This window comes from Haemaphysalis longicornis, unplaced genomic scaffold, assembly GCF_048455015.1.
Source record: "Haemaphysalis longicornis isolate Haplotype H1 unplaced genomic scaffold, Haemaphysalis longicornis Haplotype H1 scaffold_7, whole genome shotgun sequence".
Classification (NCBI taxonomy): domain Eukaryota; kingdom Metazoa; phylum Arthropoda; class Arachnida; order Ixodida; family Ixodidae; genus Haemaphysalis; species Haemaphysalis longicornis.
Window position 1 is genome coordinate 146615758 of NW_027526422.1, and position 143855 is coordinate 146759612.

Genomic DNA, 143855 nt, shown 5'->3' on the forward strand with positions numbered 1-143855 from the left:
GGGACTCCTGCACTGCAGGAGGTAAATCTGCAGGGGTGCTAGCATTCATGGCAGAAAGGGCACAGCATTGCAAGCGAAATCCCCTTGGGAAGGACTTGAGGTGTGAAACTGAAGTTGAAAAACTGAAAGGGAAGGCAGGTTTGGTTCTCTACCACAGTAATGATGATGTGTGGCAGAGTGACGTTTCACAGAAGCAGCGCGTCTGTAATAGGGAAGACCATATAATAACTTGCAAAAGAAAAGCGAACACTGACCAAGAATAAAAATATATTGACGTTTCGGAACCACATACGGGTCCCTTGTTCACTACGTAAGACAAGCCGTCGTCGTCAATATATAGGCAGCACATGACGTAGAGAGCATGCGTAGACGGGAGGCGAAGTCCCATCCGTCCGGTTCATTGCGGCTGGCGTTGATTGGATAAAAAGTGACTCTAGCAGACGCCAAGATGATGTGTTCTTTTCCTTAGCTAAAATTGCGGTGTTCTCCCAGTCAATGTTGTGGGAATGTTTGTGCGCGTGCTCCGCAATGGCATTCGTCATGTGATTATGATTTCTTACATCACGTTGGTGCTCTTTCAGTCGTCGCGGAGCTCGCTGGTCGGTACATGGGCAATGCGCATGCCATATATGGAAAAGACGTGCGACAATGCTTCGCTTATTCCTGGGACGTAGGGGATGGCTGCGCGTGCTCGTAATGTCCTGTTGTTGGCCATTCTTGGCTGTAGTACCTTATTCTTGGTTCGGCAAATAAGTCACTTAGGATAGCCATTGGCGATTAGTTCGCGGTGAATCGTTCCTAATTCACGTTTCAGTGCACTGTCGTCTGAGCAGATGCGTACGGCGCGCTTTATCAAGGACGACACAACGGATGTTTTGTGGCCGAGAGGGTGGCAAGATTCAAAACTGGAGTAACGACCCGTGTGTGTGCGCTTCCTGTACACTGAGAAGGAGAGAGCGCCCGCATCGCGGCGAACAAGAACATCCAAAAAAGGGAAGCATGTTGCCTTGCTCGAACTCCACGGTGAACTGTATATGCACATTCTGGGCGTTGAGGCTGTCCAGAAGACATGGGACATCTTGCTTTTTTAAAATACAAAAACAGTCGTCGACATAGCGGCAGAAAAACCTCGGTGCCGGTGTGAAGGTTTCCAATACCTTCCCCTCTAAAGCCTCCATAACTAGATTGGCCGTAGTAACTGATATGGACGCACCCATCACCGTGCCATGGGTCTGCTGATAGGGGCTTCCCCCGTAAGAAAAATAGGTGTTGCTCAGGCAAAACATAAGCAACTCACAGAGCTCGGGGACGTGAAAGGGAGTGCGATCGGGAAGACTAATGTACGCGTTTAGTGCTTCTTCGCACATGGCTACTGCCAGATCCACTGGGACACTAGCGAAAAGAGACTTGACGTCGAACGAAACCATGACGTCGTCTTCAGTTAGAGTTACGTCCTTCAGCTTCAAAACAAAAGAGGACGAGTTTCCGACGTGCGTGGGCGTCTTACCGGCTAGAGGGCTCAACACTTGGTGAAGGTAGCCCGATAGTCGGTAGAGCGGTGACCTCGAGAAGTCGACGATAGGCCGAAGAGGAACGCCAGGCTTGTGGATTTTAGGCAGACCGTAGATTGCCGGGGCTGAACCGTTCGTGCACAGTAACCTGTAGTAGAGGCCCTTGTGGTGCGGAGGGACTAGCTTGAAAAGCCTGGTTAGCAGTTCTTGAAGCTTGGACTGTAACCTGCTAGTTGGGTCACGGGCTAGAGGAGCATATGTCTGCTGGTCTTCGAGAAGGGCCAACATCTTCGTGTGGTAGTCACTACTATCTAGCAAGACCGTGGCATTGCCTTTGTCAGCAGGAAGGATTGCGATACTGCTGTTATTCCGCAGGCTCCTGATGGCTTGCCTCTCCGCTACCGATAAATGCAGTCTTGCACAATGTCTTCGCAAACCAGAGAGCACACCAATAGCACGGGTGCGCGCTTCTTGCCGTACTTCAGAGGGAAGCTGGCCGACCGCGCGTTCGACTGCACAAATCACCTTTCCTGGCCCTCCTGGCCCCGGGGGTGCTTCCGTGTTAAAATTCACACCACGGGACAAAACCTTAGCCTCCTCTTCGTCCGGTGTGTACGGAGATAGGTTGATGACCTCTTGGGTGCATTGTGGCACGTCCGGCCGGAGTGCTTGCAGTTTCCTCTCTTGCGACGTTCTATGACGGCCTTCTCCCATGCTAGCGGTAAATTTTGCGTGCAGCTGCACATCTGGGAAGTCCTCAGGAATAAGATACTCAAGTTGCCGGAGTGCAAAGAAGGTTTGCTTCTCCAAAGCTCATAGCTTCTGGCGGCACTCAAGGATACGTGCTTGTAGTAGCTTCCGCTCGGCTTGTCGAACAATCTGGTGAGAAATAACTGTGAGAAACGGGTGGGCTTGATCACAGGGGCATGTATGTTACAGCATTTGACAGCAAATGGGCATAATCTTTGGAACGAGAACGGTGCTTTTGAGCATTTTTGGCAGAAGGAAATTCAAAAGAGAGAAGTCCCGCAGAACAGTCAATGAGAGCGGTTCGAGAAAAAATCGACGCCGAGGATAATGTCATGGGGGCATTTTTCAAGGACGGTGAAGAGAGCAACACTATCGTGGTCGGCAATCCATATTCAGGCGGTACGCATTCCGGCAATTGAAGGTGTGCTCTCATTGGCAACTCGAACAAATGTTTGCATGGGTGGCGTCAGAACTTTGCGGAGATGCCAGCGGAGGGTTAAGCTGATTACAGAGATGTGAGCATTTGTGTCAGTGAGAGCCTGGGCTGCAACACCATCAACAGTAACGTCTAGTAAATTAGGCTTAGACTCCTTGGTTAATAGAAGATCTGTCGTCCAGGTCACAGATGCAGTATTACCTCCTTGAGCTGCATTGATTAGTCTTGTGGTGAGGTGAAGGCTTAGCGTGGCAATGTCGAAAGCTGTCGCGGGCCACATGCCCACCATGACAGCAGTGGAAGCATATTGGCTTGTTTTCAGGAGTACTCCACTCTTCGGAATTTTGTATCTGAAAATGGCGTGGGGCATATTGGTGGGGACCAGTTAAGACACGAGGAACAGTGAAAGCGTTTTTCGGTTGAGCTACAGAGCAAATGCGTGGAATGGTGTGGCTTGCGAGCTCTTGCTGTATATCGCATGGATTAGGGAAATGGAAGGTGACGTTCATTCACGCGTCGGGGATAGTAGGGCAGCCGTAGCCGTAGCCTCCAGCTCACGGCGTACTATTTTCATTACGTCGTCGAACAAAGAAGGGCACATTCCAGTAAAGTGGTATACTCGTAATAGGATGTGGGAGCCGTGTTAGGCAGTCGAGTGAACTGTGGGGCAATACAGTGAGCTTTCGCTTGTTTCTTTCTTTCTTTATTTGGTACCCACAGCGCCTTTTGGCATTACAGTGGGGGGGAATGACAAAAGGAAATGCATCAACTAGTTACGTTGATAACCAAAGAAACATTTTCCAGAGGCTGCGAGGCCCTTTTCAAAATGTTTAAACGGTCTGCACTCTGTAATGATGCCGTCTGTGCTGGTGCAGTCCTTATAAACAAGCAGGTTGAAAGCGCCATCAGCAATTCCTTTCTGCACATGGCCTACTTTGCCAGTTTCTGACGTGTCGGCATCTATCTTGTGACACAGAGCAACACCATCCTGAATATAGGCGACGGATGACTCCATCGAGGTTTTGGCATGGGAAGAAAGTTCCTTCGCGGCTAGTTGGTGGCCAACAAGCTTTCTGAACCGCTCACGTAATGTCAATTTGCAGGTTTCCCAGCTTGTCAGGTCTGCTTCGTGTGTCTCAAACCAACAATAGTCTGGCTGGGCCCTTTAGGTAAAATATTACGTTGGCCAGCCCCAAGGTTGCATCCCATCTGTTATGAGCGCTCGCACTCGTGTAGGTGCTTATCCAGTCATCAACGTCAGTGCCGCAGAAGGTGCTGCGGTCGCAGGGATGGGAGACGACCATAAGTGGCATGGTCGGCCAGAGGGCTCCATCGAGTGCGAAAATTTCTGTGCCGACCTGGTGTCCACTGTGCAGCTCGTGTTTGAGATAGCAGATGTTGCAATGCAAGAGGACCAGGATAGGGCACGCTGCGCAAGCTTCTTCATCTTCACAGCACACAAATGAGGTTACTGTGAGCGCAGTAATCCAGGCTGGTTCTCTGCTTTCAGCATTGACGCTGCAAACCTCTTCTACTCCCTTCCGCATGAACAAGTTTTGGTCTCTGTGAAAGAGTGTATCACCGTCTACAACGGCGAGGTTAAGTTTATGCAAAGTGGCGGGATTTCCGTGGAATCCTTTTTGGAGCTTCTGCGTTTCTACTTAGCATCAAGTATTGTAGGATGGTGTGACAGTGTCTTTGTGCAGAGACCTGGAATCTGTAGACGTTCTAAAGTTCCTCACCTTGTTAGTGACATTTTCTTGGCTCATGTTGACCGTGTATTGGAACGTGACTTGGAGGGTTTGGCAATTAAAATTTTCATGTGTGTTGACGATTACCTAGTACTTTGTGGAAACTATGACCCTACAAGAAAAATGGTAGACATTTTAAAAGCATTCAAACGTCACGCATTTAGGCTGACCTTTATGTCCAAGGCGCTGAACGAAAGAACAATCCAGTTTTTGGACGTGTTGTTAAAATTCGAGCAGAATCATGTATGTTGGCTCTATAGCCCACGATCGAAGAAGCCTTTACTGAACTCTTCATCAGCACGTTCTAGGATTGCAAAATATGGGATTGTTGTCAACTGCCTCAGGTCAGCCATCTTGTTTTGTTTTCAGTCTTGTTTTCACCTAATTGAGTCTAGCTTTGGTGAACAGTTAGTTGGACCCAAAAATGCTGGCTACGGTGACGGAGTCATTGGGTCGGCCTGTCTTCAGTTGTTGGATTTGGTGAAGAAAACTTGTCTCCTGCTTGTGATGTTGTGAAGGAAAAGATAGTTGTAATCTCATACCTGCACGATGTATCTCACCGCTTGAAAGAAATGGGGAGCAGATATAACATCAATGTGGTGTTTTCAGCCAAAATTAAGTTAAACTGCAGCTGTCCCGCCATCGAAAAGAATATTAGTAATAAGGGCCGAGCAAACAGGTGTGGTGTGAAACATGAGAAACAGGTTGTTCCTTATAGATTAAACGTGGTTTATTGCATTCCTTTCAAGTGTGGTCGCTTTGATGTTGGCCAGTTCAATGAGTGCCTTCTGGCCCTCTTCCCACCTATTGCAAAGATTGTGGTTGTACGCTTTTCCTTCATGATACAACGGTACTGTTCTCGCACGATGAACAAAAGGTGAGGGAAGTATAGTGAAAGCACATAAAATTCGAAAAATGTCTGACTCGTGTGTTAGCGCTCGTCTTTAGCACTTTTAGATGCAGAATTGGCGTATCTTGAAGAGAGCAGTACTTGAGAGCGTTTGTCTGTACAGTTGCTTATAGTGGGTTCATGTGTCATGTTTTTATCTTTGTTTTATACCTTCGATGGCTTTATATTTGTTTCTTCAATAAAAATTCGGTTTTGGTTCAGTGGTTGTCCAGTGTTATCCTCCTTTTTGTCCCGTTATTTGTGCGCTGCAAAGATGAATCTACACGAACTAGCCCGGTTTTCTACGCTACTTCAGTCCGCAACCACTATCAATGATGTTACGTGGCGCGGAGAAATTACAGGTTGTTTACAAAAAAGTCCACAGCATTGGCTCAATGGTAAAGCGGTGCCAGAGTAGCGAACTGATCAACTTTGGTAACGTCATTTTTCGCTCGCGAGTCATTTAATTTGCATTCGTTCTCGTCGTCCAATGAGGATTACTGCACGACAACACCTACACGGCACGTCCAAAGCATCAAACAGATGGGTATTTCAGATACTTGGCTCCTAACTTATGGTAATATTAAGGCGAAGCAGCAAGTACAAGGCGTGCAAGGCAGCAGCCTGACTTCTTCTGGCCATCGTTGTTGGTCTAAAGGAGCAACTAAGTATACTTGTGCATGAAGGGTACGCTAACCTAGCATTGACAATTTACAAAGTGACACTGTGTTTATTTAAAGAGGTCGTTCTTTAGCGCGTGTTGTTATAAGGTCTTTCCCACTTCTCTTGTTTTTAATAAAGTGCTGTCTTGCCGCTTTGCGCTGAAATCAGTTTTCAACTCTTGAGGATTTGTGCCTAGTCAAGTAATGGCTCCAACTTGTGCCTGAGCAGCACCCGCAGTTCCTAAAGCATTGTGCAGCTGAGCCCAAGGACTTTTTTCTTTTCTTTTTTTTTAGTGAAGGCAAAAAGAAAAAAATCGAAAATGCCCGTGTGTGGAGATTTCCGTGCGAGGTAAGATACCCAAATGTCAGGATTAACGTGTATCGAACCTAGCACTGTGTCACGCTTCATAGCCCAAGAGTGGCCTCGGCAACTACAACCCCCGAAATAGAATCTTTTTCCACTTTGTTTTTGCAGCAGTGGTGCGATGAGTTGGGCTCAGCCTAGTGCCCCCTCATATAATTCCTGACTGATAAACCGACCCAGTTGTCCTGTATGGCCATTGCGTGACAGCTGTTCTGTCAGATACACTGTAAGCACCTGCTTAGCTATTGGGAAAGGCAGTGCAGTTTGTTAACGAGATCAGAGATCAAAGCAGTCTAGCTCAGAACTTTAATCCTACTAGTGTAAGCCATTATTTGGCCTTGTACAAATTCTCAAAAAAGTCAAAAATACCGTTTGGTGTGAAGGGACTAAAGCAGGTTTTAGACATAAGACTGCATCAGCAAAAGATCTCTGGTGTCACGTAGAAAAAAATTCAGAATAAGCAGTTAGAATAGTTCAAAAGCAGGCTAAACTAACTTTTGTGTACATATTAATGTAGCCATATATGGGACAAAATACACCATCAATTGTGAATTTAGATTCACTTGACGTTTGCGGTGTGGTTGTAAAAGGAAGCGTTTATTTGTTTCTTTTGGTGTTGCAGGTGCTGACTGAGAAATTGTGGAAAGTTTTGAGCCAAGGTGTTCCTGGCCTAAACTGTGATGGGCATGTAAAACGTTGTATGTATATTTGAGGTTATAAAGCATTTAATAAAAAATTTTCGAGCTTTGGGACTTCGTTTCTGCTGTTTCATATGCCCATACATTGCAACATGTAATCTATATTCAAATCTGAAGTTTTATTAAAAAATTGTTTTCAGCAGACAGATTTACTATTCACTACGTCACTTTTTCATCAGTTCATTAGCATGTGTTGTGGGTTTTTTTTTTAGCAATTGATGCAGAACTAGCACACGTACTAGGTAAATATTTATAAGGCTTAATGTTATGTTTCAGTTTTTCAGTCGATTTGAGAAGCTGTATTTGCTGTAAACTTAAGTGCTTTTGTGATCACATGCATTGAAGCATGCTCCAGCGTAAGAATACTGGATACCAAAGCCCCTTGTAGCTTGTTTTGGTCAGGGTGTGTGGACAAACGTAAGTCATCAGTGGAGGCTTCATAGTCCAACTCGCAAATAAATGTGGGTAGCACCATTGGGGCTTGCAAGCAAAAAAGAAAAAGACCCGTGAACACACGATCGCGAAGAGGAGCCGGTGCAAAGGTAGTCCTGCGTGTCAGAGGCGAAGATCAGAGCAGGAGTATTTGACAGTTCTAATTCTGCCTGGGCAAAACTTTAGTGCCAACTGCCGTTTCGTCTGGGCGGAGCGCTAGATACGATAAAGAAAAAAGCAAAACAAGCAACCCGGTTGTTTGTGCGATCGCATAAGAAGCAGCAGGGCACAAAGTGCAACCATCGTAACAAGGTTGAAAGCAATCGTCAGAAAATCTGAGTACCAACATGTTCAAGGTGGGCTACAAGTGATTATATTTATCGCGTATTCCCAGCGTGACTTAGGCCCAACTTTATGGGGCATTAGGCTAAATTTCTATTTGTCAAACTCCAGGAATTCATTCATAATAAAGGTTGACTTTCACAGCGGCGGCCGATCACAGGGTGAACTGTGGATGCACGCTTGCGTAGCAACCGTTCACGCGACGATTTGCGAATGCTACACTGCGATTGCAAAACAGCACGGATTACAAAATATTTATTACCTAGAACACTGTTGCAGCGTAAAACTTAATCAAACTACCCGGTTGAAGCACTTCGAAATGCACAGCGGTGGGTATCACAAGCGGACGCGAAATCCAACACAGACACAGTTGAAGCACTTTTAACTTCGTTAAAATATACAGATCTAGGAGTGTGGTTGAATAACAGCGCAGCCGTCCCAGAAGGCGAAATCCAACGCGCGAATGAAACACTTGCCGCTTCACATGGAGGAAAGAAATGGGTATTCACTGCCGGCCGGCCGCCGGGCCAAGAGCGGGGAGTGTGTGCGCCGGCAGAACAGCCCTGCAACCCTTCGCCTTTCCCTCTCGCACTCCTCCTTTTCTCCCTTTCGTGGGCGATGCATCGCCGAAACCGGAATACGCGTCCACTGCAGCGAAAGGAGCATGACTGGCGGGTGTGCTTGGCGATCAACGTCATGCTGACGTGTCGCTTCGGTAAAGGTGCGACAACTACGGCAGACGGTTGCGTTGCGAAGAGCACAGTTTGCGGAACGCGAGTGACAGAGTTCGTAGATTCGACCGGGAATGCGTGAACGCGTTCCCCTTCTCGGTGGCGTGTGTCCGTCGTACCGAAGCTGTCACGAGTGCGACATTCGCCAGTCAGCGTCGTTGCCTTACAGTGGCGCTTAAGGCAACGGTTTTCTTATATACACGGGGCCATTTGACGGGAAAAGGTCATAGGGAAGGATATAAAACGCATTCGCGGACTTCTAGATGCAACGCATCTCATGCTCGCCCCTCTGTCCTTCCTGCGTCTGTCCGGCGTTGTCCGCACAGCTGCGCCTCTCCTCCTCTCCTCTCTCTGATAGCGAACACTCTCTCCGAAACAGCTGCGGGCTGGCGCAGCGCGCTCTCACTCCGTTGCTAGGCGCCGGTTGGCGGCGCTGCGCGCGCTGCGCATGTGCAGTACGCTCTCTATCCGCGCTCTCCTCTCCTTCGGCGCTGTGAATATAAAGCGGCATGCCGCGCTATGACGGTCTCAGTCGACGGTCGTCCGCGTTACGCTTGCACTCTCTCGCAGTACTCGACGATTGCTTGATGCAATCGTCGAGCCCCTAACTGCGCACTTTACGGACCACAAGGCACTCATTCTCGTCTGCAATAAAGACCGTACCTGAGCATACGTGTACTGCATGTGCATTGCATGGTGAAAATGGAAACTTACGCCCACCTCCCCTTCGCGTGAGAATCCCTGCTATAAGCGTAATCAATACGATGGAAAACGCCAGTGGAACCCCCCATGAGATGCGTCGCATCACACCAGGGTTCCCGCGAGGGGAGGTGGGCGTAATTTTTTTAGGTGTGAGTTCAAAGTGCAGGTGGCAGAGCACTTCGTACCTCCTGTTGCAGCGAAAGAGTTTGTACGCTCGAATATGGGCGCAAACGCGTCCACGGAACATTTTCGGGCGACGTCATTTCCGTGACGGATATGACGTCAGTGAGATATTGGTGCATCCTGGCATAAAACACTTTCGTTTTAAAATCAGTCGACACCGATCTGTCCGAGTACACTTCAGTGTGGTCAAGATAACGCGTGCTGGTGCCGTCGAGCATGAAGTAAGCAAAGACGATGTAGGCAGGTAGAATTTTTTCACAATCTTTGGAGCGGTGACGCATACATTTTAAAGTGGAGCTGCAGGTTTGCAAGTGCGTCGAAAGCTGGCGGCTACGATGTTCCGCACATGAGAAACCGGCACATTGGCTGGATGATGACCTGCACATCGGGGTACGTGATGGAAGCTGGTGCGGAGAAACTCTTCCTTATGCGGGGTATGTGATAACAAACACCTTCCTTCCCAAAAAAATTGCTCGCCATCCCGCCCTGCGAAAATGGATGCCCTGCAAAGCTCTTGCAGACGACTACAAATGGTGATGGAGGAGGGCATGAAATGTTTCTCGTCGTCTCGGCGGGCTTGTCGCTTGCGCTCGGCTAGTGACACTAGATAAGGGTACAGAGTATGGGCACTCTTTTCTCTTATTGTTCCGTGCCGCCGCCATGATTATTGGTTCGTTTGCATTACGTGGCATTTGTTTACTATGCGACGGTTCATGGGCGCCGCCATTTTGTTGTTTATGCGTTTTTGTCGGTCAACTTTGGTAGGCTTAGCTTGTCGTCTTTTCTCTGCGGCTGCGCGCGACTGACGTCGTTCCGAATGCGAATCAAAGATAATGCGTGCAACAGCATTTCAGCAGCAGTAGTGCGTCCAAAGATGTCGTTTTGCTGCATATTCGGTAGTGTTGCTCACAAACGGCCCGGTCGAAGTTAACGGCGAGGCCGTAGATGCGGAAATCTCGTAATACAGCTAAACGCCAAAATGGCGGCCGTTGATGCCCTGGGTGCCTCAGTGCGGGTAATATAATACCTTATCTAATGACACTATGCTCGGCTTCTCTGGCGGCAAATGCTGGGTGATGCCTAGCCTGACGCATGCTCTCGGCGTCTTCCGGAAGAACTGCTCTATTTAATGGCATTATTCCTGTCTGGCCTTCAAAGATAATCTGCAAACATAATCTTTTACAAGAAACCCATGTTCGGGAGAGTGCCATTGTTCACAGGCACCTTATCATCCATAATGCGGTTTTGATGCTTGTATTGTGGTTTCCACAAATGAATTCTGAGCTCTATGATGTATGCCTAATTATCCTGACGCATGCGCCCGGCGTTTTAGTCCTTGGCGCCTTGCGGTTTTTGCCCACGGAGATGAAACCATTGGGAGGTTTTCCTTTCCTTGTTTTCTTTGAGGACGTTTCCTTGGAAGTTTTCCTCGTGGGCGTGCAATTTGGAAGCCCCTGGCAAGTGCGCAAGTAGTGAGCCTGTCGGCTCTTTACTAGTGAAAATCTTCTCTTAGACCAATAATCCGAGCTGGGAGGCTGTACCGCAGGAGACCAGAAAAAGTCATCTTTAAACTGTCAAAATGAAAGTACTGATAAGTTCTGTATCTTCCCTGAAAGCATACTGAAAATGGGCACTAATGAGCCCAGCCATTCACTGAGATGGCAGATGTGGGGATAACAAAGTAGTGACTGATTGTAGTGTTTAACGCGCCGACGCAACTCAGGCGATTAGGCGCGCCATAGTGGAGGGCTTCGGATTAATTTTGACCACCTGGGGATCTTTGACGTGCGCCGAAATTTCGTACACACGAGCGTTTTTGCTTTTCGCCTCCATCAGAAAAGCGGCCGCCACGGCCGGGAATCGAACCCGCGACCTCGTGCTCAGCAGCGCAACGCCTTAGCCACTGAGCCACCGCGGCGGGCGAGAACAAAGTAGTGGTCAATCTGCTCTTATTTCACGAAATTTATAGCAAATAATGCCTACGTCCAGCGATGATATATGGGTAGAAACTTGACATCCTAATAATAACTTTGAAAGACGACTTGGACCAGGCCGACGGACAATGAAAAGAATGATTATAAGAGCAGGGCTTAGGGATTGAAATCAGAGGGGAGACATCACAGCTGAAAATAGGAGCAAGAACTGGGATTTGGCTGCGAATACAATTTGGAGGACTGACAACCAGTGAACTAGCTGCCATAGTAACTTATTGGCTAACGAGGGACGGAACTAGAATAAGGGGAATAAAATCACCGCAACATAGCGATAAAATATGGAAATTCAGGGGAAGTTCATGGACTCAGGCATTGCAAGACAGGCAAGTCTATGGGAGAGGCCTTTACCTTGCGAAGTGCATAAATTCGCGAGTGACGAAGATGATTTATTAGCTAATAGTCAGCTCTTCAAACCATTCGGCTCGGCACGCACAAGGTTGTTCCAACTGAGTTATGCCTTATTTGCTTACTTGAAATGTTGCCGTAATGCATGATTTCTGAAATGCGTGTCCCCTAGTTTCATCGTGTACTGATAGCGGAGCCTCGGCTTCGTCCTTCTGCCGTAACGCCACTTCCGGCCACCTTGTTTCGTAGGAAAAGATTGTAACGGGTTCTTCACTCACCTGGAATATTCTGGTTTGACTCGACAATGTTCTCGATGTTATAGGCTGTTTACAGAATAGATTTCTATCTAACATATGCGCACGCAAACAAAACGCAAGGTCATTCGATCAGCAGATGATCGGCGGTGCACGCAAGTCGGTTTTAATAATGCTTTGACATCTGCTCGGTTTGATCACATTTGCAGTTGGAATGCCTGATCGATATTGTTAAGTTTATCCACTGTTGAAGTCCTTCTTCAGATTTTTAAAACTTCAATATAAAAGTGAGTGTTCAAAGGGATATACCGTGCTAAAATGACTGCGTAGTGACCATTGCTGATCAGGAAACAATAATTTTGCTAGTTTCCCACGTGGCTGTCCAAAGCAAAGAGAAAATGCCCTTATTCTGAGCAGGGTTTTCTGTTTCGATCTCTCGCACGACGCATCCCAATGCATCAGGGGCTAAAATTTGAACCTGGAAAACGTAGCAAGGACTTACGTTGGCAACATAAATAATCATTTAGCTTCGGAGCGATTGCAGCCGTCTTCAAGAGAACTTAAGTTTACCACCGCCTGTGGACACGTCTTATATTTAACGTCATCGCCCGATAAGCGCCGAAATTACGCACGAAACAATGCATCTACTACGAAGGAAGGTTTGTATAGAAATTATAATAGACGATATTGAGGTGTTTAAGTTGTAAGAAATGCAGTTATTTTGTAAATAACTCTACCAGTGTTCCCGATTCCATGTCTGCTAGAAATAACAAGTAGAAATTTTTAGGCGGATACACGTTCATGCTTCAAATAGTGGTTTAAATCCCTATTTTAAGCATGGATATATTTTCGCTTAGCAGACATACAAATATGTGACTTGCAGTAAACGGGTTGACAGTTGGGCTAGTTCGATGCTATTCATCGTAAAAACAATAGCTCAAAAATATACATTGAGTAAATGGGCATAGGCGCCTACGAGTACCGTTTGAGAATAACTGGTTGCAGGACGACAACACTAGAGAAGACACGGTTACAATTCAGCGCGTGTTGTGTCTTTTTTACGGCTCTGTTTCTGTTCAATTTGTAAACTGTTGGTTTTATTATGTGAGTTTCACCGAGTTATGGTAAATTGGCCGGATGATTGGATAGCATTAGGAAAGAGGCGCAAAACTGGCCGCCCTGTCTCGCTCTACCTTCCCCACGAGGAAAGCCTTCAGCTTCAGCTCTTGAAAACCGAAACACTGAACGCGAGACCGGGCGCTCTGTACTAAAGAAGGGTTTTTTTACGCCATTGGATCCTTTCTTCTTGTGCCCGGATCCACCCTGTCTCTGGACGTAGTAGAAATGCGATATGACACAATTATTTAACCCCTCCAGTAGGGTGCAAAGCATGACACTGGTGTGGATGGTTACGAGATTGCGCATTTTCCCGAAAAATTTAAAAACAAATTTGTCTCATTGATTACATGGGTGCTGCTTCAATAATTTCAGCTTCATAGCACGCCTGGACGCGCATACGCACGATAGTGTTAGGAGAAACCCTGATTACACTCAACATATATCAGCCTTGAATTGCGCTGGCCCGGGAGTAAGCAGGCGCAAGGAGAATCTCTAGGTGCAGCACAGAAATCTCACATTCTTCACCCTGTTTTCGAGGCTAATTCCATCCTAGATCCCCGTAGCCCACTCCTGTATGCCTCGTTGGAGAGTGGAGACAACTTCAGTGAAGTCTGGGCAACATTTATTAAGTGACGTTGGTTGAAGCTGTCATTTATCCAACGCATACAGGAACTGCAAATAAAATGGAGGAAAACATTTAACACAAAGCTACACACCAGCGGCAAAGAAGCACATCTGCGGTGGTCAGCCCAACAAAAGTTCTAACTGATCATGAAACATGTAGATACAGAGCCCCTTTAAGACATGATTCATCACACCGACCTTACAGCGACCAGAAAGTGTTTTTCATAAACAAATAGTATTGATTTAAAATAAATATAACAGCGTTTGAAATGGCCGCCGCTCGGTGAAATGCATGTTGTTCGCAACACTAGGACTATTTGTTACTGTATTATAGACTGATACAAATTGTGTGCGCGCACGGGTGCGGTTACATGTGTGTGTCCATTGGTGGATTCAGAGGGGGGGGGGGGGGTCCGGATGTCCAGACCCCTCCCGTAATTTTTGAATTTATACTGTGCAAAAAGAACCAGCGAACCACCGAGCCAAAAAAAGTTTGACTCGGTGCTACAGAGTTCTCTCCAAGACTCGCGTGTCGTTAGGGTTTTCAGATATGTTGATGATTTCTTAGTATGACCGGTATTTAATGGCGTGGAATGCATGCAGGCAACCATGCGAGTGCGCCGCCATATCTGTGGCCAAGCGTCTGTTGCTAGGCGACGTTGTGCGCACGGCCCCCAGATCAGGTACCCCTCTTCTCCTCCATACAACCGTGTGAGTGCGCCGTCCCTCGCTACGTCGGGCTCCGTGGGATGGCGGCACTTGTCCATGTCCGTGGCGCATCGGCCATGTCTGTGGCCGTTTCTAGTGTTGCCAAGCGAAGAAATTGACGGCTAAACTTTTCGACGAATACCGTCTATTCTTACAGTTAACTGAAACGGACGAGCTCACTTGTGTGGTGGATCAGATTTTAAACCTGTTTAGCGCCCGTTCAAAGTACTTGGTTTTTACGAAAGAGATTCCCACTGACAAGGCCATTAGGTTTCTAGAGAACTTAAGTTCATGCCCGACCGACACGTGCGATGGAAATATTCTCCGAGGTCTAAGAAGCCGCTTTTGCCGAACAGTTCCCCGCACTCGAAGTTCGTACAGCGGGGTTTAGCGAACTTGTTTCGTATGAACGCTCCAAACAAAAGCTGCCCGATGCAACGAAGCCTTGGAGAACAGGTTGAACGTTTGGAAGCGTCTGGTTTTCCCTCTGATGTCTTGCTGTCGGTAGGCGAATCTTTGGGCAGGAAAGTGAAAAAGTCCTCTGCAAAGTCTAGCAGCCCAGATGAAGTTGAGAGAAAAAAGATTGAAGTGAGCCCTTACTTCCACAGGACATCATATGGGCTGAAAAAGGTAGCCCGAAAATTTGGGGTCGTCATGGTGTTTTCTGCCCCTCGGAAACTCTCGGGTTTGTGTTACCAAATCTCTGGTTCCCAGCAGAAACCCGACCCTTGCAAGACAAACCACCAAACAAGGTTCACGACATGTGCGGTGGGAGTAGTCTACTCAGCCCCATTGTCCTGCGGAAAAATATACATCGGCCGAACGGGTGCGTGCGTTAACGATCGGCTGAGGCAGCACCGGACAACTTTGGGCTCACGCACTGGCAGCAATTTAGCTTTACACGTAAAAAACTGCCAGGATTGTGCTCCCCAGTTTCACCTCGCCAGCACTGTAGGCCGGGGAAAATCGAGACGCGAGCGAGAGCTACTCGAGGCATTTTTTATAATAAAAAATAAGGAGACTTGTGTCAGCGATCCCTCGGTGATCTTAAGGGATAAAGAATTTCTGTTTTTATCCACGTAACCACGTGTTTTAACGTAGGCCAAAGTGTGCGCGTGCGCGGGAATCGCCTACAAATGAAAAAAAAATCAGTTGTTAGTCCAGCGGTGTGCTTGTGCTGGTTCTTTTTGCACAGTATGTGCTGGTTCTTTTTGCACAGTATGAACCAACTTGCCCAGCATTTGACACTCTTGAATTTGTATACCCTTCATGACAATGACCCCTCAGGTCGTACAAAAAGTCTAGTTGGCGATTTTTTCTGTCTTAAATTTTTGCTTTTCCGAAATATTTCTGAATAAAAAGACTCCACCTCCTCATCATCATCATAACTGATGGAAGCTGACCCCCCTCTGAGAAAAAACCTGTATCCGCCCCTGTGTGTGTCAACTGCTAACTCTTTTCGCAAAGTGGGATTCCTGGTTGGGGAGACCACATTTGCACTTAGGTGTACAGGGATTTAAGTGCTGGCTAAGAGCTCCAGATAATGTAAAGTAATATTCACTCTGTTGCACTTCATAGACAAAATAAATGTAGCTTCGGCGCGTTAAACAACACAATCTCAATGTTGGCCACAGCACCACAAGTATAATCAAAGGCTGCTTTGGAATATACGGTAACGAATGCCTTCTTTTCATAGGGAAATGCTAGCTCTAAAGGACTTTGAGAGCACGGTTTTAATTATAGCAGTTGATTTCACACGCTTTCAAGCGCAACTAAAGGCAAGGGCAGATAAATAACGACGTTGCGCGAATTTCCCACTGTTGGCTTACTTGAGATCCATGACGCGCATAAGTAATATTTCTCAAGTCAAATGTACTGAGAAGTCAGTCGTTTTTTTCTTGTGATGTCTCTTTAGCGCACCCATAGCGTTCATGTGCAATCTCCTTTGGATTCAGTCATCGATTGTTGCATCGGTGAAGCATTAAATGTGTTATCTTAAAAACGCAGTGTGTGTTTCAATGCTTGCACTGTTGGGTTGAGTAGTAGGGGTAGAAAAAAGAGCGCTGCTTGTTGTCGCACTGGTGATTTATATTTGACGTATTCCCAGTAAGTAGTTCCTATTAAATAAAACAATTACTGAACACCCCCCATTTGTTTCCCTCCTTTGAGCATTCCCTTCGCTGAGCTGTTTGTTCTCACAACTTGTAGTTTTACAACGGCAAAGTAGACACAGCTCAATAGATCGGGCAGTTGACTGATAAACAATACAGGAGACAACTTCTCGATTAGATTTTGCGGCAACGGCTAATTATTTTCATGTTTTCCTTGAACGTTATTGTTTCACTACTGACGCTCGAACCCGTAATTTGGGCTTTGTCTTTCGTTTGTCCTACTGGCTTAGATAAAATTCGCCAAATGAGATGGCCCGGTCACGGCGGCCACTTTTCTAATGGAGGCGAAAAGCAGAAACACCCGTATGTATGACATTTCGGCGCACGTTAAAGATTCCCAGGTGGTCAAAATTAATCCGGAGTCCTCCACTACGGCTCGTCTCATCGCCCGCGTTGCGTCGGAACGCAACTGAAGCTTGAGAACCTTAGGCCCATTTCTTTGACCTCGTGTTTGGGAAAACTGCTCGAACACGTAGTGTTGAACCGCCTGCATCGGTACATGGAAGAACACCAACTCTTCCCCCATACCATGGTGGGCTTCCGGCCATCACTATCAACGCAAGACGTCATGCTCCAGTTACAGCATCAAATCATCGATAACTCCGCTGTATCCCCACTAGACACTCGAGCAATCTTGGCCTTAGATCTGACCAAAGCTTTTGACTCCGTGCAACATAGCGCTATTCTCCACAACTTGAGCGACCTCCACGTGGGCAAGAAGGCCTATAACTATATCGCGGATTTCTTAGCGCAACGAACCGCACAACTAACCGTACCAGGCCTCCAGTCGGACCCCATACGCTTGGGCAGCCGCGGAACACCACAGGGCTCGGTCTTATCGCCCTTTCTTTTCAATGTGGCAATGATTAAGCTACCTGTTTTACTACGACAAATTCCGGATGTAAGCCACAGCATTTATGCTGATGACATCACGATTTGGACCGTAGGAGGAAGCGATGGGGACATACAAGAACGCCTGCAAGCAGCCGCTGACACGGTTCAAGAATACATAACCCAAAGAGGCCTCGAATGTTCACCACAAAAATAGGAAGTCCTCTTCTACAACCCAGCTAGGCCCGGCCGGAGACAAAGACATGACCCCAACATAGAAATCCTGCTGCAGGGCAGCCCAATACCCAGAACTGAATGCATACGAATTCTAGGGCTTAGAATACATGAGAAAGGAACCAACACGGTTACCATACAGGCCCTGCACAATGCAGCCGTACAAATTGGCAGACTCATCGCCCGGATAGCCAATAAACACCATGGCCTCAAGGAACATAATCTCCTTCGGTTAGTTCAAGCCTTTATCATCAGCAAAATAACTTACTTTACTCCGTACCTGAAACTCAAGAAAGCAGAAAAAGAGAAAATAGACCGAATTATTCGCAAAGCCACCAAGGCGGCTGTAGGCATTCCAATGGCTGAGTCCACAGAAAAATTACTGGAGATGGGCATTCACAACACGTTGGATGAACTTATAGAAGCACAACGCATTGCCCAATACAACAGGCTGGCGGGGACCCCAACTGGGCGGGCCATTCTGGAGTCGCTGCATATACCTTTCGCGGACCAGAATGGAACCAAAGGCGTCATTGAAGCGGACCTACAAGACAAATTAAGTGTGGCCCCGCTGCCTAGAAATATGCATCCGGAGTACCATCAACACCGACGGCTTTCCCGTGCGAAGGCGCTCCACAAGCAGTGCCAACCCAGCGGTATGCTATGTCGACACGGCGGGCTACCCTGGCCAACGTGCGGTAGTGGCCGTAGTGGTAGATCAGCAGGGAAATGCAACCTCATCTTGTTCAATCCCTACGTCCAACCCAGAAACGGGTGAAGAGGTGGCCATAGCTCTTGCAATTACGGGCACGCAGGCTACTACCATCATCTCGGACTCGAAGGCCGCCCTGCGCAACTATGCGCGCAGTAGGATCTCCACCACAGCCGCCAAAATCCTTACGAACAGCGCCACCCCAGTTTCAAGGCACATCCGCCTGGTATGGACGCCAGCTCACTCGTCTCTCCCGGGGAACGAGATGGCACATGAAGCAGCCCGAGGATACACGAACCAGGCTGACTTCGAATCCGGGAACGTGCCGTCTGTGACGGGGGGGGGGGGGGGAGAGACTGGCAACTTATCGAGAGATTACTCAACACTATAGGCTGAGCCGACTGAAATTTCCGGCTGCCCACACTGCTCTAAACAAATGACAAACAGTTGCTTGGGGCAGGTTACAATCAAATACGTTCCCTCACCCCGCCCTGTGTCACCGCAGCTATCCGGATAGGTACACGGACAGATGCAAGTGGTGCAACATTGCAGCAGCCACACTACAACATATGGTCTGGCAATGTCCCAATAAACCACGGGCCTTTGAACAAGTAATACATATAAGAAGTAGTGAGCAGTGGGAGGCCGCACTGCTCAGCTCTCTTCCCGGGATACAAGCTGCTGTCATCCAACTGGCAGAGGACGCCGCCAGGGACCATGGGTTCCTGACCGCCGTCTAATGGGACGAAGGTACCGGACTTTTCCGCACGGTACATTCGTCTTAAAAGGGATGACAATAAAGTATGTTCTCTCTCTCTCTCTCTCTTGCGTCGGCGAGTTAAACCCTACAATCAGTCAATCAAATCAGATGGTATGATTCGTTAACCCGTGGAAGCGGTGCTTCAGCTACCCATGTGCACGTATTTGTCCTATAGTGTTATCCGTGAAGCAGCTTCATCGGTAGCCGATCCCGAATCCACATAATACGGCAGTATACGGGCCCTAAATACTCTAAAACAATGTTCGCTACTCAACGCATATTTTTGGGGTTTTTTTAATCAATACCGTTAGCAGACATGGCTTTTGAATTAGTTTGCGATTAGGCATAATTATTTTAGGACTCTCAGTGTTGCGAGCTTACACATTCACTAGGATTCCTAGAACAGGTTTTGCTAGAATCATAGTATATTCATTCATGTTTCCCGTGCGATTCTTCAAAGATTGTGTGTATGCTGGAATGCTCATTCTTTCACAAGCAGTACACCGCAGAAACGAGTCAGCTATACGAGCTTACGCCTTAATGGACATCGGGCAGATACTCATAATAAGGCATCCACATTTTAACCAGCCGGGACACAATTTTGATATCTTAAGCTGCATATGCTGCAGTCAAACTCATGGTTCCAAGAGACAGAAAATACTAGGAATCTTATTCAATTCATTAATTCAACTCCCTTGGATCTTGTCCTCGCGCCAGGAGATCACCTCACTTTCTTCATCCACACCTTATACCATCCCACATTCCATACTCATGGGAAAACTGGGCCGCTCCTCCGCCTGATCTTCGCCCCATCCTTTGGCCTCGCCTCGCCCGGCACATTGCCCACGTGCGGGGCCCTGACACCTGCGGAATTCCCACCTGAACGTCTTCCAGGCCCACCAGAACCACATTTTCGGCAGCCCGGACATGGGCCGCTTTAAATAAAGTTTGATCTCTCTCTCTCCCTTGGATCTGCTTCTCAAATGCGTCTAAAGGCAGCCTACAATCATTGCGGCATTCCCATCGGCCAAAATAATAACGCGCTTCCGTGCAGTTGACGTTGCGCTTTTTACCAATATCATCTGCCTGTGCCTGAAGCTGTTAAATTAATAGTATTTTTATGTTTAAAGCGAAGCTTGCTGGGTCTCACTGATGGCGTAGTCGCGACCAAAGCGCACTGCAGCGATGTTTGCCGGTCCTCCGACAGACACTTCGAGAGGAGCTATGGCCCCATCAAATAAGCATTCTACACCCTTACACCAGTTTTCAGTGTAAAGTCAATCGAGCTCATTCTGTGCAGAGAGCATTACATCTATGCACATACGTTTTGTTTAGCGCAGGACATGTCTTAAAAAACGACAGGCTAAGAATTATGCATACAAGAACTGTTATATCACTGGCAATAATTTTAGCAAATACCAACCCTAAACACATAGACATCGATTGATTGATTTGATTGCAGGGTTTAACGCGCCGACGCAACGCAGGCGGTGAGGCGCAGCGTAGTGGAGGGCTCCGGATTAATGTTGACCACCTGGGGATCTTTAACGTGCGCCGAAATCTCGAACACACGGGTGTTTTTGCTTTTCACTTCCATCAGAAAAGCGGCCGCCGTGGGCGGGAATCGAACCCACGACCTCGTGCTCAGCAGCGCAACGCCTTAGCCACTGAGCCACCACAGCGGGTCACATAGGCATCAGGCACAAGAATAGTGCTGCTAACAGCGGCAATTACAGGAACATGGCAGGATGAGCTCTCACGCAGAGCGAAATTATTTAGCCATCGGTATTTGTCAAGCCATGCCAGTTTAAATTTCCGCTTCTGTTTTGAGTCGCCAACGCAGTCCGTCTCGTAGCTTCTATCGGGACTCCGTGCCGATATGAGGAGCTGGTGCCTGGTAACATCGCCAATCTGCATATTGACGATGTTTGCCATTTTTTGAAGGTCCTTGGAAGTAGAAAGCTGCATCCTCCCAGTAAATGATGGTTCGTTCTTTCCTTCCGTTGTTGTTGATGATGATCTGCGTTGGTGCCTGATGGTGGTGGCACTGATGACACGACGACGATGGTTGATGAGGGCTTTTCAAACTGTATATTTACACAGAATATATACACAGAATATTGACAGACTGAATATAGACAGAGTAAGAAATAAAATGGGGTTCTAGGTCAGCTAAGACTTTTTGCACGCGGCACCCCCGTCAGCGACGGACCCTCACCTAAAACTACCCAAGTGGTGAGATCCTCCCTAGCCTGACCTGGCTAGCTCGGCAATACGCCGGCCGTGCATAGCACATTAAAACCCTGAGGATTCGACCCCGAGACCTCGTGTCTCGTGGTTTTGATGGGCTACTAAGGCTCCACCCCCGATACACAGGCCAATCAGTATCTCCTGGCGACCTGATTGGATGTATCACCAAATCCGGGCCTAAACCGCGGTGGGCAACGCCCCCCGCAACCCTCAAACGCTGGTCACTCTCTCCCACCAGAAAAACAAGGAAGAGATCAAAAGTAATCCAAACAAATACGACAAACACTCAGACACCCGGGGAAACACGTGCAAGCGCCCGGGGAAAGCTTTTACGCCCGCGGCTTGCGTTGCCCGTTCCCACGCCTGCACTTTACGCGTATAACGCCTTGTCCAAAGCTAGACCGCCACCACAAATGCGGGGCGACCTGTATCCTCCGTTCTTAACGAACGCAGCGCGCCCTCGAGGCTCCCCGCCATTGACAGGCGATCCTCGGCAGAGACCATATGGGACGCGCGGACCCCGGGGCGTCGCATTCCCAACGAGACATCTTCGCACTTCCTTACTGTGCGCTCGGGCCAACAAAGACCGACCCACCGCCCCCTGGCTAAACGCGCGCGCAGGCGGCCCCCGAAGCAACCGCCGCCATGTCCGCGGAACGCGAATCGAGCATCCGACCCACGCTTTGCAACGCCGTTCAAAACAACGTCACAGCCCAGCTGAGGCTCAAGACAATTCATCTCCACGCAGGAGGCATGATCCAAAGGCCGCTTGCTGTTAACAGGCTGGCTGCCATAAAGCCCTTCAGGAGCCCTTCAGGGAACCGCCGCTTCCCACGCTTTCGACTTTGCAGCGTCGCTGGCGCCTGCAACCCTTACACTCCCCATAACATTGAAGTGTCCAAAGGTACGCACGTTTTGTAGAGTGATAAAAGTTTATTTTTCTGAGAACTAAAACGTATTTTTTTAAGAACACATCGCTTTTACCATCCCCGGGAGCCATAAAGGCGGAAAATTGAAAAGGCGAAGTTATTTTTGCAGTTAGAACTTAGCATGTACCAGGTAAAACGGAAATACACGCTTGAGCGCGACGATCGCATATCAAACATTCTCATACCAGCAGCGTGGTTACTTGACTGTAAATGGAGCAAATTACTTATAATGTCGATTAAGCCACGTCAGCAACGTAAAATATTGGTTTCTGACACAGCTAAGGCTAGGCGATAACGAAATATTGTTAAAAGGCAATTCTACTCTGCTAGAAGACACAAGCTGAAAAACCGCAAACTTATTTTAATGCCTTCCGCAACTAAAAAGTTGAAAAATGGGTAAATATGACTACTCTGATCATTTTTCTGTATATCAGTCGTTTATTTTTCTAAACTCTGTAAAAACAGCCATAATTATGTCTTTTTTTTTTCACTGCCAACTAATACTCAACTGCTGATCGGACATTAAAAAATATGTTGTATGGGACCTCATGTTTTTCATCTTAAAACACAAATAATGCAATACATTTCTACCTTTCTAGAACACTAAGGATTTGAGTGCCTGTTGTGTAAATATCACTAAAATTGATAAACATTGTTTCTTTTTAAATGACGTCGAAAATTGGCCCATTTTTACAACTGCTCATTTTTTGTCACACTTTACGAAGCAATATTTTGAAAGTTTTCCTTTATAGAGCGATTAGCAGCGTTTGAAGTGTTCAGCACCCTCTTTTAAACAAGTGCACAAAACTAGAGAGCTTAGCTTCTATGTCGATGGGTAAAAAATTTCTTTGGAAGTGCCACTCTTGAACGACGTTGCTCTCCCTACTAAGTTTGAGAAAGATTTTCTCAAAAAGTATAAATATGAAAAATTCAATTTCTATAAATCCATTAGCAAAGTTTGCAAACAATTGGCGAAAAAATCAGGGAGAACTGATCTACACCATTCAGCTTAAGGCACAATGCGACCTCCATCGTCACAAGACATCAGCGATGCATGCAATGATAAATCAGCGGAAGAAAATGACTTATAATTCGAGGTCTCTTTTGTGTGTTGGCATTTCGAGCATGCGCTTCCCAAAGCCAGGGGCGCTTCTCTCCTTGCGGCATATGACCGTAGATGTGACTCAGGCTCCCGAATATACTGCTCTTGTTGGCCGCCGCCCGGGAAAACAGCGGCCGTGGGCGCAATGGAGGGCGTTAGCTGTGACCGAGGTCCAAGGTGGCCATCGGGTCTTTGTTACTCTCGCAACCGCGGTCTGCCTGCAGCATGGGTGGTGACCGTCGCGCATTTACGTTTAGTCTTTACATGAATTCTGGAAGTGGCTCGGCGAGCCGCAGTGTGCTCTTTTTGTCAACCCGCTGCTCCCCAGTTTCCTAGGCTATAGGGATAACTACGGCCGAACAAATCTGTCCAATCGCAGAGGTGAAAATGACTGTCTGCAACACCGATTTAAGGAGGGAACACGCGGTGTGCGCAAGCTGCGACCACACAGTTATCCCACACCAACAACACTCTCTCGGGCTCTACAGAAACGCGAAAAAACAAAGAATGAATGGGCGACGCGCGGAAGAGGGGCATACTTTACTGTGCGCCTCATTCACAAAGGCCTTCTGCCCGCTCAAGGCATTCATACAGCTAAACCACACATTTCGCCCAAAGCGTAGACCCATCCCTTTCTTCGATTACCTGGCAGGAGTCTTGAATGTGTGCCACCTGCTCGCACGTGGTTCTGGTTACACATATACAAAGATTGTATGTTCCCTATTAAAACTTCGTTGTGTAAGTCTTTACCCGCAGTGGCCGGCAGTCCCTCTTATTTCCGCTGTGAGTTAGAGAGTTTTAGCACTTCGTATGCTCCGTCTATTCCGTAGTTAAGGTACGTCCTCACTTGCGGTGCCGCGCGCGCGCATCGCCGCGCGCGCAAAAAGCGGCGCCGCAAAAACCCGTTTGCGGCAAGATTCCTCTGCCGCAAAAAAATAGCGCAGGACCCCATTTTTCGCGGCAAGGCGCTTTGCGGCAAACTCGGCGAGCCAATCAGCGCCGGGTCACGTGAGCTGCGAGGTCAGTGCTCTTCCCGGGGAGGTTGGCCGGCGGGGAGAGACGGCGAGTGCTCCGATCCGTCCTGCTCCTTGGTTGGTGGTAACGTCATATTTGGTTCTTGCTAAGTAGCACCACTACCTGTCTTTTATCAGGTGCAATACGCAACGTCACAGGGAGGAAATGTCTCCTTTAATCGGCCTCTTTTCTGCGAAAAAAATGCTGAGTGGGTTGCGTGGGTGAGGACCGGTTTGCAGAGCCGCCGCTTTTGCGCGCGCGCGCTCCCAGTAGTGTGGTCTCCAAAAAGCAGCGGCGTTTTTGCGCGCGCGGCACTGCGCGCGCGCTGCGCCGCAAGTGAGGACGTACCTTTACCGTGTTGACCGGGACCCGACTGCGCCTGCGCGCGCTGGAAGGGCGAGGAGGAAACCCCCACCGTAACGAATGCTCGGGCATGGTTAGGGCCGGCCCGCGGAACTAATCCACCCTACCTGGACGAAAGCGCAACTGGGCCTAGACGGGTCCGGGTCAACACGATGCGCACGTAAAAAACGCGAAACATACGGAGTGCTAAAACTCTCTAACGCTAATCCTTGTTTTCCCGGCTCGACCGTGACGAGTCAGTCGCCTCTGCTGCGAACGACTCAGCCGTACCAATATTCTCCGATGGGGCGACACGCACGCCTTTGGCATCCTCTGCGCTGATCTTAGACGAGGGTACCATCGCTTTTGGGGCTGCACCCCTCCGCAATCTTCCTGACTGAGGCCCTTCGTTTTGTGCAAGCACCCATGCGTAGGACACTGGGACCCACTGGGACCAGGGGCGTAGCCAGGAGATTTTTTTTAAGGGGGGTGGGGGGGGGGGGGAGGGGGGCGGTCGACTAAAAGAAGGGAAGGGGAAATATGTAGGCAAGGCTTATTGCGCGTTGTTTTTCAAACGAAGCTTGAACTTCAACATGCAATTTGTGTATGCTGAACGCAAACAGTAAACTGAATTAATGTGTCGATGCGAGCTAGTTGGTACTTCATTATGTATGTTCCCATGACAAACAGTAAAGCCCATCTTAAGGAGCTTAGACGATGATGATGATGATGATGATGAGCTAATTCCCGTTCGCCGGTCTATGGGTAGGACACGGGCGACTCGTTCGTCCATAGACCAGGCGGTTATGCGGGCACTCGCTCGTGAGCGTGATCATGAGTGCGCTCGTAAGTGGCGCGCGGTCCCCGAAGTTGGTCAGGCGGAAGTGGAGGCCAACACTGGGTGTTTACTATGAAGATTCGCGTGTTTTAGATTTTCTTTTGGGAAACGGACTAACAGGTTTTCTTATCAGCTACAAATTAAGTCGAGCACGATTCGAAGGTTATCGCGCCAGCATCGAGCGGCCAAGCGTGTCACCGGCCTCGGTGGCACGCTTGGGCAAGAATGACAAGAGTGCGAAATCTCGATTTTCATGGTTGCAAAACGAAACCGTAGGCGGCGTACGGTTTTGTTTCGGAACCGTGAAAATCAAGATTGCGCCCTCTTCTCTCTCTTGTTGGCTGTTCCGCGCTACAACAATGGCCCGCACGACTGACTGCTACAACAATTGCCCGCACGGCTGACTTGCCACCCTTTGGGTTTCAACTTTACATTCGTTGTTATCAAGCACGGATTTGGTTGCCTTTTATCTACGCCGAGTCACCGACGATAACGAAACTGGTACGGAAGATTTGCTAAAGCTTGTGTTCTGTGTGCTTCATTTGAAAGAGTAGCTTTTCAGCGATAACAAGCTTGGAATCGCCATCGACTTACGTGCGGCACATTCGTATATTATGGCGGTGAAGCTAGCAAACATGAGTCTTCGTCCTTAAGTAATCGACTTTTTGTTATTTTTTGTGCTGGTAACGTGAATAGTAAATTTGCGCTTAGCGGAACACTTATTACACTGCTGTTGAGTGTTGAGCTTGTTACACGTTTCTTAAATTTCATTCTATTTTTCTATTTCTAGCCATAAAATCGAACAGACATGGCTTCAGTAAAATTACAGTTAAGCAAATGCACAATGCTGATTCTATCCAAGAGAGAGGTCAAGGAAACAATGGAATATTGCCAAAAAGAAAAAAATTGGCCGCGTATCTGCTCCTTTCATTGCAAATGCCGTCAAAAGACGATAGTCTTATCGGCTTTATCGGCTTCGCTTTCCCGCTCGCCCCTCATTTTGTTCCTCTTGCGTCGCGCTCCTCCCAAGGAAAAGACGCCAAAGGTTTGCTTAAATCTTATTAAATTTCCCGCGTTCCACTGCTCCAAACTGGGTGTCTCGATGCGAATGCTGCCGTACGGCGAAAACGCGCGTTAATCGAGGCGCCCTACTTCAACGTTTATAGAACCGCGTTTCCCTACTCCACGTGCTTTGCAAGCAGAACGTGGAACCTATCTAGTGGAACCTTGCGTAACTGTTGCCGGTTGATTTCTTAAAATGGCGCCAGAAGCTATAGTGGCGCGGGCGACAGCAGGCGACGGCGGAGTGAATTCTTTTTCTGCAGTTAATGAAGTATTTAATTTCGCAAAAGTCAAGCATGTTTGATTTTTTTTATAAAGGAACACTGCAAATATCACTTCTGTAATGATTTGTTGTCTCACATTTGCGTAATGTCTTGTTCTTCAACAATGTTGACAAGTATGAGCATTACACCGGACATAGACAGATAGATTTAGCTGTGACTATATAAGAGCTATTGCGCAGGCATTGTTTTCCTTTGGCCGGGTGGCTCAATCGAGTCACAGACAGACAGACAGACAGACATACACAGACAAAAATTTCTGGGTTTAAGTAGCCCAAGAAAGACTATCGTTTTTAAAAAAGCTCCGCTATAAAGCGAATTGTACAGTTTGATTGATTGATTGTGGGGTTTAACGCGCCGACGCAACGCAGGCGATGAGGCGCGCCGTAGTGGAGGGCTCCGGATTAATTTCGACCACCTGGGGATCTTTAACGTGCGCCGAAATCTCGTACACACGGGCGTTTTTGCTTTTCGCCTCCATCAGAAAAGCGGCCGCCGCAGCCGGGAATCGAACCCGCGACCTCGTGCTCAGGAGCGCAACGCCTTAGCCACTGAGCCACCGCGGCGGGTGAATTGTACAGTTTTGTTGATGTGGAGGAAATACAAGATGGGCAGTGCAATGCTTTTCATATAGCGGAAATTATGGAACTGCAATAGTTGATGAAATGCGATATGTCGGTAGAAAAAAAAAAAAAAAAATTGGCCGCGTGTCTGCTCCTTTCGTTGCAAATGCCGTCAAAAGACGATAGTCTTTATCGGCTTTTGCGAAGTAAATGCCTCCCTTCGCTTTCCCGCTCACCTCTCATGTTGTTCCTCTTGCGTCGCGCTCCTCCCAAGGTAAAGACGCCAAAGGTTTGCTTAAATCATTTTTAATTTCCCGCGTTCCCCTGCTCCAAACTGGGTGTCTCGATGCGAACGCTGCCGTACGGCGAAAACGCGCGTTAATCGAGACGCCCTACTTCAACGTTTATAGAGCCGCGTTTCCCTACTCCACGTGCGTTGCAAGCAGAACGTGGAACCTATCTAGTGGAACCATAGAGTATGAGTGGAACCTTGTGTAACTGTTGCCGGTTGATTTCTTAAAATGGCGTCAGAAGCTATAGTGGCGTGGGCGACAGCAGGTGATGGTGCAGTGAATTCTTTTTCTGCAGTTGATGAAGTATTTAATTTCGCAAAAGTCAAGCATGTTTGATTTTCCTATAAAGGAACACTGCAAATATCACTTCTGTAATGATTTGTTGTCTCATATTTGCGTAATGTTTTGTTCTTCTTCAACAATGTTGACAAGTATGAACATTACACCGGACATAGACAGGTAGATTTAGCTTTGACTATATAAGACTATTGCGCAGGCATTGTTTCGCTTTGGCCGGGTGGCTGAATCGAGTCACAGACAGACAGACAGACGGACAAACATACAGACAGACCAAAATTTCTGGGTTTAAGTAGCCCAAGAATTCGTCTTTAATAAACACATCAAGGATTGATAGTTGACTGAACAAACTACAGTGACATATGCTCTGTCATGTTATTACACTTTGTACCAGTGTAAAGACAAGGAATGACACGCTAAAGTCCAGACCACATGTATGGCTATATGAGGCTTTTCCTGCTGTTCCGCCGTTTCACCAGCGAAACAGCGGGGCTGCCTCGATCGGCTCGCGGCAGGTTCCCGGCGCAGCTCGGTGTATCCGGCGCGAAATGCAGCCGGGCTGTATATTATATGTTGACATGTACAGCATCTGGAGCTATACGTCAATTTGGCTCCAGAGACTCTACGAGGGCAACGTGTTTTCAGCTTTATATGAACAAGATATGTCCTTCAAACATCAGGTTCCGCGCCTACAGGCGACTTCAGGCGGTTCTTCAGGCTACTTGAACAGCACCCCGGCCAGCCTGGCACGAAACATTTTTTTTTGGGGGGGGTTGGGGCAGGGGTTCGGTGTGCCCCCCTCCGCTCTGGCCACGCCCTTGACTGGGACGCTTACTACTTCTGAAACTAATTTAATGGAGGTTATTCCCTCGCTCTCAGTCGGAAGCCCCTGGACCACATGTAAAACGCCCGAGTGAAACGCCTTTGGGAGTGATAAAGACGTAATGAACTTTTTTAAATAGCTACTGGAAGTGCCTGTCCCTAGTACTTTTTTCTTGTGCAACAAAATCCCTTATGCGAAAAGAAAAATGAAATGACGAATGAGGTCGCAGCTTGACTTCGCGCTATTAAAGTCGCCGTACAGTTTGCATTCGCTAAACAGGGAGGGGAGGGGAGAACGGAAGGGTACAGTTGGCAGCCCAAAGTTTTCTTTCGCCTCCCCTGTATATATCTTTTCCCCCTCTGTCCTATCTCTCCCTCCCCCCCCCCCCCCCCCACCCACCCCTGCATTGTATGCAGGTGTACCCTCGTACTATGAACAATAATATCCGCAGTGCACCCCTCCATTCCAGTTTCCTTCGGAATCAATAAACAACAACCCCTACCACTACCACCACTGTGGGTGCTACAAAGAATGACGAAAAATGTTTGTTAACTGCCGGGCTTTCTGCATACTAATATATATTGACACGGGTGTAAAGGAAGCGATGGCCTTTATTACAAATGAAACAGACGATGCGCGCGGGATCAGAGGCGGAGAGTGGAGAGCACATGGAATTCCCCGTAAAACCAACCTCTTCCTTCTCTTTCACCCCTAGCGTTCTGTGGTCACTTTATATGGTAATAATAGTGATGGAAACTGTAGCCAATAATGCCGAACGGCTTTACAACGTTTCGCCCCGCTTGTACAGAGGGCGCTGATAAAGCACCATACTCCTAAGCCTTACTCTGACTGTAGCTCTATCGGTAGTGGCACACGTAAATGTCACGTGGGTTTGCAAACTTTTCTTGCTTTTCCAAGGGCTTTTCTTTGAGGGTGGTTACCGGAACGATTTTTTGGGAAGTCGAGCTTAGCTGAATATTCTTCGCTGCTATTTTCTCACGTAAAAGCAGTGGTCTACTATCGAAACACACTATGCTCGGACCACCGACATACGCTAAGTGTGCCGCGGTGTGCCGTCCGTTGGCATCCAAAGCTACCCAGTACCAAGCAGAGCACTTTGTTCGTGCGGACCGGGCACGCGGCGGTGCTGCATTCCGGACATTCAACAAGTTGTTACGTAAGTCTTTTAAACAGAAGAGGCGACAGCCGTGTTTCAAATGTGCCGATGCCTGTTGGATCTAACCAGTGGTGCTTCTGTATTTCCCGGCAGTGACGGGTTCGCATCTCCGCTTTGGTCCTACCACGGGGCCTAAACGCTGTTTCTGCTGCGAGCCTCGCTTTCCGCGCGAATTTCAGATGTCAGAAATCTAGCTTGCATGCGCTTTCTAAATCTGCGCACTCACTGCATTTCCTGAAACTGTAGGAGACAATGCGCTGTCACGCGCTGCTCACGCAAATTGAATACACGAGTGCTGCACTGCCGGCACCGGTTCGTCCAGTGGAGCTGTATCGATTTCGAGTTGCGCCAGTGGGCGCGGATTGCTTATTGAAGCATAGTCCGCAATAAAGAAGGCTATGATTGAGGCCTTCGTCCGATGTTTTTACGGCAGCGTGCATAAAGTATGGTGTAGCGCGAGTGCGTTTGCTTGACGCAAACGCCGAACACTTGCGATCCGCTGTGTGATGTCGCCGACGAGGAAGAGTTTGTTCACTAAAAACTAAGGTGTCCAACGTGTCGTCCATAGAAATACCGCAAAAAAGGAACTGATTGCATTGTTAATGTCAAGTAGTAGCTTCTGTCTTAAAAAAGAAAATGTTTCAAGCAGCGTAGCTGCATTGTTGTAGTTGTAGACGTGAAACGCGATGGATGACTTCAAGATGCATACTGTATAGCGCTAATCACATGGAGCGATTTTTCCAGCGACGCGACGAGCGACGCGACTAGGATCCGCAGTCGCCGAACCGAAGTCGCTCGCCGAGGCAACCACATGACAGCGACGGCTCGAGCGACTGAGGATGGCGATTTCAATGTTTCCGCACTGCGCATAGTAACGTGCTTGGTACGCTGGTTGTTTGCGAACATTTTCTTTGTTCATTTGTCATAAAAAGCATGACTAAAAAGTATTACGCCTTTCTTCCTTGCTTTTTGCACTTCATTGCATCTCTAAAACTGGTTTGGGTTAGCGATAGCACACGCTTTTCCTTCTGCGCCTCGTCTCTCAGCTCCAACATGAACGCCATGAAGAATTCGCTTTCTTGACGTCGTTTTTCCCACACGGGTCTCACCCAGTGTGTGCGGGCGCCTTCTTGCTTCTGCTTCAGCGTGTACACAAGCTTTGCCACGCAAAGCTTTCTTGCCGCTGCACCGGAAACGCCGTCTGTGTGGATTTGCAAAATCTTCCCCCCGTCGCCCCCGTTCTAGGTTGCGTGCTTACGTAGGGGCTCTCCTATTGGCTAGTCGCTGCTGTTTCTGGCGACCCAGAAACGAGCGATTCGATGAGCGACTTGGTCCGCTGCGAAAAGTAGTTCGTCGCTAGTCGCGTCGCTTGCAAAATCGCTCCATGTGGTTGGGGCTTATGCATATTGTATATCTGTATGCACACTGTATGCAAGATGCATATTGTATATCCATAATCAGAGTTGCTGCTGGGGTATTTTGTCACCACTTACGATGATTTTAATCTTGACAGTCTGTCTGACAGCATGTGTAAATGAAAACCTAAATTGCCCCCCCCCCCCCCTCCTTTCCCCAAAAAGAGATGTTGTGGTGCTTCGTCAAGCGCGGACATACATAACAAGGCTGCAACATTGCCTGCACACAAATGCATGTCATGCAGTTTTACCAGACCATACAAGAGACTCTGCATGCCACAATAGTGCTCGCAGAATCTTATCAGTGGACTAGTGCCTGGCACAGGCACAGTGCAAGCAAATTACTCCCCTTTTTTCATGCTAAACTGGTTTTAGCAATCTTTTCAGTTTTATTTGGGCGCCCACTAGTGGCATGCACCGGGAAGATAAAGTTCTTGCAGCCCGCCAGGTGACTGCATTGAGGCTTGCGGCTGGTTTTTGTGCAGTAAAACAGCGTTAATTCGAACTCGCCTACTTCGAACGTACGGTCAATTTGAACTGATGCCTCGGTCCTGCCACAACACCGTGTATTTAAATGGGGGAACACTCCCCATAATTGAGACGCGTGACTGTTTACAACGGTTAATTTGAACAAGCAGCCCTTAGCGTACACAGCTCCTCGGGGATAGAAGCTGGCCCATAGTGAGTGCAGAAGCACAAGCAAAGCATGCACAAGGTGCGAAGTGTACTTGACTGGGCGTGCTAGCGCTCTGGTGTGTGTCGTTGCGGGTTTTCGCTTGCACAGTGGGTGCCGTCGGCATTGCCAATGTTCTGGTGCAAGCCGTCGCAGGTTTTTGCGGTGCCTGGTCGCTGCACCTGCAATCAACTGCGATCGCAAAATGATCTGGCCGTTCGTTCTAGCGCACGCCAACTAATTCGAACAATGCCTAATTCAAACTTTATGGTTCCTTTTGAATTCAAATTAGTTTTTACGGTAAAATGTTCTTTTCTGCCTCCTGTTAAACCCAGTGGGAAGTACCGATCCGCAGAGAGAAGGAGTCCAAACTATGTGCGGTTGTCCAAGCCAAACCGTATTGCAAGCAAACCACCTGGCCGATTAATTTGACTCTTAAACAGATGCATTAGCACTGGCTGCGACTGTTAGAAGTCACGAAGCATGATCCTCTCTTACCTTGACACACTAATGTTTTGAAGTAAAAGGCAATGCTCGGCATATTCATTTTATTCTGCATTGAAATAGGCTGTGAACATGTGGCAAATACTGAGCATGCCATGTACTGTGAAAGCGGCGCGCAAAATTAACGAAGAATAGCCTGCCACTGACCCTCATAGGCTGTCACGGGGGGGTAAAGCTGCCCACCGCACTTAATGTCACAACTCAGTAAATTATGTGAACCATATTGATTATCCACTTACTTTGATTTGCAGGGTCTAAGAAGAAGTCTCTCCGACATCATGCAGGCCACAAACCACTTCCACCTTGGACCCGAGGCTGTGATGATGGGGGAGTCGTCGATGCACTGAAAGCCGCCCCCCCCCCCCCCCCCCCCCCCTCCCGTAGGATTCCACTGCCATGAAGCAAATGTGTACAACGCCCATACGTTTGGGAGGCATTCCAGCTGATCTTGCCTGTACGTATCGTCAAAAGCTTGCGATCCCCTTAAAAGGGCAAGGTTTTCACTGGGAATACATGAAAAAGGCTGCATTTTCAGTTTACAAGCTGTCCCCATGTGTTCGGCTGGAGCAGTTGGTTTCTTGAAAACTGCCTCTTCCCTGTGCCTAAATCCCGCAAGAATGACCCATATATGCAAGCATGCCTGCTTTCACCTGTGTACTGTGGTGTGTACGCGCAGATCTTTGGGGTGAATTGACCGTTCTGTTGCTAGCTCAGTCGTTCAGTCTTAGAAAAATGAAGTTAATTTGTTGAAGTCTTAGCTAGGGGGGGGGGGGGGGGGGGGGAGGGCGCTGTACAGTTTAACCTGTGTATAATCAATTCGTTATTAGACTATTTAGAGAAAGCCTTTTTCTGCAATCTGCAGCAAAGGAACATTGTGTGGCTTCTGTGGTCGCCGCACAAACTACTGTGATGATGACACACGTGTTTACCATTTAGTTGCGCGCTATCCGTGCCTTCCAAGTTTTCATTTTTCCTATTGTATGGTTGAAGTCGACTTTTCGGTTGTGCACATGCAGTTCGTACGGGTAAAATATGCTATACTACAAGTTAAGAATGGCAGTAGCTCATGTAGTGAGTGTACCACTCTGCCGAAGCAGCAGACCCGTGACGTCAGTGTACTCACGTTTTGAAAGGAGATAGCACTTAATTCGTAATATCGGCTGCTTCTTCTCACATAGTATGTCATGGCTGCAGTATATTATCAGCTGATTGAGTCCAGGAAATCGCAGATGACTCGGGCCACGTTAAAAATACTACTCGCAGTAACGGCCTCTTTGCTGTGCCGAGGAACAGCCAGTGACGAGGCGTAGGGCACTTCCATTGTTGCTCTTAAACGAGTTATGGCATGAAATTTCAAAGCTGAGATAACTATGTCAAAAGCTTTCTTTGTCTATGGAGATACAGTAATTCCCCCTTAATTCAGTCATAAAATGTGCTAAAAATATCGTGGTAAGCAGCGTTTACAGAGTTAAGCGGTTTTGGTCTGATACCGGCACTTGAGTGTGCATCTTTGCGGCTACAGTGTGTGGCTGAAATGACGTGCATTTACTGGGATTTCGAAATATAACTGTCACGAGATAGCAGGGTTATCCTTGGCTTGAGAAATAGATTTAAGTACTTAGCTTGAAGCGCACTGAGCTAGTCAGACTGCACTGGCCGTCCTGAGCGCATACTTGTTTAATCAAATAGAAGTAGCACTAGCGGCTGTTAATCTGTGAAGTACAAACTATGCGTCAGAAGGTCTGTACTGGTGTAATGGCGACATTACACCGGTATTACCTGGTGTATTGGTGGCACTACATCGGATGTCGTGTCACCATTACATGGAGGCTGGTCTAAAAGTAACGTCTGGAAAAGTTTCCGCCATCCACCATCTGAAAGAGTTTCTTTACAGAATATTCCGGTCCTGTGAGCAATTCGTAAAAAAAGGTTACAAATTGAGGTATCCTCAGTTTAGTGGCCTGAGGACGTCTGCGGGCTCTCCACCTGTGAGCTGTCATGAAATGCCACTTGGTTATTTGTATTTTTTCTCCTATAACCCACTCCCCTTTTCAATGCTTGTGCAGTTGAGGGTACCTGAAATAAATAAATAGGCTGTGTGCTTCCTTTACGTAACTCTACCGTGTCGTTGGAAGTTTATTTGGAAAAGTTTCTATTTAAAGCTATTAGATTTAAAAATAATTACATTCAGCCATGTTTGTGGGGTGTGCTGCAGCCATTGTTGAAAAGGTGCTTTTGAGCACACATAAAATACGTGGCTTGAAAAAAACTTGTGTTTCGTGCCCACCAGGTAATGCTCCATCAAGCTCCCCTTGCTTGTGCAATTGTTCGTTGCATTCCCCGTGTTGTACTTACATAAGTCTTAGGAGCACCGACAAGTGGGCAAGTTGGCAAGGAGGCATGCTAAATAAAAGCGCATAAAAATGCGGGAAAAAGAGAAGAACTACACAGGACGAGCGCTTACTAACAACTGTTGTTAGTAAGCTCTCGTCCTGTGTAGTTCTTCTCTTTGTCCCGTGTTTCTGTGCGCTTTTATTTAGCATGTACTTGCATAAGTCTCGGCTTTTTGAGGGACAATCAGGGTTGATATATTATGCTCAGCCATAGCATCGAGCTTAAAAGGACCTTTGGGTAGGAATTGGCAGAGTCCAGTACTTGGATGGAAGCAGCTTGCTTTGCTCTTCGGGTCAGTCATTTTGGGTTTTATCTGGTTTTTAGCATAGCATTGTGTGTCTGTACTACGCTGGCTTGCACTGTTTCTAGTGAGATTCGTCAGGGGACACTTGTTAATATCGCGGGGTTGCATCGAGTGGTTACGAAAACTGGCCGGCGAGGTTTCTTTTTGTTTGTTTGTTTTGACTATGAGCGCCGGAGGTCGGAGCAGCCTTTCGAGTGCCGTTTTTGCTTGTTCTTCTCTCGTGGTCGGGGACCGCAGACCCCGCTCAATGCTTCGGCAGCGGAAAGAAACCGTTTGTCGCTAATTCTCAGAAGCGGGAGAGGGGCGAGGCCATGTGGTGCATTGCTCGCAACGGGCGCGTCGGGTGTCAAGTTCGGGAGCGGACCGGAAGCGGCCGGTTGTAAATCGTTGGGCAGCCTAGGCGCAAAGACGCGAAATGTCAAAGTGGCGGCGGCCAGTTTCTGTAAACAAATCACGACACGGTGCCGGTCTGTTCTGAAATGGGGAATTCGGGGAATGACTGGAAGCAGCTGCAGGTGGCCGCTGAAAAGCGGGGATGAAGCGATGGCGGCGGTCCGCATAAACAAACTGTGCCAGCACGACACAGATGTGCATTGGAATGACGGTTTCAGGGTTCGCACAGGTCCTTGAAAACCTTGAAAACCCTTGAATTTAGAAGTGTCAATTTCAAGGCCTGGAAAGTCCTGGAATTTTTAAATGGTCCTTGAAAACCCTTGATTTTTCCGGAGAGAATCAATGGCCCTGTCTTTTCACAAGAATTTAAAGTGTTTGTCGTGGATTTTAGGTGTTAACAAATGTAAAAAAAACATTGTAACAATCAAGTTTCAGCGTATTGCGTGAAATTACAAGTTTGGTAGATTTTCATTATTACGAGGCAACATTAGCAGCAGGCACTTGTCAATCCAATCTGCATCACGATACAATCCAGTGAAAGCCAGCTTCTGTTTTCTATCTTGCATCTTCCATCTAGTCTATGGACACTTGCTCATTGCATGTTTGCTGTTCCTCATACGCTTCAAACTTTGCTTTTACGTGAAAATGGTGGACGTGTACATAGTTCATCCTGCCTTGAAGCAACACTTGCTCGATTTAATTTCAGCTGATATTCTTGCTGACAAAGCAGGAGATGCACGCAGCATGAACTAAGTTTTGAAATTAAACAGTCTCAGCAAAACACAAAGAAAAAAAAACTCTAAATACCAGCCATGAAATAAAAAAAATGAAGCTGGGGGAGCATTTACGAACCCGTTAGCACCTATCAAAATGTGCACTAATGTGCTTAGATATTGTGCAATAAAAAAACTTTTGCATTGTGTTGGAAAAGTTATAAATAATCCCAGATAAAACATTAGATGGGGACCTTGAAAATGTGTTTTGTGGTCCTTGAAAGTCCTTGAAAACCCTTGAATTTTTGCTTTTGAAGCCTGTACGAACCCTGGGTTTGGGATTTATTGCTTTCGGTCCCTGTGAGGCTACTCCTAAATCAGTGTAACTACACGTCAGACTTGGGTAGTTTGTTGGTTTTTAGTGTCGCGGCTTCCGGTGCGAATCCTTTCTGAAAATTGACGTCTAGTTTGCGTGGGAATGGGAAAGGAGTTTTGGACAAGGGGTGGGCCAATATGTGGGTGGCTGTGCGGCCTATAAACGGACAGAACTGTTAATTATGTGCCCTCCTCTCTTTCTTGGGTTCCGCCCTCTTTGTGGGCGGGTTTTTCTCAATAAAATCAAGGTGTTTCGAGTTTTTTGGGGGAGCTGAGCGGACAACGAGGAGTCCGCTAGCTAACTTGTCATGCCTTGTAAACTGCAACTGTAAATAAATTGTAAATAGTCGTATGGTGAATCGTCGTCGGCTATGTGCCTGTGATCATCGAGCGGTCTTCAACATCTTTCATCCATCGACCGATCCTCTGCTAGCGTCCAGACTAGCGGGAAACTTAACTACGCTCTTTGCTGCTGCTTGGACCTCAGTAGAGCAGAAGAGATGTCTGTCTGTGAAGGCATGCGCTTGCAAATGAGCAGGGGGAGGCATTGTGGGTGTGGTCAAATGGCCTCCATCAAATTTCTTGATGGAGGCGAAATGGCTGCCTGTCGAGATTTCGGCACACGTTATAAGATCCGGAGGTGGTTGAAACTAATGCAGAGTCCTTCAGTGTGGTGCGTCTCATAGCCCAGTTAATGCCGTGCCTCGTGAAACCTCCAAAATTTGTTAAAAAATTTATAACGTTTCGTTTATAATCAGCCGGCAACTTCACCGTTTTCAGGTGATGGTGTGGCACAGAATATTTCGCAAGTTTTAGGAGTTATGCCCCCAAGTATTGGGCTTTTAGGCTCCGTTCTGACTGTTGTTATGGGCACGACTTTGTTATCTGAGTGTTCTTTTTACCGTTCTGTTGACTGCTTTTGTAACTTTACAGACTGGGAATGGGAAGCCCCCCTGGTCCAACCTGGTCCAACGTGCACGTGTCCAGTGAAGCACGCACATCCTTCAAATTTTAAACATGGTGAGATCGCAAACCAGTGCTGCGTAACTTCTGAGAGCCTTTGGGGATGTTGGACTGTTCAGCCAGCATGGCGGCTCTTTCGAGCACTAAGAAGCTGCTGCATCCTCAATAGTCACGGAAGTTAGTTTTGTCAAATTTTGTTTGGCTTTGAAGTGAAATCAGCTTAATTCTTCCTGCTGTTTTCCAGGTGGTTGTCGGTCGCTTTAGAAAGCACTGAAGGCTCCAACATTGGTGCGCAGTAAATCAGCATAATAAAAACAGAGAAGCCTTCTTGATAGACAGGACGTGCAGTTCAGGGTGGTGTTACGTGCCTTACGAAATCAGTAGGGCTTTGGGTATTTCGTTTTTAATTTTGTTGTGACTCTGTGGCCTTTTCGTCACAGTTAAATATGCGGTTATAGTTTGACACCTGTAAAAGGATGACAGGAGTAACATTTCAAAATTAGTGCTATTGATTAGGGAACAACGTTGCAGTAAAGATCCTAGTTCAATATTATGAGCAGAAGTGAACCCATTTTGGACATGTAATGCTTCGAACCTCTTGCAATTGGTTATGGCTTTGTACTGGGGTTCAATTAGCCAAAGAAAGCAGCCCCCCCCAAAAAATAATGAAGCTTTTTTTTCCCCAACTCATTTTTATCTGCAATTGGCCATGTTCACCACACATCCAAGTTATTTTTTTGAATTCCAGTTGGTATGTTGGGGAGAAATCAGCTGAACATTTGTGACTGTGTGACCGAACGTTTGTGACTCAAAATTTTTCTAGTCTTAATCAGTGCAGTAAAGGGATAGGGGGAGGGGGAGGCATTCCGCAAATGAGATTTTGCAGTGCTAGCTTTAGGTGATGACCTTTCAAACCTGGTACCGTGCAACCTGGACTATACACTATACACTCTTGTTCATACAGCAAGCGGTTTTTCTGACTGCCTAGAACAGATGCACCCTCAAGTTTTCTGTAAGAGTCATGTGTTTAAACTGAGCCTTTGCATTCGACATTATATGACAGTTTGCCAGTGACACAGGCAAAATGGGTGCAGGGAGCCACTTGGCATCATGGTGGATTCAATTTGTTTTCAGTGTCGCACCCTTGATGTCTCAGAGGCTTTTATTCCTTTTCTTGCTTTCCTTTTCTTTTTTGCTGCCTTTGGCCTTTGCTTATTAGACCATCTCACAGTCAGCCAACTAAGCGTTTTCATGGTTTACCTTGCAGCTGTGGTTCAAGGATCAAGCTAAACGTATTCCTGTCATTGGTCTTGTTGAAGGCATTATTCTAGAGTTTTATACAATAACTTGAGAGGAATCTGGCGCTAGTGTGAACGGAAACTCAGATACGGCGCTTACGCTTCAATGGGAACGATGGGTATAAGTGGAACCAAATTGCGTAGGATTGAAACGTGGCTATGACTGCGCATATTGAGTTTTTTTTACCAGAAAACATTTACCGCGCGGTTCGCTATTTACAAATTGCTCTAGGCACAAAACATTTAGTTCCCAAAAATTGGTGTTGGACGAAATAAAATGGCGTGCTTAGATAAAAAGCAGACGTGGAATTGAGGAGGCTTGCTGAGTATGTTTGCCGCTTGCCGCCAACTACAGCGGGACACAGAGTTCTTTAAAAACTATTTAAAAATTTCGGCACTTGTAGTTATTAGTATTAAGAAAAGCATTCGTGCTCCTAAAAAAGAAATTAACACTTTACCTTACCTGCCAGGTTTCCCAAATTTTCCGGGAGACTCCCGAATTTTCATGGTTTTGTACGATTGTACGACCGAAACAAAAATCTCCCGAAAACGCACCCGTCTTTGGCCAAATCTTTTTCCCAGTGTGGCCACAATGTGAGGGAGGTATACCTGACAATACAACACGACACCAATTGGCATCGTTATCAGTGAAGTGCTTAAAAAGCGCAGTCGGCCATGTGTAGATGGGGAACCTGTTCGACCCATTGTTAGTTTCCTGTTTATAGAAACGCAGCGCTGCTGCCGCCGCTTTCATTTACACACGAGCACGGCTGTTCTGGATGGCGGTTCTGAAGATTTAGCAAGTCTCCAGTGGTGTACCTTGTTGTTAGCTTAGACGAAACAACAAAACAGTTCAGTTCCTGCTGTTTTGTATTGCACTTGCAGTACTATTTCCAGGACTTTCTGAAGGGCGGTGTCAGCCACGTTGAACATTTAAGGGGTCTAGCTTCTCTGTAGTTTGTAAGAAGAAACAGTTCATTTCCTGCTATGTGTTAAGCAAATAAAAATAAAATGTGTGTAAAGCTACCCATTCTGTTGTAGCTACTACCCCCCCCCCCCCCTCCCCCAGTAATATCTCCCTAATGCCATCCCGGCAAACCTGGCAGGTATGCTTTACCTTTGCAGCAGTCATCTTAGCCTGAATATGTGACATTCCTGAAGCTGCGCTCCTATCAGCTGCTGGTACTGCTGGCCTTCGCCGTAGGAGCTGGCATTCGCACAAAAAGTGCGACTGTTCCAAGCAGTTCGCAACCTTCGCCAGCTGTGAAAGTACATTGCTCTGCCAAACGAGCGGTGCCGCAGCTCCTAATTCGCAGGCAATTTCACTGCATACAGCGGCGTCACTTGTGTTTTTGTGCTTGCTGTGCTGACAATGAATTGATAACCCACCCGATTTGTGACTTTGGTTATAGAACATTTCCACTCAGGATGGTGTCTCATCGCGCGTGCGACGTTCAGTTCAAGGAGAAACGCATTTTTCAACGCTTCTTCCAACACCCTGCATAGGCAAAAGTGCTCGTGCAGGCCCAAGACGAAAATGACAATGGCTGCATGATCTCATCCATATTCCTTTCGCGAAGCCATCGAGGGCCAATCCGAATCCACTACTACTCATCATGTCAATCATGGCAGATGATCGCAGTGGCAGATTCCTCTGTAGTCATTATTGTGTGAAACTCTGTGCAGTATTCGGACCTTTCTTTGCCGACATAACTGTCAGTAACCTGCTTCTGGACGCTACACGGCTGAAATTAAAAAAAAAAATAATGCAATTTTTTCAATTTATGCCGGACACATGCCGCCTGGTGCAAGTAGCTGAGCACTTTCATGGAGCACATTGACCGCACTTTTCTTTTGGAGTGGTAAAAATGCGTTGTCACAAAACTTGAGCAGGAGACCACACGGTGAAGGGGGCAGGAACGGAAGGTGCGTTGGGTGCTAGGGGCAAATAGTAAGTTTTACACCAACCGACCAGCCAGCGAGTAAGAGTGCCCCCGCCAAATAGCGAGATTATGAGCTAGTGTGAAATGTCTTCACCCACTCACAGCGTTGTGGGAGGGGGTGGCAATGTTCATTTATCACACGGGGACGACCTGCGTTTTCCAACGCACCTTGAGCTCCGTTCATGGGAATGTTGGACTGTGGCAGTCATATGCTGTGCGCCAGCGGCATTTCGCTCTGCAGGCTGTGTGGTGTTGTCGCTCTTTTTTCTAGTGATTTCTTTTTTTCGGGAATCTACCCACGCATCTATTCGTGAAACCAACGGAGGCGATTGCACCTTGCATGGAATTTCTTGTTTTATTTTAATTTTTATTTTTTGAGCTTTTCATCTGAGTGAAATGCTTCTCCGGCCTGTCGAGTGACACTGTGTACTCCAGGCCTAACTTTGGTTTGTTCCGAAGATACAATAAAGCTGCATAATCGGGGTTTCACGGCGGGTGGATATGGGAAGTCAACATCAAGATGTAACTAAGGCTGGCTTGTTTTCAATTCGAGGCAAAGACAGCAAACTTTTCCTTTGCACAGCTTACAAGCACAGCACCCTTGCAATGCCTGGCATTGGGAGGAAATGAATTTTCTGCTGCCATTGTTCTGCTAAAGTTTCCTAGGGGCCGCTCATTTTTATTTTTGTGCCCACTAAAAGTGGTGTAGGTGTGTTTAGACAGGCCTTTTACTGAGTTTTTTTTTTTTTCAATCACTTTTCAGGTGGTGAAGGGAAGTGCCCACTCCAACTTCTCAGTCTGCTCGTGGAAGGGTTCGACCAATGGGCCCTGTCGTGTGACTTTGCAGGAGGTAAGGAGAGTAATAGGGCCAAGGAAGTTCGCGTGGAACCTTTCCGGGAAGTTGTCGCTTCCATCCTTGAGGTTGTAATCGGTAAGCTCGCTGATGAATCGTGCCAGCTAGACGCTTTGCAGGCTTGGCACGATACTTAAGAAAAAAAAAAAAGAGCTCTTGTCTATACTGGTGCCCAGAATTTGATGAAATTGCACTGCGTTATGTTTGCAAGTTTGCGATTGACTTTGGTGGCTGTGTGATAATTGTAGAAAGTTGCATATGTATCAGGTGTCGCCGGACCCGAACAGAAATATTGTGACAGTAGGCAAGAAAAGAGAGAAAAAAATTTGCATTTCAGTAAATGCACTTGTACAGCTTGAAGACGTGCACATGAAGCAAAACAAGAGTACAGTTAATCCTCGTTATAGCTAAATTGAAGGGGTGCCGTAATTTGCGTTATAACCATTATTTTGTTATAGCTGTAGCGGGCATTTGCTGCAGATTTTATGCACTGTACTTAGCCAAAATGAACATTAAGGGAAATGGCATCGTGCCGCATGGTGGTACTCAATAAAATAACCACATTCCAGAGATAAAAAAAAACGTTACGCACCTACTCTAGTGCAGTTCAGATACGTACAGTGGAATCTCGGTGATGCAAATCTGAAGGGGTGACAGAAATATTTGTATCACCCGAAAATTCATATAACCAGAAAAAAAAAAAAAAAAAAGCTCCCCGCACATGGAAACGTGCTGTGTATGAAACAGGCGGCGGCAACAAGACGTTGGCTCCTGCCGTGAAGGGGTGCAGGTTGCTGCAGAAATTGCTTCTAATCTTTCGTTAAAACGCAGCTGAAGGCGTAAACTAAATTGCTGATGCGGGAAAGGAGCTGATAGTGTCGGTGAAAAGTGCACTGCAGAATGTCATCCGTGTCGAATATCTGCCGTGGAGGTGGCCCAGCGAACTGCTGCGAGCACTTTGAATGAACAAATGAAAGAAATCTTTATTAAAAACAATAGGTGCAGTTGTTAGGGCACTCACCCGGTGGAGGGGATCCCTAGTCCGGGATCCCCTGGCTGCGGCTGGCTGCGCGGGCCCTTTGCACCAGGTCAAGCTGGAACGTAGGGTCCTTGCTGGTCAACCGCGCCGTCCACTGTTGTATAGAGGGGTTGGGGATTGGGTACAGGTCCGGTGTCTTTTGGCACTCCCACACCTGATGGTATAGCGTACTGGGCGCTGGGCAGTAGTGGCAGGTGGCTGGATAGTCGGTCGGATAAATGGCATGTGTCAAAAGTGCTGATTTATCTTGCCTCCATAAGGCACGCGTCGACCCATTGGCGCAAGTCGTGAGGGTCCTCCCACTGCCGCACGCGGCAATCGAGGCAGAAGCTGCTGCTGGGGTGCCGGGCTGAGTCGTCGACATGGACGTCAAAAGGACCTGCACTCCCATCGCTGACGCACGCGAATCTTGTGCGAAAACGGGTCATTTCCAAGATTTATTTTTTCATGCAAAGAGGTGCTGGATGTCCAATTGCATCTTCATTTCCACCAGCTCCGCCAGCAAAGAATTCTGGGAAGAAAAGAACTGTGCTGACGTGTTTTTGGGCGCAGTCTCGGATGCAACCGCATGCTGCAGAATGTCCAGTGCGTACATTGTTTCCGCTGCCATCGGTGGCTGATCGTTGCAGCTGTTGCAGTTATCTTCGTCGGCGCTGCTCGCGACTTCAACCTGCGATGTTCCCATATCATTCACAATGTCCGCAACACTTTGCAGACCACAAGTTGTCAGATCGTCATTCGCAGTCACGAGTTTGTTGGCGGTGCACTCCACGCCAAGTTGGTCCCAAATGTCTATCTGGACCGAATCCGGCTCTTGTGAAGAGGTGACCACACAAGACTTGATGGTGCTGCACTTGCTGAAACAGTTGGCAATTGTCGTAGGCAACACGTGCAGCCAAGCCATTGCAATGAAGATTAGGGCATCCAGAAGATTCATTTGCAAGTTTCTGTCCTTGACGTCAATTTTGCGAGTGCGGGTGAATAGGCGACCAACCTGGTTTTCAACGGAGGACTGCGCGGCACGAATTATAGCTAGCTGAGACAAAACAGCGTTTTCCGAAATTTCAAGGCGTGATAGGGTGCTTGCAATGAACTCAAGGGTCACGGGAGTTGGAAATACGTTGTCGGGGCCAGGGTTCAGTTCAACGTCCCCGGAAAGGGCAAGTAAAAGAAGAGCACGGTGAGCATTGACACATAACGAACGGAGAGATTGGTACAGCAGGTTTCGCGCGGCATAAAATGTGTCAGTGGGGCACGACACCGCTATTAACATTCCGTCACGAGAACATACACATCTAGCACAAGGTAGTTAGCTAACCTGCGCAAACAAAGACTGCGTCATGACCACCCTCGGTCCGGTGGCGTGCCCCAAGTGGGTCCAGGAGGGGGGCTGCTTAATAAATAAATAGCGGTAGAGAGTGTCCCGTGCAGGAAGTATCTCTCCGTGGCCAGGCGGAAAGCAGGGAGGGGGCTAGAAGTGGCGGGCTTGAGGGTGAGTCGTTTTCATTGTCTGGATATGCGGCGAGCAGGTAGGAGTTGTCCACATAATTTTCGGCTAGCATTGAACCGGGGCAGGGGTAGATGGAGGCGCCTCTGAGAAACGCAGCCGGGGCGACTGGCGATAGCAGTAGAGCCTGCGCAAACAAAGACGGCGTCATGACCACGCTCGGTCCGGTGCCGTGCCCCAGACCGAGCCCCGGACCGAGCCCTGGCGTGCCCCGGAACATATCACTAGATTAGTGTATGCTATTTGCTCAGAGAAAGCCACACCCCATGTTTTCAATTAACATGAGAAGCATCTATACTATGTGCCTCATGTTATACACACCTCCCCATTGTACACATCTCCCTTTCCTATCCTTTCCTTTGTTTCTTCTGTGCACCACGCTGAAGGCATCATGCTGTTTGTGGGCACTTATCTAAATAAATAAAAAATAAATAAGTGAAAAGAAGTTTAAGGTGCAAAAGGCATAGACACTAGAAGAAACAAGCATGACAGACAAAGCTCCTAATGTTTGTGCGGAAGCTGATTTAACCTCACCAGTGATACCACTCCATACAAAGGTCACAGCCTATCATCTTGATGGTCCTATCTTCAAGCTTGCATTTGTGGCAGAACCACAGGCCTTGCTCCTTTTTCTCCTTCACTGTAGCATTAGGAAAACACACAATCCACAGTGTTAAACCAAAAAAGTAACCTGCTATGAGCTTTGAGAGTAAAAAAAAAAAAATTCTTCCACTACCCAGCAACGAAATTTTCTGAGAAGGCAAGTGAATAGAAGGAATTAAGGACGCTTAAACAGGAACGATTTTTTAATGCAGCAGTGCAAGGTACAACACACTTTTTCGCATGTGCGTACGCTTCTATTAAGCTATCTGGTTTATAATAATTAATGGTGTTGTGAGTGAATAAAGCCAGCTAGCAAGGCTGGCCTCCCTTGCACAGGAAGCCAGCCAGTGAGCGGATGGTTTCAGCAATAGCTTGAGTACCTATGCTGTCCATGGACGGGCAGCTGCTGGGCCCCACCCTTTCACCAGGCCAGCCACGAAAGTGGAGCTGCTCTCCCTGCACGCAGTGTGCACGGATCATTTCCGCAGGGTAGTCAGGTTTCTTGCACTTCCCCGCGAGAAAAATTGGAGAACAAGCTACATGTGACGAGAGATTGCGTTCGACGGTGCCCTGAGCTACCTGACGATACTTGATTCATGCACACGCTGACGCCGCTGACACTGCTTTGCTCACGTTATCATGTCGTCAAAGTCAGCTACCCCGTTAGCCACAGCGCGATGCGCTGGAAAATACTGATCCGCACGTTTTATCATTGAGCCGGCAGAGTCAAAACACAAGGCGTGGCGTGCAAGTAGCGAGGCATAACTGGACAAGGAATGCAGGAGCGCAAAGCCAATGGCACGCGAACTGTAAGAAAATATGAAGCTAGCGGCATATTTAACGGCAGCGAAACAGTTCTAGAAGCATGAAAAAAGCGGGGTGAAGCAGCGTGCAGAAAAAGGATGCGTTAGGCTTATCAAGGTGTGCAGCAGCAAGTTCACGAAAAATACCCAATCGAAATAATTGCAAGAAATCCTCCCAACAAGAAAAAAGCGCCACGAGGCAGCCGCTGTGCAAGGAGATAAGGACGTAACGATGTGTGAGGCTTGTGCTTGAACCGCGGCCGGAATCCCACATTAAATGTTGGGCACACACGCTTTCAACCCAACACTGTGCCAGCCGTCCTCGGGCCTCGTTTGTGCAAAAAAAAAAGAGAAAAAAGCGACAGCAAATGAGTGAGTATCGCTCATCATCACATCTGGCAACTCGTGTTCCCACAAAGCGCAGTCCGTGCATTGGTGTGCAACTTAGGTGCACTCGCCCATTTGGTACTTCAATGAAGGCGCAAGACCATTTTCGCAAGAACTCTTCCTCCCCCAAGAAGAACAGCTCTGCTTCCAGGTTTTCTGTTATCGTGCGCGCATATGAATCAGTTATATACTACACGCGCCGCCGCTCGCCGCCGACTTCGTGAAATCGCCGTCAAAGTGAGCTTGGAAAAAAAATGCGGTACACACCGCGCATTGGCGCTGGTATCTTTCTGGTCGGAGCAGAGAGCTTGCGCGAACGGTTTTCCATACACGACACCGGCCAACTGGCATAAGCGATACTGCTACGGAACCTGAACTATCATTAACCGTAATAAAAATACGGCACATACGTACCAGTCTGTATTCGTCTGTCGCGACGGGGCTGACGAGGCAGCGGTGCCGACGGCTGGGCGTTCCTCTGTTGTGAGTATCGCGGAATGGTCGCTTTCCGGTCCATCCATGTATCCTACAACTCCTGCCGCTCATGCACTTAGAAGCATTGAGCGTTCAAGTGGTGTGAGGTTGTTAAATGCAAGCCCGAGATTCTCGGCGAGAGTTTTGTTCTCCGGTTCAGGCGATTCCATGACTAGGGCTGCGGATGCACTAGATTTTACTAGTATTTTTAAAATGGCGGCCGTCTCGGTTTTGGCACGAGTTCGAGTTCTTGTTTGATTCCCTCGTGTGGGTGCTATATGGAGTCGACATACTAAGTATCTGTTTCAAGTACCGGCTCATATGACGCCATTGTTCACGTCACGAAATGCACAATTTAGTGGGAGATTTAAACATTGGGCTTAAATTGCCTTATTTCTCAGTGAATAAAGCATCGTTTGCTTCTGGGAAAGCGCTTGGGGTACTACGTAACACCTAATGTTTCGAATAAAACAAGCTTTTGTTTTGTCTTCATGGCTTCTTTAAAGCATCTTTAGTCGGAAAGACTGCTCCAAACATCCATGTTACGTCCTGTGCTTTGCCCAGGACATTTGCTTTTAAACAGGGTTCTTCTCTTTCATGCCTAGGTTCTCTGAGCTTACCCCGTCAAGTTTCTGTGTGAGTTCTACGTTCCTCAGGTCCACTGTCTCCCTTTGCAAGTGTGGGTGGTCAACTTCCTGTATGCAGCAATTACCTTGGTATAAAAGGTGGGCGCCTGAGTAGCTTTGGGCCCACTTGGAGCCTGCTGGAGAAATAGCCAGCCCTGTGCCCCCAAAAAGTACACGCTCAGTTGTCTGGCTGGATGCCAATGCATAAGCAACAGAGGAGTTAGTTACTGAAGGGATGTTCCACCCTCCAAGCTGTCTGGGCAAGCTCAGTTTCTCAGTGTTTACCAGGGCTGTCTTGTCCGACCAAAACAAGCAAAGTATTTCAGATATTACCTTTACCGCTATGCGGTGAGGCCCAGCGACTGTTCCTGCAATGTACCATATTTTTCCTGTAAACATGTTTAGTGCCTGGTACCACTTCACTGCATATGGGAAGTCATACGCTAGAGCTTCAACAGTTTCTTTGAGTTGCTTGAGTGCCTGATGCCAGGCTCTAAGCGATACTCTGTTCGAGGTGTAGGCACTGCCAAGGATTTCTATGTGGGTAGCTACTGGAATACCATATATGTTTTGCTTTCTTCATAGGACTAGGCTTAAAGTTTCACTTTTCGTTCAGTTTGCACGTTAGTTTTTGTACTCTCATGCCTCCGGCGTGTACGTGCCGAAATCAGAGCCCCGTGCCCGCACGTCTGCTTGTTTGCTGCTTTTTGTTGCTGTACTCTGCTCTAGTGAAATACTTTTGATGTGGAGCATGTTTTCTTTCCATTCCTTCCAATGCGCATGCTGGCCGCGTGTGCGGCCTCCCCTTTCTCCGAAACCAACAAAAAAGAAAAAAGAGTGCATAGATTATGGTGTATTAAAAACACATTTCATTGTCCTCAAAATCCTCAACGTTTTCACTGCTCGACTACCCGGTGCGAGTGGGGCATGTCTTGTTGCTCACCCGGTTTCGTGTTTCGAGCCCTCTTCTTGGCTTTGCTGGTCAAGTCGTCGCTGTCGGTCTGCTTGCCTGCACGTTTGAGTTTGTCCCAGGCCTTGTTGCACTCACTCCTTACTCACCATTGACTGTCCGCCTCGTCCATGCTCGTCGCATTGTCCCCCCACTGCTTGCAGATGATGTTTTTGCTTGCTCATCTACGACAAGGCGGTAGTCGTCTAATGAAGTCTCTGAGTTCGCTCGGTCGTTCCGCACCGCGGCCAGCAGTGCGTTGAGTCGTCTCATTTTGCCTGTTTGCCGGGTTGCATCCGTCTTCACCTCGTCGCGTACCCAGCTTGCCCCGGTGAAGATTCGTGTGGGCGCTCGCCTAGTCTCTTTCTCTGTCTCACCTCACGGCGTACCGTCGTCATGGTGTCTCACACAGGCTTCGAAAAACAAGCGGTTTTTATAGTCATAACCAATCAGAACTTGTGAACCGCTGGCGCTTGTCATATATCTCCCCATTTTTTTAGTGCTAAGAAAACCAGTGGTACAATTGAGGCAAAATACATGTAATTAACTGGCAGCCCCCGTGTTCATTTATGGCGTATTCGGTTGGCCGCTCCGGTCCTCTGGCTCGGAGTCGCCAGATGCAGAGGCGGCTCGCAATCAGAGCGCGAGAGGCAGCGTACCAACTGAATGCATCGGCGATCTCAGAGCAGCGCGCTTGTAGTGCCACCGTGCAGCCAGCGCGGGAAGCCGCCGGGTAAGCATTCCTGCGCTGCATCGACGAATGGAAATAACATTACGTGCTGCCACTTTTGCCTTGAGGCCGACCTTACCTGCTTATCGGAATAATTGCTAACGTAGCCTTCGACTTTCTGAACGTCCAGAGGCTCGGAGAACAACTCGCCGAACTTTTCAGCATATATCTGGCGATCGTCGTCGTCATCGTCCGAGCTGCTAGTTTCAAGGCTTTCGTCTGCGAGCTGCTGGAACAACAGCATTGACGTTTCTTCCGCCTCTAGTAGCCGTCTCCTTTTTGACATGGTGCAAAGAACTCGCCACACAAACGCTCTGAAACGCCACGAACAACGTGCACGAAGTAGGCGATGTCGTGCACGAAGAGGAGAAATGTGCGCTGGCGCTGTTATCTGCCGGCAACCGCGGCGTTTTGTGTCACGTGACCCGTTCTCCCGGCCAGATCGCGCCACGCTCTCGCTTCGAAGTCAGAGCGATCGGGAGCGCTCCGAGTCGGAGTGAGTCGGAGGCCGACGCTCTGAGAGAACACCCCGAAGGTAGTTCGAGCGCTCGAATTCTACCAACCGAAGGCGCGGACGCTTTTCAGAGCACTCCGGAGCGCTCGTAAACGCCCATCCGAATACGCCATTAGTTCCTCAGGCAGGATCCTCAGGGGAGTCGGCGTCCGCATCTTTGAGCTTAAATCTAGCGTGCGCGAAACAGTTGGCGACGATATCACGCCCATTTGCAGTTCATGCGGCAGCCATCATCTCCAAGGCTGTACAAGTTCAACTTTGAGTCTCAACCGAGTCTCAACTACAGGACGCTGCATCACCCGCTGGCGGTAGGTGCATTTCGGGCTTCTTACAACACCTTGGTCCAGTGGCTGTATCACAGAACTGCCGTTAGGTGCAAAGAACTCGAGCTCCACGTTGGTCAGGTGCACATCTGGAATGTGATGAGTGGAGCAGTTGTGCAGCAACAGGCAAGCACGCCGGCCGTGTCTCCTCATGTCGCTGTCAAATGATGCCACCCAGTTTCAAAAAATGGCCCGCGTCAACCGCGATCGGCTGTTGGCCACCTATTTCACAGAAAGGCCCCAAGTGCCTCTAAAGCAATGAATTCTTGCACTTTTTCCGACAACTAGTGGCGGGTGCTTGTCAGACCCATCCGCGTTCGTGCACAGCAGCACAGTCATGCGCTTTTTGCAGTGTTTGCCGCCGTGGCAGCGCTGACCTTTCATGTCGAGGGTGTTAGATGGTAGCGTCTTATAAAAGAGGCCCGTTTCATCGGCGTTGTAAATGTTGCACATGGCATACTCTTCCAACAACGCTGAAACGTTCTCCGGCACCCAGGCGGATGCACTGCTCGTGTCTGTGGATGCAGACTCTCAGCTGAACGTCTTGCCGATGATATCGTGGGGGGCCTTGAATCGGCTCAGCCAGCCGGTGCTTGCTTTGAAGTCTTCAATGCCCAAAAGGCCAGCGAAATTCAGTGCCTTCTGCTGCACTGCGTGCCTACTGATCGTGATTTTCTTTGCCCCGTTTCCACGAACCACGAACCATTTGTACACCGCCTTTTCAAGCTCTTCATGCGCAAACGATAGGTGTCAGGCCATGTGGCTGTCGTGTTTGGGGGTAACGTCGGGGTTGCATCTGGGCGTTGGGTGGACACGTCATGAATCTTGGTCTTTGGCACATTGTCGCATCTTTCGAGGGTTTTTGTCTTTCCACGGTAGTGCGACTTCACCCCCCCCCCCTTCGAAGTTGCTGCTATCAGTTTCCCATTCATGGGGTGGGGAACCTTAGAATATTTAGTGGAGGCATGAATTCTTGTTTTTGCGCTCTATCCTTTTCCAGGTACAGGTGAGCGTCAAGCCGGGTGTGTTATTGCTTTACGCCCCAGTATAACACAAATATATGCCACTTTAGAAATGCAAACTTATATGAAAGGTGTTTTTTTTGTAGCTTTGAGGTGTTTTTCCGCTGGCAAAAAATTGCTTTAATCAAGGGCGGGCTACTATGTCAGACATTAGTTCAATAAATAGCCGTTGTGTGGTGATCCCATCAACCCCCCCAAAAAACAAAAAATCCCATTGCGACACCAATTTAACGATTGACTTAGCTTTGTATGCTGAAGTAACCTGTATAACTTGAATTTCAGCTTTACTGTCGTTTGTTGTTATGTTGTTGGCGGTGTTGTGTTCATTAGTTCAGTTGGGCCGAAATCCTCCTGCTTCGTGAAATAGTAGAGTAAAGTTTGGTTCGTAGAAGAAGGTGGTTGGTGTTGCCGTGGATGGGTGAACGTAGCCGATGCCGCTGACGCAGGAGGTAGATGATGAAGAAAAAGTCTATTTACACATATTTACAGACGATGAAGCAAACATAAGACAAACAAAAACTGGGTTACAATTAAAAGGCGCCGCAGCGCACAAAGGGTGGTATCGCGGCGCGATCCCTGATGGGGTCCCAGAGGCCAAAAGTGTGCCGAACCGCCGCGCGGTTGGCTGTAACGTGCGTGGAGCTCTGGCGCCCAGAGGCTACCACGGGAGCAGGTCTGCCAGCGTGCGCTCTCGGCGGCTGCTCCGGACGAACTCGTTGAAGCATGCGCGAGCAGGGCGCACGCAAAGCCGCCTCCTCACCGCAGCGCACATTCCAATTGGGGTTTTGTCCTCCGCTCCCCGCCTGTCCGTCCCCGAAGGTCAGGAGGATAGGAGAGCCTTTCCCGACGCCGCGTAAAAAGCCGCCGGAGAGACTCATACAAAAGGGTTGCGACTCGCTGGCATCGGCGGAGGCTGCCCCGGCATTCTGCCACCGGATGGGGGGGACGCAACTAAGCCGCAAGAAGGGCGGAGGGTCATCGCCCTGACGAGGAGCATCGGCGCTGGCATCATTACAAGTAGGCACAAGGAATTTTGTAGGAATTGGTGACACCGTGGAGAACGAAGCACAATACTCTGTTTGCAAGAGCCTCACGTGAGGTGCGTGCTGCACTGTTAACAGGCTTGTCCTTGAAACCATAAACAGCGTCGGCCTTCCTGTCGTAGACGCACTTTGTCTTAATAGAAGCTTCGTCCACAATCAAAGGTGCCATGTGCTGCTTGTTGCTCAGCATGGAGGCCTCAAGAAGCAGCCTTTCTCTCATGGCATTGCTCATGCCTGAAGATGTTGGGCTGGGGCCCACATACCTTTGAAGCGTATACTTCGCTGGGACTGTCAAAAGGTCGGATGTTCGTGCGTGATCATAGCCTTTTGGGGAAATAAAGCGCCAAATCGCGCACTCTCTTATAACTTCCTCTGAATAACTGGGTCGCTCCATGCCACAGACCTCAATCTGGTGGCGGGGAAAAACAGCTTTCCTGTCACCATTCTGCGCATCAGTTACAATCTTTTTGACTGCAGTGCAGTGTTTGTCTTTGTCAAAGAGTTTCACCTTTTCTTGCTCTCTGGCAAGTTGTTGGGCGAGACTTCCGCATTTTGAGCGCTGATAGGCAACCTGTGATGGAAGCCTTTTTACAATCGTTGGGTAACGACTTGCCAGCTGAGCATCGTTATTGCTGGTTTGCGTGGAAGCGCTACACCTTTCATCGGTAAGCTCCTCTAGCGGAGCACACTCCCCATAGGTAGACGGCGGTGACTCCGCTTTCCACTTCGTCGGCTGGCTAGGAGCCGAGGTGGCCGAGGGGCCACGAGCTGAAGGTTCTTTACGCGGCCCATTCGTAGCCGGGACCATATACGAAGGATACTGATCGAAGACCGCGGGCACTGCTCCTGGACGCAATTTCCGGATACGACATCCGGGAACATAGTCACTTTCTGTGAAGTGTTTGCTGCACACTACAATCAATCCGGACTTGTCATTGATGGCGAGGTTTTCATGTGAAACATTTTTCCTCCACTTCGAACACAGTTCCTCATCGCTTGGAAATTGGTGGTACGACACACCCGGTGTCTTCCCTTGCTGTGACTTGCACAGTGGCACGCAACAATAAACCATGGCTACACTACTGCAGTGAGCATACCTGAGTGTGTCCGAGGCATGGTTTACCCGAGGTCATCGAACGCAGTCAAAAAAAGTCAACGCTCATATCGTCGACGAACAAGTCTGCGCAATGGTGCGCGCACAGGAAAGTCACGTTTTACACGGCAACAACCACAAACGTCTGTCTGCGAACACACAGCTGCCGATGTGCGCACTAAGACCGCGTTCGAGATGAGCCGATCCGCCCGTGGCAATCGAGGAGACAGCGACACCGGAGACGTGGCGACGCGGAGCTGGCGGAGCTTACAGTGAGGTGGTGCTGCCCTCGTACGGTCAGCCGCCGCACTGCGCCGTCAGAAAAAAATGCATGCGCGGAGCCGCTATTGCGAAGGCCGTAAGGAGCGCGCGAAAGGAGCGTCGAGTCCGGTCGTGCTTTACCCAAGCCTAGAACCGAAGCGTCGCCATCGCAGGCCTGCGCGTGCAAAAGCTGGTGATGCGAACTTGGCGAAAATATCAGTGACAAGAACACTGCACTGAACTTGCTCATATTCGAGATGTGCCGTTTTCGATCGAACATTGCTCGCACGGCAGTCAAGAGCGCGCACTATGCGCTCGCAAGTTGAAAATCGCCCTAGCTTTCCTATGCGTGAGGCCACCATTATTTCCCCATTCAGTGCTGTGAGAAATTACGTTGTGTTTATTAAACAAAATGGGCAACCACCTACCAACCTCTATCAGTGAATTTGCATAGATTTCTGCACTCTGGGGGCTGGCTGTTGATTTGGTACTGCCATTAAGCATTCACGTCCTGCACACCCTGCAAGCTGCTTTCTGTTTCTTTGCAATATAATTGATAAATTACAGTCGATCAGCAAATAGCTGAATTCCAAAACCAATTGCAATTCCTTCACAGGTCAAAGCCACAGCTGTGTCACTTAAATCATGTATTTAACATACAAAAGACCTCATGACAGACATTCATTTTATAGATGCTTTATTTTAACTTCGATTCTCCCCATTTTATTGGGAATAGAGAATGGTAAAAATATGTACACAATCCAATGTGATGAAAACCATTCAACATATGTGCCCTCACTTCTTGCACTTGTTTACTTATACAAATTTATACGTGCACTTTCTTATACACCCTCTCTTGCCTCAACGATGCGGCCAGTCGGTTCCCGGCTGCGGCGGCCGCTTTTCTGATGTAGGCGAAAAGTAAGAGGCACCAGTGTGTTCAATGTTATCGGCGCACATTAAAGATACTCAGGCGGTCAAAATTAAGCCCTCCATTACGGCGCGCCTGATCGCCTGTGTAGCATCGGCGCATTAAACCTTATAATCATCAATCAATCCATCAATCACCCTCACTTGCAAAACCGTTACCTCAAAGTTCTAAAGGCCGCGAGAAGGTTGTAAGCAAGTTCTAGTTAAACATCTAACAAAAAAAGGTTGACAATACAGTCAGAATTAGAGTTTCACAAGAGTGCAAGAAATATTAAAAATGCTTTGAAGAATATATACAGGTAATAAACGTGATAAACAACACAGCTAGCAGTCCCATTTACGACGAAAGTTTGGCACTGCTGAGCACAACTGGGTGGGGAGACGCAATCCCTGCCCACATTAATCTCCCTCAATTTTGTTAGAGAGGTCACAAACGAACGTTTTTCCAATCTCTGGGAACTCAACAAAAAGACATCCGTCTGCAACCTCTGTTGGCAGCAACACTTGCCGAATGTGTGTCGTGCGAGAGCAAGCATTCCTTAATGTGTGGCAGAACAGAGCGGACATCTGCCAGCACAACAGCTCTACGAAGGAGCACAGTCTGACTTCTTTCGAGACACAAGATTTTTTCTATGCACTTGTACTCCCTGTCGCATGTCCTCACAAAGGTTGTGTCAGACTTTGTAGGCCTTCTGTATGCAGTGCTGTGGAACACCTGCCTTGCTTGAATGAAGCGTTCATATTGCAGGGCCCTTGTGACAGTGGCCCCCACAATGTTCACGAACAGCACTTTGCTCTTCTCGGCTGAGAGTAGTAGGCCTGCCCACCCGCAGAAGGCACAGCTCATCATTCACACGAAGTGCTTTTTTCACGTGGCCGTACCCGAGGAATTCTTTGGCGAACAGTTTCTCGCCGAGAGGTAGTCGAGGGCTGTTGATGAGTTGATGAAGCTGCTGAAACATTACCACCCTTTCGGTGATTTGGTATGGCAACCCTTTGGCGGCTGACACCTGCCGAACTATGGCTCCATTGCCACTCTAAAACACAAATGCCGAATGAGCCCGCAGTGGTGCCAGGGAGCGCACGGAGTGGGCCAGGTGCAGTAGAGCATGGACATTGAATGTCAGGAAACTGATGCCATACAGAGCCTGGCATAGTGGCACCAAGCTTTCCAGCAGCTATTCTGAAATAAATAAAAACACGAGATATTCGTGCCACTCAAAATTCCCCAATTTGAACCATAAATGTAGTTTTAAAAGGATCCTAGCTGTAATGTTTCCCTAGCCCACACAGCTCTCTCTATAGCAGTATTTCTTGACAGCTGCAGAAAGCCTTTGATAAAAACAGACATCAGACAGTTGCAGAGTTGGAACTCGCTCAAAAAAGCAACTTCACCTCCTATTATTGTATTTGAGAGCAGCAGAAATGAAGGGGGGGTTGAGGCTTGCAGGAATGAGCAAGATATAAGCCACCAGAATATGACTTTGTTCAACTAAAAGACCACCAATCTAGTATAGATATTCAGGCAAGTATTAATCAATTATGTTGCCAGATTTGCAACAAACAAAATTCCGCAGAAAGACATGAAGGTACTTTTGTTGCTCAGAAATCAACAGAGTTAGCAAGAATTTTTTCTATCTCTGTTCCATGGTGTCGCAATTGCGAATAAGCGAGCAGCACATTCAAGCGGCAACTGGAAGTCTAACATGTAATATACATTTTAATGTGAAAGCATTTAACGACCCATTAAACGAAAAATGTAGTGTGGGCGCAAGTAGGCATAGGAAGTTGTGAAATGGTTCTCAACCCACGTGCCTAGGAACCATTCGGCAGCACACGCATTCCACGGAACAAGCTTAAGCCCTGCAGTAGCAAAAAGTGGTCATCTACGTGTGGTCACTTTGAATAAAGTAAGGAAGTGGAAGGACGCAGTGAAATGGGTGAACAAAATGAGCCAAACAAGGAAGCGAAATTCCCCATTCTCAACTCTTATGGGGCAAATTTGCACGAATGAGCTGTAACGTAATTTTACAAAGGAGACAGACTGAAGCCGTTCAAAAGTGTTAAGGTAGAGGCGGATCACTAAGCAAGAGGACAGGGCCCTTCGACAATTCAAAGCAGAAACAACAATGCATCACCGGCATTCAGTCAGGCGTTACTGATTTGATTCACAACCCTTGCATGCTTGCGTCTTTTCCGAGCTTTTTCTTTTAATTTGTCAACCATTTTAGTGTGTTCCACGCAATGCGATCAGATTTTAACGGGAAGTGAAAATTTACTTTCATGATTTTTTTATGCAAGAAATCCCTGCTGTCGAAATTGCCTACCTGCAATAGACATGTAAAACATGCAACTGTGTTAAGATGCTCTTGCGATATATTGTTGAACCAGCAACATTAGTTTGTCAGCACAGATTACTCCCTGTAATCTGTAGTGCCCTATTAAAAAGCAGATTTTTCGGCAACACGTGCTCTGCACCCATGTAGGAGTAGCGGGGCTTTTTAGGAAGTGCAGATTGACACAAATTAAACAGCCTTCACAGTACGTAATCCAAAGCCCCGTGAATCCTCACCCAAAGTAAATCAGTTGGCAAGATTAACTTGAAAAAGTGCATGACAGCACACCAAACCTTATAGCACTATGAAAAATGTAAGAAAAAGAATTCAAGAACAAGGGAAGGGGTTAAAGGCAGTAAAGCATGCAAAATAACCCTTCGAACTGTATACCTGCTCTGTCAATCTCAGAATAGGAAAGCTGCTCTTGCAGGAGTGTGTGTAGTGCTTCCGTAAGCTTTGCAAGGTGCCTCCAGTAAAATATGGAGAGAATTCCATGAAGGCAAAGCACCGCATAGAACAATATCCACTGTCTCCACTCCGATGCTTTCCAGTGGCTTCGCTCTTTCAGTGACCGACGCAATCTTGTTGGTCCCCTGCACTGTCACCACTCCGATGCTTTCCAGTGGCTTCGCTCTTTCAGTGACCGACGCAATCTTGTTACACAGTGTGAAGGTTTAATGGCCAGCAGTCTTGCGTCGATCTTCTCAAGTGTTGAGGGGTCCCCAGCACTGTCTCCACTCCGATGCTTTCCAGTGGCTTCGCTCTTTCAGTGACCGACGCAATCTTGTTACACAGTGTGAAGGTTTAATGGTCAGCAGTCTTGTGTCGATCTTCTCAAGTGTTGAGGGGTCCCCTGCACTGTCTCCACTCCGATGCTTTCCAGTGGCTTCGCTCTTTCAGTGACCGACGCAATCTTGTTACACAGTGTGGAGGTTTAATGGTCAGCAGTCTTGCGTCGATCTTCTCAAGTGTTGGGGGGTCCCCTGCACTGTCTCCACTCCGATGCTTTCCAGTGGCTTCGCTCTTTCAGTGACCGACGCAATCTTGTTGGTCCCCTGCACTGTCACCACTCCGATGCTTTCCAGTGGCTTCGCTCTTTCAGTGACCGACGCAATCTTGTTACACAGTGTGAAGGTTTAATGGCCAGCAGTCTTGCGTCGATCTTCTCAAGTGTTGAGGGGTCCCCTGCACTGTCTCCACTCCGATGCTTTCCAGTGGCTTCGCTCTTTCAGTGACCGACGCAATCTTGTTACACAGTGTGAAGGTTTAATGGTCAGCAGTCTTGTGTCGATCTTCTCAAGTGTTGAGGGGTCCCCTGCACTGTCTCCACTCCGATGCTTTCCAGTGGCTTCGCTCTTTCAGTGACCGACGCAATCTTGTTACACAGTGTGGAGGTTTAATGGTCAGCAGTCTTGCGTCGATCTTCTCAAGTGTTGGGGGTCCCCTGCACTGTCTCCACTCCGATTTCCAGTGGCTTCGCTCTTTCAGTGACCGACGCAATCTTGTTACACAGTGTGGAGGTTTAATGGTCAGCAGTCTTGCGTCGATCTTCTCAAGTGTTGGGGGGTCCCCTGCACTGTCTCCACTCCGATGCTTTCCAGTGGCTTCGCTCTTTCAGTGACCGACGCAATCTTGTTGGTCCCCTGCACTGTCTCCACTCCGATGCTTTCCAGTGGCTTCGCTCTTTCAGTGACCGACGCAATCTTGTTACACAGTGTGAAGGTTTAATGGCCAGCAGTCTTGCGTCGATCTTCTCAAGTGTTGAGGGGTCCCCTGCACAAATACATCACAGTACCAGTGGAAAGGAGGCAGTTACGTCTCCGTCATTTAAGAAAAGCAGACGTGGCTTAATGCTGATTAACCTTGCATCTTCCTGGTGCACGTAACTGAATTACTCTTCAATAGTACGTAACAAAGAAAAACACCTCTGTGGCACACCTCACGTGAAGTACGTCTGGCAGGAAGAGTTTTTTTGAGCATACACTGAACGGCAGTGTGTCCCAGAAGAATTCGAAGGAACCGAGACAAAGTTGCACACCTCTTCCTTGAGACGACGCCACTTCTGACATCTCAACAAACTTCTAAAGGCACCATTTCACCAATACACAGCTCACACTTACAAAAAGCGCTGCAGGGAATGAGAAGCCACGGCTGGCAGCGCCACGAACTTCAGAACGTTTTATTCACCGATGCATAACACGCTACCTGTGATATCGCTGCTGTACACGAAACCTACTGAAGTCGCTGCCTTAACTCACAACCGATGTCGACACGAAAGCACTTTACACCACAGAACAGGGACGGTTTTGTAACATGGTCGGTATTGACGCAAATTTTCCTCAAATCAGCAGGAACCGGCTTCTCTGGCGTCTTCCTCCTTCCAGTGCAGAGTGATCTGCAGAATTTGAAAAATAATTGGTCAATCATCTGACCTGCATGTATATTTAAAATCCTAAAACAGCAAACCTACTGCAGGAGTAATAATGTATTTCTGCGTTCTAATAGCAAAACCTACTTTCTAATTTATGTGCAGTCCTATAAATAAACACCTTCATAATATTCCTCCACAGTCCTTATGCTTCGCAAATCTGCCACGGCTTCGCACTTGTTTCGTTGTGTAAAGAAGCTGACTTTGGCGACAGTTCATTAACGGTGACCAGCATGCGTACACCCGTCGGTGTTTCTACATCCCTGTTCACTTGCCATCAAACACTAGCACCTGATCTCCAGGGTTGAAGGATTTCTGAGTGGTGCGCTTGTTGTAACGAGAAGCATATTCGTGCTGGCGTCGAGTGCTAGTCCCTTCTGTGGCTTCAGCTGCTTGTTGAAGTTGTCGCCTTAAGTTTTGAAAATATTGTGCTGGAGTCTCAGTGAGGGTGATTGAGAGCACCTGCTGTCCTCTTTACAAGCATTGGAGTATAGCTAACGGGTCGACTGGGTCCCTGCTGTACAACAAACTACATCAGGACACCCTGGAGGTGTCATGGTGCACCTTGCGGTACACCTAGAGCAAAAATGGGACAAAGTTATTCCATTCTCCCACGTGTTTGCTTATCATGTGGAACAGCATGTTTCTGAACACGTAGTTCCAGTGCCCTACCGCTCTATTGCGTAGAGGGTGATCGGGTGTAGAGAACTGCGAGGAACTTCGGGGGTACTGGGGATTTTTTATTTGCCAGAGGTATACATAATGACTAAAGTGGCCAAGATAGGAACCACACGGAATGTCTTGGTGTGAAACGCTAGTCACATAATTCTCATGCATGCAAGGTGCCTGTTGGGAATTGGACGCCACATATTCTTTGTTGCTTTGGGGAACCCTCGTGAATGTTCCCACAAACCCGGTATGCGGCACCCATCCACATCTGCAGAACTTCAATCACGTGCACAACAGTTGTTCTAGGACATTTGTATCGTTGGAAATTTGAGTACTGCCATGTACATCATGATCCCGAAAAAAACTTTTGATTTCCTGTAAAGTAGTGGCCAACTCAGTTCCAGTTGTTTGCGGGTAATATATGCCTCAGAGCTGGAGTGCTTTTGTGGCCCCCTTTTTTTTTCATGGAAGCATCCTTCGTAGCTCATTTGCGAAGAGCATATTGCCCAGTTTGCAGCAGACCAAGTTTTACACAATATTTTGTGTAAGCACAGCGGGTCCCTGCGTTGTACTCGCAGACTGCCTCTGTTGTAATCAACGAAGCATTTTGACCTTTTGACAGCAGAGACCGAATGACTGAATGAAGACTCTTAGCAGCGTTCTGGGTCTTCTTTCCCAGGCAATGGCAGAGGAGCTGCACATTCGCATGTAGGCAGGCAGCAATGTGTCTGCAACATGCCTCGTGAAGTGGCACTTGTGTGGGCGTGGAATGTGCCGCTGTGCTTCTGCAGCCCAGTGTCGGCACCAACTCTGCACTCATCGGGGGCAAAGTTTGTGGCGTGGTTGGTCATTTGTCGACGTGACGTTGTCAATTGTTGCCATCACAGCCGTTCGCATCATTTTGACTGTGATGTGCTCTTCTTTGCAGGGCCATGCTGTAGTAGATGGTCAACTTTTTTTATCAAATCTTGTGTCAGGCTGCCTTTTCCACCAATAGGTTGTCCTTTCTTGCCTTTCGTGGTGACACCATGGAGGCATGGGTTCATTTCCTTTCTTGCGTGATTTGTGCGGTCCTCCTTTGTGAATTGGGTAAATCCTGTGGGAACCAGGGTTTTTATGGCGACACAAAGAACCTTGTCACGGCGCCAGGGTTCTCACGGCGCCAGCCTAGCACACGAAGTGTGGTAGCCGCCTTCATGTCAAGTACGTGTGCAGCCTCCCCTTCATGCTGCACCTGCTCTTAACATAGCGACAAGGTCTGCGAGAGAACCCGCGGCGATGCGGTGTCAGCGGAATCTGCTCGGTTGTTCCTTGAAGGCACCTCGCAGATCTGCAATCCATTGAAGACGGGACAGGGCAACCATCTCCATTAGCTTTCCTGCCGCTGAGGTTAGAGAGACAGGTCAGTGGGAGGTTGGTTCTCCAGCTGGTTTGCCTGCCTTGAGTATGGCCGGCCTGACAATCCCATGAGCCACAGCGAAGGCAGAGAGCCAGATCACCACACTCGGTTGTACAGCTCCTGGAGAGGACTGTTTTCTGAGGTGTTCAAGTTCCGCAGCATCTGGCATGCCACCTGGTTTTAAGCTGGTTGAGCTGCGGTGCAGGGCTGCTGAAACTCCCAAGGTGTGAGGTAGGCAGGTAGGTAGGTATAACTATTTGACAAGAGTGGGTGCCTCGAAGGGGGTGGTCCCCTCTCAGGGCCTAAACCAGGCCAGCACCTCCCGTCCACGGGCCACTATGGCCTTGTGGATGTTGATGGAGGGGCTGGACCTGAGGATCTCCCATCGCTCTTTTGGGGTGGACGAGTAGGGGGTTGGTATAACGGGTAGTGGGGATTTTAGTGAGGTGCATTCAGCAATTACGTGACATAACGTTCCTTTTGCTTGCTGGCAGAAAGGGCATGTGTCCTTGTACTGCTCTGGGTACATACGGTGCATTAGGGTTTGGTGTGCCATTTACCCTCCTTGGATTCGTCTTAGTATTGATTGATCTTCCCTAGTTAGCGACTGGTGGGGCTCCAGAAGTGTCTGTCTATTCTCCCAGTACATGGAAATTATCTCTTTGTAACTGGTTGCGGGAGAATTTTGTCATGTGTTTTTGTTAAGTTTGTTTCCTGCAACGCCACTACTTGGAGTTCATATTCAACTATTAACTTGTGTGTATCGTCTATGTTGTGGGTTAGACATCTGCAGTTCCAGTGCATGAAGGGAACTGGCATTTTAGTTTGTCTGGATGAGGATGAGGGCCAAAGTGGCGTGTTGCCTTCACCAAGGGGCCCTAAGGTCCACAACAACCTCAGTGTCAGCTCAGCCACCAGGATCCCCTTTTCCCTGGACCTAAAGCCTAAAGCATGAGTGGGTCCAACCCACATGGACTCGGGGTCCGCAGTGTCACCACTACTCAGTGCTGTCACCTTGAACATACAAGGTGCCCCTGTGGGGAAAACCAAGTACATAGTTTCACAATTGCAGCTCCAGAAATCCTGGAAATGCAATGTGGCTTTTATCCACTTTTTGCTCGTCCCGCCGTCTCCCAGCGCCGATTACCCGGGGCCGGTGTTGTCTCGAGCTGGAGCGACCCGGGCGGCCGCGGGTGGTGCTTCGTTGTTGCAACGCCGCCTGTATAAACATTGCCTAACGCGTGAGCGAAAAATGGCCAAAAAACAGCCACTCTCCTGTTGCTCTCTCCTACCCTTCCCCGCTCCGTAGCCTTCCAGCGTGCTTTCGTGTTCGCCAGCCAGCGCCGCTTCTCGGAAACTATGCAAAATAGTGGAAAGTTTGTTTAGCGTTCTTGAGGCGGCGCTCCTACGCCTTCTTGTTTTTCACCATGCGTGTCTGTCTTGGTCTATCACTGATAAAACTTCCTTTGTCACGAAGGAAAATCCCTTGCGCTGCCGCAGGCTGATGCCGGCTTTGCGCGCTTATCTACTCGGATCAAAGGCCCTGAAATTTTCTGAGTGGGGCATCCCACCTCTATCCCCTCGTATTTAGGTATTGTTTTGACCCCGCTGTTCGCACTCCGCATCAGTACGCACTTCTAAAATTGAGGACTGTACTGTAGAAGCACCCGGACAGCGTGGCGGGATCCCAGCTGCTTATCCTTTTGTTTCCTATAATTTTCTGAAGTTTACAAGCACGTGATATATTCGGAAAGTAATCGTAGAAGTGAGCGCCTGAACAAAAAATGTGCACGCAATTTTTTCTTCTCTAAATACTCCAGACAGAAAAATATCAGTAAAATAATGGCTGCCCCATCCTAAAATATCGTTTTTCTGTTAGCTATATGTCTACCCGACAATCAGTATGTTCTTACACTATTTCAGTCCGCCTCAGTCTTTATCTTTGGAAAAATGCAGCAAGTATGAAGCAAGCGACACGTTGAACGAGATCCTCAGTGCGCCACAGAACTAGCTCCCCGTCGCGGCTAAGATGTAAGCAAAACGGCCCTTGAAGCCCAACAGGCAAGCTGACAGACACACGTCGTAGAAGTAGGTGCAGCGTTCGCGACTCGTGAGCAGTGACGTAAGGCGAGATGTCCGCCGGCACGCGCCACATAGCGGATCAGTGCCTGAACTAAGCGTCCCTACCCTTTCCATTGAAAAGCGCGCGACGCGTCAGGCAATGTTAATACAGGCGGCATTGGTTGTTGGTTTCCGTTGCCACTGCGCGACCGCGATTGGCTCCTATTGTCCGCTGCCGTCTGACTCAGCGGTGGGAAGTCTGGTTCGGTGGCTGGTTGACTCATTTGTTTGCGCTGAGATTCCATTATTGTCTCCCACTGTCGCTTCTTCACTACGTAGGGGACCTTGAAGCGATTGCTGCATTCCTTTTCGCCAGTTGCGTGCTGCCCGCCACAGAGCTTGACCTGGGTTTGCATAGTTCGTTATGTCCTCCAAGATTCGGTTCCCCGCAGGCAACACAAATTCTTGTGTCGGGGTTGGGGCAGATATCACTTCTGTGGCCCACCTTCCCGCACTGCTTGCACACGTCATAAGGTCTCTTCGATTTGGCTTGCACTGGCTGCACTAGTTCCGAAAAGTGCCGCTGCGGTGCCGGCCGGTGCCGCAAGCGTGCAGCGCCGGTTCAGGAAGTGCAGGTGCAGCCGCGACACTAGCGCGCACCGGATACAACCAAAACGAGGACACAAGTGTAGGCCTGCAGCAGCCGGGAGACGCGAACGTGTGCTGCGTGTGCTTTGTGAATCGCGAGGTCGCGAGCATGGATCGTCAGTCAGAGATGGCACTTTTCGATGCTGCCGCGCAGCTGCTCGAATCCGACAGCGACGACATGGAGTGCAGTGACAGTGATCCGTGCAGTGACTCGGACGACGAGTTCGACGATGTGTGCATTTTGGTGGCATGTGCGTTAGTACGGGAAGACGCCAATCGTGTGCCTGGCTACGATCACGTTGTCAGCAGGTACAACGAGCGAGAATTTAAGAGGCTTTTCAGGCTGTCGAGGGAGACTTTTGATTGCCTGAGCTCCAGATTCAGCGCTTCGGCGTACTATCCTAGCGCAGTGCAAGGCCGGCGCCAAATATCAGCCCAAAAGACGTGCCTCATTGCGCTTGCGTACATCGGCTCGCAAGTGTCGATGTACGCGATCGGGGACAAGTTCGACGTGACGGAGTCGTCGGTGCATGCTTGCATCACACGGGTCATTCACTTCCTCCACGCAATTAGCGCTGAAGTCATCAGCTGGCCAAGTAGCGTGGAGGAAGTGACTCGCATCAAGGCCGGATTTCTAGCCAAGAGCGGTGGAAAGGGCCCTAGAAATGCCATTGGCTGCATCGACGGGTCGCATATAGAAATACCGACGCCAAACGAATCGGCCCAGTCGTATTTCAACCGCAAGAAGTGGCCTTCTATCATCTTGCAAGGCATCTGCGATGATAGAAATAAGTTTCAAAACGTGTTCATCGGGTTCCCGGGCTCGGCGCACGACGCCCGCGTCCTGAGAGAGAGTCCCTTCTTCGAACGTGCAGCCGTCGAGTGCGGGGAGAGCTACATTCTTGGGGACAGCGTGTACCCCTTGATGCCGTGGCTCATGACCCCGTTCAGGGACAACGAGGGCACATTTCCCACGTGGAAAAGCAACTTCAACAGGCGACATAGCCAGCAGAGAGTGGCTATTGAGAACACGTTCGGGCTCCTGAAGCAGCGTTTCAGGAGGCTCTACTTCGTAGACGCCAAAACTGTTGAGCAGTCCTGCTACGTTGTGATGGCTGCGTGCGTTCTGCACAACTTGTGCAACGACGAGAGGGACTTCCTGCAGGAGCTGACGTCATTGCGCCATGATGATGATGTGGGCAACGACGCCTCTGAAGGGGACTTCGACTTCAACCAGCCAGGCTACGCCCAGGCTGTGAGAGATTTCATTGCTAAAGAGCAATGCTAATTGTGGACACCCCTGCCCTGCCAACGCAAAGTTGACATGGAAGTGCCCGCGTATCCGACATCACTGAAACTGCTATGTTGTTGAAGTGCGTGCACTGTGAAAGGCCGGGAACTATCTGAGAAAGGGTAACGTTCACATCATGCGCAAGCCATGTATATAGAGGAACATTTGTATGAACAAAGTGGGCAGTGCTAGGAGAAACACCTGCATGAAATTAAAGAGTGTGGTGCTGACACGACTTTACTGGGTGTTTTACGCGTCTTCCTTCTTAGCAAAATTAGCAGATCTATGTCAACTGCGGTCAAACGTCTGCATGTGCTCATGGTGCTCTGCCTTTGCTTCTCACCAGGCAAGCTTCGGCGGCATCTGACAAGAAGGGGGTTCCCTATAGAGTGGTCAGAACTGTTGAGCAGTCCTGCTACATTGTAATGGCTGCGTGTGTGCGGCACAACATGTGCAAAGATGAGAGAGCCTTCTTGCAGGAGCTGACGTCATTGTGGAAAGATGATGTGGGCAACGACGACTGCAGTCGTCGACTTCGCCTACAGTCTCCCGGCTTACAGCCGGTCTCGGATTTCATTGCGAAGGAGCAGTGCTAGTAGTGGACACCTATGCTCTTCCAACGGCAGTTAAACATGAAACTGCTTTGTTTCAGTGTATATACCATGCCACTGAAGCTGCCATGTTAAACTGCATGCACTGTGAAAGGCTGGGAACTATCTGAGAAAGGGTGGTGTTCACATCATGTGCAAGCAATGTATATACAGAAACATTTGCATGAAAAAAGAAAGGGCAGTGCTAGAAAAGCATTCGCATGAAATTAAAGAGCATGTGGAGCTGACATAACGATTTTATTCGGCGTTTTCCGCTGCTCCCTTGTTCGCAAGGAGATCTAGGAGGCGGTCAAACCGTTCCATACGCTCCTCATGGCGCTTTGCTTTTGCCTCCTCCCACTTCTGCCTTGCTTCAAAGGCCTTTGCTCTGGCCTCCTGATGTTTGGCCCTGGCCTCCCCCATCAATTGTAGCGTCTCCAGGAGGGGACTCAGCTGTGATCGGCTACGCCGCATTCTCTTTGGAGCGGGGCCACCCGCGCTCTGCACCGGCACGTCCCCAGGAGGTCCTTCTCCAGAACGCTCGACCGGGACTGGCAGGTCGTCGGCGAGCTCTGTGGCTGCAGTACTGGCCCTGTAGTGTATATGGACAAACGTCACACCACTTCCAGCGCTTTGCTTACACTATGAAATTTTCACTTACCCTGGGTTCCCTCCTGGGAGAATTGCCTTCCCAGGCTCCAAGAGTATTCTCGGGTTGATGTTGTGTTGTTTATCCAGGATTGCAGCAAGCTCCCTGTGTGAACGTTTCAATGGTTAAACCAGTGAATAGGCTAATGGGGTCCCGAGGTGGCTCAGGGTATGAGGGATGCCAAAACCATTGAACAGTTAAATAAATTATTCCAACGTACTCCTCGTGTTCGCAACTTGCGGGGGGGCGGCCAGAGGAATTGTTATTTTTTTTTATCTTCTTGTAGGCCCGCTCCAACGACTTCCACTTGTTTTCAACTTGTGTGGCGGTCATAGTACAGCTGAACTCTGCGTTAATCAGCTCTGCAAGCTTCAGCCAGAGCTGTTTTCTTGTCCTAAACACAAAAGTAAAGCACAGTTGAAAAAGTGTATAGGTAAGTAGCACTTGACTGGCACGAGCTGCATGCTAGGAATTAATGCACAACGTTTTATATCGAACTTTCTTAATGTAATATGGGTGCTGTTCTATCAGAATATTTCCATTTTGACTGCCACATATTTGAAGCACTCGGAGTAGTAGGAAAAGCTACGTGAGCTTCAACATTCCGCAAGGAATTTTAAATTGTTTGGAACTACAAATCCGAGCGGCAGTGCCAGCGTCGCGGTATGTACAGTTTATTTGCAGTTACTGCACAGTGGCATCCTGTACACAATTTTTGCACACAAAAAGATGGCTTACCGGAGGGTTCTCGATTTCCCCACCAAGTCCTTCAACTGGCTGTACTGTGCCAAGAAGAACTTTGTTCTTCTGGCACTCCACAGTTCCGGCTCATCAGCCAGTGCGGCCGCAGAGATGTCGCCGTCACTGGCTGAAGAAGTCGGCGGTTGTGCCGGAGGGGGCGAATTCTCACCCCCTCCCGCCGTGAAACGCAGCGTGACGTGCCGCCCATCTGCAAAAGTAAACACGGTCGGCACAGCTTAAAACGATGTCTTTAAGCCACAAACTGAGACCCAAAGCAACGCGACGAGGCCGATGCGGCTACGACTGACCGCCACCACGTGTTTACCGCCGGCATGCAGCATCACTTACCGATGGTTTCGTAGACGTAACCACTGCCGTCCTGCATAGGCAAACCGTCTGTATCGAAACGCAGATAGACATCCGTCGGCACGCCGTCGATATCGACGCGCAGCGTCGTCTGCTCCTCGCTTGGCGGCACGTACGCCATGCTGCTGCACCAAACGGCACCACCTTTTTCGTTAGTGCAGGGCCAGCAAGAACTAGTGCCGAGGTGGGTTTGCACTGAAGCGGCACCTTCGCAAAACTAGGAAGGAAGTGCAGAGGGCGCGCGCGGCACCGGCAAAACGAGGACGACGGTGCTGCACCCCTTGAACTGGTGCAGCTAGTGCAGCCAAATCGAAGAGACCTATAGTGTGCAGTACAGGATGCACCGCATCAGCATGGGCCCATATTTGATGAAGTTCGGGGCTTTGGCCCTGTCGAACAGCATGATGACCGCTGTCGACGTGCCAATGCGATGCGCCTGTAGTGCAGTGGGGTTGGCCGGGCTCACGATGCTATTGTTTATATCTTTGGGGGTGTTGGAGATGCAAACCCCCTTGATGACTCCCTTCGAGGTGTCTTCCATGGCCGCCTGATACGTCCACACTTCATGTGTTGTTCCTCCGATGATCAGGCTCTTCATTCTGTTGTACATGCACGCCTGTCTCGTCCGGGGTGCTCACGACAATGATGTTTTGTGTCGCATTAGAGCAGATCGTGTCGTCTCTCGCTTCTTCCTTAGTCACCTTTGCTGCCGTTATTATGGCTATCATTATGGTCGTAGCTTCTGTGTGGGTGATGTTGAGGCCGTCCCGAGGTCTAATAATGATCTTTGCATCCTCTTTTGGCATTGCTGGCATGCGCGCGGCTCTCGTTATAGCTGCCGTCACTCTCTTTACATAGTTTGCACGTTCCCGTGGCCGAGATTGGCGTTCTGTTGTAATCGACTCACCGGCTTTCAATTCCGTGTCGGTCCGCTTCATGCACCTGCCAGTTGCTGTTGCAAAGCATACCAGTGTGGCAATCCTGTGCTGAGGTCAGGGCTGGTTCAGTTGGGGCAGACAGTGGGGCATTGGCAGATGCGGTGTCCGAAAACTGGTCTGCGAAGGAGATCGGCAAGTGCAGCCTCCGAGATGCCAGCTGCGACCGTGATGGAGAGGGCGAACTTCCTGTTCATTGGAGGTTGGAGTAGAGACTTGAAAAGCCGCCAGACGAGTGCAGGTTGTGATTTGGCTCTAGTGGCAAGCAGAGGCTTTTCCAGGACTGGGACCTCCACCGTCTGGCATGCCGCCTATGCTGTGCGTCCGCTTGGTTGTGTCTACCGCTACGTATGGCCTGTCTCTGCAGCCTGTGCCGGCATACTTGCAAGTTTGTCTCCTGGATGTCAGGAACCGGAACTGAAGGCAGCTCTCGCTGGACTGTGGTGGAGGCCGTGAACTGCACCACCGTAACCAGAAGGTCTGCCTGCCCGCTCTCCATTGAAGCTGCCGGGGCTCTCCTGAAGACTGGCTAGTTCGTCACGTGGTAGGTCTTTGTTCCCGCCCTTGGGATTGTAGGGGGGGTGGCCACTATGGGGTAGTGTTCAGACCCGCATGTGCTGAAGGCAGTGCTCCAGGAGTATGGCCTGGAGGATGTTGGAAAAATCAGAAAGGAAGAAGAGGTGGCTGCTAGTTGGCGATGCCGGATGAAGGTGGGGCTGCCGGTGTTGATAACTGCCTGGCTGGTGGATGTGATGCAGTCTAACAGCTCTTGCTCCCGGTGTATGCTGCGAGGGCTTCCCCAACAGCTGTGGTGTGCATGGAAGTGCCCACACACAACACAGTCTTTTCCCAGCTTCCACGGGTTTGCCAGGCCGGACATAGACACTAGCCACTGTTGCCTTTGGTGCCTATGCGAACAGTCACCGCTACACACTCCATGGGCCCTTCTACAACTGATGTCAGGTCCACAGGTGCACTAGCCAGATCGGCCTTGACGTAGATCGCGGTCCTGGCATGTCCAGGTGGGTGCCCAGTGTCTGTGCAGGGTGCGTCTTTGCATGAGTGCCGTGTGCAAGTCGAAGTGGCCGGGGAAACCTGTCAGACGTGGTTGGTCAGTGACATAGACCTCTTGCTGAGCCCACATCCTTCCCCCCTTAGACCGAAGCCGCTCGATTTTGAGGGCCCTGGCAAACGGTGCTCTCATCGTTCAGTGCCTGCAAACTCACCCAGCATCTTCAGCAGTTCCTTCAGCTCCTGGTCTTCCAGGCTCTGTTCTATGGAGGTGACTACTGCAAGTTGCGCCGACCGTGGTGCAAGTTCGCCGCAAGGCCACCCCCTGTTGGCCTTGCCTGACGGTGTTGCGTGGGCAGGGCTGCCGGCCCCCAGAAATGCCTCTGCCTGCGGTGCCAACACGTCCACAAAACCGCTCCCCACCGGGCCGAGGAGCTCAACTGGGGCCGCTGCCGTCGCTGCGTTGGCGGGGTGACCGGCGCCCGTGGTGGTTGACGCCAAAATGGCGCTGCGAAGGCCTGATTGGCCTGCATCTGGTCCTGGATGGCCCGTGGGCCGCTTCCTTGGTGTACGACGACGTTATTCCCTTCGCTTTCGTGGCAGCCTGGTGCCAAGTGGACGCCTCGTGATACTTCCAGGTCGTGACCATAAAGGCGCAACCACATGCGACGTTTTGGTCGCGTCTTGCGGCCGTGTGCGGCACCTGGCGCCGATGCGGAACGGGCGTTGGAGAGGGCGAGCAACCACATGAGACGCGCGAAGAGCGCTTCTCCGATCCGAGTTGCCAGACTTACTTTGGTAAAGGCAGCATCGTTCTGTTTAAGTCATTCTTAATAAACTGAAGAATAATCAAAACTTCAACAAACAAAACACGTTAAATTGATGTTCCATTAAATAAAGTGCTCGTCATCGTTCGCGTCGTCGTCATCGTTCGCGTCATAGTCGTCTTCGGCGCCTTTGCCACTTTTGTGGCTGCGCCGCTTCTCGTTTAGCGCGCGGCGATATTTATCCCGGAAATATTTCCAGCGTGTCTGCAGGCAGCAAACTGCGAGAGCAAAGAGTACAAAACTGAATTCACTTCTGAAACAATGCAGCACTCGCCAAGTGAAACAATCGAGGGGCTAGGTCTGTTTACCTGCATCGGCGGCGGGTGCTGCGCCGGGCAGCACTGCAGCCGCAACCTCGTCCCAAAGTACCCCCTTCTTGAAACGGTTACGATGTTCCGGGTGCTTGGACTGCCGAAGGGCTGGCCGCACCTCCATTGCGCCAATCAATTTCTCATTGTCGATTTGGCGGGTCGTCGCCATGGCCGTCGCGCATCTGGGAGCCGCCATGTTGCGTGCGGAGGGGGACCGGAAATTGAGGATAGCAACATCCGGCGCAGACGCCGAAAACGGACCGAAAATCTGGGATGCGCAGACACCGGCGCTCCGAGCGCGCTGCTGTGTATTTGGTGGCGCGCGCTGAACGCGCGTCGCCGCGGACGGTCTCCAAACGCGACCAAAACGTCGCATGTGGTTGCGCCTTTATTCCACAGGCCCTGTGGTAGTTGGCTGCGGGGGCCAGGACCACAATGCCATCCGGGTAGCTGGCGTGCTGCTCGCGCAGCACACGGCTTTGAAAGACCCAGGGCGCCCACTCGGGTGCCAAGTCCCTTTCAAGCATGAGCTGGTGGCTCCAAGCCGCATACGTAGCAGTGCAGTGGCGAATACCCCTCCCGCGACGTCCACACTGCCACGCGTCGGCGTCTCGGACGGGTCGGCGTCTCCGACCTCACTGACTTGTATCCTGCGCGGAGCGGTGGTGCCATCTCTCAGGGCACTGCTGAACTAGCGGCTCGCTAGACTGGTTTTCAGCGGCTCTAGTCTCTCCCTGAAGCAGGCACCGGCCTGTGATCGCAAGTTTCCACGACTCCCACAATCCATACGTCTCATCTTGGCACCGTGTCAAAAAGGTTTCGCTGTCGCTGTAACATTGTGAGCCGGAAACCATGCTTCCCGAGTCCCCATCTAAACAAAATTAGGGCAGCTTCAACCCCCATCCCGCCAGATTTCACATCAGCATTTCTTTGACAGGTGTGAGATGCCTTTCAATCGTCATAGTTGTCATCTCCTTCTTTCGGGCCCAGTGTGCATCGATGGCACAGATTTGAGAGGACAACAGCCGAGGACCGCTCCTGTGTAGGACTCCCTGACTGTGCCAACAGCTATGTGAGACGGGTTCCCGCATGTCAGCCATGTCCCCTTGCACACCACCATTATGTTGTTACTGAATCCAGAATTCACCTCTTTGAAACAACGTGCAAGCTGCAACAGCATCAGAAAATATAAACAGCTGTCTCACTGGCGGGCAGGAAATCCAATTTTAGATGTTTCTGAAATGTTTTGTGTTGCAACAGTCTATGGGGCACTCGATACAGATCATAAATCTGTTAGAAGTATTGCCCCTATTTAATACTTTCTACAGTTTTGGAATATAAGGTACAGGCACTTGTAGATCTCTGTATTTCCTGAAAAACGAAACTGAAACCAAGCAAACTGAGGGTCTATTCGATTCAGCCTGCACCTCTTGAACCAGTTCACAGCGGTGCAAAGCGGGTTCCGCCATCAGCGGAACCAGACCTGCACATTTTTCGTCTGCTTCTGCACCTCCTCGGCAGGGAGTGCAGGCAAAGCCATGAACCAGTCCTGCACCCGTCGGCACCACCGGTGAATCGAACGGCGCGGTTCAGGTGCCGCGAGCTGCACCGCTGAAACGAATGGCGAAGTGTGGCACCGCCTGAACTGGTTCACGCGGTGCAGGTGAAACGAATAGACCCTGAGTATGTATGGAGACATCATCACCGAAGGGGCTATACAATAAGCGGTTGTGTTGCCGTCTGCTAGCTTTGTCTTCGAAATGGCTGCTTGACATTTCAGTGGGATTTTTTTCCATTCTGTTGCTGACCTACCTTTAAGTAGCCACTCTTGTTCAAAATTATTACAGTCCGTTCCTTGTCTGAAGGTTTTATTACAATGCAATCTTCACAATGCTTATTATTACAATCCTCACTCTGTTTCTTCTCTGCTTCATGCTTGTCCTTGCTGAGGTTGCAACGGATGGGCAACCGCTTCCCGAACTCTCTGATTATGTCGTTTTGCACTGCCGAAATGTATAGATCCAAGCGCTTATCCTGTTGCTCATTTGGTGTCCACATTTTGTCTGAAAGGTCAGGAAGTGATCTTTTACTTTCAGTCGGATGCCCGTGAAAGTATTCCCGTAGGCGTGGGTTTCTCGCAAAGTTGTTAAGGTCCTGATATAGTTCGAACTCCTTAGCGTTTCCCAAGGAAGGGCGGAAGTTTAGGCCCTTTGACAGTAATTTGACTTCCGCTGGAGGAAACTCTTTACTTGAGATGTTCGCAACGTTAGAGAGAGCTGTTTATTTGGGACGTTCAACACGTTAAAGCACTAAAAGCTGTTTTTTCTTTCTTTCTTCTTCTGCTTCTTTTTTTTTTTTTTTTTTTTGTTTAGGTATTACAGTTTTTAGTCCCTCGCGGCCTTCCACTTCAGCAACCCTTTTCAGAGCTCTGGCGTCCCTTCAAATTGAAATTTTGTCTAATTCGCATTTATTTTGCGTTTTGGTTTTACGCATATCTTCGTGTCTTTCCACTTCAGATTGTTCCACATTAGAGAGCACTGCTTCCTTATGTTTTACCAGCGCAGTTGACTTGAGCTCCTCGGCGTTCCGACTGCTGTGCTCCATAACCACTTTCGCCAGGCTCACAGATGCATCATTTAAAATATCATTTAAAATACTTTCCCACTTTCTCCTCTCAGTGTCACTAAACGTATACATTGATGGTGCAAACTGGAGCCTGCAGGGGCTGAATTATTCTCCTCGTAGGAATTTAGATAGGAGGAATGTGAGGTAAACCATACTTTTTTCCCTACAGTTTTACGTAGTAATAGGAATGATACAGACCACCTCACGGATAGGCGGACCTCATCTGAGCCGCTGCGCTGTCAATTTCTGACACCTCATGGTCCCGTGCGAGTTGCCTGGGCGTAGCCGAATCGGCCGGCCGGCACCACTGCAGGCCCATAAGCCGCTGCAATGGTCGGCGCGGGGTGTCGCGGGGACTTTTGGAGAACGCCGCCTATGATTTCGAAGCTCACGTCGTCTTTTTGTGGCTGTGGGATCCCCTGTGGAAGCGCAGGGAAATATGGAAGTCCATTGGCGGCAGGGTTGTTTGCACAGTCTGAGCAGTCTGAAGCGGGCGGCATTTCTCAGGAGAACTTGATGCAGGTGGCTGGTCATCACGGCCACTCCCTTGGAGCTAGGATAGGCTCCGTTCGCAGCAAACACATGGCCTCATGGCAGCCACTCCATTCCATGGTCGATGTAGCGAACGTTCTGGGAGAGCGGCAGTACTCTCACAGCCACCCGTTGAGGTGGCAGGCCTTATTGTTTTAGTGTTCCAAGGCTCTTCTCTTGACGTCTTAGGTGGCAGTTTGGGGGTCATTGGCAGCCACTGCTTCTTGTGCTGGACATCTCTCTTGCCACTCGGAATGGTAAACAGCGAGAACCTTCTTTCACTTTTACTATTACATTGATTGGCGCAGCAGAATGGCATTGCGATTATGAACAAGCTTCGCGCGGGCGCTCTGAGAGTCGTCGTGGCTACACGGCGGCAAATGACGGCAGGCGGGAAAAAAAAGGAAAAAAGAAAACAAGTTCGACACCCGCTTGACGAGTGGCAGAGATGTCATGGTGACGTTTCTTGACGTGTCCGCTCCCCGCAGCCAATTACGGCCTGCGGAAGCTCTGTTGTCTCCCCTCCTGAAAGGGCGTGCGAGGAGGGCAGTGGCGGGTAAGGGAAGCGGCGGCAAAGATCCAAGAAAGTCGCTACTTTCCCAAATATAGGGGCTTATTGAGCCACAAGGACCCTGAACGATCAACTCTGTCCTGGTAGTTTATTATGTCCTGGTAAGCTGGCACAGTTCCCGCAGCATAGGATGAAAAAAGGGCCATTTCCTCCTCCAGTTTCGTGTTTTTTTGCGTGAACTTCGGCGGTAGGTAGCGAGGCCGCTGCCATGGTATCCCTCAAAAGTGCCTGAATCCTGTTCCGGAATGGAAACGGGGCAACTTGCAAAAAGAATGAATTCAGCCAAAATTGGCTGAAAATTTCTCCGCCGACTGTGAAGGCCGTTATGCCAGCCTTCCACCATGTTGGTAGTGGGAGGGCCTTGTGCACCGAACTGTCTCCAGATGTCTTTCACATTTGGGTTGGAAAGCCAAAAACCGTCCACCATAGTTGGCGAACTGTTGCAACCGCGTGTTGTCGAGTGGGGCAAGTGGTGGTCTTGGTGCGATGAGAACCTTCACAAATTCCAGACGGAATTTGTCTGGCAGGAAAGGAGGTGTCGCACCCTCCTCATCCATTCCTGTACCAGCATGTTGTTCTTGCACAGGCTCCGCAGGCCAAGCTCATTGCGTTTGGTTTTCATCGCCTTCGCGAAGCGAAAAGTGCAAAAAATTAAAATCAAAATTTAATGCAAATACACATGACTTCATGCTCATATTTATAACTGGTTGGTGCTGCAGCCCATGTATACTCCAAAATAGTTGCACTATAGGAACTAATTTCTCTCGTACAACATAAGAAGCGGTTTTAGCGCCTCCTAAAACACAAAGCGTGAGTTTGGTAATAAAGTATTGATGCGTTCAGCCAAAAATGATTCAAAGGTCTTGTGTTTGTGTTTGTGTGTGCGTGTTGTGTCACATGCAGCTCATGTGATGGGAAAGCTGACTGCTCAAAAGCGCCAGGAAAAGCCACCTGACATCTGAATAGCACATTATTCCCTTCATCAGCCTTTGCTAATGCGTTTCATTTACCGCATTTTAACTTTTTCCCCTGCCTTAAGCGTTGCAAATGCGATGCTAATGTCTTGCGTATCTGGCTTTTCGTCAGACAAGTTAAGGAACAGAATTCGTGAATACGTTCACAAACAAACACACTTTTGGCCGGGAAAAAGCAACTGCTGGTCTGTCGTGATAGATGGCTTATTACCCAGCGAATTGCTAGAAAAGCTCCCTGAGTTGTTTCTTACATAATTTCAAAGCCTTTAAACTTGCGCCTTAATGAACATTGTACTGCTGTTTGTTCGCCACCGAGCATTAAAAAACACCCAATGCAAATTTGTTGAAAGATGCAAATAAAATAAACAAAACTTAGCAATCAATTTGTGCGACTGGAATTTTTAATGCTTGCCCTTGCTAATTGGGGTCTAGTTTATCTTTCTCATGAACTGCTTTATAAATTTACGGAGGCAAATCGGGACAAACCTTTATCGTGCCACGGGCTGCACCGAAGACGTTCTTGGTAGCAATTATAGCTGAGACCTCGTAATCGAAGATCCACGTCTCTGTCAATGCTAGAGTTCCAGTGCCAGTGAACCTTCGAAGCATGGCATCCCGCACACACTTGAGAAGCGTCTCATAAGCGCGCACGTCCATTGACTGCATAAGCGCGTACACAACCGGGTGCGCTTTACCGCTCACAATAGCGCGCAAGGTGTACAGTTGGCCCTGATTGTGAAACTCTTTTGGGTTGTACTTAAAGTTACCATCCCCCAACACATATTGAGTGTTTTCTAGAGAGTCCAAGTCATTTTCGGCGAAAAATATCAACGTCCTACGCCCTTCAGTCTCATGTTGGTGCTGCAGAAATGGGCTCAAGTCCTTCATTGTCTGTACACTCTTAATCTGGTTCCAGATAAGATCCACTTGGTAAACGGAACAATATTGCAAAAATGTTCCAGTTAGTCTATACAGAACAGGCACTCTTGACATGGTGCGGCCTGCTTGGAAAAGAACAATGCAGCCGAAAAGGGCATTGAAAGGGGCGTATAAAAACGGGCATCAGTGGTTTGTGCTCTCTCGTTTTTCAGCGTGAAAGTGACTCTGTGACCAATAGAAAGCAGTAGGCGATAACGGTTCCTTGGAAGATAGCGTCATGCATATTTTCTTTTATTCTTAGCATATTGTTTTTTACGGCACTTGTAGGTTTTCATTGTGGTAAGGCAAGCATAGCGGCGCAGTGGCCATCAGTGACGTAGCTGAAAGCATAATAGTGCATTTCGTACCGTGAGGCATTGTCAGAATTAGAGGCAGAAGCAGTAAATAAAAAATGCGGTCAGCCAGTGTTTCAGATATCTTTACTTGTGTGGAAGATTGAACGTTATCGATATTGCGCGACGTCGTTGAACTTGACGTTGAATAACAAGCACCGGCACTTTCAGTAAGCAAATAAAACAACTGCTTTAATTAGACTAAATGCTGCGCATACAGAATTCACATCTTCATCGCGTTCTTTTTTGCCACTGCCCGTCCGTCCTACGCTTCCCTTGCTCTCGGCCAGGGCTCAGAGTCCAATTGCCACCGGGCGGTGGGCTCTCCCTCTCTGTCTGGGTCATGAGGCCCGATTTGAGGGCTGTGTGCGAGACGTTGCGTTTAGGCGACGGGGCACGTTTTCTGCTGGTTGGGAGGCCCCGATATGGGGCCCGCGTTCGATGTCTTGTGCCCGAACTCCAGGGGCCGTATACTTAAGACTGTCTGGCGCTTCGTTCGCGACAGCCCATTACTGCCAAACTGGAAGGCTTGCGCAAATGCGCATAAGAGCATTGCAGGCAATGATAAAACTTACCGCTGGCGATGCAGTAAGCCACCCTGAAAACTTCTGAGTTAACAATTTATACCAGCCGCAAAGGAAAGAAGCCAGCAATGGTGCACACGGGGGATGCTGATGGGTATCGGAGCAGCTGACCCCTCTCCTTTTACTTCTCGAATGCTTCGCTGAAAGGCACCACCGCCTCCAGGGGAGCAGCTGCGGCGGCCGTTCGCCGGTTGCGAGTCAAATTTACAGGCCGAGAGTACAGGCCTTTCGGGCTTCTTCCAGCGTGGAACCTCCACACCTTCATAGGTGCACATCATGGTGCACCCGAAGCGTACTCATACGCGCGTAGACTTCTGGTGGACCCGGAAGCCACGCATACCCCCTTGCAGACACCTGACACTGAGCACTTTGAAGTCGTTCCGCCCAAAACGGACATCCGACCAGACATCCGGCTCAACACTGAGTGTTCTCCTGGCGTCCTCTTTTTAACCTTCTGAGGGTGGACATGGTGTTAATGTGCATCCTCACGATGTCAGTGTATTCTCGTCCCCTCAGGAAGGTTGTGCCTTTGGCATCCACCCGGTGCTGCCCGGGGCATTGCTGCTCGCCCATCTGTGCTCTCGTGTAGGCATTTGGTCCAGTATCTCTGGCTGTCCATCCTCCCGTCTAGCCTGACACCCCCAAAAGGTGCAAAGCCGTTCGGATCGGGCCAGGCGCCCCCGTACATACACACTTGTAGCAGCAGTGCGACAGAGCTGGCTGTCGGAGTCCCTCAGACTCTTTAGCCTCCTGACCCATAGGCCAGGGATAAGTGTGCGCATGCAGGAAATGCCTAGGCCACCTTGTGGCGTAGGCGCATAGTAGAATCCAAGCGGAGTGTCTCGTGGTAGTGCAAGCCATCTGCGCACATAGGAGCGTACTTGACAGTCGAGTTTGAGCAAAGTCTTTGCCGTCGTTGGGCCCAGCACTAGTCTATGGTATAGGCGAGGTAGCAGGATATACAGTTGAACCCCTTTATAAGAGACACGTACCGGGGAGCAGTTTCTGTCTCTTATACGAGATGTCTCTTATAAGCAGGGTACCATGTTTTCACTTGCTAATCAGACCCTAATTCAATATGGGCACCGTATGACTAAAATAAGCTCAAAAGAACGCTACAGGATGTTTCAAAAGATTCATTCTAATTATTGTTTGGTCCCAGAATTTATGAAACTTCGTTTGCTTCATGACTGTATTTACACTGTTTTTTACAACCGATTCTACAAGCTTTTTTTCCTTTCCTTGTTTGTGGAAGATGAATCGTAGTTGTTGGGTTCACAAGCCTGATGAATAACCAGAGCGCACAGCTTCTTCCGCTGTGTGGTCAGGCTATTCATTACGCTTGCAAGACTCAACGTCTGCAGTGCTTCTTGATTGGGAGCTACGCGAGTAGGAGAGCCCGCATGTGTGATCGCGCTCCATCCAATGAATGGCAGTAAGCTTCAACTACTTCTGTCAGTTGCATTTCCATTGGCAGGGCTTCTCATTGTCATTTCATAGCCGACTGAACCACTTTGTGTTTGCTGAAGTTATAATAAATAGCGACTGCACCTGTCTGTCGTCTACCTGTGTTTCCACAATAGAAGCAACTGCAATTAGTGACTGGTGACACTGCATCTGAAGTTAAAATGTCTGTTACAAGCGAGATTATTGATTAAACTTCAAGGATGACTTGTCTCTTATAACCAATGTTCTACATCCAATGTCTGTTATAAAAGAGGTCAATTTAATGGGAAAGATAGGGCAGCCAACCATGTGGGTAAATAGTGTCTCTTATACCCATTTGTCTCTTACATCAGTGTCTCTTATAACGAGGTTCAGCTGTACTTCAAAATTACAGTTGAACCTCGTTATAAGAGACACTGATGTAAGAGACAAATGGGTATAAGAGACACTATTCACCCACATGGTTGGCTGCCCTATCTTTCCCATTAAATTTACCTCTTTTATAACAGACATTGGATGTAGAAGATTGGTTATAAGGGACAAGTCATCCTTGAAGTTTAATCAATAATCTCGCTTGTAACAGACATTTTAACTTCAGATGCAGTGCCACCAGTCACTAATTGCAGTTGCTTCCATTGTGGAAACACAGGTGGACGACAGACGCCTGCAGTCGCTATTTATTATAACCTCAGCAAACACACACTGGTTCAGTCAGCTATGAAATGACAATGAGAAGCCCTGCCAATGGAAATGCAACTGACAGAAGTGGTTGAAGCTTACTGCCATCCATTGGATGGAGCACGATCACACAAGCGGGCTCTCCCACTCGCGTAGCTCCCAATCAAGAAGCACTGCAGACGTTGAGTCCTGCAAGCATAATGAATAGCCTGAGCACACAGCGGAAGAAGCTGTGCGCTCTGGCTATTCATCAGGCTTGTGTACTCAACATCTACGATTCATCTTCCACAAACAAGGAAAGGAAAAAAAGCTTGTAGAATCGGTTGTAAAAAACAGTGTCAATACAGTCATGAAGCAAACAAAGTTTCATAAATTCTGGGACCAAACATAAATTAGAGTAAATCTTTTAAAACATGCTGTAGCGTTTTTTTGAGCTTATTTTAGTCATACGGTGCCCAGATTGAACTAGGGTCTGATTAGTAAGTGAAAACATGGTTCCCTGCTTATAAGAGACATCTCATATAAGAGACAGAAACTGCTCCCCGGTACGTGTCTCTTATAAAGGGGTTCAACTGTACCAGTCTTTGCTGCTGCGACTTGAGTGGCGCTTTGGGCACCCTTTCCAGCAGACTTGTGACCTCTTTGCCTGGCCGTTCCCGCTCCTTGCCCATGGCATTGAAGCGAATACCCAAGTATCGCCAGACAGTTGTTGTGTCGGCTGATGGAATTGGCTCACCATTGATGTTGTAGGTGCGTTTAGTGTCGATCTTGGACACTTTGCCTTTGCCCGACGGTATGAGAGTGAGTAACAGAGACTTTGCGGGGTTCACTTGGAGTCCCCGCTCTGCTAGGAACTGCTCGAGGGCGCTCAGCTGATGTTGCAGCTCTTTCGGTGTTGCGGCCATCAAAACGATGCCGTCCGTGACCGCCATGCAGTTCACATCAATAGTCTCCCCTTTGAACCTGATGCTTGGGTCACATGTCGCTAACCATTCGTCAGTCACTAGATTGAAGAGCAGAGGGGAGAGCGGATCGCCCTGCCGTACCCCAATCGTTGGATGGACTAGGAGACTTTCGTTTCTGTACTGTAGCACCGTTGTGGCTATTGTATAAAAGTCTTGAATGTATCTCAGGAAGTCATTGCTGATCCCTTTCCTCCTTAGAACTCTCAATATATCCTGCAAGTCCACCCTGTCGAACGCCTTGGCTACATGTACTGAGGCCATGCAGAGGGCTTGGATTTCGTTTTCGCCTCCTACAGTGCAGTGGCTAGGATTACCACGTTCTTGGCGCACCCATCAACTGGGATGAAAGCTGGCTGGCGGTAATCTAGAGTTACCGCCGCTTGTGTACGGCGGGCACACACCTTGTGCATCAGCCTTTGAAGGACTGATGACGCGGTGATCGGCCTGAAGTCTGCGGCGTGCGCAGCACCCACCTTCTTGGGAAGAAAGATGGTTCTGGCATTCCGCAGACACACTGGGATATGTTTCAGGAGTTGCAGTGTGTTGAGCAACACCCTGAGCACCACTGAGGGTATCTTACGCAGCTCTTTGGGTGTTAGGCCGTCTGGGCCAGCTGCGAAGCTTAGAGGCAGCGTTGCTGCCTTGATGTCTTGCGCTGTGATTACAGTGTATGGATCATATCCGCGTGACTCATCCTCTATCTCAGCCTCCGGTGACACAGTCCCCGAGGGAGCAGTTTCCATAATTGACTTCCACTCCTCCAGCAGTCGCTTCAGGTCTGAACATCAGCAAAGACTTTGCTGTCCAACACCTCACTTGCGCACTCACTTTGGCGCTTCTTAAAACGTTCCTGAGTCTCAGCATACAGGCGCTTCTTTTCTCTGCGCCTGCTGGTCTTTGAGGGAGGGTTGTTTTGACGTTTCTTTCTCCTGTGGTCCTTCTGTAGCACTTCCCTTATGTAGTTATTGAGCTCCATGTCGACGTTTTGTCCCTCAAGTTGCTGTTTTACAATTTCCCATAGCCTGGCGGCCTCGTACCCTTGCGGAGGGGGCTTTTTGACCAAGCTCTCCAGCTCCTTAACGATAGCCGCCCGTGTGTCCTCTGGCTGCTCGGGAATGTAGCTTGCAGACTCCATGGGCTCGGGGGGCCTCCGCTGGGTGGGACGTTCCGGCTCCCTACGGTTGCCTTCTGGTGTTAGGCCTCGTGGATGGAGGATTCGCATTGGCTTCCAGTTTGGCACGAATCTCTGTAACCTGTGGTCCTGCTCTCTACGGCTGTCCAGAAATGAGGCGCACTGCGGTTGAGTACAATGAAACTCTTTACTCACATCCTTTTCCCCGTCGCCCGCCCGGGTACAGACACAGACACCAAAACTCTCAGCATCCAGAGTCCCAGCCTCGCGCACGGTTCTTTTACACCACCGCCCGCTCCTCCACGTCCACTAGCACCATCTCTTGGGTGCCGATGTCCCCAGGTCCCACAGCCCAGCAAAGCGTGCGCAGGGGAATCTCGGAGGCCATGCGCGGCCGGTGGGCGTTCGGCGGCGGAAAGGGTCCGAGGAGAGAGCTCGCGGCGAGGGGCGCCGAAGCGCTCCCCACATCTCTCCCCCCCTCAAGCCTCGCCCGCCGTCCCCAGAAGCAGCTGGTCGGCGGCCTCCTCCGAGAGGTCCATGTCGCCGGCGTCAGGCTGGGCGACTCGAGCGCGTGCCCCGGGCTGGCCTCAAGGGCCGCCCCCGGAGGGGCCGCGGACGGCTGCCCGGCCACCCCGCTGTGTGACCGCAGGCTCCTGGGGGCCGGGTCCGGTGCCCCGATGGGTGGGGCGACGAGTGTGGGCCGGCCACCTGCCAGCCCCTGGTTCGCCGCACATTCCAAGGGCTCTCCGGACACCAGGCCGCATGTGGCGGCCCTGAGCAGGCCCGGACGGGTTGCCATCAACACCCGCACAGCCGCCTCCTTGAGCCCGGCGGTTAGCCCGGACGGCGCCGACCAGCGAAAGCCGGCCGCGCTGGCAGCTGCGGCCCGAGCCGCCTCTCGTTCCTCGCCGTCTGCTCCAGGTGCAGGACGCCGATCCTGTGGGCGTCCCAGCTGATGACGAGGGTGCCGCAGGTGGAGCACAGCGCCCTCTGCTCCTCCTTTGAGAACGCTGGCGGCGGCTCGTCGTCCCGCTCCACCAGCGTCAGGCTGCGGAACGGTGGCGGCACCCCCTCCAGGTCGTCCCCGTGCTCGGGCCGGGCCTGGTCCCTCCAGCGCGACCGCTTGCAGTAGGACACTGCCGCGCTGTCCACGACCACTGTCCAGGTGGCCGCGCTCCGCAGCTTCTTCGTTGCGTGGGGGTCGACGATGCTGGGCCCGCCGCCGTGGCCCGGACACCCCTGACCGCCCCACTGGCCATTGGGTCTGATGTTGCCGGGCGGACTCTGCGGCCGCTCCCCCCCTTGGTGGGCCTGGTGGCCGGTGCCGGCGGGGGGTCCCCGCCAACGCTTGCGGGGGTTTGAACTCTGCCGGGGGTTGGGACCCCGCCGACTGTTATTCTTTTTGCCACCGCGGTTCCTGCAACGAACGAAGGGGTTACGCGCAGGCGCGAGCTCTTACCTCGGCCTGAAATCGTAGCGATGGATGCAAGCCCTATCGCCGATCCTTCTGACAGTCGGAGGGCGACTCCCCCGTTCCGGTTCTTCTATCCCCCGTTCATCATCGCCAGTGCGAACATGATAGGCCTTGAGATTGCTAACGTGCACAGGACCCACCACCTCGTCGCTTTCAAGCGACTGCATCTCATACGTGAGCACAGTTGTCTGCGCCGTAATTCTGTATGGTCCTTGCTATTTGTGTGCGAGCGCTGCAGTGAAACCACGTGCAGCGTTGCTGAGTGGGTGTGTTCTCCTTAGCACTAGGTCACTGATGTTGTACACAAGGTGTCGACAGCCTTTGTTATACTGCTCGGCTTGCTCCATGCGCGCCACGTCGAGGTTCTCCCGAGCCGTGCGTTGCGCTGCCCAATGGCGTTCCCGGAGCCTAGCCGCGTACTGCGACAGAGAAGGGGCGTTTCTCGCCGCCGCGTACAGCAGTGCATTTTCCATTGGGAAAGCGATGTCTCTACCAAAGTTTAGGTAACCTGGTGTCAAACCTGTTGACCTATTTACAGCAGTCCTAGTCGCGAAGGCCAGCTCAGGTAAACGCGCGTCCCAGTCCTTATGCTCCTTGGTTGTCGCAACCAGCATGCACTTCAGGTTCCGGTTCACTCTCTCAGTGATGTTGCTCTGAGCATGATAAGGACTCGTTTTCCTGTGCCGAATGCACAGCGCTCGACAACAGTCTGAAAAGACTTTGCTTGTGAAATATGAAGCATTGTCAGTGATCAGGTCGGAGGGGAACGAGACTGACTGCGCTATGGGCATACCCGCGTTCGGCTCTTCAAAGGATGCTCGTTACGCGAAAGGGGCCTGAAAGTTCTCCTGTTCTCCCATACCTGGATGCCACCATTGCTCCCTGATTCTGCTCGACTTGTCGACGCCGTCTCGCACCCTCCAAATGTGTGTGCCCGTCAGGGTGCGCAGCAGTACCTCTCCTCTCCTTGTCCCATGCACATCCTATGAGTCTTATCTGGCAAAGCACGCACCGCAGACCGCGGTTGTCTGCCACCCGAGCCGCACACTTCCGCATCATCGTCTTCCCTCAGCCTACCGAATATATCCGAGTCTATTCCGTAGCCCCTGGTGCCCCGCAGCTGTCCCAAGAGAGACTGGATTTGATTTGAGCTACCCGGAATTGCCATGGCAGGGAGATGCTTCCCAAAGAGGTGCACGACTCATAACCATTAACTCTACCAACCCAACTGGACAGTCATAGTTACTCCCGCCGAAAGGATGCCATCGGCACTCGGTGCTCCCAGGTGGTCTCCCAGTATTCACCGAGCCGAATGCTGCTTAGCTTCGGCGATCTGATGAGAACGGGCGTATTCAGCATGGCATGGCCGATTTTTTTTTTCTTTATTGCAAAACTCGACAAAAGCACTTGAAAACATCATGTTCTCAGTGTAACGAACCGATCCTTGTACTACCATGTTGAATGACATTTACATGCCAATGCACTTTCACTTCAATCAATTTGTTGAATAAACTCAACTTCATCGTCATAACACATGTTCAAAACATCACGCACCTTACGCACGCTTTCCACAAAGTAACCTTGAACAGATCAAGCATGTACATCGATGTGCCGAACCACTACCCTGCTTTGCCATATGGCGCGTAAACCTAGAAGAAAAACATGATGTTCGCGAAAAAAGTGGTGTCCATTGAAAATCAAGGGATTTTTTAACGAATGTTTAACGAAGAGAGTCTGGGGCGACCCCCTCATGCAGGGTCATTCTGACCGTGCGGGTTGTTGAGTCCGGCAAACTAAACCCGGCAACTCTCCACTCTTCTCTCCTGATCTCCTTCACCTCGCCGAACTCGCTCAGAATTCTCGCCAGTGGCTCGCTGGGGTCATCAAACGCGCCCAGTGCAGTTTGACCATGATGTTCTGCCTCGCTGGGTCGATAACGGCACAATGCCGCCCCTTTACTCGTAGACCTCCGCTCTTGACGAGCTTCTCCTTTGCCTGCTGCGTTCTCAACTTCACCATTCAAACGTGGCTCATTTGAAATGGCCCGATTCCACTTACCGCCTTGATGAATCCAAGTTCCTCCAGCGGTTAGTGGAAATCCTCTATTCTGTAGGGCCGTCCTTCAAGATCGCAGTGTAGGATGATGCGCGCCTTCACTCCTTCGCTTGAGGGAAGCGCGGGCAGGAGGAATCTGTAGCCGGCGGGTGGGCCGCTCGGCGGTGAAACCGGTTCGGCGCCTCTGCTCGCCCGTACTTCTGCGGAGCTCTCCATCGCGCGACCGCTCCCGACGAGAACCGGTCGGCGAGTGCGAGCATGGTATGGCCGATGGCCCACACTTTCAGCTAGAGTGGCCCATTGTGCTGCACTCGAAACACTTCCTCGTAGCTGTACAGCGACCAGGCTGCTCACTATGGCAGTCCTTCTCAAAGTGTCCCATGCGGAAACAAAGAAAGCATTTCTTCACCTTTGAGCCTTTGCTTGGCAGAGAGGGAGGGGCAGAGCCCGTTTTCCATTCCTTTGCATTGAGGCACAGTGGGTCGTGCAAAATTTCTCCTTGCGTAAGCCTCGATGTACTGCTCTACTCTAGCCACAAGTTCTTTTCATTCTTTCTCTCTTCCAAAAACGTTCTAGACATGAGGTGCAAGTGGGCAAAAACTGTTCTCTTAAGGACAACTCGAAATGGGCCTTGTAACTCTTCTCCATTCCCGAGAGCTCAACCCATCGATCCGAAATATTTCGCAGGCTAGTGGCAAACTGAAAGCACGTTTCCCCGTTCAAAGGTGCACTTCCATGAAACTTCTCGCGGAAGCCTTCCTCTGTCATACAGAACCTCAACGTCAGTGCCTGCCGCAGCTTATCATAATCAGCACACTCTGTTGCTGACATACGGCTGAAGGCACTGAATGCCTCACCACTCGGGCAAAAGCTCGAGGCAATTCTGGCCCTCGGTCATGCGCTGAAACCCTAACAGATGTGCGTCTAGGTCGTCACATTGCTCATTAAAGGGACAGTGAAGAGGCTTTCGATCTAAGATAAAAGCTGGCCAGCAGCAAGTACACATTGAATAGTTCCTTTAAGCGAAATATTTTCGCAATACTTGTAATAGAAGTGGCGTAATACGCAAAGAAAAGTGTCCCGAAGCTCTACCCCCATCTGGGCTCGCAGTGCTGCAAGAGTGGAGAACTGAGGTGAAAGCAGCCTGGGATATGTCATAGCTGTACTCCCGTCCAGAGTGGCCATCTGTGCCACGCCCTCTTCGCCGTGTTTCCTCTAGAGGCTCGCCACAGGGAGAATGCTACTCATTTCTTTTTTGTTGATAGCAGTTATCTGTACAATTTTCATGCTCAAAAAGTAGGCACAAAATCCCAAACACGATATCTGTTACCAAACCATGTTTTTAAGTAGGATATTACCATGCCGGGCTGTTTTGCAATGGACAGCCGAGGTGGCTGTTCCAGATGGCATCATATGTACTACTCTACGTTGGATGCATTAATTGTAAAATGCCCTATACATTTTTTTTACAGTGACAGACATGAATGTTCATATCTGATGCTAAAGATACGAAGGATGGTAAATGCTTTGGCCCGGGGTGTTTCTTTCATATATATGAATGAAATGAACGAAATATTTATACAGTAAAAGCTCGTTAATTCGGATTTCTAAGGACCGGAAAAAATGTCCGAATTAACCGAATGTCCGTATTATTGAATGGTCGAAATAAATACCTTAAATGCAAGTTTTTTTTCTACATACCTTTATTTTACGAAGTAATCGCGTATGCTTGTCTGCTTTCGAGCAGAAATTCGCGCGGACACAATTTTTCTGACCCCTTCAAGGTGCTCAGCAACGGGAAAAAAGCCACAAAATGGCACCGATGGCGCCGCCAAACCTACACGCGAAGAAAAGACGTTCAACCAGTCTCAAGTCAAGCCAAGTCGATAATTGATGTCCATGGCGATGCTGCGTTTGAGCTTCACTTTTGTTCCGAATTGTTCTTTTTTCGTTTTTGAGCCTCGCCAGCGGCCTGAAAGTCGCTGAATTATCCGATTTGCGGTCAAATCTGTCCGAAATAACGAGCACCCTGTCTCGTAGAGTGATGCGTATATTTACAGGGACCAGATGACGTGTCTGAATTAACCCGTTTTCCGAATTAACGAGAGTCGAATTAACGCGCTTTTACTGTATATAGGCGTAGGTTTTCTTTCACTCCAAGGCTTACAGCTGTGTTTTCAAACCCAACATTTAGTGGGATGAAAGCAAGGTTTCAATCCTGATAGGTTTCAAGGTTTCAGTCAATTCAACCAATCGTTGTTCCTGTGAGGATCAATCGACTTACTGTTCGTTCCTGTGAGGATCAATCGACTTACTGTTCATGCTAAAAGCTGAAGTGTTGCCCCCTGCAAATGCTCCATGGGGAGCAACTGCTGTTCCATGCCCTGACTTTAGCTTTGTCTGCATTGTTTTTCTGAGGTCGTTGACAATCAAATTTTTGCTCTCCTTTACGCTTTTTGGAGATAAGCCTTACTTCTCACCGAACGAAATTGCTTTATCTTCAGAAAGCACAAATAAACACAAGTAACCAAGAACAATATTTCTTGGCCACCTAAAGTGATCACGATGAAGAAAAATGTTACTTTAAAGCGTTTATTGCAGCACTGAGACAGCACCATACACAACAGAAGTAAACATAGCTGCACTCTGAATGCCAGAAAGTTTAATTCTAAGGTCTGTTGGGCACATGTGAAGCCAATCTCAAGCGCACACACAGTACGGGCTATTTGGGTTCACATGGCTGCGGTCCTTAAGGCAAGCATGCTGCACTTGCACAAAGTACTTCTCATTGAAAGGATGCAACTGCTTTTCATGTCGCTGTTGGCAAAAGGTGCATATCGTCACGCTTCTGTAAAAAAATAGAGCAACAGAACAAGTCACAGAGGGCACTTGAAGTTGTTTTAGGTAAGCAGAGCCCAATGAATGGAAAATTAAAGGGCATGCACGATTGGTGGGCAAAAAGCACTTGTCGTGGTATCTTGGGCCGGTGGCTGAAGGCTGCGCTGTACTCGTGAGCACTGCGCCAAGGGGGACAGGGCAGGTTGTCAGCTATGGTGCTCCTTCCACTTGTAGGCAACGAGCTGAGGCTCACCACGGTGAGTGGGGGAGGAAAGAGCGGAGGAAAAGTGTGCGCAACAACTGCCGCCTCGTCATTTGGCAAGCAGGGAGGGACGTCTACCCTCTCGCACCAGCGGGGTTACAGTTTACAGGTGTGCACATATTCCAAAGTTCAAATATTTCGCAATTCTACTGGCAGAGCAGCTTTGCTGTGCAAACAATCAACGTTGGCTCTGCCGCATGACATGCAAACTTTCAAGCTGCAGCGCTGAGCTGAATTGGCTCTTTCGTGTGCCAAAGCTCTGCCAAGAGCATAATGCGCGCCAGCATCGAACGCGGGTTTTAAAATGCAGGAGAAAGAAAACAAAGCAGAAGCTGCCCTGTGGGTGTGGTCTGCTTATGTGGCCAGTCTTGTTTACCAGTGTGCAGGCTAAATGGATGTCTTCTCCGAACGTTTAATCCATCGGGGGTTGTGAGTCAAGAGAGAGAGAAACAACGTCTTTATTTGGCCTGCGGAAACCTCGGGGGGTACCTACTATCGCCGGCCTCCCTGGGGGGGAGGTGACAAGTTCGGCCGCTGGCGATCGATGGCCGCTAGCGTGAGCTGCGCAGCCATCTTCTGTAGTTCATAGTCTGCTCTGGTCACCGCACTCTCCAAGCGCGGCGGCAGCGGATCTGCAGTGGTTGAGTCCGTTTGCTGGCAGTCCCAGAGCATGTGCTGCATGGTAGCGCTACCGTCACTACACATCACACACTTATCTGTCTGGAATAATTCGGGGCACACGTGTTCGGCGAACACAGGCGTCCATATCGCGCGCACCTGTAGTTGGCGCACTAGCACCGCCTCTCTTCGGGTAAGATATCAGGCCCGCCAGTCTTGTTTCCAGTGTTCATAGGTGTTGCACTCTCCTGTATGGCAGTACCTTGTGGAGTGGTGGGTGGGATAAGGATGGTAAGTCTTGCAAATTAAGCTGCTTGTCTCTGTTAGGTGGGACAGAGGTATGGTGGGCAATATGCGAGGCAGGTTGTGGCAGTGCCATGCGAGTGCCAGTGCTGAGATTATGACAGGTGCGGGGGTTGCTAGGCTTAACTCTGTCGGTGAGAACTGTGAGATGACAGTCATCTACTGTGCACTATCTGGCGATGGATTTTGTATGCAAAAGGAAGTGGGAAGCTTCCCTGGTACAACGATACTCCTTGCAACAGGATTGGTGTCAGTAGGGTAGATCAGGGAACTGCAGGAAAACATTAAGCTGATGTGGAGTGACAATTGTCCAAATTGGAAAAAAAGAGGTGAAGCTTCTGTGGGGTCATTAAACAATACACAGTTACTGGCTGCACGCATCTCTGTTGCGGGAAGTGTGCAACAGGTTTGTAACTTTGCTCCGATGGACGACTGAGCAATTTTATTGTGGATGCACCAAAAAAGGCGCTCACTTCACACAAATATAGCCAGTTTTGAGCTGCCTCTTATGTTCTAAATTAAAGATTTTATTAGAACACGAGGAGTGCGGGGCAACAGAACAAATTTTCTGGGTATATCTACCTTGAGATTGCTGCACATTTTTGGCATGTACATGTTTGCTCTGACGTACGGCAAAGCAATTTTACTGTGAATGTGCATTAAAAAAAGAATCTCTCACGCTTGAAAAAAAAAGCGGTGAGAAGCAAGGTATTTTCACAGGGACACTGACATGAAAATGAAACATATCCCTTTTTCTTAAAAGGTCAAACGCTAAGTGATAGGTACAACATAAATCTCTTTATGTAGTAGAGCCTAGCATAGGGCTGTTACTGAGGAAAGTAACTTCTCGTGTGCCTTCTCCCGTATTGTCATTTTTGGGTAATTGCACTTTGCCACGAGTGTGTTGTAGATGCTAGTCTGTGGCTGGATCAATTCAGCAAGGACAGCGCAATCAATCTTCACTGGCCACCTCCTCACCAAACATAGTTGTTTTGTTGTCTTCACTGCTCATTTGGCTTACATGCTTCAAAGCATTCACCATAGGGCATTGAATGTCTGGAAAATGTTCCAGGTCATGTGATGGTTCTACAGCCGCGTGCTCTTTCTTGCCCACAAGTTTGTGCTTGTTTGTTGAGAAAGGAGCGTGCAAAAATTAAGGCTTCTAATTTTCCATTTCTTTGATCGTAGGCAGCTCAATAGTACATTGTCAGACATTGCAATTTCTGTTCACTGTAACACAAAAAAACACAATAAAATCTACCTGCTGTAGTTACATACACTACTTACAATCAAAAAGCTTGGTGATTGTTGACTTGTAGCCGCAGGCAGCTTTTGACGGTCTGCGCCATGTTTGAAGTTTTGATGTGCATGACTCGTCTTCGTGTTTGTTCACAAAACCGGCGATGGCCGCACAGTGTTTACAGTTCCCTGCAGCACCGCACCTGCAATCACAGGAATCTCCTAGCACCTCTCTGTCGATTTTGCTGAGCTGAGGCCAAAAAAGGAATGCGGGCAGGATGTATGAATGTTTAACAGTGCAAGCAAGGCCACGTAAAAACATGCGCATATTGGCGCTCGCTTTACGCTGTCAGGCAGTTAGTAAAGTACCCTGCATAAAATCTGCAGCTCCATAACACAGTGAACACGCACTGCTGACGTAATTGCTACGATGAAGTCTTTCGCTAAGCTGACAGTGAAAATTCCCCTTTAAAACTTTATTCACTGGCGAGCCCTCCAGGGCCTTGCCAATGTAAACAGCGCAGAATCTGATCACAGGTTAGCACAGTACCAAACCGTCCGCAATGACTTTGAATTAATATTTTTTTACTTCCCAATTGCGTGATGCGAAAATATAAATGCATGGAGCAAGTACGTGCAAGGAGAGAGACCTTGTATGCTTGTCTGCTTTGCTAGCTAGGTCGTGGCTCGAATGAAGGTCGAATAGGAGAAACTAGGCTTTGAGAATTTGAAGTGTTTAATAATTGAGAAAACTGAGGTTACTGCGGAGCGGGACAGTGGAACAGGACAGCAGAGCATGGGGAGAAAATGTCTGACGTGGTGCACAGGTGTGGGGCAACTTCCCCCTGTGAAGGCACGTACACGTGAGAGAATGGAAATCCGAACGTAAACACTTGCGTTGCATCTGGCGTCTCCTCATGATCTCTGGAGTCTAGGACGCGTTGTGCTCTCGAGGGGCTCGGGGCTTCTCGGCAGGGCCGTGGCCGTACATTGTGGTTTTCTGCGTCTTTGGGTGGCAGCCTCGGTAGTGTCGAGTGGCTAAGTGCTTCGTAATCGACCGGTTTCGTTTCTCGGTGGAGAGAATTCTTCGAATCGTCGGAGCTAGCTGACAGCTTTGTTGAGAATGGCATTTGCCTACCACGTAGGAGTGGTCCACTTCCTTTGCTTACGAAACGGGGCCAGTGGCATGCAGTTTTTCCCCCTTCCGACAAAACTGCGCTCTAAAATAAGTTTTACAACCACTCAAAACTTCAGTTTGTTCGAGTACTCTACAATTAAATTTCGTTGCTGCGTCCTGGAATGCCCATGTAGTACGGGCAAATTGTCGAGAGAGTGCGATGTCCCCGCCGCTGAAGAGATCTCCTTTCATGCGCTGCCCAACGACGAACCTCGACGAAGCAAGTGGCTACGTTTTGTAAACTTTGCAAACGGAGGAGAAAGGGAGCTAAAGGAAGTACGAGTGTGCTCGCTTCATTTCCGACGAAGTGATTATGACAGGGGCCCTTACTTTAGCTCACTCCTTGACATGCCGCCGCTCGTCGCCGACTTTGTCAAATCGCCATCAAAGCGCTCTGAGCTTGGAGGGGGGGGGAGAGGGTAGGCTGAGATGTGCTTATTACATCGGGAGTAGTGAGCTGAGAGTAGCATTGGAAGGGGGGAGTACAGATGGCCTGTTGCAGTTATTTTACATTGGCCGGAAGCTGACGCTGAGTGGCGACCACACTCTCAAGCAAGGTGCGAAGGTAGGCAAGTTCCGAGCTAGGAGGGGGTGGTGGAGGGGGTGGTGGAGGGGGTGGGTTGGACAAGGTATGACGGACGGGCAAAGCAGGGGAACGGGAAGGCTGCTCATGGTTAGGGGAGGCTACTGCTGCCCAGCTCATCTGAGACGATGGTCGCTGGTCACTGGGTGGATTCTTAGCCGGATGGGGTGACTGGGAACCACGGCGCTTCGACTTCGACTGGGATCGACGCCGCTGCACAGTCGATGGGGTGGCCACGGCTTGCTGTCAGGCGCAGTGGAGTCACTTGGGAGCCTTGGTAAGGAGCCAGTCCGATCATGGTTGCGCTGGGGGTCTTCGTCCTTGTGCTTTCAGCTGCGGGCCCTCCGTTGCTGTTGCTGTCGTAGAACGAAGGGGGTGCGGTACTTCTGCTGGCAGACTGCATCTCCAGTTGGATGAGCTAGGCCGCAGAGTGCACACTTGATGATGCACTGGTGCTCGTCTATGGGGTTGGCCGGGCCGCAGGTGACGCAGTAGGCTTGGTCAGGGTACGGACACACATCGGCTCGATGGCCCAGCTTGCCACAGGCGGAGCAAACTTCGTGCTTGCGCTTGTGGATGTAGCACCGAGTGATGGTGCCCTGGTAATCGATGTAGTGAGGCACCTGGCTGCCCGAAAAAGAGACGAGCACCGTGCTGGTCTGGCCCATGCGACGAGCGTGCAGAGCGGTGGGGTTTCACGGCTGCACCACTGCATCGTGAATGTCTGGAGCGGAGTGGTCAGGTGGAACCCCGGGAACAACTCCCTTGACCGTGTTTTCTGGGCAAGCGATGTACCCACGAGCGGAGAACATTGCACCTCCCAAAGTGATGGGGGAGATGCGAGCGTACTTTTCTGCTCTGTCAGTATCTGGAGAACTCAAGATGAGTAGGTTCTGCTCCGTGTTCACGCTGAAGTGGTCCCCCCGCGTCTCCTGAAGCGCAAGACCAGCAGCCTGGCGTAGGGCATTGAACAGGGTAGTCCCCGTATAGCTGGCGACGTTGAGCCCATCTCGAGGGCGGATGACGATTTTTATGTCATCCTTGGGAAGTGGGGCTGGTCGGTACTTCGGCACACTTATTTGAGGTGGCGAAGTCGCGGAACTTGTTGCGGAGAGGAGAGGCACGTTGGAAGGCGATAAGGATGTCGTTCGTACCTTGGGGTGGTGCACTGGTAGCGGGGAGGGTGGCACGCTGGCTCTGCTGGGCGCGGCCGAAGGCTTGGCGGTAGTAGGGCAGCCATCCCGTCGAGTTGGCATGTTCGTGAGGAGAGATGGCTTCACCTTCAACTACGGTGACCAACTTCACCGTGGCACCGACCCGTTGAGTGGAAACGGCGGCCGCGCGGTTCTCCGGGGAACAGGCGACGGTAGCCGCGGCGTCAGCTGCACCAGCAGCCTCAGCACCCAATTGCTTCTCCATGCCGGTGAGCGGCTCGGCGTTGGCGCTGCCTCGCTTAGGTTTAGCGAGACGGCTCTGTGGTGGTCACCAAAAGAAGGCGATATCTCGAAGTCCGATGGGCGCAAGGTCCACAGGTTGGTCCCAAAATGTGCAGAACACGTTCACAGCCCGAACGAGTAGAGAACAAGTGTGATTGGCAAATAAAACAGCCACTAGGTCATAAAAAACTACGGAGCCATGGTGAGTACAGCCTGCTCCGTTCAGCCCCCTAGCGGTCTCTATTGCTCATGAGTTTTGAAAGGTGGCCGCATAGTTCCGGTCTAGGATGGGATCTCCCACGGTCTTGTTTCGAATTCATGAGCACGTACAGAGGATATTGGATGGAAGCGACAAAAAGGTGTTGTCATGAAACTATTAGCCAAGGCATATGGAGAACTGCATAGGCCTAAAGGATCTTGTAAAAAACTTCATTAGAAATGCCTTTTTAAAATAGGGCCGACCTTGGTTAAAACTTTGCCTGTATATTGATTTCATTTGCAAGAGTTTCGTTGAAGAAATCTCCCACTGGAAAATTTTTGCAAATATGATAAGCCAAGGTGAGAATCTTGTCGCGGGTGCGTTTTAACGGGGCACCCGGGATAACATTACTCAAGGAGGTGACGACGTTTGTTGGTTCCGCAGGATGCTGAAGTCCGACAGGGGGGGTAGGGCAGGCGCGGGCAGCAAAGCCGCCTCAAGGGTCTAAGGTTGCTCTGGACGCGACTAACTGCCCGCGGGGCCTTTGCGTGAGGTTTTTGGCTTTTTGTGTATCAGACCAACTTACTGCCGCCGCGTACCTCTCATAAAGCCGGATCCAGTTCTCCAAATCCTCGTCCGCCCTTGCCTCTAAAAACGGGGGGAGGACCGTACGGCCGCATCTCATTCGGAGTCGTGGTCATTTCGCGACTTACGGTGCGGCTCCTCAGTACCAGCTCGTTATTCATTTATTTGAGGCCGCCAGGCGAAACAGCTCGTCAAACCTCTTGTTGAGGCTTTGTGGCTTCTCCTCAAGCTCCCGGTCGCACCATTTTTCTGCGGGGTTGATGGGCGATTGTTCGTTCATGCGGGCCTAAACTCGATCGCGCCGGCCGCGGCGTTGCTGCGCGCGTGACTTTTAGGGGCGAAGCTCCTTAAGGCGTGGGTCTGTCCATCCTCGACGTATGTATGTAGCCACCTCTAGTTTAGTTCTTGGATTGTTTACTAGATGGCGTGGCTACCTCTAGTTTAGTTCTTGGATTGTTTACTAGATGGCGTGGCTACCTCTAGTTTAGTTCTTGGATTGTTTACTAGATGGCGGGGAGCGTTGTAATAAAATCCGTTCGCTGATGGCGCGCGCTCGGAGTCACCCGATGGATAAGGCTGCAGATGTGCGAGCCCGCGAGGCAGAAGCGCTCCGTGAAGCTGCGCGACGCCGCCGCCAAGATCCCAGCGTTCGAGAACGAGAGGCCCAAGCGTCACTGCAACGGCGCGAGGACCCTGCCGTACGCGAAGCGGCACGAAGAGGATCTCCAAAACGTCGGAGAACGGGAAGCGGCGAGAAAGCGCGCGTATCGGCAGGCAGACCCCGATGCAGTGAGAGCTCGTGAGGCATCTGCAAAACGCATCAGGCGAGCTCAGCCCCAAGGTGCCGACGCGCGGTTTAAGCGAGACTTTCTAGACGTTACGTTCGGACACAGATGTAGTGGGCGAACTTTCACTGAAGAGTCACGGTTTTACCGATGATTTCCCCTCAGGAGCTTCGCCCACTCATCATCATTCACCCCGTGGATATGCTGTGAATTTTTTCGGGTTCTCCATTATGTCTGGGCCGGGAATGACGCGCTACCCCGCACCTCCACCACTTGTCGCGGGTGCGTTTTAACGGGGCACCTGGGATAACATTACTCAAGGAGGTGACGACGTTTGTTGGTTCCGCAGGATGCTGAAGTCCGACGGGGGGTAGGGCAGGCGAGGGCAGCAAAGCCGCCTCAAACGTCTAAGGTTGCTCTGGACGCGACTAACTGCCCGCGGGGCCTTTGCGTGAACGAGGGCTGCGGAGCTGCCACATACGGTGACGCATCGGCGGGGGACTAGCGAGGTCGGAGTGCAACACAGCGCTTGACCGTTCCCGAGGGCCGTGCCCCGCAGCGCTTTTTCCTCTCCTTTTATACCCTTTCTAGCAAGGGAGACCCTGAACTTCCCGGAAACGCGGAGCCTGCCCTAGCACCCCCCGTCGGGACAACGCGCAACTGGTTTAATACACCTTCCGTTTTACACTGCAGATGGCGCCTGCCTTCTTACATTTCTTCTTTCAAGGCAGAGATGGCGCTTGCATCGTTACAATCTCAATGAAGTTTTTCATTTCAGTACAGCTAGAAGTCGGTACAGCAGCTAAGCGTTGATGTTGGAGACTTCAGTCTTGGCTTAAATGCAGTTAGAAGGACATTGAAGAGAATTGGCCGAATTCTTAGTTACATCATTTTGTGCACTTTTTACCACAAGTCAGGGACCTTTTTTGTGGGAAGAGGAAACAAACGTTGCGTGCTTGTAATGTCTCCTTATGAGCCACGCATTGCTGTCACGCTAGCGTGCAAGATCATTTGGTGCTGTCTCCATCCTCAATTTTTCATTCTGCCGTATTTGGTTTGCATTTTATGCCTATGCAGTGAGGGTTCTACAAATATGTGACAACTGTCAATCCATTGTACTTGGCACTCCGCCTGTATGGTCAGGTTTGGAGCTGCTTTGTTGATCTAAACTCTGCATTCCAAAGATCAGCCGCTGTTCCTAAAGAAGGGTGGCATGGTAAGATGCACGCCGGAGCTTCCAGGGACATTTCCTTCCGAAAATGCTCTGCAAGAAGTGTGCTGGCATTCACTGAATTCTAATGACAACAATGGCAAAGCATGTGGCCATCATTTGAGGCACGTACTCTAGCCCTGCCTTGTGCATGGTGGGCTAGGGGTTCAACAGGTCAGCATTGAAATAGCAGGACTGTGTGGTGAGGGTAGACGCTCAACCGGTCACTTGTTTCCACTCAAAGAAACTGTTCCGCCCCCACCGACAGAGTGTTAAGATACACTCAGGGTGATTCCTAGCATGTAATAGCCACACTTAAGATGCACTCAGGATAGTTCTTAGCATGTCATAGCCAATCTTTGCAGACATATGGTTCGACTTGACAGTTAGCGACAACTCGAGAAAACTGTTTGTCCACTGCAGAATGTGAATTTAGGCTCATTTACAATGGCTCCTGATGCATAATAGCCAATCTTTATGGCCGACACTTCATGATGGGAGGCATATTTGCCATCTGTCATCAGGGAGTATTTTTCAAGGGTATTTCTCATCAAGGGGCATTTGCCAGTAGACCCTGAACATGTCTGGCAGAGTTATGTACTTGGCCTTCACTACCTGGTATAACAGATCAGTTGACACATTCATGGGAAATGCGTCTGCCTCTGTTATTTGGTTCAGCTTCTTGTAATTGCAGGAGATGCGGATGCCACCATCCTTCTTTGATAGGCAGACCAGTGGATACGTGTGCGGACTTTCGACAGGGTATATAACCTACAATCTTGGAGTTCATTTACCTGACTTTCTACTTCTTGCACAGGCACCACTGGCACCCTGTAAGGGTATGTGCGTCACGCTTGCTCCCCTGCTTTGACTTTGATTTTGTGGGTTCTCTCTTTGTAGGTTCCTGGTTTGTTTAACACCCACGAACGCCTTGCGATTACGTCTCGCAGCTGCTTTTACTGTGTGGGCTCTGAATGTGCAGTGTCATCTGACTGTAGCATTGCCTGCATCTCTGTCCTGCATGTTAGGGCCAGGACATCTCCAAGTTGTTGGTTGCCCCCAAATATCGCTCGTACTGCACTTACTCTGGTGTGGCAAAACTGGTTTGTTGGCATGAACTGCTCTGCACAAACCATCCTCGAGTTTGGTCATCTAACTGTATGGTCCCAGTTTCTAGATTACAGTGGCCAGCCCCTTCCACTTTTCTGTTAGCTTGCCTTCACCTCCCTTCTCCAGCCATAGTACTTGGTCCTCTGCAACAAACTTTGTCTGTGGACCTCAAGTTATAGCATCCCATGTGCTCCCTCTGTGTGGCCTCACTCTGTCAAGTGGCCTCCTTGGTAGCTTCTTCCAAGCTAGTTTAAAGCTTAACGATATTCTGCTGCCGGTATACTCAATGATTCCGGTACTACCCAGTCTCCAGACCAAGTTTTTTTGAGAATGGAGGGATACTTATTCAGCAGCCGCCCATTCATCAGCTCGAATAGTGACCGCCATGTAGTTGCATGCGGGACCTTATGATATGCCCATAGCAGGAAAGGACTCTTCCTATCTTGACCACTTCCATGTCTGCTATGTGAAAAAGCATCCTTTTTAACGTGCCATTCCACCTCCATCAGTTTTGGCGTAATGTTGGTGCCCTGATCTGAGCAAATTATCTCCAGTACTCCATCGTGAGAAAATATCTGCAGTAGCGCAGCACAAGTAGACTTTGCCATTAGTGGTTGGAGGCATGCTACTTGTGACCATGTGGTGTGTAAATCTACAACACACAGAGCATAGCGATGACTTCTAGCCGAAGGAAGGCTCAGAGGGCTGATGCAGTCCATCTCGACTGTCTTCCTTGCCGGAGATACGACCTGGCATTTGTCACACGATCTACAGTGCTCTTTTACGTTGTGGGATTCCTGCGGCCAGTAAAATGAGCTTTTCCCCCACTGCAACGTTTTCCGCTCTCCTAAATGACCCGCACATGGTGAATCGGGAGCCATTTTCAGCATTTCTTTTCTCCTGTGCCATGGCTTGCACACGCGACCCGTGATGTGCTCCTGGTGATACAACTTGTCCTGAATGAGCATGCCATGCGTTCGGCCTTTGCCTGCACCCAAGAATCCCACAATGCAACCTGAGCCTCACAAAGCTCCTCTCGTTTGCTTTTGACGAGCTCAGAGCCGTCTTTGTTGCCCTCAGTTATTACAAGAGAGGTAATAACATGTCGCTCCTCGCATGTCTCGCCTGACTCCTCAGCTACAGCTCCGGTTTCTTTGAGTGTTGGCTTCCCATTTGTCCCCCCATCAGTTATAACTCTCCTCGAGAAGTTGTGTCTAATCGGTGTGATTAGTGCACCGGTCCCCTGAAATGGCTTATCCACGAGTGCACCAAGGACGGCCACCTGGGCTTCGGGTCCCATGTAAGGACTTGCTTCAGTAGCTGTCAGCAGAATGTATGCGAACTCCGCCGTTATTTGCTGCCCGAACGCTCCTATCAGAATTATCTGCGAACCTGTAGCATTGTATCTAGGTACAACAGACTTTCTGATTACACTCACTTGAGCTCCTTAGTGAAACCGCTGCCAAAGCATGTTGACAGATGGCGTTGGCAGCCAACGCCATCTGCCATTGCTGTGGTTGACTCGAGTGCAGGCGCTGCTACTCTCGCAACGGCCGGTCTGTTTTCTGGATGCACTGCTGGCTTAGTACACTGCCTCACAACTAAGCCCTTTTTTGCACAATTTCTGGCAAAGTGATCAGTGTCGCTGCTTTCAAAACATTGCTTTTTCTTCCACCTTGCGTCCGCGGGGACATGTCCGGGCGTTTTAGGTTTCTTTTGCCCTTCCTCAACGGTTTCCTTTTTTTTGCGGGCTTGCACCTTTCACTCTCCACAAAGCCTTCCGCCAGCTTGTCGTGGCACTGGGCGACAAAAAACGCATATTGTTCATTACGAAAGACATGCCCCTTTGCCTCGGGGCTCAAACATTGTTTTAAGCGATCTGCGACAACTGGCTGCTTGAGTTCATCGAATGTGCTTTGCCTTTGAACTTTGGCTGTAATACTCGAAATAGTTTGCAAGGCGCACGGCAAACCCAAGCACAAACAGTCTCCAGAGGTGGCCTGCACAGCCGACCAGTTGGGGTGCGCGGATTGTCGCCGGCCATCCACTCATTGTACTGCTCACGCACTCGGTCCTTAAACGGCTTGTTGAGCACGACGTCCAGCGGCTGCAAGGTCGACGTCATGCCTCCGGGAATGACGACGAGGTCCGTCCTCCCATCGCGGAGTGCCTGTTTGACAGACGCCGTCAGATGCCCCCGAAAAGCGTCCAGCATAAGCATGTTGGGACAGCGTAGGGGTGCGCCCGGACGCCGATCCCACACTTTGTGGACCCAGTCCACCATGAGGGCCTCGTCCATATAGCCCTTCTCGTTCACACGAACGACGACATCCCGCGGGAAGGCCTCCTTCGGCAGCGTCTTCCGCTTGAAAATGATGTAGGGGGGGGAGCTTTCTGCCGTCGGCGGTGCGCGCAAGCATCACCGTGAAGCGTGAATGTTCGCTCCCTGTGGACAGCAGCTTCACCTGCTTTGCCCTGCGTTCGGCGACTGTCGAGGCCGACGGCATGTCGAACCAGACCGGTGTTTCGTTGGCGTTGCTGATCTGACCCGCCATGTAGCCCTGCTGCTGCCGGAGACAAATTACGTAACGTTGGAAATCCAACAGCTTCTCTTCGTATTCCTCCGGCAGCTTCTGGTAGATTGAAGTGCGCCGGCAGAGCGCAAAGCCTTTGCGTCGCATGAAGCGGCGGACCCAGTAATTGGAGCCCTTCAATTGCTCCCTGGAGAGCCCCGCTTCACGGGCGAGCTCGATGGCCTTGGTGCGGATGTGCTCCGTTGTGACAGGCAAGGACCTGGCACGGTACTCGCGGACAAAATCCGCCACTTTATCTTCAAGTTCCGGGTGCACCGCACGGCGACCGCGAAACGACGTCTTCCTTGCGCTGCACACCGAAAGCCTGGTTTTCTGGCTTCGCCAATATCGTACGCTTTTTTCCGACACACCGAACTGCCGCTGCGCGGACATGTTCCCGTTCGCTTCGGTGAACTCAATCACTTTTCTTTTAAAGGCAGCGGTGAACTGCTGCCGTGTGCCAGTGCTCATTTTGTTGCTGGTTGGCTTTTCGCTACAAATCCGAACACTAACTGGCAACTGCACAAAAAAAAAGATGGCGTCGATACGCAAAAAAGGGGAAGCGGCGCGCCATGTTGCCAGACGACCATTCGACTTCCGCCAATGACCGGTATGTAAGTCGAGGGGTGAAATTTTAGCAATATTTTTTGGAAAAAACCTCGACCTATATTCCGCACTATACGGTGCTATAAGAGAGGGGTGTCGTTCGGGTGCGATTGGGGGGTCCCTATTGCGATAAAAAATTTTGCTGAGGAACTCCTGTTGTAAGCAACGCCCCTGGCGGCCGCTGCTTACCAGTTGGTTTTATAAGTTTTGTTAGTTAAAATAATACTTATTTATTGCCCTAAATAGTCTTATTTTTTTGTTTTATGGTATAAACTTTCATAAAACACATCAGATAATAGTTGAGTTTGACTTAAAAACTTTTAGGGCGTGGTGGCTGCAACAGCAGTTCTCGGGGGAACGTCTGTGCTCCATACAATTTTTTTGTCGCAAAAGGGACCCGTGCTCTTCATTTGGTTTTCCCCCACTCGACACACCTCTACCTTCTAGGACACTGGAGCGCTAGTACAGCTCGAGCTCCTTCTGCCATCGGGGCTCGAGGTGGACGACAGGTGGCGCGTATAGCGAAGCCGTGGAATATGCACTGTGCCACCTGGTGTGAACATCCGTTGCCGTCGGCCAGCAGCTGCCGCAAACACCCCGCTGGACCCTCGCGTGCACTCACGAAGAGCCTTCTCACAGCTGGAAGCCAGGTCAGCCAACTGCCAATCAGCAGCCCAAAGTACTTGTCGTTGAGGCATTGCGGGAGGGGCTGGCCATTGAGGCTGATGGGTGGTGTCGCCCTGCGTGCCTTGTAGCCTCTAAGGTGCAGCATCATGGCCCGAGTCTTTGTGTTCGAGAGATACAGAGTTTTTTTATTTTGATGCTTATTACATGGCTCATACAGGGTTACACTAGCGAACAGTTGTAAAGCAGGTACGGTATCAGTATAAAGGCAAAAAGGATACAAGTAGTTGGTAAGCACATACATGATTAGCAGTAGTTACCAGAAAATAAGAATCAAACACTTTGAAGTGAGCAGAAACAACAGGGTATACAAAACGCAATAGTTCAAATGAGTAATTTAAAATCAGTTAACAAAAAAAAAAGAGAATACAGCGCGCAAAACAAGTATAGCACGCAAACTTCGCGTCAAACGCAAAAGGAAAAAGAGGAGACAGGGAGAGGTAGAGGGAAAGGGTGGGGGGGGCAGGCAGGCCGTGGGCCTGGCCGGTGACATGGGTGGCATAGATGTTGCGGGAACAGGAGATGGTTTCGCTAACCACCAGCTTCTTCATCGTCCGCAAGTAGCTGTGGCTACATAACTGCTTCAATGTTGCGTCGTTTGCAGGATCCCAAGAACCGACCGCTCCGACGATCACGGCATTCACTGTGACCCGTTGGTACCGCTGAAGCAGGAACTGGTGTACTGGCTCATATTTGGTTGGTTTGTGTTCATGAGCGATGCGCAGGGCCTCTCGGCAGTTCTCAAATGGGCAGCATACGTTGAGAATGATGGCTTCTTCCCCTCGAGATATGACAAGGTCAGGGCAAAGATTGGTGTTGTCCACAGGTCGATTCTCATGGGTGACGGGGAATTTCTTTAGGGCGGCATTCTCGATGCGGTGAACGATGCGGTTGTGGCCATCGGTGAGCGCTTGACTTTGCCTCATGCAGTGGCAGATGACGTGAGGTAGTGTCTCAGGTTGCGATCCGCAGGCGCCACGATGCTGGTCAGTGTTCCGTGCCCAGGGTCTCCCAGCTTCAAGGGAAGAAGGTTCAAACGGAGCTTATGAATAAAGCGTCAGTCCGTAAACCTTGTGAATTTCCCAGTTCTCATAAAGTGTGAACTCGCCCGATCGGTGGCAACATATTCCATAACCTTTCCTTGGTTCGGACGCTGCTTTAGTGCATTGTCGTGGGCCTCTGCTTGATGTTGTCACAGCGTTCGCGTTACTTTTCGCCTGTGTTTTGGCGATAGGGTGACGGCACCAGTGGCGATGCATACCCCTTCAGGCTGCAGCTCCCAAGTGACGCCCATTCGTCTGGAGGCCTTCCTTGCCTCCGTCCAGACGGATCGGAGCTTGGTTGATGTTGCACAAAAATCTCCCTCAGTTGCGCCATTTAGGTACTGTTCGACGTCAACCTCCTCCGCCTCCCTTCGCAGTCGCTTTGATGTCACAGACTGTACCGCCTCATGGTGCGGACTTCAGCCTCGGTGGACGAAAGGAGTTAGAAGGCTGAATCATTGCGACATGCGTCGCTCGTGTCATCTGCTTGCGGCAGTCCCGCGGCTCCTCCAGCTGAGCTACCATCCAGGTAGTCGTTACTTGCATTCTTGGGGAGGTAGAGTGTGTGCTTCAGAAGTGGGCGAAGGGCGTTGTCGAGTACCTGCCATTCAATTGTGCCGAAGGTCCCACACCACATGGCAAAATTTAATGCAGTCTAGAGGAATGTTTTAAATGCATCCACCCGCTGCGAGGGGGCAAGCATCGATCCCAGGAGCTTTTTCCGATGGTAATAGCATCCTGGATGGTAGTGTTGCTGGTGATAATGCGGTACCCGACGGGTTGCCCGAGAAACTCGTGACTGTCGAAGTCATTGATGTATGGCACTTTGACTTCTCCAAACTTGAATGGTGTTGGTCGTGTGCCGACAGGTTGCTGGCCAGACAGGTGTAAGGTTTTGCACTTTGCCGGTTTTAATCTCAAGTAGATTTGCGTGGCAAGCGAGTGTATGGTGGAGATCCTGTCTTGTAGTGTGGAGGGGTCATCGGCTATGGGGGTCCGCGTATGCAAGAATGTTGTGACGTCCGCCTCCTCCCTGTACGGCTCTGATGATGGGGTCAATAACAATGTGGAAAAGAAGCCCGCTTAGAGGGCACCGCTGTCGTATTCCAGACTTGATGGGAATGGGCTCTGTGGCTCCGCTGCCAGTGATGACGATCGTGCTGTGATCAGTGTAAATTTCGCGGATAATGTCTGCGAAGATGTCTCCAGTTCCTGCTCCTAACGCTGCGTCGGTCAGGGCGTTATGGGGGACAGATCCAAAGGCATTCGCAAAGTCTAAGAAGGCAATGCATGTGTCCAATCTGCCGCAGCGTGCCTCATCTATCCTCTGCTGCAAGACAAAGTTGCGTTCAAAACCGCCATAATAAGGCTGAAAGCCTTGCTGGCATCTGGAGAGGATATTATGCATCCCAAGATGCCAGGCACCCTGCATAAAGCTTGGTGATGGTGCAGCCCAGGCTGATTGGTCTATAGTTGCCTGGGTCATACTCGTCGCCTTTCTTGTGGATAAGGATTGTGCGTGATTCCTTCCATCCGGAAGGTGTGCGACGGTAACGGATGCACAGGTTGAATACCGCACTTAGGAACGCTTATGTTGAATGTCGTGCAGTTCGTCGAACTTGTCCGGAGTCATTCGATAGAATTTGAAAAACAAGGCGGGATCCTTCCTCGTTGCCGGAAACTGTAAATAAAATATAATGCCATATTTTTCATGAAAGCAGCTCAAGATACTTAGCATATGAACTTTTCCATAACCCAGCAGTTCACAAGTTAGAACAAAATAAATAGTTACTCTTAGGCAAAGGAAAAGGCCGCTAGGAATTCATTATACCGAACACGCGTCTGCAGTGTAAAAATGCGCGCTCAAAGCGCACGATTGACAAACCTTACAAGTAACTATAATTTTCGCGCTCTGTTAGTTGGGGAACGGTGACAGCTTCGCACGTCCAACGGCGTGCCTGAAGCTAGAAGTGTTCTGTATTCTATTTGTGTATACAATGAAAAGATGCCGCAGCTTTTGTTTCTTTTTTTTCTGGCTAGAGATGTTTTAAGTGTAGGAATTACGATACTCAATGTGTCATTCATTTGACGGTGCCACCCCTTGTTCAGAAGTCTAGCGGCTGACAGCGGTGCGCAGTTCAGTTAACCGTTTGCCAGCATGAGACAAATCAAGGCAGGTGGTGCTATGCATAACATGAACTACTACAATGCAAACGAGAAATTAAGCACGGGAAAAGTACTTGTGATCGTCTTACCGCTGTGTAGTACTCGCCTTCCGACTTCCTGTTACGCCGGAGTGTATGTACCCAATATCGATTCTTGCGTCCTTGCTGCTTTTTCTCCAGCAGTAACAGTTTCTTCTTTAAGATAAGAACACGGCGGGGGCGGGTACTTGCCATTTCGAGTGTACCACGGTGAAGTTCAGCGCGCGAAACTGAAAGTGTAAGCGAATCAGAACAAGAGCAAAGCAAAACCCCCGTGCAGCTTCACCCATTGTTGCAATTTGGAAATGTTTGTGCGCTATGAAGCCAGTCTCTAAAAAAGCTTGTTCAATAAACAAACAACTACATAAGCATTATTTCAGGTGTTTAAATCACGTTTTATTAATTTCTAGTTAGGTTTTCTTGAAGACAAATTATGGGCCAAGTTACATTTACGCACATGTTGTTTTCGATTGTACATCTGGCAACCTTGATGCAAGCAGCTCGGTTGTCGGTGGCGTTCGCCGCATCACCTGGCATCACGTTGCATGGAGGTTGGGGTGGGCGAAAACTGAGCAGCGCGTCAAACCGCGGCGTCCGCCGCGCAAAGTTCGCCGAGAAATTTCGCTGCATGGAGGTCGGCCTCAAGACATTACGCACCGCAGCTTCACTGATCGTCTTTCTTCATGAGTGGAAGGCCACTGCTTTTTATTATTTTTTTTTGCGCTCACAGCCCCGGCAAGCCTTTATTGGAAGTATGGCTGCCACTTACTGAGCTTGTGCAAAAGGACATACTCTAATTTAGCATGTCGGTCCCGCAGGCTGTTGTGGCACACCTGCAGCTCGTGGTACTCTTGCCGTGCTGTGGTAAGCTTGCGTCGTAGAACTGCATTTTTCTGCTGCTCATCCAGTAGAAGCGTCCTGGGCACCACTCTGTCGTCATCACCTCCGTTGCACACACTCAGTCTTCAAAATTGCTGTCAGGCACTGGTATACGGTGCTTCGCTAGCCGCTTCACAAGGTCGGTCTGGGTGACTGCAAGTGAGGTGCACAATTGCTGACACTGGTATTATGCAATAAAAGGGATAGAAGTTGGCCATCAATGAGTTTTAAAAATTACCCTTTGAAGTGTGCAGCAACATTTCAGCATTTGCAGCACACACGGTTGATAACTGACCTTTCTACACATGAAAAAAGCGTTTGCATGAGGAACTAGCAAATGAGTATTATATGTTCTTCGGCAAATTTCACGATTGGGCGTGTTTTTTGTATCTTAATATTTCATTTGCTCGATTTGTCCTGGCAGGCACCGTTAATCTTCGGAACATAAAATACAAGCAAATAATCCACTTAGTCACGCTGCCTGTTCGCTTGCAGTGCGGTTGTATGGGGCGACGTTCTTAAGAAGAAACAGCCTAGCAGACGACGAGCCCAGCTGAACCCGCATTGTCAGCCTGCGCTTAGCCTCAGTCACTTTGCAACTTCACCCCGTCATATGGCGCTCACGCGCAAAGAGTCGTCGCTCGCGCACGCTAGTTAGATTTGGGCGACTATGCCTTTATACACAGCGTTATTGCAAACGGAACAGGTATACAATGCAACAATGCTTCGTTGCATTGTCAAGAAAACACTACAGAATGGCATGCCTTCCGCGCAAACGTTCTCAATTTTACAAAACTGCTGCACTGTTCTCAAGCTTTTACGTTTGGCTAAACGAACTGTGCCGCCACATTTGCCACTTATCATAACACCCATATGGACAACGTTACTATGAACAATGTGGTGAAATAAAAACTGGCCTTCGAGTTCCAGAACGTCGACAGGGTGAAAGCCCTCGTCCTCAGATTCCCGGGAGCGCCAATACGCATCTGTCTTTTTGTATATCCTTAAAGAGGAGGACACGTAATTTTTTATAAGAGAAACGGCCACAATGGCTTTGTGGCCATATGGGTGTTGAACAGAAGGTTGAATTTGTGTTGGAAAACAGACGCCACGTGTTTTTTGCCATGCAATGCCGGTTATTGTAGCGTTAGAAATAAACATAAAATTTGCGCAGAAAGTGCTTAAGGAAACCTAAACGTGACCGTCTAGAACCACGTGACGTATTTTCTTTGCTCACGTGTCTGCGCAGCTCGTCGGCACATATTTATTGTCGTAGTCACTGAATTGACGCTTACAAAAACGCCAAAACGATCATAATCGTGGCACGATTGCCAAAAAACCGGCCAATGACGGCCGGTTTTAGGTATGGACCGGCAACCGGCCCGCTGTCTAAAAAAACGGTCGGGCCGGTGAAAAACCCGCCAGGTGGCAACCCTACATCATTGGAACAGCCACATGATACCAGTTCGTTCGGGCTTGCTGCCAGAAAAGGGTGGTTGGGAGAAATATGCAGCCCAGAGTTTTTGCACCTGAAGTCAGTGTGCATTTTGGAGGCTTCGCAATGTACGCTTCTCCTGCATTGTTCTCCTTGGAACGACACCATTCAATTGCAGGAGAAGAAAAAAGGTTGCCTTCTGGATAGTGCACGTGCTTTACCAACCTCAGCAGCGGGGAAAGCAGTAACGTGTGACATGCTGCATCCACTATTGAGGCAGTAACTCTGTCTGCCCTAAGGGCAAAGCATACTGGCATCTCGACTGCGGCTTTCTGCTCCTGTCGATGTCCTCGCAAACCTGCACCACAAAATGACATGGACGCCACAACATATTGAACCAAAGTAAATTGAATTGCAGTTATAATCTTGAGTTACTGTACCTTTTCCACCATCTTGAATGCCTTTGCAAAGATTTCACACCGGCCATCATGTTGCTTGGGGCTGTATTTCGTGTTCAGTTGGTGAGGAGAGCGGTCAAATACTTTACTTCTAAGGGGATAAATGTGAGTAGCGACTCACCAGACTTTATCCTCTTAGAAGTAGACTTTATATCACAAGACGATATGAAGTATCCACTCTTGCTGTAACAAAAGTCACAGCAAGAGTCTGCGTTTTTGGTGTTTCCGAGAAACTCGGCCATTACTTTTGTGTGGGTTTTGAAATCTCAGCTGTCTTTTTGTTTCTTTGCTGCTCCCAGGATCGTCTGGCTCTCTTGGCTGTGGCAGATGAAAAGCCAATTGCAGATATCTGCACTGATGGAACGTTGTTCACATAAGGTGGCAACCTCACGTTCGCTGTGCATGCTTCACTGTCCGTATGCTCCACAGCTGCTTTAACAAAGACATTACTGCAGCTATGTGGGAGCAGGCCTCTGCTAGACCTGCCATACATGTACAGTGGGCACCTTCACCGTGCAGTCTTTCTTCACTAGCAGCCAGGGCTCCAGTGGCTCACCTGGCAGCAAGTGCAAGTGGTTCAGCTGTAAAAAGCAAGCAAATGACAGGCAAGGTTACAAACTTACACAAGAGTTCCCTAGTTTATAGATAGTGTACTCCGAAACCTCACGTGTGCTTTGGTCCGGGTACCTGATCACTATCGCGGCGTGGTCGAGCTTAGGCGAGTGGCCATGTTTTCCTCAATGAGTAGCAAGATTGCTCCCCTCTAACGTCTTGAGCAAATTAGCATGCTGGCATAGGTGGTCGTTGATGCAAAGTGTGGTCTGCCTTACGTACAACTTCCCGCAGGGCAGACTGCAACAAACAGCCATAGGGAAGATGGGGCGTTTCATCAACCGCCGTTGCGAGCGTGCTAATTTGCTGAAGACATTCCAGGAGAGCAATTTTGCTACTCATTGCGGAAAACATGGCGGCTCACCTAACCTCGACCACGCCTCGATTGCGACCAGGTACCTGGACGAACACGTAAAGTTTCGAAACAAATCGCAATTTAAAAAATGTGGGACTTGTGTGTAAGCATGCAATCAATCTCGACTTCATTGTAAAGAAATAAGTTATTTAGAAGATTACAGGCAATCAAGTTTTCTATCTGACGAAGTTTCCGGGCATATTCGCGACGTCGGCAGGGCCAAGTTGGGTTGCAGGAGTCAAATGCTCCAAGTAAAAGTTTCGCCACGCAGTCATGCACAGTCTTGACCACAAGCTATAAAGCAGTTTATGTATTACATTGTGAAACATCGTAGTGATGGTATTTAGGTACGATAAGTATAGAACAAAAAGTCGTGTAACAATAAGAAAAACACTGCAATCAATTGTCGCTATCGCTAACCACAACTCGGCAACAGCGCAGTAGTGATGACCGTTCAGAGTAAGCAACCACTGCAATAAATCGTCACAATCTCTAGCGAAAACTTGGCGCAGTAATAACATCTAGATACTTCAGAACAAACACTGAAATGACCATACTAAAAACTGTGGGATCAATCGTCAGGATCGCTAACAATTCGGCGTCAGCACTCAGCTCTCAGACTCCCTTTCAGCAACTGTACAGTTGACATAAATGATTCCATAGCGTCGACTCAGGACTACACTGACAGCGTTGACTTTAGCACATTCTGAGTGCACAGCCTTTGCACACTAAACAAAGATCTTACCTTTTCGCGCACGATTACGTTGTCACCGAATTCCTTGAACTGTGGTTTATGTATGAAGCCGCTCGTTCGGTAGTTGTGTGCCTCCATGGATTTGTATGCCTTTAACTGCTCGTGGTTGAGAACACTTGTACGCGCCACATAGTCCTTCAGGTCTGAGCCTTCTACCCTGCTGGAAATCATACGTTCGTTGAATTTTGAATGTTAAGCGTCGCCCGTCACCAGGTACCGGTCTATGCCACCGCACAGCGACACTTTATGTCCGAGGCTTTTTTTCGCCACTGTGTCCAGTTCTAGTTCATGTGCACTCAAGCAGGTAACAGTCACAACACTTATAGTCAAAGTAATAGTATAGACTTATAGATAAACACAATGTAAAAAACACAAGAGGCTGTAGAAGAGTAAAAGAGATCTAGTGTAAACAAGACAGGCATTGACCGGAGTGCATGCAAGTATAGCTCGGGCGAGCATTCGCTTGTGTGCCCATGGTTGCCAACCCTACTAAGCACTTTCAGGCTGGGCTCGGACGTCATATGAAAGCCATGCTTGCAATGCTCATTGTGTATTGTTTTAACTTTTTGCAGCAACACTGAGGAACTAAGAAGTGCTCAAAGGCGTGGACTTATATTATGCCTGTGAGATGCTGCAAGGATCTTGACGGAGAAAACCCAGGCCATCGTCTAATCGTGGCAAAGACAATTCCTGAAGTGGCCTCCTATTCAGAGTTCAATAAATGTACAAAAACAAGAACCAACAGTCCTTGGTGCAGTTTTTTACTTCCCAGCTTGAACCAGTAGTGGCTTAGACTCGTTCCAGTTAGGACCGGCAGCAACTGCAATTCGTTGGTGCCTTTCTCAACAGGAACCAACAGCAACTGGGGGAAAGTCAAAACGGGACTGGAAAGGTGTGGCTTTAATTAGGGCAACGCCCATTAGGCCACTCTAGACGTGGGGAAGGGGACACAATTGAAAAGGAAAGAACTGGTATTAAGGGCACAGGGTAAGCCCTATACTTCCCATGCATTTTTGGCCATATTGAGGTACATTTTTCTCGACATCTAAGAAAGGTATCTACATAACTTATATATCATTTTCTTTAAAATTTCGTGCTCTTTTAACTACTAGAATTATGAACATTCTTAAAAAATTCAGTTTTTTATAATTTTTTGTTCGTTAGTACCTAAATTTTGGCATTATTTTAGTATTAAAAGTTTTGTACCAAAAAAACTGTTGCGTGCATATTTTTAATTCTAGTACAGCAGGTGTGACAAGCTATGTAGATGACATGGGAAAAAAATCAGCTCATTGTCTTGGAAGATATAGGAAATAATGGTACCTATGTAAGAAAAAAACATTGTTTTGAGATAATTGAGTTTAAAGTAAAAAAAGAGGTGAAAAACCCTACTTTTTTGCCATAAACACCACTGGAGCCATTTATTTAAAAAGCACCAGCTTCATAATCACTGTCAAAGTCATTTTTTTTTGCTTTTCACCCGGTCGTCTGTCCTTCCTTGACTATTTTGTGCATCATCGTACAGATCTGTTCACAAAGTATTTTTCTTTTGGTCACCCTCTTTAAGCCACTTGATGGTGGTGTTGCGCCCAGGTTTTCGTCTGAATGATTTCAAAATGCTGGCTCATGCATTGCTTCATCATTTAATGAAAGAACAGCATCCAATGTTGCAATCATTAGAGTGTGAAGCCCAAAAAAGATGTTTTTTGTGCGCAGCTTCGAAGGGCAAATGTGGAAAAAACCTGCAACAGGGTCTTTGGATTGCCCTCACTGAAAAATCAGCTATGCGATGGTTGCTAAGCAATTTCCTAATACTGCTGGTTCCAGAAAAGCATTTTGATCTCAAACTGGAAGCTTTTTGATGAACAAAAATGACAATAAACCCTGAGAACATTCTTAAGAGGATGTGGGCACTTGCTACTTGCTTACAGGAAAACTGCGTTTTAGCGAGAAATAAGACTTTTTAAGGCAAGTGTGAATATAGAAAATGTGCACAAGGAATTGAACTTCCCTAATTGCGAAGAAAAATAAAGTCATTTTTTCAAAATTTCGCCTTACCCTGTGCCCTTAAGGGGTGTTGCAGACCACCCCAATTCCGAATGCGAAATTTAGAGAGCCAACCAAAAGCGAAGGTGCTTGAGAACCCTTTGCAAAAAAACCACAACCACGGTGAAAAAAAGCTCATTGTGAAGTGCCTCTGAGAGTGGGACCCACAGGCATGAGCTTCAACCTCATTCATGAAAGGAAGCATTGATGGGGTCCACTATATGTTGTGAACTTTGAGCAAAGACGATTTGTCATATTACCCCTTGCTATTTTATCGACCTCATGTGCTTTTAAAAGATGTGCTCAAACCCGGTAGCAGGGGCTAAAGTAAACGTCCAGGTGATGCAGAAACTAAAGATTTAGTAGCCACTATTTTCTTCTAAATACTTTTGTTTGGCGCTCTTTGCCCCAGCTGGCCTTGCGCCAAAAAAACTCCAACCGTCATCATCATCAACTGAAACTAAAGCAATGCACTTCATCACAACAGAACGTCATAACCAATGGGGTGACAGCGGTGCTACAAAATGCATGTATGGAAGAGTTAAATGCTCTTTTGTAATGATTGGAAGTCAATGCAGAACAGCAAATTAACAAAGGGATAAACATAGTGAGATTATGGCCTGCCAGAGGATGCCTTTGAGAAAGAGTGCGAGGAGACTATCTCATAGAATGATGGGGCTGACCAAGCCATTGGCAACCTCAAAGGGAAGATGGTGGTAGTTCAGGTGAGTACCAACAATGTAAACAGCTTTGCAAAGCCACATCCTCAGCACCCCATCGGCCCTCTACAACAAGCAGTGAAGCTACTCATGCTGCATCTGGAGCCCTTCAACAGCAAGCTGTCAGCATACCAAGCTTTTTGGGAATGCTACCAAAATGCAGTGCGCAGCAGGGTGCAAGACAGAGAAACTCCATTATCTAAGAGCGCTGCTCACCACACCAGCTATGACACCAGGAAGAGGGCTTCAGGGAGTATGAAGGTGCTGTTGAGATGCTGCGAAGATTTGGCTGTAAATACAATAGCATATGGCGAAAGAGTTCTTCCCAGCGTATCTTCATCATATGTACCCCACACCGAGCACCTTGAGTAATATCTTGGTGACGTTAATTATTGGCGATACTGCAGACCCCGAGCCCCCAAACATAACCTGGAACCAACCGTGGCGATGTGTTCGCCCGTCGCCCAAACATTGGACACGTCATCTATGCAGATGATATAACGATATGGGCGACGCAATAAGGGTCAACTACAGAAAAGAAAGGCATCTTCAGAACGCCGTAAACTGGGTAGTAAAGCTGCAGGCAAAAATTGACTCCAGTGCGCCCCGGAAAAATCGGATATAGTAAGAATCGAAGAACATCCGAAGCAGCGACAAGGAAGAGAAGATAGCTGTGAAGATTGGCCAATAAGTAATCCCAGCAAGAGGCCACATTTGTGTCCTGGGAATGACCATACAAAAAAACGGAAGAGCCGATCTCACTGTTGAAAAAATCAGTAAATCTTCAATCCAGCTAGCCCGAATTGTGAAGAGAATCAATGAAGGCACAGCCGGATTGAGGGAAGAGGAAACATTAAAATCATGCAAGCCCTCCTCACGAGTAGGCTGGCGTACAGCTTACCGTACCACAACCTAAACACACAAGAAAAAGAACCAAGAAACATCATTAGGACGGCATATTGCCGCGAACGATGTATGGGTTTGTTTATTGTTTGTTTTTACTGCCGCGCCACTCCCGGCTGTGTTGTCTGCGTTCCAAGCAAAGCGCGTCTTGCATTCTTTATTTTTATGCCGCACGGGCTATCACATTCAGATAAGCAGACTGTTTCGCCCTAACGTCGCTAGCCCAGAATCTGTGATCTACAACGTTCTGGATGTGAATCGACGGTTCTAGAAACACTCGCACCGAAAGATAAAAGCCTGCAGACCAGACGCCTCGGCATTCGGTTCGACTACACTCGCCTACGCAAGTCACTTTGTTGACCGCTGCTTCGCCGCCTCTGTATTCTTTTCAGTTGTTAGGGGAGCACTAGTTCGCTCCAATAAACTTGTTTCTCCTGCAAGACAACTGCGTCGTCCTTGGCTTCGTGACATCTGGTGGAGGTGCGGGGTACATGCACCCTAAGCCCTCGTCAAGCCGAGAAGCAAGCCCGACTCGTCTCAGCCGCCGACAGCAAGGTCTCCAGCCAGAGTTTGGACTGCTTCCTGATAAAGCGAAAAAAGAAGACGTCGTGAAAACCACTATGACCAACGCATGGCACCATGGCCATCGCTCCCAGTCCTGCCCTCGTTCTCAGCAACCCAGGGAGCCCCCATCATTCTATGCGTCACCTTCGGAGGACCCCGAAGGCTGGTTGGAGAAAGTCGAACGGGTCAGGCTGTTCAATCGATGGGACGACGTGGAGACACTGAGGCAAGTGTTCTTCTACCTTGAGAGCTCCCTATAGTCTTGGAACGATTTCCGAACGAAATTTTTAACGACGTTCACTACGGTTGTGCGAAAAGAGCGGGCCGAAGTCTTGCTGCAGACGCGGACACAACACCCTAACGAAAGTGTTGTGTTCGTCGAAGAGATGAAGAGGCTCTTCAGGCGTGCTGACCCTTGCATAGCGGAAGGAAAGAAGTTACGCTTCTTAATGCGCGGTGTGAAGGAGGAATTGTTTGCTGCACTTGTCCGCGACCCGCCCAAAACCGTCGCCGAATTTGTGACCGAAGCCCGCACAATTGAGAAGGCTCTTGAAATGCGTACTAAGCAGTATGACCGCAACTTTGTTGGCGCGGCCAATGCGAACTACGTCGACAGCATGCGGATTCCGGCAGTCAGCCTACGTGAGACTATCCGCGCAATAGTGAGGGAGGAGCTGCGAAAACTTCTCCCCACGCCGCCGCCGCCGCAAGTCGCTTCCCTTACCGATGTGATTAGGGAAGAAGTGCAGCAAGCACTGGGTACCTCAACGACGTCAGAAGCACCCCGCGAGCCGCAAGCCATGTCCTCCGCAGCTGCTGTTCGCCGGCCTCGCCCACCTGCGCCCTACTGTCACGAGGCTTTGTACCGTCACTCCCTGTTGCGAGACCGACCACCTGTGGTGCAAACCCCCGCCCCAAGGAAGACCGAGGTGTGGCGAACGCCCGATAATCGTCCGCTGTGCTACCACTGCGGAGAGGCCGACCACATCTACCGTCGCTGCCCCTACAAGAGGCTCGGTTTGCGAGGCTTCTCCACACACCACGACCCCGACCCGGCCAGCGCCCTACTGAGATCGAAGACTACCTGTCCAACACCAACCGAGGACCAGCCCGATTCAACCGTTCACCGTCGCCCTACCCGTACCAGTCGCCAAACCACCGCAGCACTCCTCACTTCTCACGTGGAAGGTCCCCAGCACACGCGGGGGAAACTAAAAGCAGCAACTTCTGGAGGTAAAGTTGCAAGACTGCGGAAAAATGAAAATCCTCCAACGACGCAGCGACTCGCTGAAGACCATGATTCACGACATGCCTTCAGCCCGACGACCCGAACTAAGCCTGACGTGGCTTCCGAACACGACGACAGCAAAACGGCGCGACGCGTACCCGACATGACCGAACCTGCCGCTGAGCATACCACTAGACGACGATGCATAGTGCCCGACGGTCAGCACGTACAACCCGGGATACGACGCCCCGCCGCACCCGAAAGTCGAGGAAAGCGGCGTCCGACGTTCAGCTGTCCATCGAGGGCTTTGATGTAGTCGCCCTCATAGACACGGGAGCCGACTACTCAGTAATGAGCGGACCATTTGCGTCTAAGCTGAAGAAAGTTATGACCAGATGGGACGGTCCACACATTCGCACACCAGGAGGCCTCCTCGTGACGCCAAGTGGAACGTGCACGTCGCGCGTCACCATAAACGGCACAACGTACCCTGCGACGTTCGTCGTTCTGCGTAACTGCTCCCGGGAAGTATTTCTCGGAATGCACTTTTTGGCGGACAACGGTGCAATAATTGATCTACAGACCAAGTCCATAACTTTTTCCTCCAACCACTCCATGACGCCGGATCCGAACCCCGAACACCGTCCTGCTTTAAGGATCGCGGATGATAATGTCACACTCAGGGTTCGCACAGGTCCTTGAAAACCTTGAAAACCCTTGAATTTAGAAGTGTCAATTTCAAGGCCTGGAAAGTCCTGGAATTTTTAAAGGGTCCTTGAAAACCCTTGATTTTTCTGGAGAGAACCAATGGCCCTGTCTTTTCTCAAGAATTTGAAGTGTTTGTCGTGGATTTTAGGTGTTAAAAATGTACAGAAACATTGTAACAATCAAGTTTCAGTGCATTGCGTGAAATTAAGAGTTTGGTGGATTGTCATTATTACGAGGCAACATTGAGAGCAGCAGTCCTCAATAGAATCCATGTCACGATACAATCCAGTGAAAGCTGGCTTCTCTTCTTTATCTTGCATTGCCCATCTAGTCTGTGGACGGCTGCTCATTGCCTGTTTGCTGTGCCTCATACACTCCATCTGCGTTTGCTCTTACGTGCAAATGATGGACGTGTACATAGTTTGTCCTACCTTGCAGCAACACTTGCTGATTTAATTTCAGCAGATACTCTTGCTGACAAAGCAGAAGATGCAGACAACATTAATGGAGTTTTGAAATCGAACAGCCTCAGCAAAACACTAAGAAAAAAAGCAAGACCTCTAAATACCAACTGTGAAATAAGAAATAAAGCTGGGGGAGCATTCACGAACTTGTTAGCGCCTATCTAAATGTGTACTAATGTGCTTAGGTATTGGGCAATAAGAAAATTTTGCATTGTGTTGAAAAAAGTTATAAATAATCCCAGGTAAAACATTAGATGGGGGCCTTGAAAATGTGTTTTCTGGTCCTTGAAAGTCCTTGAAAACCCTTGAATTTTTGCTTTTGAAGCCCGTACGAACCCTGACACTGCTACCCCGCGCAAGATTGATGATCACCGTCTACTGCGAAGATGCTGTTCAGAGGTTGACCAGAGGTTGCTGACCAGAGGTTGCTTCTCGACCGCGGTGTCTCCGTCGCAAGAGGCATTGCGCACTTTACACAGCGCAAATCCCAAGTTTTGGCCACTAATTTCAGCGGGGAATACCAGCATTTAAACAGGGGCGCTGCAATTGCGTACCTCGAAGAAACGCAAGAAGCAAGTGACGTGATTGCGGTGGCCGACTTTGAACGCGCACCCGAATATAGCTTCAAGCTTCCGAATCACCTCGACGTGGATCCGGCGTTACCGCAAGAAGAACGGAACAAATTATTGGATTTGGTGCGTCGCTACAGAGTGTTTTTCATCGAACACAAAACTACGTTAGACACCTCTAGCCAAGCCCCGAATATTAACCGAAGATGGAGCGCGACCTACCCGGCAGTCACCGTACCGCGTCTCGTCACACGAGCGGGAAGCCGTCCGTACTCAATTCGACGACAAGCTCAGCTACGGCAATACACAGCCATCGAAAAGCCCCTGGGCTGCACTGGTCGTAGTGGTGAAGAAAAATTGAATTTGCCCACCTCCCCGCGAGGGGGACTCGAGTAAATGCGTCGGATAGGGGGTGGGTGTATTGCGTTAACGTTTAGTGTTTGGGGAGTTGGTGGTAGTGAATGCGTTGTATCAGCAGCTTCTTGACGTAGTTTGAATGAGTCAAGGATATAAGGCGCGTTCGTAGCCTCTTATTCTGTGTCGGCTTTGTGGCGCAGTGGGTAGAGCACCATGTACATTGCGTTCCGCCCGCAGGGTCGAGGGATCGAAACCAGGCGCCGGATAGTATTTTTTTATATAGTCTAGGGGGAGGGGTGTGGACTACGACTACGGACGTCAACGCGGGTGACATCGTGAGTTACTGAAATGCTCTGCATTTAAAAAGACGGCACATTAAGGTTTCGCGTTGACTACCAGCGACTGAACAAAATCACCAAAAAGGACGTGTACCCCCTCCCCCGAATCGACGACGCCCTCGACCACATCTGCCACGTGAAGTACTTCTCATCGATGGATCTGAAGACCGGCTACTGGCTAATTGAAGTGGTCGCGATCGAGAGATCGAGAGAAGACTGCATTTATAACCCCGGAGGACCTAAACGAGTTCAAGGTGATGTCGTTTGGGTTGTGCACGGAGCCAGCAACGTTTCAACGAGTCATAGACACGGTGCTAGCTGGCCTGAAGTGGCACACTGCCTCGTATACCTCGACGATGTGGATTCTCCCGGACGTTCGACGAACACCTTGCAAGGTTGCAATCTGTACTCGAGGCCATCCGTACGTCGGGGTTAACGCTGAAGCCTGAAAAGTGCCGCTTTGCGTACGAGGAGCTTAAGTTTTTGGGCCATGTCGTCAACGCCGCGGGAGTCCGGCCTGACCCGGCGAAAACTTCCGCCATAGCGAGCTTCCTAAGACCGAAAGATAAGAAGGGCGTGCGGAGATTTCTCGGACTATGCGCATACTACAGGCGCTTCGTCGCAAACTTCGCCCGCAGTGCAGAGCCACTCACCCGCTTGACGAAAGATAGCACCCCCTTCAGCTGGGAAAATGCCCAAGAAACAACATTCTGCGAGCTGCAACAATGCCTGCAAGGCCCGCCTGTGCTCGCGCATTTCGACGAAAACGCCGAAACGGAAATGCACACGGACGCCAGTGATATATGCTTGCTTGCCATCCTCGTACAAAAGCAAAGCGGGTGCGAAAAAGTAATCGCATATGCCAGCCATGTTCTATCCAAGGTAGAAAGAAATTACTCAGCCTCTGAGAAAGAGTGCCTCGCGATTATATGGGCCATTTCGAAATTTAGCCCCTACGTGTATGGAAGACCGTTCAAGGTTGTGACAGACCACCATGCACTGTGTTGGCTCGCAAATTTGAAGAGCCCCTCTGGTCGTCTTGGTAGGTTGAGCTTGCGCCTGCAAGAATTCGACGTTACTGTAGTCTATAAATCCGGGAGGAAACACTCTGACGCCGACTGCCTGTCCCGCGCCCCCGTCGACCCACCCCCACAAGACTCCGATGAAGACAGCGCGTTCTTCGGAGTCGTGACCGAGAGCGATCTAGCCGCCCAACAGCGTGCCGACCCCGAGTTACGCGTCATGATCGACTACCTGGAAGAATGCAACGTCGCCGTGCCCAGGGCCTTTAAACGCAACTTACCTGCCTTCAGCCTGAAAAACTCCGTCCTCATGAAGAAGAATTTCAGCCCCGGAACGAGAGCGAATTACCTTCTGGTCATCCCGGCAGATCTTCGTGACGAAATCTTTGAAGCGTGCCACGACGACCCGTCTTCCTGACATCTCGGCACAGCTCGCAAAATTGGGAAAATAAAGTTAAAGTAGTACTGGTCCCGCCTTGCATCCGACGTCACCCCCTACGTCCGGAGCTGCCGTGACTGCCAGCTACGAAAAACGCCACCGACAAGACCCGCCGGCTTTCTGCAACCGATCGCCGTCCCGTCGAGGCCCTTTCAACAGATTGGAATGGACCTTCTGGGCCCGTTCCCTACGTCACAATCACAGAAAAAGTGGATTGTTGGTCGGTGTTGACATCAAGATCACGCCCCATCGCAGTCTGAATAGCTGCCAGGGCGTCATCTCTGATAGAGATCTAATAAATGAGACTGAAGCAGATCTGCTCGACGGCCTTAGCGATCAGGGCGTGACAGCAGTGCGGCGAATCACGATACGCCGAAACGACCAAATAATAGCTACTAAACACATAATCTTGACATTTGACCGCTCAACACTTCCTGAGTCGGTCAACCCAGGCTTCATGAGATGTCCGGTCCTACCCTACGTGCCAAACCCACGCCGCTGCTTCAAGTGTCAGCGGTTTGGGCACGGCACAACCTCTTGCCGTGGTAAACCGACGTGCGCAAAATGTGCACCACACGATCACCTAACCGACAAATCCCCGCACGGGGCACCTTGAGCAATCTTGGTGACGGTACTTGCGATACCGCGGACCCCGAGCCCCCAAACATAAGCTGGATCCAACCGTGGCGATGTGTTTATAGGTGGAGGGTTAGAAACCACGAACGGTGGCCGTCGGAGCCCAGGTCAAGCTCCGGCGGATGGGCTCCCTGTCTGTTCACCAGGCAGGGAGCTCCGGGACCTCTCAAGCTATTAGGGTAAGGTTTGAGACGAAAGTACCCCAGTCCCCTACTTTTTTCCAATGCTATATGGATAATTCAAACCCCCCCCAAACGTGATCGGCCCCCGAAAAGGGGCCGCACCGAAGTTTCCTTTCCATCCCTTCCAACAATCCACATTCCGAAACCTGACAACTATCCTCGATTCTTGGTTATCGAGGCAGTTGACAAAACAAACCCTGTTTCTTCCATGTCCGTATTCTTGATCACTAAGTTCCTGGAAGGCATCCTCGGAAAATCGTTCGATGCTAAGAAACTCCGTACCGGTGAAGTTCTAGTCAATGTCAAGACGCAGCAACAAGCCACTAACCTCCTGTCGCAAACCTGCATGGCAGATCTGGCCATCAGAGTCACTCCCCATCGTAGCCTCAACAGCTCTCAGGGTGTGATTTCGGAGACTGATTTGTTGAATGAGACCGAAGCTGATCTGTTAGAAGGCCTGAAAGATCAGGGTGTAACTGCAGTGAGGCGTATAACCATCAGACGAGACAAGAAGGAAATTCCCACAAAACATATAATCCTGACTTTCAACCGCTCCACACTTCCTGAATCCATTAAGGCAGGCTTTATCTCGTGCTCCGTTCGAGCGTACATCCCAAATCCGCGTCGCTGCTACAAGTGCCAGCGGTTCGGGCATGGTACCAACTCGTGCCGGGGCCAGCCAACCTGCGCTAAATGTGCCCAACACCATCTCACTGATGACTGTTCATCCAATCAACTGCTCTGTGCCAATTGTCAAGGACCTCACGCTGCATATTCGCGAACCTGCGAGCGGTTCAAGCTTGAGAAAAAGATAATACACATCAAGGTCACGGAAAACATCATCTTCCCAGAGGCGCGAAAGAGGTTCGCCTCTTTCCCCCTGGGGAGGTACGCCGACGCAGCTCGCCGGGGGGCGGAGCGGCGTCTGGTTTCGGCGGGGACCCAGTACCGCGAGTCGGACTTGGTCCCGCCCCCGCCCCCCCCTGGGTTGCCTCAGGCAGCCCAACCCGCCTCCGCACTGCTCGCTGAGCCAGCAGCGGCTGTGGGGGAAACCACGTCTGGTGGAAGCGATGCTGCATCCTCCACTTCCACTCCAGCGTCCCAAACCACGGGCGAGGGCGCAGAGGAGATGGACTTGGCGGAGCCAGCGGCAGCTCCCACCAACACCGCACCGCCTGCGCCATCCGAGGCGTTCCTGAATCCCTCGGTGGTTGCGGGCAAGGAAAAGCGCCCCCGAAAGGGTTCGCGGTCCAAGGAGCCTGATCCCTCAGGCGCTCCGAGGACATCCGAGGATGAAATGGACGTCGGTCCGTTCTTGTCTGCGGTGCACCGCAAGGAACGCGTCCCGACGCCAAAGCCTCCCGACAAGCCAAAAAAGACGAGAATCACAGCCCCGAAAGACGACACATAAACAACACAGTCCAGTAGCTCCGAACACATCATAATGGGAAGAGAGAACATAGTACAATGGAACTGCAGAGGCCTCTTTAAAAATCTTGACGATGTAAATGAAATACTGCATGCTAATCAGCCAAGTGTAATGTGTGTTCAGGAAACACATTTGAATTCCAAGCACACAAATTTCTTGAATAGTTACCTGGTATACAGAAAGGACATGGATGGCTGCACACACTCTTCTGGGGGTGTGGCCATAATCGCCCGGAAATCTTTTGCATGCCACCCTGTCACTTTGAACACTATCCTTGAGGCTGTATCAATACGCTTAATAATATTTAATAGGTTGATAACGGTATGCTCCATATACATTCCTCCTGATGTCACACTTTTGAGCTCTGACTTCGAGGCGCTGGTTGACCAGCTGCCCGAACCATGCATTCTAACAGGCGACCTTAATGCTCACAATTCTCTTTGGGGCTCTTCTCGTACGGATGCCTGGGGTCGCCTGATAGAGAGGTTTCTTACATCCTCTGGAGCATGCCTTTTCAACAATAAACAGCCTACATATCATAACATAGGACACAGCACATACTCATGTCTTGACTTGGCTATTGGCTCCGCAGTTCTCTTTCCTCTTCTCGAGTGGGGTGTGGGAACTGACCCATATGGCAGTGACCACTTCCCCACCTCACTTACATACATAGGTAAAGGCCCATGCAGTCCATCTTCCCATATTAGGTTCAATGAAACACGAGCTAACTGGAATACATTTACAGAGACATCCAAACTACACCACACATCCATAGGACACCTACACGTTGAAGAATCTACCCAACTCCTCACGGCGCACATCCTCGACGCCGCCGAAAAGTCCATTCCCCACGCCTCTGGTGCCCCGCGCAACCAGCGGAGGCCGTGGTGGAATGAGGACTGTAGGCGGGCGCGAGAGGCCCAGAACAAGGCGTGGGGTATCCTTCGTCGGTACCCCACGTCGGGAAACCTCCTCTTGTTCAAACGGGCCAAGGCGTTAGGAAAACGTGTGCGCCGTGAGGCAAAACGAGAGAGTTGGCGTACATTCATAACATCAATAAACTCCTACACAGACACAAGGAAAGTATGGACACGAATACGCAAACTCAAGGGACAACAAACACACAGCCTGCCTCTGGTCAGCACTACAGGGGACACACTCGAAGACCAGGCTGACACACTCGCACAACACTTCCAACACGTGTCCAGTTCAGCACACTACACGAACACTTTCCTGAAACATAAAGCCTGTTGTGAAAAGAAGTCCCTACGCGACAACAACAAATCACAGACTTCCTACAACTCCCCGTTTTCACTACATGAGCTGAGGGCTGCTCTAAGCACGTGTAAACCCTCAGCTCCAGGCCCAGACAACATTACATATACAATGATACAGCACTTACACGCAGACACTCTTGTAACACTCCTTCACCTTTACAACAAGATATTTCTTTCGGGGCACATTCCAAAGTCTTGGAGGGAGGCCATAGTTGTAGCATTCTTGAAAGAAGGGAAGGACCCTTCCTCTCCTGCTAGCTATCGACCCATTGCCCTGACCAGCTGCCTGTGAAAGCTTCTCGAGAAGATGATAAATCGCAGGCTCGTGTACTTCCTTGAGTACAACGGTCTTCTCGAGAGCTGCCAGGCAGGCTTCAGGGCGGGGCGATCAACGAACGATCAACTCGTAGCTCTTGAAACATATATAAAGGATGCCTTTGTGCATAAACAATTTTGTCTGACGGTGTTTTTCGACATAGAGAAAGCCTATGACACCGCTTGGCGGTACGGTATCCTCAGTGACCTAAAGTCAATCGGTGTTGCGGGCAACATGTTGAACATCCTTTGTAGTTATATGTCGGAGAGAACCTTTCGCGTCAGAGTTGGTCGTGCACTGTCAAATGTTCACGTGCAAGAAAATGGCGTGCCGCAAGGTGGAGTGTTGAGCTGCACTCTCTTCATAGTAAAAATGAACTCTCTTGGAAAGGCACTGCCACCTACAATCTCTTATTCCATGTATGTAGATGACGTGCAGATATCCTTTAAATCGTGTAACCTGTCCATCTGCGAACGTCAAGTCCAGCTCGGCGTCAAGAAACTTGCCGGCTGGGCTGACAAGAATGGCTTTAATCTTAATCCCGCGAAGAGCTCTTGTGTTCTATTCTCCAGGAGGCGTGGGGTCCACCCGGACCCAGACATCACTCTTGCGAATGTGCCAATTCCTGTGAACAAGGAACACAAGTTTTTAGGTATTTTATTTGACGAAAAACTTACATTCATCCCACATATCAGACAGCTCAAATGCAAATGCTTAAAAACAATGAATATTCTTAAGGTCCTCTCACATCAATCTTATGGGGCCGACAAACAACTCCTGCTGCGCCTGTACACAGCGTTGGTGGGGTGTCGGCTCGACTACGGCAGTGTCGTGTATGGGTCGGCGACAAAGACCGCACTGAGAATGCTCGACCCAGTGCTGCATCTTGGCCTTCGCCTCTCATGTGGCGCATTCCGCACTAGCCCTGTTGAAAGTCTTTATGTCGAGTGCGACAAATGGTGCCTAGGGCATCAGCGGGAGTATGTTGACCTGTTGTATGCATCCAAGATCGTGTCTCTGACCAACCATCCTTTTAATCCCATCATGAACGATACATCAAATTTACAACTCTTTTTAAACAGGCCATCTATTCCCTTACCGTTCTCTCTCAGAGTTAGGGAAGAGGCTTCTGCACTCCATGTCCCTCTTTCAGACACGCACAAAACACCCGTTCATAATTTTATCGCACCCTGGCATCTTCGTCCTGTAACATGTGACCTGTCATTCATTCGTGTAGAAAAAAATAGGGTACCCAGGAATGCAATTCTGCAGCACTTCCTGTTCCTGCAGGACAAGTACAGGTGCGCAGAATTCTATAGCGACGCGTCCAAAACTAATTCTACTGTCTCTTGTGCAGCGCACGGACCAAATTTTAGAGTTATCAAAACAATGAATTTTCACAGCAGTATTTACACGGCAGAAGCGTATGGCATTTTACTCGTGTCAAATCACATCCTCGAACATAGGATTCCAAAGTCCATCGTCTACACAGATTCTTTAAGCGTTGTGCAGGCATTGTCATCAGGAAGGTCGTCAAAAAACTATGTAATCAATGTTCTTTTAAAGGTCATAATGACTGCATATGCTTCAGATCTAGAAATAACCATATGCTGGGTACCAGGTCACTGTGGGATCCCTGGCAATGAGACCGCTGATCAAATGGCTGGTGCTGCTGCTCTCATGACCACAGTTGACATAACAACAGTACCTTACACCGACCTAAAGACACACATCAGACGACAGCTTCGTAACACATGGCAATTACGTTGGAGTCAACAAACAGACAACAAACTACACGTAATAAAACCACAACTGGGACGCTACATAACTGACTCACACAACTGATACAATGAAGTCGCCCTGGCTAGGCTGCGGATAGGCCACACACATGTTACGCACTCCCACCTGCTCACTGGAACCTCGGGACCCACGTGTAACAGGTGTGGAAAGGGCCTATCCGTAGTCCACATACTAATCACATGCAAGGCACTTGACACAACACGACACAAACATTTCCCTGAATTATACAGACGACACATTCCTTTGCACCCATCATACTTTTTAGCCGACGAACCAATGTTTTCTAGTCAACGTGTTTTTAAGTTTTTAGCTGAGGTAAACTTTCTACAGCTCTTGTCATATCACGTGTAATCACCCTGGCCCTATACACCAGCCATCTCCATTGTCTTTTGTTTTGCATCACCGTTACTTTTAGTCGCATTTCTTAGTATGTACGGTCTCATCACAATTCAGTAACTTCTTCTTTGGCGCTCTTTGCCCATAGTCGGCCTTGCGCCAATAAAACCCAACTATCATCATCATAACCGACAAATGCCAATCAAAGAGGTTCACCTGTGCGAACTGCCAGGGACCGCACGCTGCCTATTCCAGGAGCTGCGAAAAATTCAAACAAGAAAAACAGATCATTGCCTTGAAAGTAAACGAGAACATCACCTTCCCAGAGGCGCGAGAGAGGTTCGCCTCTTTCCTCCTGGGGAGGTACGCCGACGCAGCTCGCCGGGGGGCGGAGCGGCGTCTTGTTTCGGCGGGGAACCAGTACCGGGAGTCGGACCTGGTCCCGCCCCGCCCCCCCCCCCTGGGTTGCCTCCGGCGGCCCAACTCGCCTCCGCACCGCTCGCTGAGCCAGCAGCGGCTGTGGTGGCAACCACGTCTGGTGGGGATGGTGCTGCACCCACTATCTCCTCCTCTCCACCGGCCCGAAGCACATGCGAAGGCCTGGAGGAGATGGAGCTGGAGGAAACCACAGCAGTTCCCACCTCCGCCGCACCGCCTGTGCCACCAGGGGCGCTCCTGACGCCCTCGGCGGTCGCGGCCAAAACGAAGGGCATTGCAAAGGGTGCCCAGTCCGCTGGGCACCTCCTTGCCTTCAGATGACGACCTAGACGTCGAGCCGTTCCGGCATGCATCACAGCGAAAGGAACGGGCTCCGGCGTCCAGGTCAGTAGAGAGAATCAAAAAGCCCCTTCCAAGAGTACAAGCCCCGAAAGACGACACATAAACACACACATACTGGAGTAGCTCTAAACTTCAATAATGGGAAAAGAAAATATCATGCAATGGAACTGCAGAGGCCTTCTTAAAGGAGCCATGAAGACAAAATACAAGTTGTGTTTATTTGAAAGACTGCTTAGTCCCGATAATAATGATACCAATATCATCGCAATCTTCGAACAAATAACGGAGATATTAAAGAAAACGTGTGAAGCAGTCACGACCCCCTAGCCAATTTCCCGCAACTTTTCAATGACGTCACGGAACCTTGTTTGTGCGAATGGCGGCCGTCTAACTGACCTGTCGCGACGACACATGACTGGACGTCTGTAATCGGGCCTCTAGTTCCATTTTACCGCATCACTTGAATGCTAACGTGCAGTTAACGCACTGAAAAGTGTTTTATTGTTGGCCCGTATGACGTCATTCTTGCTCATAACACGTCCCTGTGGCGCAAAATTTGAAAGTTTTTAAATACTTCTTGATTTTTTTTTCGTTAAAAACATCTTTTGGGGCTGTAAAGGAGCTGAGTGAGATACTGTATCCTAGTTCTTTCAAATTACACGACGTTGTATTTTCTCTTCATGGCTCCTTTAAAAATCTTGATGATGTCTATGAGTTACTGCATTCCAATCAGCCAAGTGTGATGTGTCTCCAAGAGACCCATTTAAACTCCATGCACACAAATTTCTTGAATAGTTACATGGTATTTAGGAGGGATAGAGATGGTGGTGGCACATCCTCAGGCGGTGTGGCCATCATTGCCCGGAAAACCTTGGCGTGCCACACTGTCCAACTACAGACCATCCTAGAGGCTGTTGCCATTCGAACGATAATTTTTAATAGGCTTATAACACTATGTTCTCGTTACATCCCTCCTGACTTCCAACTATCGAGCACAGATTTCGAGGGTCTGGTAGATCAGTTACCCGAACCTTTCATTCTTTTAGGCGACCTCAACGCATATAACTCTCTGTGGGGCTCTGCTCGCACGGATGCCCGAGGTCGCCTAATTGAGAAATTCTTAACATCGTCGGGAGCATGTCTTTTCAACCAAAAAAAGCCAACATATTGTAATATAGGACACAACACTTATTCACACCTTGACTTGGCTATTGGATCCGCAGTTCTCTTTCCATGTCTTGAGTGGGGTGTGGGCACTGATCCATATGGTAGTGACCACTTCCCCACCTCACTAACACATATAGGCAAGGGCCCGAGCAGTCCATCTTCCCAAAACAGGTTTAATGAAGCAAGAGCAAACTGGAATATATTTACAGATTCATCTAAACTACACTACACATCCATAACACAACTACACGTTGAGCAGGCAGCCCAACTACTCACGGCACACATCCTCGAAAAGTCCATTCCCCACGCCGCTGTTGCCCCATGCAAACAGCGGAGGCCGTGAAGGAATGAGGACTGTAGGCGGCCGCGAGAGGCCCAGAACAAGGCGTGGGGTATCCTTCGTCGGTACCCCACGTCGAGTAACCTCCTCTTGTTCGAACGGGCCAAGGCGTTTGGAAAACGTGTGCGCAGTGAGGTAAAACGCGATAGTTGGCGTACATTCATAACATCAATTAACTCCTACACAGACACACGGAAAGTATGGACACGAATACGCAAACTCGAGGGACAGCAAACACACAGCCTGCCTCTGGTCAGCACAACAGGGGATACACTCGAAGACCAGGCTGACACACTCGCACAACACTTCCAACACGTGTCCAATTCAGCACACTACACAAACACTTTCATTACACAAACTCGTGGGCGAAAAGAAGCCTTTACATGGCAATGACAGGTCAGCCACTTCTTATAACTCTGAGTTCACACTTAATGAGCGGAGGGGTGCTCTCAACACGTGTTAACCCTCAGCTCCAGGCCCAGACAACATTACATATACAATGATACAGAACTTACACACAGACACTCCTGTAACACTTCTTCACCTTTTTAACATGATATGGCTTTCGGGGCACATTCCAAAGTCTTGGATGCATGCCATAGTTCTAGCATTCTTGAAAGAAGTGAAGGACCCTTTTTCTCCCGCTAGCTATCGACCCATTGCCCTGACCTGCTGCCTGTGCAAGCTTCTCGAGAAGATGATAAACCGGAGGCTTGTGTACTTTTTGGAGTAGAACGGTCTTCTCGATAGCTGCCAGGCAAGCTTCAGGGCGGGGAGATCCACAAACGATCAACTTGTGGCACTAGAGTCATATTTTAATGATGCCTTCATTCACAAACAGTTCTGTTTAACTGTGTTTTTCGACCTAGAAAAGGCCTATGACACCGCTTGACGTTATGGGATCCTTACTGACCTGAAGTCATTCGGTCTTTCTGGTAATATGTTTAACACCCTTGCTAGCTATTTGTCGGAGAGAACCTTTCGCGTCAGAGTTGGTTCTGCACTGTCAAAGGTACACGTGCAAGAAAATGGCGTGACGCAAGGCGGAGTTCTAAGCTGCACTCTCTTCATAGTAAAAATGAACATCCTTGGGAAGGCACTGCCGCCTACAATTTCTTACTCCATGTATCTAGATGACGTGCAGATATCTTTTAAATCATGTAATATGACAATATGCGAACGACAAGTCCAGCTCGGCGTCAAGAAACTTGCCAGCTGGGCAGACAAAAATGGTTTTAAATTGAATCCTGTACCCCGCACGGGGCACCTTGAGTATTCATGGTGACGGTGAGCAGCGACACCGCGGACCCCGAGCTCCCAACATAAGCCGTGTCCAACCGTGGCGAGGTGTTTTTAAGGTGAAGGGTAGAAGCCGTAAACGGTGGCCGTCGGAACCTTGGTCAAGCTCCGGCCGATGGGCTCCCTGCCTGTCCACCAGGCAGGGAGCTCCGGGACCTCTTGGCTACCAGGGTAAGGTCAAAGGAGAAAGTACCCCCGTCTCCCTGCTTTCCAATGTATCATATGGAATTTTCAAACCCCCCCCCCCCAGACGTGATCGGCCCCCGAAAAGGGGCCGCACCGAAGTTTCCTTTCCACCCCTACCAACTATCAACGTTCCGAAACATGACAACTATCCCCGTTTTTTGGTCCTTGAATCAATAGACAAATCCAAACCCGTCTCCTCCCAATCTGTATTCCTCGTCTCCAAGTTCCTTGAAGGAATTGTTGGCAAATCTTTCGAGGCAAAAAAACTACGAACAGGCGAAGTGTTGGTTGAAGTCAAGACGCAGCAGCAAGCCACAAATCTCCTGACCCAAACCCGCATGGCAGATCTGGACATCACTGTCACACCCAACCGCAGCCTCAACAGCTCGCAGGGGGTGATATCTCAACCAGATCTGCTAAGTGAAACAGAGGCTGACCTTCTAGAAGGTCTGAAGGATCAGGGCGTAACAGCTGTCACGAGAATCACCATCCGTCGCGACAATGTAGAAATACCCACAAAGCACATAATCTTAACATTCAGCAGTTCAAAACTTCCTGATCACATCAATGCTGGTTTCATTAGGTGTGGTGTACGTCCGTACATACCTAACCCGCGCCGCTGCTACAAGTGCCAGCGGTTCGGGCACGCTACGACTTCTTGCCGAGGCAAACCGACCTGCGCAAAATGCGCCGCACACGACCACCCCACTGAAAAATGTGATTCCACCACCTTCACCTGCGCAAACTGTCAGGGGCCGCACGCGGCATACTCCCGTAGCTGTGAGAAGTTTCACCAAGAAAAAAAGATCATCCACGTGAAAGTAACTGAGAACATCTCCTTCCCCGAGGCGCGAAAGAGGTTCGCCTCTTTCCCCTTGGGGAGGTACGCCGACGCAGCTCGCCGGGGGGCGGAGCGGCGTCTTGTTTCGGCGGGGACCCAGTACCACGAGTCGGACTTGGTCCCGCCTCCGCCCCCCCCTGGGTTGCCTCTGGCGACCCAACCCGCCATCGCACCGCCTGCTAAGTCAGCAGCGGCTGTGGTGGCATCCACGTCCGTTGGGGATGCTGCTGCACCCTCTGTTTCCTCCTCTCCACCGGCCCGAAGCACATGCGAGGGCCCGGAGGAGATGGAGCTGGAGGAAACCGCAGCAGTTCCCACCTCCGCCGCACCGCCTGTGCCACCTGGGGCGCTCCTGACGCCCTCGGCGGTTGCGGCCAAAACGAAGGGCACCGCAAAGGGTGCCAGGTCCGGGGGGTCCGGTACGCCGGGTACCCCTTCCAAATCAGATGATGACTTGGATGTGGGACCCTTCCTGTCTGCTTCGCAGCGGAAGGAACGGGTCCCTCCATCTAAACCTCCAGAGGAGGTAAAGAAACCCCGTCCAAGAGTCCAAGCCCCGAAAGACCCTACATAAATAGTCACACTCCAGTAGCTCTAATACATAATAATGGGAAGAGAAAATATCGTTCAATGGAACTGCAGAGGCCTTCTAAATAATCTTGACGACGTCTATGAGATTCTGCATGCTAATCAGCCAAGTGTAATGTGTGTTCAGGAAACACACCTGAATTCCAAGAACACAAATTTCTTGAATAGTTACCTGGTATACAGAAAGGACAGGGTTGGCTGCACACACTCTTCTGGCGGTGTGGCCATAATCGCCCGCAAATCCTTAGCATGCCACCCTGTCACCTTGAACACCGTCCTTGAGGCTGTAGCAATACGCTTAATAATATTTAATAGGTTGATAACGGTATGCTCCATATACATTCCTCCTGATGTTTCACTTTTAAACTCTGACTTCGAGGCGCTGGTTGACCAGCTGCCCGAACCATACATCCTGACAGGCGACCTTAATGCTCACAACACTCTTTGGGGCTCTTCTCGCACGGATGCCCGAGGTCACCTTATAGAGAAATTCCTTACATCTTCAGGAGCATGCCTTTTCAACAGTAAACAGCCTACATACCATAACATAGGACACAACACATACTCATGTCTTGACTTGGCGATTGGCTCCGCAGTTCTCTTTCCTCTCCTCGAGTGGGGTGTGGGCACTGACCCATACGGTAGTGACCACTTCCCCACCTCACTCACATACATAGGTAAAGGCCCATGCAGTCCATCTTCCCATAATAGGTTCAATGAAGCACGAGCTAACTGGAATACATTTACGGAGACATCCAAACTACACCATACATCCATAGGACACCTACACGTCGAAGAAGCTACCCAACTCCTCACGGCGCACATCCTCGACGCCGCCGAAAAGTCCATTCCCCACGCCTCTGGTGCCCCGCGGAACCAGCGGAGGCCGTGGTGGAATGAGGACTGTAGGCGGGCGCGAGAGGCCCAGAACAAGGCGTGGGGTATCCTTCGTCGGTACCCCACGTCGGGAAACCTCCTCTTGTTCAAACGGGCCAAGGCATTAGGAAAACGTGTGCGCCGTGAGGCAAAACGAGAGAGTTGGCGCTCATTCGTAACATCCATAAACTCTTACACTGACTCCCGCAAAGTCTGGACACGAATACGCAAACTAAAAGGACAACAGACACACAGCCTGCCCCTGGTCAGTACAACAGGGGACAAACTGGAAGATCAGGCTAACACACTCGCACAACACTTCCAACACGTGTCCAGCTCAGCACACTACACTAGCACTTTCATGAAACACAAACAATTGGCTGAAAAGAAGTCTTTACGTGATAATGATAAGTCAACCTCCTCTTATAACTCGGAGTTTTCACTTCATGAGCTGAGGACCGCTCTGAGCACTTGTAAACCCTCAGCTCCAGGCCCAGACAACATCACATATACAATGATACAGAACCTACACTCAGACACTCTTCTAACACTCCTCCACCTATATAACAAGATTTGGCTTTCGGGGCACATTCCTCGCTCTTGGAGGGAGGCCATAGTAGTGGCTTTCCTATAAGAAGGGAAGGACTCTTCCTCTCCTTCCAGTTACCGGCCCATTGCTTTGACAAGCTGCCTGTGCAAGCTCCTCGAGAAGATGATAAACCGTAGGCTCGTGTACTTTCTTGAGTACAATGGTCTTCTCGAGAGCTGCCAGGCAGGCTTCCAGGCAAGGCGATCCACTAACGATCAATTAGTTGCACTGGAATCTTACATTAAGGATGCCTTTATACACAGACAGTACTGCATGACCGTATTTTTTGATATTGAGAAAGCTTATGATACGGCATGGCGTTATGGCATTCTTGCAGACCTAAAATCCTATGGTGTGACAGGTAACATGCTGAATACTCTTTCAAGTTACCTGTCTGAACGAACATTTCGTGTCAGGGTCGGTTCGGCACTTTCAAACGTTCACGTGCAGGAGAATGGCGTGCCTCAAGGTGGCGTATTGAGCTGCACCTTGTTTATAGTTAAGATGAACTCTCTCCGAAAGGCACTGCCGCCAACCATATCCTGCTTGATGTATGTGGATGACGTTCAAATATCTTTCAAATCATGTAACATATCCATTTGTGAACGTCAGGTCCAGCTTGGGGTAAATAAACTTTCTCGCTGGGCAGATGAAAATGGATTTAAACTTAATCCTTCTAAAAGTGCCTGCGTTGTATTCTCAAAAAGGCGGGGCATCCTGCCCGATCCCGACGTAAAACTCTTTGGTGACTCGATTCCAGTAAAAAGAGAGCACAAGTTTTTGGGTGTGGTGTTTGACGAGAAACTCTCATTCATACCCCACATAAAACGGCTTAAACAAAAATGCCTAAAAACAATGAATATTCTAAAAGTCCTGTCTCACCAATCGTACGGTGCAGACAAACAACTCCTGCTTCGACTTTATGCCGCGTTGGTGGGGTCACGGTTGGACTACGGAAGCGTTGTGTACGGGTCAGCCACAAAAACAGCACTTAAAATGCTCGACCCAGTGCTTCACTTAGGGCTTCGCCTGTCTTTTAGGGCGTTCCGTACCAGTCCTGTCCACAGTCTTTATGCAGAGTGCGACAAATGGTGCTTAGCGTACCAGCGAACTTATGTTGACCTCCTATATGCCTCCAAAATCTCATCAATGAATAACCATCCCTTTAAAGCGGTTTTTAATGATACGTCCACAACTAAACTCTTTTTAAACCGCCCATCCATTGCTGTTCCTTTCTCGCAGAGAGTGAGGGACGAGGTGACTATTCATGACGTCTCTCTCTTAGACACATTAATATCATCTCACACTGATCTTGTAGCACCATGACATCTTCGTCCTGTGGCATGTGACTTCTCTTTCGTACAATACAATAAGAACAGGACACCAAGAAGTGGGATTTCGCAGCATGCCATGCATCTGCAGAATAAATACAGAGCTGCAGAGTTTTTCAGCGATGCATCTAAAACGTCCACTGCGGTGTCTTGTGCTGCGCATGGGCCCAATTTTGAAGCATGTAGAAGAATGAATGTTAATACAAGTATTTTTACGGCAGAGGCATATGGCATATTTCTGGTTGTAAGTCACATAGTTGAACATCATATTCCTACATCCGTCATTTATACAGATTCGTTGAGCGTCGTCCGTGCATTATCATCCGGAAAGTCATCAAAAAACCATGTCATTAATCTTGTCTTCAAAACGATTATGGTAGCATATTCTTCAAACCTTGGGGTGACTGTGTGTTGGGTGCCAGGCCACTCTGACATTGGCGGTAATGAAGTGGCGGATGAAATGGCCGCCAATGCTGCACTCCGAAACACAGTCGACATGGCAACACTACCTTACACAGACCTCAAGCCACACATTAGACAACACCTCTGTAAAACTTGGCAAGCTGCACTCTCTTCATAGTAAAAATGAACTCTCTTGGTAAGGCACTGCCACCTACAATCTCTTATTCCATGTATGTAGATGACGTCCAGATATCCTATAAATCATGCAATATGTCAATCTGCGAACGTCAAGTCCAGCTTGGTGTAAAGAAACTTGCCGGCTGGGCAGACAAGAATGGTTTTAAATTGAATCCTGTAGAACGCTCGTGCGTTGTATTCTCCAGGAAGCACGGGGTCCATCCGGACCCAGACATTCATCTCAATGGCGTTTCGCTTCCTGTGAACCAGGAGCACAAGTTCTTAGGTGTTGTGTTTGACCACAAACTCACATTCATTCCCCACATCAAGGAACTTAAAAATAAATGTCTCAAAACAATGAATATACCTAATTTAAGGTTCTCTCCCACCAATCCTATGCTTCCGACAAAGAACTCCTGCTTCGCTTGTATACTGCTTTCGTTGGGTCTCGTTTGGACTATGGCAGTGTGGTGTATGGGTCGGCGACTAAGATGGCCTTGCGAATTCTGGACCCAGTGCTACACTTGGGCCTTCGTCTCGCTTCGGGTGCTTTTCGCACTAGCCCTGCCGAGAGTGTTTATGCCGAGCGTGATAAGTGGAGCCCTGAGAACCAATGAACGCACCTGGACTTGCTTTATGCTTTTAAAATTTCGTCGCTGAATAACCATCCTTTTTATCCTGTCTTTCATGATACAACAACATCTCTGCTCTTTGTAAATCGCCCACCCGTTCCTCTGCCCTTTTCACTTAGAGTGAGAGAGCGAGCCTCCGATCTCAGTCCTTCGTTTTTAGATGTGTACGAGTCATCCTTTTCTAACAATATACCGCCTTGGCAAGTTCGCCCTGTGTCGTGCGACCTTCCTTTTACGAGACTTGACAAAAATCGTGTACCACGAGGTGCAATACTGCAGCACTTTCTGTCTTTGCAGTTTAAATACACATGTGCAGAATTTCATAGTGACGCTTCTAAAACCTCCACTATGGTGTCGTTCGCTGCTCATGGTCCAAGTTTCAACGCAGCCAGAACCATGAGCCTGCACACAACAATTTTTTCACCTTAGGCGTATGGAATTTTACTGATTGTACAACACATTCTTGAAAATCAAATTCCCAATTCCATCATCTATACAGATTCTTTGAGTGTTGTTCGCGCAGTCATCGCACAAGCCCCCCAAAAACCACATAGTTAATCTTGTATTCAACATCATCATGTCTGTGTATGCGCAGAAGCATCAGCTGCTCCTCTGCTGTGTCCCAGGACACGCTGGAATCGCTGGGAACGAGTTGGCAGACGAGAGGGCCGCTGCTGCTGCACTCAGGAACACTGTAGACATAGCAACCGTACCATATACAGACCTCAAGCCACACATCAGACAACACTTGCACAGAACATGGCAAACCCACTGGAACGAAGAGACAGACAACAAACTACATGTAATAAAGCCACACTTGGGACGGTACACAGCTGACTCACACAACAGACACATGGAAGTCGCCTTGGGTAGGCTGCGGATAGGGTACACCGATGCAACGCACTCGTATCTGCTGACGGGATCTTCTAGACCCCAGTGCAGCAGGTGCGGAGATGCCCTATCCGTAGTGCACATACTAATCACATGCAAGGCACTTCACACAACACGACACAAACACTTCAGAGAACTCTACAGACAACATATTCCCCTACATTCATCGCTGTTTCTGGGTGACAATGCCATGGTTTCCGTGAAACGTGTGTTTGAGTATTTGTCAGACGTTAAGTTTTCAAACCTCATTTCCTATCACGCATAACCAAAACTGGCCCTATACACCAGCCATCACTATTATCTTTAACTGATTTTACTATGTTCGGTTGACACGGTTTTTTGCCTACCTTTTTGTGGTAACCACTTCACTTCATTAAATAACCTTTTCTCTGGCGCTTTTTGCCCTTAGTCGGCCTTGCGCCATAAAAACCCAACCATCATCATCATCATTTTCACAGATTCACTGAGTGTTGCAAATGCATTATCATCGAACAAGTCTTCTAAAAACCATGTAATTGATTTAGTGTATAAAACCATTATGTCAACGTATGTATTACATCTCGAGGTGATCATGTGTTGGGTTGCAGGCCACTCTGGTGTCGCGGGAAATGAGACCGCGGAGATGGCCGCTGCTGCTGCACCTACAAATACAGCGGACGTAGCAACAGTACCCTACACTGACTTCAAGCCACACATCAGGCAACACCTTAGCGAAACAGGGCAAGCACTCTGGAATCAACAGATAGACAACAAACTACCCATAATGCAGCCACTCTTGGGACCATACATCACTGACACACAACACACACACTGAAGTTGCCCTTGCTAGGTTACGGATAGGGCACACTCATGTAACACAGTCCCACCTGCTTACAGGATCTCCAAGACCCTGTGTGCGGGTGTGCAGAGGCCCTATCCGTAATCCATGTACTACACCAATGCAAAACACTCGACACAATACGACACAAACACTTCACCCAACTTTGCAGACAACACATCCCGTTACATCCAGCGTTTTTCCTCTGGTGATCCTGCATTTCCTGTCAAGCACGTTTTTAAATATTTAGCATAAGTTAAATTTTTAGACTTCATTTCATACCACGCATGATCACACCCTGGCCTTATACACCAGCCATCCTCACTGTCTCTTACTGATTTTACTTTTGTTCTTGCTGACTGGTTTTAGTGTTTGCGTTCTCACCTCTCATATATAACCACTTTTTTGGCGCTCTTTACCCCAGTTGGCCTTGTGCCATTAACATCCAACCATCATCATCATACTGCTATCACTATCGCAAAGGGAACGGCTATAGGAAAAGTGACACCTCTGTTGGACGTGGTGATTGCTGCCAAGCAGCCAGAAATCGCTCAGACAAGAGTGGGCGAGGCCCATTGTTGAACACACCAGGACCACAGACTTGGGGTGAGAATCAGGGCCTTACTAAAGTAATATGAGCACCTGTTCGGCGACCCCGACAGAGATCTTGGCCTCACTGAGATCGATCACGGGATCTACAACCAGGGCTTAAAAACTGTGCGGCAGTATCCGCATCGCAACTGTGCTGCGGAAATACGTTTAATTGAGGGCCCGGTTGGAGAAATGCTGGAGAAGGACATTGTCAGAGAGCCAATGAGCCTTTGGCCGTCCACAGTGGTGCTTGTTCCGGAGCGAGATGGTGCCTGGCGTTTCTATGTGGACTACAGAATGGTAAATGCGGCAACCAAGAGGGATGTGCATCCACTTCCTCGCGTGGCCAACATTTTGGATATGCTGCACGGGTTTTGCTTCATGACATTAGGCATGGCATCCGGATAGGTGGCCATTCGAGAAAGGGACAACGAGAGGACGGAATTCGGTACTGGTTCGGGACTACGAATTCAACGTAGTGCCATTTAGACTCACGCTCCAGCAAACTTCCAGTGAATGAGAAATAACGTACTCGTAAATCAGCTGTGGAATGTCTGCCTTGCCAATTTGAATGACATTGTGGTCTTCTCCAAGCACCTCAACGAGCACCTCAAGGATCTGCGGATCGTTAGCGATGCTCTGAACACATCAGGCTTACACCTTCGCACAAAGAAACGCCGCGTGGGTGCTGATACTATAAAGTATGTGGGGAACTTCACTGACGGAAGGACAGTTAAACCCGACCAGGACAACATCCGAATAGTTTTCACAGGTTGTTCCCGAGAACATTATTCAAGTTCGTAGGTCCTTGAGTGTCCACAATTATTACCGGCAATTCGTCAAGGATTTCTCTCACATTGCACGCCATCTCGCTGAACACACAAAAACAAGTTAAGCGTGGGATTGGAGCAAGGAATGCTAGGCAGCCATCGAGCAGCTCAAATGCCACCTTACCAGCTCACCCTTCCTTCGGCCTTCGATCCCGAACTGCCGGTTGAGGTGCACACCGATGCCTCCGGGCATGATATAGGCGCGGTACTTTTACAGAAGGTTAGCGATCGGGATATGTCGTAAGCTACGCGAGTCGGCAGTTAAAGCTGAGAAAAACTACAGCGCGACTGATCAAGAATGCCTCACGGTGGTGTTTGCGGCCAGAGAGTTCTGACCATACATCTTCGGCGCCCCTTCACGGTGGTAACAGACCATCCAAGTTTGATGTGGCTAATGACCACCAAAAGTCCAAGTGTCCAATGGTAGGAGGCTCACGCGGTGGAGCCTCCTCCTGTAATGTTCAACACCAGTCTGATGCGCTTGCCAGGGAGCAAAAACTGGAATGCAGATGGTTTGCCTCGCCTTCGTTACGATGCTGCCTCTACATACGAGGAAAACATGCCGCTGTTTCTAGCGGAGCAACCAGTGAACGATTAAACTCCGGGAAGAACACCACTTCCCGAAGGAAACGATTACTCATTTTTTTGAAGATAAGGGTTTTGAAGATAAGCTGGCTTTTTTTGTTTTTATTTTTAGGAGACGAACCAGCGGTCACGATCAAATGTCTTTCGGCATATATCGTTGGAGTCAGTTTTTTTAACCTGATCTCCACTTTCGGGTCTCTCAGCATTAAGCGAGGTACCGGGGGTTATGCATCTATAATGGTCACCTTCATCTACCATTAAGACCATCTTTATATTTTAAATCAGGGCCCTTTACACGTATGTATTACCATAAGGTTTTTTAGTAATAGTATCATACTCATACCATGCGTATTTTAGACCCTGACATGACAGTGAAGGACGACGGAATACAACCTTGGTGCTCTTTGTTTTGCTTGCCCTTGCGGCATAAACACGCACATACCACTACTACATAAGCTTGCTTTGGCAGTTCCCAAAACCCTTTGGCGGGAGATTTTGCTTTCTTGTCACGATGACAGAACGGCGGAGCGTTTGGAAATGAAAAAAACGCTCGACAAGATTCGCCAACTCTACTTCTGGCCGAAAATGTTTGCAGGCATTACAAGATAAGTCTCGCCATGCCCAGACTGGCAGACAAGGACGACGCCATCGATGAGACCATTCGTTTTTCTGCAGCCCCTACCACCCCCACAACGGTCTTTTCAGCAGGTTTGAATGGATTTCCTTGGCGCTCTGACTACGTCTTCAAGCGAAAGTCGCAATGTAATTGTAATGATAGAATAGCACACCAAGTCGGTAGGAGCAGTCTCTACACCCGAAGAAACAGCTGCATGTGCTGCAAGGGCCTTCTTGGAAGCTGTAGTTCTACAACATGGTGCGTCTTAAAGGACAGAGGAAGTCTTTTTTTGGCAGGCATGATAGAAAAACTACTTTGCCTGACTCAGCTAAACAAACCACACCCGAACAACGGTATTACCACCCGCACATGAATAGCCTCTGCGAGTGGTTTAACTGGACCATTGAAGAGATGATTACCCATTATGTTTCCACCGGTCACCGTTATTGGGGCCTATTCCTTCCATTAGCACGTTTGCATACAACTCCTCGGTGCAAGAGACAACTGGCTACTCTCCGTTCTTTCTGTTATATGGGCACGAGCCAACCTTGCCAGTTGAAGCTACCCTCCACAATGATCCGCAAAGAGGAGAAAAAAAAGATCAAAGATCCGGGAATCCAGATCACCCTGGACGGCCATAGCTTCCTGCCGTCACCATCAAATTCCTCGGAGTGACTTCTCATGAGGACTCTTCAAACACCATTTTTCTCAACTGGCTCAGTCATACAACGGTAGAAATTGCCCACATGCTCCTAAGAATAACCACCAAAGCGCGGGGAATGAAGTATGTGGAAGCCGTTCGTCTGGTACAGGATTTTGTCATCTCACGCCTTACATACGCCATTCCGCATGGTAAATTAAATTAAGGGCGACTTGGCCAGGACTGAAACCATGATCCGGAAAGAGTATAAGCGTGCTCTGAGGCTCCCTAGTAGTACGTCGACCGACAGGCTTTTGAAATTGGTCCTACATAACACGGCCGCCGAACTAGTCTGGGCTCACCTCGCCATCCAGCGTCTGCAACCAAGCACGACACCCTGCGGGAGGAGTCTCCTCACCAGACTGAGAATGGCATCCCCCGAAGAAAAATTCCAACAACTACGCCACGTACTTCCAAAAATACTAATAAACATTGACGTTGCCCCTGTACCCTGTAAGATGGACCCTACTCACCACGCAAGGACAACAGAATCAAGAGCGCGCACTCTCGACGAACGATGCAGAGACCGAGATCGCACGGTTTACACCGACGCCGCCGACTATGCCAGAAAGGGAGCCATGACCGCCGTGGTTACTTCAACGGTGAAACACCTCACTACCATCAACTTGCCCTTCAAAACCACTACGCAGGCCGAGGAAGCGACCATTGCTTGGCCATCTCTCAGACACATTCGGATACTGTTATTACGGACGCGCAACAGGTTTCCCAAACTTTCTTTGTGATAGAATTTCCAAGACGGCTCTGGAAATCCTGCTGCAGACAGAAAAGTGAATATTGTTTGGACGCCAGCCCACTCAACCCTCCAGGGCAACATGACCGCCCAGGACATCACCCGAGATCTATCCTTCCAGGCGACACGAGGGTGCTGGTTAGAGACTGCGTGTCATTTGGTTACATATCAAGGCATAACGGAGTACTATAAGGACCAAAGAATGATCTATTTCCCGCTCATGAATTTCTAACCAAAGGTCAGGAGCATCGCCTCCAGCTCCTCCAAACAAATACCTTTCCTCATCCGACCAAACTCCACTTGCTTCATCCAACTCAGCACTTCCCGATGTGCAAATTTTGCGCTGCCCCGGGCACCCTGTACCATATGGTACGGGAGTGTTCGGCAAACCCCAAAATTCAAAGAATCGCGCATCCTTCCCGTGAGCAGTGGGAGAAGGAGCTGTTCAGTTCCGGTCTCGATTCCAAGCTTAGCTGGTGGAAATGGCCGTGGCGGCAGGGGTCTCCAATGAAGTCCTGGCCTGACGGCCCCACACGTACCACATTACGGTGCTCCTAATAAAATTTATTCTCTCTCTCTCCGCAATAAAAAAAAACGTTAATAGGCACAGATGGATTAAGGAGTCGGGGTGACCACCAGGCTGGTAATCTCGCCTGCGGTTGCGATATTTATCGCGCGTTAACCGAAATAACATGCAAAGTAAACATACTTCAAGCTCCACGTACCTGTTGATGCCACACCTTGAACCAAAACGTTAGGCGCAAGCGGCCGCGCTTCGGTACATGCCCTAAAAGTGCCGCTATTAAACAGGCAACTACACATGCACATATAGTTACGCCTACCTGCAGTGCGCTTACAGCGCAACGCGTTTAAACAGGATTGTATGCTGTTGCAGTGTCCGTTGTACCCTCTTGAAGAACGTGACCCATCAATGAATAAATCATTCCGTCAATTGCGGCGGAGGCACTGCGAAGCATGTACATTGTATCATGTATACGTACTATGAAGCTTTCCAAAGTGTAACACAGATATAATTAGCAAGAGAAATATTTTGGCTATGTACGTAAGTAATGTTGTAAGGTTTGGAAGGGGCCAATGTCTAGCTAGACCTGCATCAGGACCTCGTAGCAATGTGCGCAAAAACTAGTCATATAATACCGGAGAGGAACAATGAGGGCGAGATAAACAACAGATTGCCACTTAAGCGTAAATGGTAAGAGTAATTAAAGAAATTCTGTGCGGTATGCAATTTTGATGAACAATATTGAAGAATCATGGTAACCAAGCGAGTACCCAAAAAGATTAGGCACATGAAGGAGTACTTGTTATGGTATCAAATCAAAAGGAAGGTACGATGCTCACTAGTGTTACCGAGTGGTTAATTTAAATACATAATATGATGCTTTAAAGCGTATTAAAGTGAATCAGTGTACTTACTGCTTTAATTGACTTGGGAAGACGAATAGTAAGGAAGAATAAACGTTTCACACTAATTACTCCGAACTCTAGGCAAAATATTTTTAATAACTGGAAAGTCAGCATTATTCTGATTATTATGTGTGTCCTGGGAAACGGAGAAAGGTCATTATTACAGCATAAAAATCGAGTATCTGACAGAGCTTCTATTTAATAGGATTGCCAATGGGAAAATGCTGTAAATTTTCCGGAGTGACAAAGCGTTTATGCGCAATTACCTCGATGAGCTAGCAGCGCACACCCACTATGTAGTATTCGACGACGCTTTAATTTATGTACGAATGTAAGCTGCGCCAGTTCCTCAGTGTTGCGCAGCTGCAGCTGCGAAACCGCCTCGAAGGGACTTTTTAATGAAGAAACTTTCTCGGCACCGGCATTTCCAAAGTGAAACGTAACTATTATTTTTAGTGCCAAATGCTCTTATGATCCTCGTCATTTGCCTACTTTGCTCATTTCAACATAAACATTACCCGCCGTGGTGGCTCAGTGGTTAAGGCGTTGTGCTGCTGAGCACGAGGTCGCGGATTCGATTCCCGGCCTCGGCGGCCGCTTTTCAGATGGAGGCGAAAAGCAAAAACTCCCGTCTGTATGAAATTTCGGAGCACGTTAAAGATCCGCAGGTGGTCAAAATTAATCCGGAGCCCTCCACTACGGCGCGCCTCATTGCCTGAGTTGCGTGGGCGCGTTAAACCCTACAACCAATCAATCAATCAACATAAATATTGACCATGCATGTGCCTGGTGTGGAACATGCGATTTCATGCTCGTGGGCTGGTACTACATGTCTGAAAGAGGTAAGACCCTTCTTTAGAATTAGTGCGGAACATTTAGTAACCAAAACTCATATTTGTAGACAGTTCAAAACACTCTCCGTTACACTTGTTGGATGGCAGACATCTCACATTTAAACTGGTTTTTAAAGTTTGTAAAAGTTCACTTTTAGAAATTTCTTGGTACGTTCGATTCGGTGGGGCGTCGTCGTCGTCTTCTTTTTTACATAACTTCGGCCACACTCCTAGAAATGAAACTTTTGCATTTTACTAGTCTAGTCAGTTAAAGTGCGCACCTGAGAGGCTGTTTCCACGGCTAGAATACAAATGGTGAGAATGAGAGCCGAGGTTGGCTCAGGTTAGGCCGAGTACCGCTGGATGTAGAGCCGCCAGGCTGCCGTCTGGCGTATAGAGTCTCCGTAAGCTAGCATTTGGTCATCGTACGCTAGTCCATTCTCAGGCAGCGTGCTGCAGTCCTCGCTATAACGGTTTACGCTCGTATGCTCCGGATCGACCACGTGCGCCCGAGACTTCGGCAGCAGACTAATGGGTGCTCCGCGGGCGCCCATCTGAATCATGTCGGCAACCCTAACTGCGCTACGTGACGTCACTCCAGGTGGCTCTGCTTGTGACCGACGCTGTAGGTTGGCCTGCGTGGTCATCAGCTCTCCCGCAGCACTATAGGACGAGTGGTGCCCCGTAAATTTATAGCTGAGGAACGTAAGGGCTCCGGCGCCTTTTTTTTCTAGCAGCACTTGACGTAGCGTCCGGTGTAGCCGCGGTACGATGAACTCCCGCGGAGACGTCGCGAGCACGTACTCGAACGGGGACGCCATCAGCTGGTAGGCGCAGTCCGCGACTGCTTCGTCCTGCTCTTGTACCGGGTCCCGAAGTAGTCGCACCGAGATCCTTGCGTCCATCGTGGCGTGCTGTAGCTCGGTTAGGTAGGCGAGCCCGGCGCTGGAGTTCTGTACGTAAAAGACGTAGTGGCCGACCCCGACGACGTCGTGGAAGGCGATGAATTCGGCGAGCGCCCTCGGGTAAAAACTGACGTCGCCTCTGTGTCCGGGCGTGACACACAGAGCCAGACTACCAGCAAGTTTTGCAGCTGGACGCACGCGCGTCGGCTGCAACCACTCGCTGCTTTGGGCGCCCATGTACACGAGCGATACGTACTGGGGTAGCGGATAAGAAGCCATGCTTCTGTTCTTGGCACCGACAAGGCACGTCACAAGGAAGGCTTCGACACCGCCCCTGTGTCCGATGGGTGACCACGAGGCACGAGCGTAGAGGCCCACACCAGGGGAATCGTCGTTGTCTGGAGCAGTTGTCTCTGCATTACGAGGTTTTTGTAAGAAGCATTGCAAAATAAGTAATGTATGCACAGCGCGATCAATACGAAGGTGACCACTCAAGCGGGGACCGAAGCAAGCAGCAGCGCCACGTTGTGACATCACTAGGTGCCGGATTTTTAGGCTTTTAAAAAAGGGCGTTTTGGGCGCCAATAAAACGCAGGCAAAACCTTTCTTAGTTTTAATTTTCCTAATGAAACCTCTCATAGTTTTAATTTTCAAGTATCGCTCCAAACTGAAATGCTACCTCGGGACCGAAAGCTGGGGACCGAAATCAAGTATGCAATTATACCCGGTATCTTTAGCGTCAGTCTGCTTTAAGACACTTGAGCATATTTTGTACTCGTCTATCATAAAACATTTGAAAGAAATCACTTGTTTTCGCCAGCTCAGCATGGTTTTCGCTCTGGTTTATCGTGTGTGACACAATTAACTGAGTTCATTCATGATGTTGCCTTCTCTTTGGAACAGGGGCTGCAAGTAGACGCAGTAGTTTTAGATTTTAAAGGGACACTGAAGTGATATGTAAACATTGCGGGATTACTAGCGCAAATTGTAGTCCGGAGTCCCCAGGCCATGTTTCGACCACTGTAGGCGCGTTTACGCGATTTTATTTAGTAGAAAAACTAATTCGAAAACGCTGTCCTCCTCTCTTTACGCTCGCCCATTTTCTGTGGCGTTTTCGTGTGACGTCAGGAGGGGATGAGCTGGCAATTGGCTGCGCCACGGCTGCGCTACTGCACGGCTCCCCGGCCGACAGAGTCAGTCGGCCCAGCGTTTCGTCCGCCGGCCGCCGGCGGGTCGTCGCAGTCAAGGAGGTTAAAAAAAAATTGCTTGGTCGCAATTCGTTCGCTTAGTTGAAACGAAGCCAGGACACGTTTGTGAATGGAAGAATGTGCCTTTCTTTACTTGGTTTGTTTGTACACTGTATCTAGCTCCAAGTCAAGGTCGCTTCACACAAGCGCTGTACATGCGACGCTTCGCTGACTGGTACGCCAGTAGGAAAATATAAGGCCTCTTGAAGGCGGGAGAAGAGTCAGCGAAGTCAATATAGGTACTAAGCAAATAAAATCAACTGATATTTTTACCGTACAGCGTAAAACTAGGGCGCGG

At 49.2% G+C, this 143855-nt stretch overlaps 3 protein-coding genes across 9 annotated transcripts; 1 reads left to right on the forward strand and 2 right to left on the reverse strand.

Annotated features, from left to right (window-relative positions):
• The first annotated feature begins 33118 nt into the window (after nt 1–33118).
• Nucleotides 33119–109560, forward strand: LOC144147103 (uncharacterized). Of its 7 annotated transcripts, none has more exons than XM_077679167.1 (7): nt 33119–33220; nt 37879–37965; nt 41913–41999; nt 100846–101048; nt 101687–102654; nt 107401–107479; nt 107557–109560. In XM_077679167.1, the coding sequence occupies exons 1-5, from the start codon at nt 33163–33165 to the stop codon at nt 101729–101731; spliced, it is 480 nt and encodes a 159-aa protein (XP_077535293.1). In that variant the 5' UTR covers nt 33119–33162; the 3' UTR covers nt 101732–102654; nt 107401–107479; nt 107557–109560. The 7 variants fall into 7 exon arrangements, with proteins under 7 accessions (XP_077535293.1, XP_077535295.1, XP_077535292.1 ...); XM_077679169.1 differs by having other exon boundaries at nt 109395–109560; XM_077679166.1 differs by having other exon boundaries at nt 107401–109560.
• LOC144147102 (uncharacterized) lies at nt 65348–67800 on the reverse strand. Its single transcript, XM_077679162.1, has 5 exons — nt 67467–67800; nt 67116–67326; nt 66598–66771; nt 66390–66482; nt 65348–66320 (listed from the first exon to the last, which is right to left on the reverse strand). Exons 1-5 carry the CDS (start codon nt 67603–67605, stop codon nt 65987–65989), a joined length of 951 nt encoding a protein of 316 aa, XP_077535288.1. The 5' UTR covers nt 67606–67800; the 3' UTR covers nt 65348–65986.
• Nucleotides 109561–141389: 31829 nt separating the features above from the next.
• On the reverse strand, nt 141390–142725 carry LOC144145268 (uncharacterized). The gene has a single exon (XM_077676811.1). It carries the CDS (start codon nt 142587–142589, stop codon nt 141750–141752), a length of 840 nt encoding a protein of 279 aa, XP_077532937.1. The 5' UTR covers nt 142590–142725; the 3' UTR covers nt 141390–141749.
• Between the last annotated feature and the right edge of the window lie 1130 nt (nt 142726–143855).

Bases quoted from the DNA above. Each gene is read 5' to 3' on its own strand.
- LOC144147103 (XM_077679163.1), top strand. From the start codon at position 33,163: ATGAAGCAAATGTGTACAACGCCCATACGTTTGGGAGGCATTCCAGCT. The intron at 37,966-41,912 runs GTGAGATCGCAA...ATCACTTTTCAG, and splicing joins TCCTTCAAATTTTAAACATG to GTGGTGAAGGGAAGTGCCCA. The intron at 101,049-107,400 runs GTCAGCCAACTG...TGCTGCTCCCAG, and splicing joins TTCTCACAGCTGGAAGCCAG to GATCGTCTGGCTCTCTTGGC.
- LOC144147102 (XM_077679162.1), bottom strand. From the start codon at position 67,605: ATGGCGTACGTGCCGCCAAGCGAGGAGCAGACGACGCTGCGCGTCGAT. The intron at 67,327-67,466 runs GTAAGTGATGCT...TTACTTTTGCAG, and splicing joins TTACGTCTACGAAACCATCG to ATGGGCGGCACGTCACGCTG. The intron at 66,772-67,115 runs GTAAGCCATCTT...TTTTGTGTTTAG, and splicing joins GGGAAATCGAGAACCCTCCG to GACAAGAAAACAGCTCTGGC.
- LOC144145268 (XM_077676811.1), bottom strand. From the start codon at position 142,589: ATGGCTTCTTATCCGCTACCCCAGTACGTATCGCTCGTGTACATGGGC.